This window comes from Netta rufina (assembly GCF_964035555.1).
Source record: "Netta rufina genome assembly, chromosome: 2".
NCBI classification, from domain to species: Eukaryota; Metazoa; Chordata; class Aves; order Anseriformes; family Anatidae; genus Netta; species Netta rufina.
Window position 1 is genome coordinate 134,743,346 of NC_140124.1, and position 143,143 is coordinate 134,886,488.

The 143,143-nt window shown below is 42.4% G+C and overlaps 5 protein-coding genes across 9 annotated transcripts; 2 read left to right on the forward strand and 3 right to left on the reverse strand.

Annotated features, from left to right (window-relative positions):
- Positions 1-21,267: 21,267 nt before the first annotated feature.
- Positions 21,268-77,457, reverse strand: RAD54B (RAD54 homolog B). Of its 2 annotated transcripts, XM_084283075.1 has the most exons (15): positions 77,400-77,457; positions 74,473-74,626; positions 73,595-73,769; positions 43,128-43,328; positions 40,201-40,488; positions 37,087-37,249; positions 36,178-36,403; positions 30,986-31,193; positions 30,306-30,445; positions 29,418-29,708; positions 27,975-28,150; positions 25,489-25,750; positions 24,067-24,133; positions 23,562-23,762; positions 21,268-22,077 (listed from the first exon to the last, which is right to left on the reverse strand). In XM_084283075.1, the coding sequence occupies exons 2-15, from the start codon at positions 74,608-74,610 to the stop codon at positions 21,857-21,859; spliced, it is 2,757 nt and encodes a 918-aa protein (XP_084139201.1). In that variant the 5' UTR covers positions 74,611-74,626; positions 77,400-77,457; the 3' UTR covers positions 21,268-21,856. The 2 variants fall into 2 exon arrangements, with proteins under 2 accessions (XP_084139201.1, XP_084139200.1); XM_084283074.1 differs by lacking the exons at positions 73,595-73,769; positions 74,473-74,626; positions 77,400-77,457 and adding an exon at positions 53,476-53,497.
- On the reverse strand, positions 56,749-62,718 carry FSBP (fibrinogen silencer binding protein). Its single transcript, XM_084283076.1, has 2 exons — positions 62,325-62,718; positions 56,749-58,133 (listed from the first exon to the last, which is right to left on the reverse strand). Exons 1-2 carry the CDS (start codon positions 62,693-62,695, stop codon positions 57,608-57,610), a joined length of 897 nt encoding a protein of 298 aa, XP_084139202.1. The 5' UTR covers positions 62,696-62,718; the 3' UTR covers positions 56,749-57,607.
- A 152-nt stretch (positions 77,458-77,609) lies between the features above and the next one.
- On the forward strand, positions 77,610-87,922 carry LOC311206887 (RING finger protein 151-like). 4 transcript variants are annotated; one of them, XM_084282661.1, is made up of 8 exons: positions 77,610-77,640; positions 79,126-79,222; positions 80,818-80,936; positions 81,597-81,822; positions 82,867-83,006; positions 84,782-84,944; positions 86,307-86,427; positions 87,418-87,922. In XM_084282661.1, exons 4-8 carry the CDS (start codon positions 81,617-81,619, stop codon positions 87,652-87,654), a joined length of 867 nt encoding a protein of 288 aa, XP_084138787.1. In that variant the 5' UTR covers positions 77,610-77,640; positions 79,126-79,222; positions 80,818-80,936; positions 81,597-81,616; the 3' UTR covers positions 87,655-87,922. The 4 variants fall into 4 exon arrangements, with proteins under 4 accessions (XP_084138787.1, XP_084138788.1, XP_084138789.1 ...); XM_084282662.1 differs by lacking the exon at positions 77,610-77,640 and adding an exon at positions 77,866-77,963; XM_084282663.1 differs by lacking the exon at positions 77,610-77,640 and adding an exon at positions 78,769-78,838.
- A 4,519-nt stretch (positions 87,923-92,441) lies between these two features.
- VIRMA (vir like m6A methyltransferase associated) lies at positions 92,442-118,256 on the reverse strand. Its single transcript, XM_084281758.1, has 24 exons — positions 118,183-118,256; positions 115,546-115,661; positions 115,219-115,305; positions 114,774-114,822; positions 113,953-114,121; positions 112,918-113,040; positions 112,064-112,348; positions 110,214-111,366; positions 108,722-109,213; positions 107,964-108,118; positions 106,477-106,559; positions 105,296-105,389; positions 104,613-105,157; positions 103,819-104,054; positions 102,838-103,090; positions 101,393-101,610; positions 99,732-99,864; positions 98,785-98,937; positions 98,235-98,395; positions 97,896-97,992; positions 96,788-96,954; positions 96,291-96,622; positions 95,251-95,394; positions 92,442-94,810 (listed from the first exon to the last, which is right to left on the reverse strand). Exons 1-24 carry the CDS (start codon positions 118,243-118,245, stop codon positions 94,653-94,655), a joined length of 5,466 nt encoding a protein of 1,821 aa, XP_084137884.1. The 5' UTR covers positions 118,246-118,256; the 3' UTR covers positions 92,442-94,652.
- Positions 118,257-122,366: 4,110 nt separating this feature from the next.
- ESRP1 (epithelial splicing regulatory protein 1) lies at positions 122,367-142,290 on the forward strand (the record flags this gene model as incomplete). The annotated part of the gene is made up of 13 exons (XM_084281688.1): positions 122,367-122,498; positions 122,722-122,850; positions 123,667-123,780; positions 126,280-126,394; positions 133,167-133,265; positions 133,377-133,431; positions 135,170-135,280; positions 135,370-135,502; positions 135,591-135,633; positions 136,931-137,232; positions 138,281-138,499; positions 140,295-140,481; positions 142,118-142,290. 13 exons carry the CDS (start codon positions 122,367-122,369, stop codon positions 142,288-142,290), a joined length of 1,812 nt encoding a protein of 603 aa, XP_084137814.1.
- Positions 142,291-143,143: the final 853 nt, after the last annotated feature.

Below are 143,143 nucleotides of genomic sequence, written 5' to 3' on the forward strand. Positions count from 1 at the left end.
GAGGAACACCACTCATTACTGATCTCCACCTGGACATTGAGCCACTGACCACAGCTCTGAGTGTGACCATCCAGCCGGTTCCTTACCACAGAGTGGTCCAGCTATCACATCCATGTCTCTCCAATTTAGAGACAAGGATATCATGGGGGACAGTGTCAAGCACTTTGCACAAGTCCGGGTAGATGAAAAGGCAATATCCACTCATTGCTCAAGCAGCACATTTGTCAGGTGAGCTGCTCTGAAGTGGGGTACCTGATGTGCATTGTTCCTGTAAATCAGAAAATTAAAGAAATCAGAAAACTAGAGAAAAAGCTTTGACTCCTTGACCCTGAGGAAGTAGCTACAGTCCTGGTTTTCATAAATCCTCTGTGTTGCTGGACGTTTAATCAGCGGCCAGGCAGGCAGATTTAGAAGCTAAGAGAAAAATAGATAATTCAAAGTCACAAGATCAAGGAATGTGATTTTGGCGTGACTCATAAACTAGATCTGATTTTTGGTGCTCTACAAATCTCCTTTCCGTGTCGCCCACAATTTGGTCATTTGAGCAGTGGGTCTGATCCCTTGAATCAGAGCCTCCTCCCCCTTATTGCCCTGCATGCTTTTGAACTGCACTTTGATGAATTTTAAACAATTCCGTCATGTTGTAAAGTAAGACCCAACATACCACAAACATGAATGAAGATGATAAAACATATCTCAGCAAACAGAGACATGCGGGGGAACAATACAGACACATCCCATTACTAAAGGCAGAGAAAATATTTTGATCTCCTAGTTACCAGCCCACTTCTCTTTGACTTCTGACCCGAGACTATGCTGCCAGCAATTACATCCCTGCAGCTGGGCAGCATAACGCTGCTGCCAAGAGCTCTTTGCCTCATCAGCAGGGTGCTCAGAGGGGCAACTTTGGCTGGGTGAGTCAGGGCAGGGAAATGAGCCCTCCAGCAGAGAGGGCAGAGCAGCCAGCGTAGGCTTCTGGGCTGCACTGCCTGCCGTGCTCTTCCTCGCTCACAGCTTAAGCAAAAGATGAAGCTAAAACAGGCAGCACCTAAAGAGAAAAAATGTTCTTTAATTATAGGATCACATGGCAAAGTCTGACAGCTTACCTAAATACCTTCAAATATCTGCTCTCATGAAATGCCTCCTTCTCCTCGTACACTGGTATATATCAAAGTCACCCTTATAGTAAGTTAAAACCAAACATAATTGAGGTTAAAAATCATGCCCAAATTATCTGAAGGGAAAACAGCAGGGAAGGTCCATGTGTTCTGTGGAGGATGAACACCTTGTACCCCACACACTGCACATATCTAGACCAGAAAAACCTGTACAACACATGTGCCTGAATGCTTCACACACTCCACACAAAGGACAGACCATCTCCACTGCCTCAGCTACCCCGTGTCCTGCCTGCACAAGGGATGAAGTCCCTTGCCATCTGCAGCCCTTCAACTGCACCTTTGGGTTGTCTTCTGATTAAGCACATGGTTAATATTGTCCCTATGTGTTGCTTATATGTAATGTGTTAACCTTCTAGCTGAATAAAAAGGAAAGCAGAGAAAAAGTGAGAAGGAGAAGAAGTGAGAGCAAGAAAGAGACCCTGTTCTCAGAACAGCCTTCCTGGGATCATCCCAATTCAAGCACCGTCCTTTTTTTGAGGGTGCTACATCACTTGTAGAGTGTCATTTCCAGTTATTCTTTTGCTGGCATCCCAGAAAAGTGCTCTCTATGAAAGCCTTTGCCCTGCCAGCATCTCAGTCTCATATTACTTGCAGCAACGTGACTACACTGAGGACCTAGGCCTCTTTAGCCCACAATGACCAGGACAAACCCTACCACCAAAGAGCTCCACCACTTTGGCTTTCCAAGCACTCCTCAGCCATTGCTAACATTACGGTGCTCACCATGGATTTTTAATTAACCTGCAGGCAGGGGTGGTCTTTCTCCAGCTTTGTGAGGAAACTGAGGTGTCTGGCTGCAAAACACTTGTAGCACTGCCTGAAGGGAGCGTTAGCCACCTTGTTCATGGAGCCATGGAGCAAAACCACAAACTCATGAGCAGCCCTTGTTCAAATTCAACAGGAAAGGGAACCTGCACCTTTGATGAATTTCTACTTCTGTAGATCAGGGGGAAAGCTATGATGTGGAACGTGAGGGCAGTTTGCGTGAAGAACCTTTCATCAGTGATGAGAGGAGAGATGACACAAGACAAGACAGAATTAAATTACTTTTTCCCTAGCCAGGCAGCAGTTAAGTTCTGGAGGGATCAGACATGAAATGTGACTTTCTGTGGAGGACCTACCTAGATTGCAAGCAGATGGTTTTCAGATCATTTTATCTTCCACTTCTAACCAGGAAGGACTTCACAGTGAAGAGGAAAGTTCCTAACTTTAGAAAGATGCAATAAAAAGTTATGGAAGTGACTTTAATTTTGAAGTCGCAATGTGTAGTTAGTGACCAACTTCATGGGGTTGTTCCACATCTTCAATGTACTTGGTGGCACCCTGCTGTTGGCCCCACAACTCTAATTTTGTCTCCAGACCATGCCAGTGGTTTCTCCATGCTGGCTGCCTGCAGCACAGTTCCCTGATGCTGATGCTGCTCTGACTTCTCCAGCTTAGCACAGAGCACTGCCTGGTCCTGCCTTGCTCTAGAAGCAATGGAAGTAGCAAACACATGTATTTAACCTTAAACAAACATAACAGTGGCAAATGCAGCTATGGACAAAGCCTGGCAGCCTCAGCAGCCCTCTGTGCTCTGTGGCAAAGGAAAAGGCAGAGTAATGCGAAGTTCAGATGCAAGCAGGTGAGATATAGTGCCGTGCAGAGTCAAAAGCACCACACTGTCTCTAGTATTAATAGCTAATTTCATTAGAGCTGCACAAATCACCTGGTAGTAACCTTTTTGTTTATAGCTGTTACAGGGGCACGCTGTGAAGTCTGCGTCACTCTTTTAGTTATTGCCTTTCCATGATGCACTTGTGGAGCATGTACTTCCTTGCAAACGGAGTGCCAGTTCCCGAAACCCACCTGCTCAAATGCACAAACCCTGCCTCCTGCATCTGGGGGGAAACAGATTTATTAACCATCGACATCCACGGAGTAACAGAAACCTCCTGCTTGCTGTCTGCGTGCCAAGAGCAGCGGAGAGAAGGAGCTGCCACGATCCACACTGCACTGAAACATTCACAGCTGCCACAAAAGCTGGGTCCTGCAGGGCTCAGGAATGCCAGTGACTTGATCCACCCCAGATCTGGAAATCTGGGGTCATCATGTTGTTACATACTCAAGCCCATGTGGCCGTAAGTGACAGCAAGCATTAAAAAGCTTAGCCAAAGCTTTTATTTAACACAGCAGGTCTGAACATCTTAACGATATAAATAGGCACCATTAATACTTAGTGTTACCCAATTGCTGAAGTAGGTTATAGTATTTTTTAGTTTAATTAGGGATAGCCCACTATATAAATAGGCTGTGGTTATGTTTAGCTGGGTACAAGGATTAGAGACCAGCTTAATACAGAAGTAGATCCTGATAGACCACTTCGGAAATAGAAAGAGATTAACTCAACAGTAATAGTAGGGCCCAGGCACAATGACGAACCTGTGAGTAGTGGGTTTTGCTAAATAGGGATGGATGCTTATTGATGACAGCAGCCTGATACCAGTGAAGTTTATGTCATTTCCTATGCTGAGACAAGGGCATCCCTTAAGTATTCTGAGTAAATACTCCATGGGAATAACACGAAAGACTAAATTATCGCTGACACTGAGGGCACGTGCTGTGTTCCTCATCCAGCCTCTCATTTAGCACGGCTCTCTCCCTACATCACCAGCACCTGGCTTTTGGAGGTCGTGCTGCGTGGGTTTTGTTCAGACATCTGGAGCAGGTCTTAGGCTTTACATCTGTAAAATGACATGTGCATAACACAGTTCTTGTGAGAAATATCGGAAAAAGCACTGAGACAGTTAGAAGAAATCATAAGTGATGTGGAAAACACTCCAGAAATAACAATTTGTTTCTAACCATTTAAAAGAGAAGTTCTGAAGTGCTTACCAAGCTGGGGATTGAAAGATCTGGGAGCAACATCATTATTATTTGACATACACAGTGAGAGACGAGGCTCCTCCATGCCAAGCATTATACAAATGTACATCAAAAATATTGCCCTTGTGCCAGGCAGCTGTCAGCCTTGTTATTAAACCCAAGACATGGAAAATGGGAGGAAACAAAGAGACAGCACTGCTCGACAGGACAGGCAACGGCCAGGGCAAGTCAGCATCACAACAGACATCAAAGCATTTGCAGAATAAGCAAAGAAGACTTTTATGTAGAATTTAACAGAGAAGGAAATAGCTCTGGGGTCCTTTGGGATCTTCAAGGCCCAAGGGGCAACACAGGAAAGAGTATGGAGGAGTGGAAACTGCTGTTCAGTTCTCCTTTGTTACTGCGGAAAAGAACAGGATTTTCTTTGCAACATGGTCGAGTGTATTTCCTCGCTACAAAGCCCCACAGCTTTTTGCATGGCTTTGTGCTGCCTATAGATTTACCATCCAGTGTGAGGCCATGCTCATGATCTATGCTGTAATACAACATTTGGCCTAAGACAGTCTCTTAGCCTGAGTCCCGTCTGGTTTTCCCAAAAACAGAAATCACAGAACATAATTAACTTGCCCATATTTAAGTTTTCTCATTTTTACATTTTTTAAAAATGCTTAGAACATCTTTGGCCAAATTTTCAGAAGTTAGCATTAATTTCTTGCTGCCTTGGTGCCATATACTTCCTTTAATTCCTTTTTTTAACCTCGCACCATAAAAAGTGTCTGAAAACTAGTTTCTTGCTAAGCCTGTTGAGTTGGGCACAAAAACCCATGCCTGGAAATGCAGAATCCTTTATGTTACAAGACCAAAGGCTCGCCTGTGTGAGAACATAATGATATATGAAAATAACCACAATGGAAAAAGCCGAACAGATTTACAGTTTTAAAATAGCACACATGATACACAAGTTCATGGGTCTATTTAAATTTCGACAGCAAAGATCGTGGCTTTTTTCATTAATGAAAAATGCATTCATTGCGGCTTTTAAGCGCCTCAATTTAGAAGTTGAAGGCAGTTTTTATTAATAGCACATGTAATCCCTGTGCAGGAGATTCCTGTGGCAGATTCGTTTGCTCCTTAAGCAGGCAGATGGAGCAGGGGGTGCTTGGCTGGGGGCCCTTGGCCGTGGTGGTGGTGCCATGGCCCCGCAGATGGTGAGGACGAGGCATGAAGGTCAGGACAGGGCTTCTCTGGAAGGAGATGTGGGCACAGATGGACACGAACCATGCTAGGACCTGGGTCTGAACACCTGGGGGTGGGGACAGCAAGATGGGCTCCGTGGCTGCATCACGGCCATCGGGAGGGGAGCCAACGCGATGCTCTGGGGAGCACAGGGCAGGACAGGTCACCTTCCTGGCTGTCACTGCCAGAGCTGACAGCTCTTTGCTCTTTCACACTCTTTATTCCGAGAAGTCCTCTGACGTACAGAGAAAGCTGGCAGACTGGGGCTGACACCATCGCCGCAGCCTTTCTGGTTACTGTGTGTGGATGCACATCAACATTTTCATGGAAATAGTTCACGTGAGCCAGGCAAGCAGAACAATTGCACTCTTCTCCCCTTTCTGAGAAGGCAAATAGCTAAGGAAAAACCCTTTTTCCAGTACATCTTGATGCTGCAGTAAGGAGTAAGCACAATAAATGTCCCAGAACCCACATTATCAGGATCCCCATAGGACACTGCGTTTCCGAAATGGCAGATGCCCAATCTCCCCCTCCCTGGAGGAAGCTGCCCTCCTCCACGTGTCCCACCAGGGCCACCGAAGCAAGAGGCCACCTCTTGGGAACAGCAGCAGGGAGTCTGAAAACTCTCAGCTGAAGTCTTCAGAAAGGCAAGAAAGAGACAAAAAGCAAGGAGGAGGTTTTAAGAAGGGCGTCATGCAATAGCAGAGCAGTGGGGAAAAGAGCCCAGGGCTATGACATGTCTGTCCCTCTGGTTGCCCTTTGAAGGAATTTGAGGAATGCCCAGAGCTGGTCTGAATACCATACACAATGCTTATTTTTTTCCTGCTTGTTATAAATTCAGTGCTGGAGTGATTTCTGGCCCTACCAGAGGAATCCCAGCCCATCCTGCAGGTAAAAGGGTGAGATCCCTCGTTACTGGTAGGGTCTCTCAAACGATCTATGGAAAGATGAAGATCAGTAAATGATAATTTCCAGCTGCCAATGCTTCCAGTACGCAGAACAGAGCTGCCACGCATGAGCCATGACGGCTCTCTGGAGAGGGGAGAGAGATGCCAGAATTGCAGAACCCCTTTACATTAATCATTTCATATAAAGTTTCCAGTGGAAACGTTTTGGCACATCTTGCACTTGAAAAACACATGAAAAAAAAATAAATGCATGAAATATGTTTCTGCTTTTCAAACTCTCCCTTGTGTATTCCCCTAATAGACCGATATTTGGCATCAGGCAGCCCCCAAGGCAGTTCTGGTGGCTCACAAAATGCGAGCAGGGGAAGCGTGGGAGCTGCAACGCCTCCTCGCACCCATCGGCAGCGAGGATGCTGTCTCACAGCTCTGCTTGCACGGTAACTCCCCAGCTATGCACTTTGTCTTGCGAGAAGTTGTGCAATGCCATGAACATTTATCTGGTGAAAAAACAAACAAACAAACAAACAAACAAACAAACAAAAAAACAGGTCATGAAAAAGGCACCTGGCCCAACCTGAGCAATCCCTCCCAGCTGTGCCACCTGGTTCTCCAGCATCGCATGGCCCCAGGGTGGTTCCCCCCTACTGAATGCAGCCCCAGGGGGTGGTTCTGCATCCAGAGCACTCAGCAGGAATGTTAAAAACATGCTAAAAGCTTGATACGTGTGTTTTCACTCTAACCCACCACTGTGGTAGAGATAAGGGCTGCCAGTCCCTAAAAAATCCGCAGTCTTGTGCACATGACACTATACCAAATGTATGTATAATTCCCCGAGACCTCTCAAAAAATGACAAATGATCTCAAATGCAGATATTTCTGTATGTATTATTCCCCTTTCACACCTCTGCTTCTCCTCTCCCAGGCATTTTCTGGCACTTAAGTAAACAATTCGGTAGATTTCAGATCTGTCAAAGGCCCAGGTGGCTGGCATGATAACAGGTAATAACTCCTCATGCATCCCTTACACCGACAGGCCTCATGGAGCTGGCTGCTGATACAAGCATGAGGAAGGATTACTGCACAACAACACTAACAGCAAAAGGAAGAAATAAAAGGGGTGACAGGTCAGAATAATTTATGTGATATATCGGTAAACTGTCAAATCAGAATCAAAGCATTCTTTCCTCCTTTCTCTGTTCTTTTTTTTTTTTCTTTAATTATGATTATTTTTATTTTGTTTTTAGCAAAAATGCAGTGCAGTGCTGCATCTCTCAGCTGATGTTTGTACACATGGGCTTTGAATGAACTTACACAGGTGGCGGTGAGGATGCAAAACTCATGCAGATCTACAGAAGTGCACACACAGAAACTCAGCTCAAAGGCAGAAATGCTTTGTTTAGAAAATGTTTTTTAATTCAATGCTAAAAGACCACAAACAGGAGAATCTGCTGGCATCACAACAAGTGCAGGTGAGCTCACAGACCTAAGAACCACACATTATGGGCCATACACTGAAATGTATGAAAAATATTTGTGTATGCATAGGTACAGTGCTAAGTTTTCCATCGTAGCTCATCTTATGTCAGAAAACAAAGAATTTCAGCAAACTGTATGGTCATTAAATAAACTGAGTGCTTTATAACCTCTCCATTTTCTGTGGTCTTGCTTTCCTTATTTTGAGCATGCTGTTTACCGTCTCCTCTTGCCAATGGTTTGGGTTCCCCTTCTAGGAGCTTTCTGTTTGTTCATTTTTTCATTCATATCTCTTCGTTCACTGCTGCAGCAGGCACAAGCAGCAGCGCTGGCTGCAGCAGCACGTACGCTCCAGTCCTGATTCGCTATTTTTGGTTCCTAGGAGCATACATGATCCTAATCAAATTCATCTGTAAGCAAGTCAAGTGTGCTTGATTAATTCTAATGAGGAAAATCTGAGGGCATATAATTTCTGTTTCGTTTGAGAGATGTTGAAAACCGGAAAGCCACGTAGGAACAAAATGCATTTCTAAGACGCTGACTATACTTTGTCTTTCTGCATGTTAGCTGTAAGTATTGACAGACTAGGAGCGGGGTTTCTCCATTGCTGCTGCCATGGGGTTGAATATTTGTGCCTAGCTCTGCAGCCACGTCATGGTTTGTCTCCGAGGCCATGAAATATTTAGAGGGATCCTTCCACGCATTTGAATTGCAGCAAGCAGAACAGTGCCCTGGGTCCCACACTGATAACTATTTAGACATCTCGTCCCACTGATTTCAGTAACAGCAACCTTGCGGGATCAGGGCCACCATCACTCACCCCAGGGACGCAAAGAACAAACCAGTTTGTACCTGGCTGCAGGAGATGTGCCAGCACCAGCGAGCCAGCGTGATGCTCCCCAGCAGCAAACCCTCCTTGGCTGGCAGCGCCCGGGGATTCCTCTGCCTGCTTTGCTGCAGAGGCACCGCCTGCACAGCGAATCCATTGGCTGCTGTCTCCCAGTGTTTCGGTAACCCTGCTCATCATAAACAGCAGATGGTTGTCACTGCAGGCTGCAAAACAATTTAAGGCGCAAGCAACGCTGTGCTGCAGAGCAGAAAAAGGCAGCACTGGAGCGAGGATGCTGTAGTGCCTCTGCTTGGACCCCAGGAGGAAATGTGGGGGGAAAGTGGGCAGTGTGAGAGGGCAGTGGGTGTAATCATGTCTAGCATCTGTGCAGGGAACAGCTTGGTTTGGTGCCTATGTGTTACTGAGTACAGAAAAGACAGTGCCTGTACTGTTCTCACATCTAGCACTTACGCAAGGGGCACAAGGGAGGGAAAGTGCGTTAGACTTGGTCCAAAAACAAGTGCACAAGTTCCTCAAGTGCAGTGCACTTTGAATTTGGGAGATGAACTCCAGCACAGTAACCTACAAACCCCACCCAGCCCAACATGGGAGGATATAGGCACACAGGATTTTGCCAGTCAGTGTTCTCAGGTGCTCCCAGTTGCGCACTGTCCTCGCCCTTGAGTGCCACTGCTGTGTCCATGATTGTTGTAACTCTCCTGAGATTCACAAACCACTCAGTTTGGTGCCCACACTGTTGTGACAGCCTGAGCCCTTAGGGATTTCCACCATACATCTGAAGTATTCAGCAAGACCCCTGTAGCAGGGGCTGTTGTGCAAAAGGTTGTCCTTACCTTCCATGCAGGCCCCTCTTTCAAAGGCTAAGAGAGAGAGAAAGAGAAAATAAATAGCCTACAGGTGCATGTGGGGTTAGGTGTGAGTTGTAGCTTGCTCATTAAGGTCAGTCCTCACCCCCACCTGCATGGCACTTGAAGATCTTGTACACTGCTGGTCCCATGCCCTCTGAACCATGGTGGTGGGGGCTCTGAGCCCATCCTCACATGGCTCTTACACCAGTGAGGAAGTGAGCTGGTCTCAGGGGACACAGGATGAGGGCATCCATTCCTGGCTCATGCTGCATTAAATACCTGAACCCTGAGGCCACTTGTTTTGAAGTCACTGGCACAGTGTCTCCAAGTTAAGGGCTTTGGGGAGTTTGGACATCGTGCCTGCCTTCCATCTACAGACTTTGCTGAGGAAATACCTGACTTCAGCTGAGGGAAACCTAAATGTTTTTGTTTGGACGGTACCTCCAAGGGAACGGATGGTCAGAGCCAACTAGCAGCAAGTTTACTTGTCCAACCGGTTCAATATCTAAGAGCATTTGAAAACCGTGTGACTTTAATCCTGTGTGTGTAGTGCAGTCAAGACTGTGCTGTGTCTACTACACATCGCCATCGAGTTGAAGAGACTGCTCCAAACTCCAGTAGGTTTCATCACCCTCTGCACAGCCTTTCTGTTTTGCCTGCTGAGTTGCTGTCTCTCAACATCTCACCATCTACTAACCAACCTTTTTGGCTGAATTTAGACTGTATTGACAGAAATACATCCCTTGGGCAACTCAACTGGTGACAGTAAGGGGGCTGCACCCTGTGGCAGCATTTTCTGCTCTTGTAAGGGGCAAGCCAAATCTCTTACTTGTTTGTTAAGAAAGCTTAGCTTGCTGTTTCCAAACCCAACCAAAAAACCCTTTGAGCTAAATATCGACCTCTTTTCCCCGTTTCATGGAAGAGGAAAATCTTTTGCACTGGCTGACTTTCTGTGTCGCTGCTGCCTGTAACGGCACGGACAGAGGAGCAGTTTGTGCAGAGCCGGCAGAGCCTGAGCACCTCTTGTGGGCCTCACATCTGCGATGTTTTTCCGTGCAGTATGTTGTAATGACTGCCATTTGCCATAAATGCGTTCGTAGCGTGTGTTTCTATAAGTAAAGCTGTCGGCCCAACAGGAGTCCATCACAACGTGCAGCTTTGGAAACCTCTATGATATATCAGCAGTGATAGCAAACAGAAGGCACAACCATCCTGATTAATTAAAGCCCGTACAGCACCTCCTAGCAACCAAAGGCTGTTTTTCTAACACTTCGAGCTGGGACTTGCAAGAGCATAACTTAACCACATGGGAATGCACTATCTCACTCTCATGAGCTCAAAAGTCTTTAAAGGAAACATTACCTACCCAAATGCTTTCTCGGAGATGCCATCAGCGGCCGGACACACAGCAGGACCAACAGATGGACAAGTCACAGCAGGCCAGAAGAAAAGGTCTGATGCCAGCTTGTGTATTTACAATTATCAACTCCTCTGTTTTCCTGAAAGGCTAACGAAGCCACCCAGTCGGACCTTGGCTCCAAACATGTCCACTATGGCAAATCACAAGGAGTTTTAGAGCAAGAGGTTTTGTGTTCCTGCACAAAAATCGGTACCTTTCTGGAAGCCATAAGAAATACTGAATTTCTCTCACTGAGTCTGGACAGCGTAAAGTGTTGATAAACAACCTGAGACATGCTCATCCGGGAAATTCCCAGCTTTCACAAGCTTTTGATTGACATCATGACGTACACTATCTGTTCAAGAGCAGCCTGCAGTACCCACATTGCAGTACGTTACTGTAGCCTCCAGCAATAAGTTTCCCAACTCTACTAGCAAGTGCAGCATGGCATTCCACCCTTAAATCTTCTTTCAGCATTTCTACTTCAAATCTCTCTGCTTGACTTGTCCCTGGCAGGTTGTTATAGCATTACTTTAGCATGCCTGCAACCTTGTGTTTTTGAGGTGCATCTTTTGCTAAAATATCTCAGCTAAGGAAAGCTACCAGAGAGTGATCTCAGGCATCCAGAAGTGCAAAGAAGAAAGGAGCCGACTTCCACTATTTACACTTGAGACAAACCAGGTGACTCTGCAATCAATGTAATTGATTTACCTAGAGGAACTGATTTGCATTTCAATGTGCACCCACCTGCTGTGCTTCACCAGCTAGAGGAGGTCAGCCCACATGCTCTTTGCTGAAATTAATTAATGTGAGAAGGAGAAATTGATACCATAATTACTTTTCAACACTTTATGTTACAGGGAGGCCAGCAGAGTGTGTTTATGGCCAGTGGGTCTCCAGGAATTAGGATCATACACACCTGGAGACCATTCAGGCCCCTGTCTGGAGTCAGATACTTGAGCATGAAGATGCACAGGGTGGGCTGGGCTGACAAAGGACCGCAGATTAATTCTGTTAATTAATGTATGAGTGCACAGAGAGAGGTCTCTGGAGACTTCAAGTTTCCGGAGATCGCAAAAGCATGTTTCCGTTCTAACACTTGTTTCCGTTCTAACACTTGTGATTCTTTGAATTCTAGATTATTATTATTTTTTAATTCTGCATTTTAGAACAATAAAATGCGTTTTATTGACATTAAACCTTTCTCTGGTATTGAAGGGAGTCTTGGTGTAACCTAGGAAATGCTGCCACTCCTCACTCAGGTCAACACTGCGTTATCCACTTATGACGCTGGGGATTCCTCATCAGATGTTCCTCCTCTGCACTGCCTGACAGTAACCATAACGCCAGTTTCTCTACGTCTCTCCTCTCACATACACTTCCAGCAACTCGACTGTGCAACTCCTCTCCTAAAAAGGACAGACAGGCCATTAACTGGTGATAACCTGCCAAACCATCACTGGAAGTTTTTCATCCTCAATACCAACCACTCACAGGATCCCAGAGACGCTGAGGCCGGCAGGGCCCTCTGGAGCCAGCTGGTGCCACCCGTGCCCAAGCAGGGACACCCAGAGCAGGGTGCCCAGCACCACGTCCAGGCGGCTGCTGAAGGGCTCCAAGGAGGAGACCCCACAGCCTCTGGGCAGCCTGTGCCAGGGCTCCGTCACCCGCACAGCACAGAAGGGCTCCTGGTGCTCAGGGGGAGCCTCCTGGGGGCCAGGTTGTGCCCAGGGCCTCCCGTCCAGACAGGCTGAATTCAGCTGTGCCTCAGCTAAACCTGAACCAAGGGCCACCACCAGGCCTGGGGACAGGCGTCAGGCTTGGGCTGGGGCCCTGTGGCCTGGTCCCCAGCCACAGCCACAATGTCCCAGGGCAAACCTCGGGAGCTGGGCTTGGGGACACAAGATTGCTGCCTGCTCTCCAAGGCAGCGCACAGATCAGAGCTTGTTATCAGCACGATTGACTGGCACAACTGTTGTTTGCTACAAATCACGTAGCAAACCCTTTGAGTCGGAAGCCGTAATAACAAAGGGCCATATGTTTCCTGGCTTTGCCGGTTACGTGGGGAGCTGGGGGAGGGTGGAGAGAGACCACACGGGGAACAACTGAGTCCAACGTGCAGACAGGTCGGTGGGAATGGAGGCTCCAGGTCAGCTCCAGAGCCCAGGTTCAGAAGGACTTTGTGCAATCCCAGCTGGCAGCACAAGCACCCTCAGCCACCCTGAAACAGGACCAGCTGCTGGCAACCGCTGGTAGCAGCCAAGGGCTAGGCATTGGGTAATTAGTTTGAACTTGTCATTAAACCTGCCTGTCCATCAGGGCCTTTGGCAGAGACTGCTTCAAAGCTGTCTGCTTTCAACATGGGCTCTCACCAGGCCCATCTCCAGACAGCTCAATAGGTTTTCACGGGACTGGGAAAAGCAGAACACAAAGCAGCTTTGGCTGAAAATAAACAACCCCTACAGGGAATTTCTGGTCACCAGAAGTTATCTGCTTGGATATTACAGAATGAAGTGGGAGCAGCACCCGTTTTTATATCAGTGATACAGACAAATGTTTCCTCCTGTTTCACCAGACTTCTCCCCATGACCTTGATGAACCCCATGACCATGATGCTGCTGTCCTGGTTGTTAGAAATGCCCTTCAGATTCCACCAACCTGGAATCAACCCAGCCAGGTTTGGCTCGGATGCTGTAACAGAGATATCTTCATGGGATGTATAACAGATATATCTTCATGGGATGTATACCATGCACATGGAGAGCACCCAGAGGTGGAGTGCAAGCTGTCACACATGAAGAGTGAAGATGGACAGCTCTGGGGAAAGACAACATCTCAGATACCTTCCTTAGCAGACCAGCCCTCTGGATCTGTAACTTTCAATTCTCAGCAGAGTACAGCTGAGCACGCTGACGGGATGATGGCTTGTAGGCATGAGGGAAAAGCAGCTGGGGAATGCCAGTCTTGCTTGAACTGGCTCTGATGATTTGGAAAAAAAAAAAAAAAAAAAAAAAAAAAGTGCCAAACTTAAAGCATTGTTGCTCTCCTATTCAGCTCTTACTCAAGGATTTCAGGAGAAGTGTAGCCTGAAAGAATTTTTGTGTGTGGTCTCAAGATTTTATTGCCTAATTGCAATGCAGCAAGATTTAATTCTGTCCCCTGGGACTCTGGCCCTCCCAAACGAAACACCATGATCCTGGATCCTGATACGATGACGCAAAGTGGCCAAATTCGGTAATGGATAGAGCTGGGACCTTCCGTGGTCTTAACCACCACTGAAGCACGTCTGAAGGTTTATAATGGATTATAATGGAGCAACCTCTTTGAACTATTACCAGGCATTGTATTTTAGAGAAGCCCTCAGGCTGCCTTAAGTTACTTATGAGATCCTACTGTCTTCTGCTAGCCCTGGAAATTAAAAGAACGGAGCAGTTTTATGCAGTCATTTCTGCTTTTCCCTCTTGGCTCACAATCAGGTCTTGGCAGAGGGTGCCAGCATCAGCTGGATTTGCAGAGACTCAGGTGCTTTGAGACTTAGTGGTGCAGCATAAAGTTTTGGGGTGCCTTGCCTGCATTCAGTATCCACAGCCCTGCGTTAGGTGCATGCCTGGGGAGAACTGGGTACCTAAAAAAAAAGACCCACAGGTACCTACAGCACTAGAAGAAAGACACGAGGACTCTCCCTGCGTGGTGGCAAGTCTCTGGCAGTGAAACACAGACCTGAGATTACCCCCAGGGACGTTAATGGATCGTGTAGGTGTTTAGAGACTTGAGATATTTCACAGATCAGCCTGCAGCTGCGGGATGGTTTTAGGACAGCGGGTTTTCGGGTGCTTACAGCAGCATTCGGACAGCACTGAGGTAGCAAGCTCCGGCTGACGGAGCTGCAGTGCCCGTGCTCAGCTCTCCTGCCTGTGGGCAGCACACCGTGCCTTTCACATCAGCTCTAAACACACTCGGTGTGCCCTCTCTGCCAAAAGGTACGGCCACGTCGTAACTCACTGACGACAGAGCTCGCTGGTTTTCGTACAGGACATGGGCAGCGTGCCTCTTTTCTGCCTGGAAGCAGTTTCACGGGGGTTGTCCTTCGCAGCGAAGCCTCCCTGCTGGTCACAGGCGCTGCTGATGCAGGACAGGGCAGTGGTCCTCTGTCACCTCACCCCAAAGCAGCCCTCACCAAGGGCTTTGCTGGTGGGCAGCCAGCGCTGCGCGACCCGCACCGACACTACCGCGGGCAGCTGCTGCCACCCTCAGGTCACCCCTCAGAAAAGCTCTGCCTGCCTCTGCTGGATGCTGCCTAAAACAAATCATAAAAAGCAAGCGCAGCAAAGGCACCGGCCAGTGTGATTCTCGCACTTGCTTGGCACGGCGGAGTTGCTTGCCAAGGCTGGCTCGAGTTTTTTTAACCTCAAGGCTCTGCGTAAGAGCGGGGAGGGCTCTGACATGGACAGAGCCGACGCAGGATGGACACGTCATGTGCCCAAGTGGTTCCCTTGAGCTGTTTTGGGTCCAGGTGGGCAGGAGGCCAGGCAGCTGCACCAGGCGTGCGGGAACACGGGGCTCCGAGCGAGCTGTGCCTCTCCTGGGAATGTGCTGCTGCAAGGGCTGGAACAGCCACAGGGAGATGGAACCAGGGCCAAAAAATAAATAAAGGGGTGGCCTGAAGTCACCTTTAATTTCCCAATTCCAAAATCCCAGGTAAATAGCTGGGTTTATCCACCCTCCTCTTCCCATTATTAGCAGAGCGTCTGCAGCCAGACCCACAGCTGTGGCAAAGCTTGGGAATGAACACTGTGTGGAGCAATCCCAATAGTTCTTATATTATAACAAGTGTTTTGGTTGCATTTGCACCACCACACACCATGACTACATCAATGTGTACCAGCTGACGGGCATAGGTCTCAACACCCTCGAGATGAGATAGCAATGGAAAAAAATAAATAAAATTAGAAGTATCAGGAGGCTGGTTGTTGCTCTGAAGGCTCTGCAGGAGGAGGGATGAGTTCAGATGAGCAAACTTTGCCCAGTCATTTGTAGCTGGGGGGTGGCTTTTATGGCTGTCCTGGAAGCTTCTTTCCAGAGGTTGCCTGCATGCTGAAGAAAAGACTAAGTCCAAATTGTTTTCCAAAAAAAATTTTGCTCATAAGAGTTTCAGCTCAGCAAGGTCAGTGATATTTTTGTCCCCAGCTTCTTCTTCCCTCCCAATACTGGTCTGTTGAATTCCAACACCATCATAGATGGTAGGGAACAAAAGCTCTAGCAAGGTGTTTTCTGAGCTTCTGTTGAGGTCAAGGTTGGGATTTTAGAAGTTACAACACTTTAGCAACTTCTTAAAGACCTTTGCAACATCTTTGGAGATGCAAAGCAACATCTCCAAATGTTGTCATGCAAAACAATGTACAGAAAGATGCACTGACTAGACAAAGAGCAGACCCATTGCTAAAAGCAACTTGAGGAAAGCTGGTGCTACAAGCTCAAGTGGCTTCAGGTGTAGGCAGTCTTCCACTGCTCTCCGCATGCCCAAGAGCACTTGATTAACACTGGATTCAGGGAGCTGTCAGTAAAAGATCTCACAACCCTTTCCAGGCTGCTTTCATAGTGCCTGGCATTAGGTTTCCCACCACAAAAGATAATTCCTGTATTCTTTTGTCATATCAGGTCTTTAAATCTCATTGTCCCTGATCAGATTCTGTTGTTTCACATTCGTTGCAGATTTTAGCTCCCAATGAACCATGGAAGACGATAGCCAGTGGCTGCTTCCCCTCACAGATCTATACTTTCTTCATACTCCTAACACAGTCCAGAATGACAGAATGACAGAATAATGTACATTGGAAGGAACATTTGGAGGCCATCTAGTCCATCCTTCTGCTCAAAGCAGGGCCAACTTCAAAGTTAGATCAGGTTGCCCAGGCTTTGTTCATCATTGGGAGTTTGGTTTTATTTATCTATTTATTTTTGGTGGACCATAAGGACATACAAAAAGTAAGTCAGAGACATTCACAAATGTGGAATTTCTCACGTGAAATAAGTGGTACCAGATTTCTGTATGGGTAGAAAGTGCAAATTCTGTGTGCATCACTTGCAATACGTCTGCCTGTCACACTGAAAGGTATCAGAATACAAGAAAATGTTAAGTAGCAATTGTCTTACCTTACTCTAGCTTAAGAGACTTGCCCTGATGTGCAGCCAAGAAGAAATGCCAACCCAACTGGCCTGCAGTTAACTGCCTTACCCTGTCACCCTTTTTCCTCTTTTTGCAGCTCCTTGCTTTGTTCATCGCATCCTTGCAGGCTGTAGCAACGACCATTTTATGATAACTTTCTTTATTACGAAAATGCAACTTATTCACAGATCACTGTCCATCCTCTTAGCTGGATGAGTCAAGGAAATGGAGTATGTGCTCATACAAGATGCTTTTGTGCTGCCTATGTAAAAAAGGCAGCTAAAAGGCCACCAGGCAAGTTTAATTCTGAACACCTGCAGCTTCCAAAATGCTATCGGTATTCTTTGAGCGTTTGTACTGCCATGAAGGTTGCAAACATTTCCATCTGGATCGTACTTTCAGGTTTGCAGTGATTGACAAATCAATAGCAAAGAGAACTCACTGGCTCTGTAAAAGCTTAGAGATGTCAGCTGAGAGGAAACACAAGTTTTTGCCAGTGTCTCCATGGGTGTTTGCCAAGAGCAGGAGAAGGGTGAGACTCAGGAAGCCCAGCATCCAGTACAGAATATGGGGGACAGCATTCTCCCTCCTTTGACCAAACGTGATGTGTTTTTTCCTTTTAATAGTGATATCTGTGTAGAGCAGACAACAACTTGCAGCAAGAATAATAAGAAGAATCCAAAACAACTCCAGAATCACAAGCAAAACCTATGAGGGAATGCTGCTTGCTCCAACTGGTAAAATCTAATCCAGATCCCAAATCTGGGAGATCTAAGGGTCAGCCTTAACTCGTGCCCAGAACTCTGCTGACTTGATGAGGCTGTGCAGACCCCTGCAGCCACACCAGTTACGGGACAGGACAAAAATCCCACCAAAGTCAACACATTCCAGCTGGAGGGAGGAAAAATCAGGCTGCTGCACTTTCATTGTTCAGCAAACTCCATCCGTCAGGATGAATCTTGAAAAGTCAGGGGTCATAAGGGGGCTTACTCACACCCTAGAAAACTAAAGCCTGGGCCAAGGCAGTCATAATGAGGAGAGGAAAAAGACCTTCAGCTAACTGACAGAAAATACCCAAAAACTAGCTTGCAGGGGCACAGGCTTTTGTCAGAGTGACTGACATCTCGCCTGCTTGGAAGGAAATTAATTAAAGGAGAATGAGGAGCATGTGTTGTCAAGTGGGTGTAAATCAAACTAAGCAAACAAAGGAGCAGGGGGAGAACTCGGGCTGGCATCAAGGCTGCAAGAAAAGAGAACAGGCTGGAGGAAGCAAAGGCTGCAGATGTCTTTGGACACATTTCCTTCGCATCAGCTTAGATTTCAATAAGTTGATGAAAAGCTGGGTGAAAGGCAGCAGCAGCCAATACATCTAAGCCTGGAAGAAGTTTCCAGAGAATGCTCCCAAGTCGGTTTCAGTGTTCAGTATTATTTCTCTGGGTCCTGATTCGGGGGTGCTCGTGCAGACGCGGTGGTGCTTATCTCCTCCTGAGTGGACACTGCATCTCACGCCACAGGTCCTGTGAGTGTCTCTGTCTGCACTTCTGGAAGGGCCGTCTTGCCTTGGTGCACACAAGGCTCTGTTAAAAACCAGATTTCAGCTCAGCTTATCCTTCAGCTATGCTGTAAAGCCAGAAGTGGTTTTCCTCATTGTTCTTTATAGCCTTCCCAGATCTTCCAGCCGCAAACACATCATTTGTTTAAGCCACACATAAACAGGCATTTTCATTCAATGGAAAGCACATGAAAGAACTACTTTCCTTCTGTGTGTTTCTTGCCTGCAAGGGCTGGAGTCTCTCTGTGCAAATTCCTGGTGCTAACCCCGAGCAGTTGTCAAAGCTTGCTCCATATTTGGCATTTTAAGAAATTCCTGAGTTTCTTCCATTACAAAATCATTCAGTCACTATTTGGCACCCTTTTGTAGCAGATGACGAGTCAAAGAGCTTCAAGATCTCTAAAAAAGGCAAACCTGTAACCGGACTTGATGTCAACCTGCCGTCAGAATACATCATGGACCTACTGCAGTGGTAATACAAACTTGTTATAAATTTCCTTGGCAAGAAGTGAATAGAGTGGCAATTCAGCCTGCTAATGAAAAATGATAGAGGGTCACCGTCTAAATCACCAAAAAAAAAAAAAAAAAAGTGAGCCAAGATGGCTAAAAACTGAATCAACAAAAACAGTCATATGAAACCAGTTAAAAAAAAAAAAAAAATGATGGAAGATAAAGCAATAAATAAAACAACATCCTTCTGCCTGGTCCCAACCAAGAACAAGCGGTACGCTTGTGCCTTTGGCACTGTGCCCTCTACCAGAAGTATCAGAATTTCTCCAAAATCCCCTCCTCCTAGCTAAGGGCTGGCAACAAACATAATATTGGTTGCATCTGTCAGCTCAGACGGAATAATAATCTAATAACCCTCAATATCTCACACCCATAGCAGCACCAGGACTTCTGGCTGCCTCATACGTACTTCTACACAGTATGTATTTTTCCTACTTTTACTAAAATACAAAGACTAACAGGCAATCTCTGCTTAATATTGTTGAAAAAAATAAGCTGCTTGCCACTGTGTTTACACCTGTGGTTTCTGCTCCTCTTGTTTTTCATGTTGCTATTAAGAAGCCACTGTGCTATTAAGAAGGCACAGCCTGGCATAGCAGGGCACAGATCACGTTTTGGGCTTCTGAACCTTGAAGCAACATTTCTTAGTGCCCACCTGCCAGAAATCCCTCCCAGAGCAGCGATCTGAGCCTGGATCACCTTTACACACAAAGCTGGATGTCCAAGCTCTCATCACCTCCAGCCTCCCAAGAGCTCCACGGTGCTCCAGCATCAGCTTTTCATTTATTTATTTAAAACCTGCCAAAATACAACTCCCCTGCAGGCCAAACAATGAAAGGGCTTCTCTGCCAGACGTGTGTTCTGCCAGCATGCAGCTACAGTTGTATTGTGTGAGCAGTGTGTGGTGTGACAGCGAGCAGGACTGTCCGAGGGCAGGGACTCAACACGTGAGGTCCGAAGGCTGGCTGAGATAACCCCAGGGGACTGCCTTCGTCAGAGAAGATGAAACGTGACATGGTGTGGGTCCTGGGGCAAACTTCCTTGTATTATATACCCAGTTTCCTCAAGCGCTGCCAGCTGATTTGCTCCAAACTGGAGTGCACTCGTGTGTATCCAGTGGAGAGATGACCCAGGTCCCACAACCAGCAGTGGAACCAAACAAGCAATCCCTTTTTCATGCAGATGCACAAAACCACGTATGAAACCAGCAAAAGCAGAGAACAGAGAAACTGGCATTCTTCCTACAGACAGACAGGGGCACAACTTACAAACTTAAGGGCAACACAGATCTAGTATCTTCACTCAGATAACTTAATTACAATAATCATTATTGTACAGAATAGTTAAAATCTGTCTTTCTCGAGTTACAAAGCTGCAGCAAACCTTGGCCTTGCTAATTAAAATAAGTTGTGGGAGCTGTAAGATGTCAGACAGCTTTTGTCTAGCAGACAATGGGCACCACAACAGCACAGCACCTGGATAAGCATGATCACCACCATGCTCCACCACAGGCAGGGTGAGGAACAGGCTCTAACAGACAACCTAAAATGTTAAAGAATTAAACTCTGTCTAACATCATTCTAACTGTACCAAGGAACAAAATTTGCATGGCAAAAAATGTTCATTCCCTCACTTTCTTTTTCATTATTTGCTTGTGACATTCAGCTATCAGACTCAAAAACCCTCTGAAATAAGTGTCTATGATGGAGACAAGTCGGTGCATCTGACTTTCAGTTCCCAAACTGCGTCAAAATGTAAGGAAAATGTTTGTTGATGGGTTAGGATGGACTGTGAACTCCATGACAATCTAGGGGGAGGGAGAGCACTGTTACAGCACGTAGAACAAACCGATCAATTGTTTTCTGAAAGTTGGTTGGGCTTTTTAATGAGCCACTGCTATCACAACAGGTTCCAAATATCAAAAGGTCGTGCAAAATGTGGCACAGTGCAGGATTACCACAATGCAGCCCTATACTTCCTCGAGGTCTTTCAGATTCTGTAAGTTTGCAGGTTTTCTGAAAATTATCCAATCTTCTGTTCTTCTGGGCCCTTTGAAGTACTTCACTTTAAAGCTGTAATCTGATTTCTAGCTTTTGTGCCTTCAGAGAAGAAGGAAAATATAGTCATAAGAAAAATATACAGTGAAAATGTGTGCAGTACTCCAGCGTTTGTCAAAAGGTGTCCTCAGAGGTAGTTAGCTAGAAATTAGATAAGCCTGTACTCTGCATGCCTGAGAAATGAAGTTTGTTTATTTTTCCAAGGAAAAGCAATGGGTGAATTTCATAACATTTTGACACAACAAGCCATGGCCTCAGACTTTAAGACCTCAGTGGCTATTGCTCCTACTAGAATTAAACTGTAGATTCAAGGGAACAAACACCTCCCCTTGTTATAAAGACAATTATACAGATACATAACTTTTCGTTGTCAAAACAAAAATCCAGCCAGACTCTTGTAAACAGCATATGCATGTATATAGCATTGCCTAATCGCACCAAATGTGGCTGATGGGTTGCCAGCTTTACAAGTAATAAATCATTATGATCCAATGAAAACCATATAACAAAGTAGACATACATAAGACTGTATATAAAAATAATCTTACTAATTATGATATCAAAGGAACAGGAGACTTGAAAGCAAAGTTAGGTTCAAAAACCTGTATTACAATTACTGCAATTATGATTAACTTAGTAATAACTGTAACTTTTTATAAACCTCAGGAATTGTATAATCACATTTATCCTGAAACCTCATCATAAACACCCCAAAAAATTTGGCAAAAAGAACAAAAGGTAACTGCACATTGGTTGTTTCACCATACCTATGAGGAGGAGGATGCAAGTGGTAGGGAAAGACACTCAGGTTTTATTGGGCAGGGGAAGTTGGACTCGTTACATTCTGGAAAATGAAAGAAACATTCTCTTTGATCCTTTCAAGGAAAGGATCAGCTAGAGCCTGATGCTGTCCTGAGAAATGTTTCCATTGCATCAACTGTGACATAGAGAGTGGCTTCTTTGAATTAGGCTTCCCCTGGTCTTGTCCAAGCTGGCAACTTCTAGATGCAGAAGGCTTTTCTGAGGAACGATCTGAAAAAATGATGAAGAAAATTAATCAGAGAAAACTGAGACAGAGAATTTCAGTCTGAATCAATAAGCCAGTTAGTGATAATAAATGAGAGAAAATAGAACACCATATAGAATCATTCTATGTCAATGAAAACCAAACATATGTATCCACAGTACGAGGGGAAAGGCTCTCTTTCTTGCTTATTGATCAAAATCATCATCTGCTAGCTCAAAGATGAATCTTCTCACAAATAGATGGGAAATGAAATATTCTATCTAGCAATTTCCTTTCTTTTGTTTTCCCTTTTATGTGACATTTGGGTTGCTCCCATTCTTTAACTCTGAAGGTAGAAGTCTGTTGCAGCAAAACTTGAACTAATTTCGATTTCCTCCCAAAGGAGTCATTCCAACCAGCTAAAAATAGTTTGAATGGCTATTTCATTGACTCAGCACACTAGAGGTGGATCTCTAGTGCACTCTGTACATTCTGTGGTGGTTTTACCCAGCTGGGCAGCTGAGCTCCACCACAACTGCTCTTTCATTCCCCCTCCTCAAAGGGAAAGGGGACAAAATACAATGAAAAGGGCTCAAGGGTTGAGATTGGACAGGGAGATCACTGCCATCCTTCCTGAACTGAGCCTCCAGGGGCTGCCCACAGGCAGCAGCTCTTCAAGAACTGCTCCCACATGGCTCCGTACCACGGGGAGTAACAGTGCCTAAGTGCAGGCTGGCATAATTTGAACATCACTTACTCATACAAGAACAGAAGGTCTAATTTTTCAATCCTTAGGGAAAGATACAAAGACAATGAAATCAACAAGTGGAGTAAAAATAAGGAAAAACCTCACATTGTCATGGTTACAGAAGCTTTGTGCTTTCACTAACCAAGTCCTCCCCATTTTGGATAGAATGAGTTGAGAAAGGAATAGAAAGCTCTAGCCTATGGCACAGAGACTTGAAAAGCATCAAGCAAAATAATCACATCAGGTCTGTATTACTTAATTCCTTACTTATGTCTGTTGAGAATGTGTGCTTTTGTAGCCATTCCTTTGGCTCTTTTTATTGTGATATCTGTTAATACTACATATACATATTTTATACCAAAAGCAAAGCAACGTACTAGGGCAGTAGACTCTCTTTCCTTTAAGAAATCGAAAATTGAAATTACCATTACTGTCCTTAAATATTTAGAAACAAAACACCACATTTGGCACAATTGCATTTGGTTGTGATGAATCACTAGTTCAGCTGGTCATAGCTAATTCAAGGAATCAAGAGGCATGATATAGGAATTGGTTGTTAGGGTAAGGAATGAATCTTTTCTTCTCTTCATCTTGTCAGGAGCTCCTATGGATCAGAAAAATCATGTGGCAGATCCCATAATGAAATTCATTATTTCAATCCTATTTTACTGAGCATTGAAGTTTTCTCCAGTGACAGACTGTATATTCAAAACGGATGCATTTCCTTCATCAATGGTCAGAGATAATGGAAAAGAAACTCACTTTGATGGTCTTTGTTTCCCATACAATCGCACTCAAGCAAGTCATGGGTAACACAGCTGGAATCTTCATGAAGTGTGAAGAGGTTTTTGAGCTCCTCAACGGAAAAATGGATGTGTTCGGATGTCTTGGAAAGGTCTACAACTGCCCCAGAAAGATCTTGTTTGCTGATCTGTCTTTGATAAATCTTTTCTTCTATTGAGCCTGGATTGAAAAAACAATAGATACACTGGGATAATTTTTGACCAGTACTTGCCAAGAAGAAAAGTCAAATCCATTTGTTCACAATATTCATAGGAAATGCTGAGCCACCATTTTCAACTACTAAAACAAGAGCAAGGAAAAGGTAAATGAGTCAATGTGATGTCACTATTTTAACTGAATTCAGAACAAATTATGTATATTTTAAAAGAATGAATAATTTCCAAAAACATTATCTCTCTTTCCTCTATTGGCAATATTTCAATAGCTGCCTTAGTCTGGAGTATATTTGAGCACCATCTCTGACCTGTGGTTAGCAGTCTGTAAATATGTACAGTATGTTTTTGACCATCTCTCCACACTCTGGCCATTGCCTGAAGAAAGGAAAAAGATGAAAAGCATTAACAGCATATGATACAATAGAATTTCAGCTAAAACTTAGTATCTGCTGATCAAATTACCAGATCTGCTAGCTCATTCAAAAAGATGTTGTCCAAAGAAAGCATTCCTCAGGAGCCGTCTTTGACTATTTTTATAAAAATATTCTGGTATTAACTACAAATTATTTTCAAAACATAATTTACTTTCTTTCTGCTATTTATGCTCCTCTTTGTGTATATTATATTAGGAAAGTGGGGCTTTTATATCCTTCCTGCCAGCAATCCCCTCTTTACGTTTCTTTTCTAAACACTAGCAACAGTTTAATATTTCAGGAATACTTGTCATTCTCCCCCATCTCCAATTCTTTTTTTTACCATAATACATCTTTATAAATGACTATTCCATTTCTTTTAAGATTGTAGTTTCACACATAATTCTTAAACAAACAAAAAAGGTAAGGGAGTACTATTACATGATTTTTGTCAAAAATGTTAGGGTTACATGTACATATTAGGTTCAAGTACTCATAAATGGCTTGCAGTATTTGGCAAGCTTTTTTGATTTGTATTTGGCAAGCTGTAGCAATTTTGAGTGATAGAACAGTGTTTAAAGCAACGTGACAAGTGACCACATGGGGGTACTAATTCACAGTTGGAACAGGAGCAGGGGCAAGAATTGGAGCTTCTTTCAGGTAGGTATTAAGAATTTATTATTAATCTATAATCAGAAGTCTCTTCCTGTGCTTATAAAAGTATTTTTTTTAATTGCTATTATTAAGGAGTATTTTAACTGAACACTCTTATGCCAACTAAATAATCCCTTAGGGCCATGTGCACAGTTACAAGCAACGGTACTAGCTTTGTTTTCTTTCTTTTAACGTCATTACCACATGATTTTCTCATTCTCTTAATTCTGATCAGGACCTTTCCCTTTTTCTTATGTACAGCAAATCAACAGCAACACTTGCTACACACTCTAATCATAATTTTATTTTCTTTTTAGAAACAGCAAGCTTCCAGTTTAAAAGTGATCAGAAGACAACAGAGATATATGACTCATTCCTCCAAAGTAACCAGAATCTGATCTACTCTTTTCATTTTTTTTTTTTACTGATGGAGTCATTCTAATGATGCATATATATACGTGTATATATACGTATATATATATATATATAAAAACAGAGAAATATTTTTTATTTTCTTCTCACAGTTTTCCTCCAGTATTGTACTTACCCAGATACAATGTGATAGTGAGGTAGCAATAAGACATGTAAAGCCAGACATTTCAAAATCAATCAAGAACTCATTTGATGCCCATCCCAACCTGCACATACACAGTTGTATCAGACCTGAATATCCGTAGCTGGATTCCAGTCGATATCATACAGGATCAAGTGAGATGCCCCGACCAGATTCAGTCCTACTCCACCAGCTTTTGAGCTCAGCAAGAAGATGAAAGCTGGACTGAATTTACTGTTGAAGCTATCAACTATATGTTGCCTCTGGGAGACAGGAGTATGTCCATCAAGTCTCGTATAAGAGTATCCATAACTTTTGCATGTCTCCTGTAATATGTTCAATGTCTGAGTGTAATTGGATACTAGTACGACCCTGTCAAGCAGAAAAGAAAAAAAAAATCGTCTTAGACCTCGGCAAAGTTAAAGTGCAACAACAAATTATTGAAGACAACTAAAAAAATGAAATCACAAGTCAAGCAAAAATTAAACATCAACATGAGGTTACTCATATTTCCTAGGAAACTTTTAATATTATTTGAAGCACTTACTAGATTTGGATGCATTAAGTCTTATCATCTAGTGTTTGAATGTTAAGTAATTAATGTTTTCCTTCACAATAGAATTTGGCCCAACTCACAGATTACAGGGATCCAGAATAAACCACATAGATATATATATATTATATATTATATATATAATATAACATAGCTGGCAGCATTAAGGCAGCATTTGCAGAGGATGTTGTAGCAGCTAATTAAAAATACATATGACTCTGCTTATTGAAAAAGCTACTGCGAACTTCTACAGATAGCCTAGAAAAATAATGATAAATAAAATCATGAAAGTCAGATAAGAAAGCAATGACTCTTGCCTACACTGAATGACTGAAAAGAAATGGACTGAGGCATGATGAAAAATATCACAAAAAATATAGTCTGGATTTTTTTAAAACGAGTAAGTCTCCTGGTTCATTACACTAATGATTCTTATTATGTCAGTGTTATTTCTCTTACATTCTGAGCAAATAAGCTTCAAAGATCTGAAAATCTTGAGTTTCTGTCCTCAAAGGTAGTGAGGATGACACTACTGAGAGGACAAAGAAAGATCTTTTTAATTGAAGCCATAAATAATAATCACGGTTAAGGCATTTTCTGATATATTTTGTTTAGAAGTCTAAACTAAATGTACAAAATTACATCAAATCATATTTTTTATTTAAAAAAATATATTTTTTTAATAAACAGAAATACGGAAGAACTATACAAACAATTTCAGGGAAAATTCTGCAAGTTAACATTTAAAATTTGTTTTATGTTATTATTGTTGTTGTTATTATCACAGTTGCCTCCACAATCAAACTAAATCCAAGATGTGTTTGTAAAAACTTTGCAAGGTAGACTTTTGACAATCAACCTGAAATTCACAGCTTTGTTTTCGCTCAAAAGTAGAAATACAAACTTTAAAAGAGGACTGGAACTGGGTCTGTATATTGCAAAAACTATTTAATGCTAATGAGAGCAGAGAAACAGAAGAAAAGAAACATGAATAGTACTGAATTAAAGTAAAAAAGTTATTGAAGTTATACAATAATGCCTCAACATGAGCTGTAACTCAGCAACTCCCAAAGCACTGACATGGGGAAAGGTGTTTTTTCCTCACACCCCTGATTTTTTTGACTTACACGAAAAAAGGCTAGCACATTTAGATGTTTAGCTGTCACTGGTTTCATTGGATGCTAGGCATATAAACTCCCATGACAAGCTCAGATTTCTGATTTGTAAGAAGAGAGCACCAGGAAGAAACAAATTCCATTTCACAAGTGCCAAGAGATCTGCTGTTACTTCACACTACTGAATTACAGCATGTCCTATTTAAGCATCAATTAAAATAAAAGTTAAAAGCTAAATACTTTTGAAATGGCTGGGCTTTAAGGTATGGGTACAGAAAAAAGTTATCATGAGACACAAGGTCACGTTGAGCTTTCCATGAATCAGCAATTCCCCAGTAACCAACCATGTGCATCCTATTACCCCATGATAAGCAGAGGTTTTCCTACATGTCAGTGACATTTACCATGGGGGAAATACGCAGTTGTTGTGCAAGTTCACCTGTTAAGACTTGTTGCCCTGGACAGAAAAGGCAGCAAGCACTGAGCAGTTTAACATGATTAAAGGGGAAAGAACTCATAATCCACTCATTAAAAATATTTTAGTGCAATTTCAAATATTTAATACATTAAATAATTGCCTCAAGGAGATACAAAGCATTGGGGAGACTTTGCAGGTAAAGATAATTTGTCATAGCACAGAAGCTGTAGCAAACTCTATCCTAGTTGCTGGAACTCAGGATGAAAAATACAATTATCTTTGCCTGGAAATAATATGAAGAGCAACTTTGAAAATTATGTCAGCTGCAAGTCATAGGTTAGTAATTTAACAAGGAAGAACCAGAAGTAAAATGCATAAATATGCTTGGCACTTCTGAAAACAGCTGCAAAGGTTTTATTTTAAATATTATGTCCCTACACATTTGAAAAGCAAAACAATATAGAGAAGGTCACTCTTATTATCTCCCTTTTACCTTACTTTCACACTTACCTTTCAGAAGAGTTGAGCTCATGGATTGCTGCTAACAACTTCACCAGCACCTGCAATTTTCCTGAATCAGTTTCAGAGAAAGTGTCAGAAGTATAATCTTGTGGAAAGACATCCGTTAGACCTTCATAGAGACTGGACTCATCATGCTCATCATTCATCGGATCACAGCTTTTTTCCTATTAAAAATAAAAGGATTCAAGGTTCATGTCCCCACTAAAATGTTTTCTGCTTTTTTATTTTTAAAACTTTACTGATAGCATTTACTGTGTTTACACCCTCTAATCCAAGATGTTGTTTACACCTGAGAAGAGAACAAGTTGAAATACCAAAAACTCAAAAATGCATTTGACTTCTTCTCTACTTCAACAACCAAACAGATATACAGCCATAACTAAAGCTTGGGAAAACAAATCAATACTCTGTTTATTCTTTCTAAATCCTGTAATACCTTATCATGGAAGTCCAAAATCATTGACTTTTGGGGGGAAGACATTGTCATTAGGATTCAGTTATACAAGGGAAGTGAAAAAAAGCTAACAAGTAATAACAACAAAATAGAAGAAATACAGGTAATATTCTGCTGTAATTTGAAAATCGATGTTTCACGAGGAGGAAAAAGCCAAACTAATAAAACCTCACAGCAGTACTAAATGACTTGCATTTACAGCCCTTTTCACCCACATAGTTTCTAAAGGCTTACACTTTCACTTACAAAAAAGTATCAAAAGCTTATATCATAAAGTAAAGCAACAAACTTTACTTGACAGTGTTGTCAGTTATGTCAGGGATGTCTGCTGTGGACATTCCTACAAAGTCACCAAGAACCTCTTTTAAGGAACATTTACATCTCCACTCACCTTACTTGGACTTCGACCAGTGTCCAGAGAAGTTACTAATACTAAGCTCTAACTATCACTCTATTTACCTATAGGAATGAGAACATTTCTGTAGAAATAATAAGGTGTACAGCATGATAGGATTCCAGGAAAAGTGAAAATTGAGACATCTAGTACCAATGACATGTTGAACCTGCAGTTCCTGGTATCATTGAACTCAAGAAATGTACGGGCAGGGAAGTTTCAGGGGAACCAGCAGACAGAGTATACAGAATAATCTCTAGCTAAGTGTTCTGTGTAAAATTCACATTTGTATCTAGATCTACAAATATTCAGAGACAAAACTAGGAGGGAAAATAGATGAAGGCAACAAAGAACAAGAAAATAACCCAAAGCCACAGGAAGGTGTAGAGGTACCTTCCCTGAGTACGTTCAGATTTCCTAACATTTACACTTTTGCAAGCAGATCTCCTAAAGCAAGTCAGATGTGAAAAGAGAGCATGAAAATGACCTTAACTAACATGCACATTGACCATAACATATTTTTAGTGACCTTTGTCCACTGAAATGACTAATTGCAGGCACCCACCCCCATGCAAATAGATACCTTTACAGCTTTAAACAGAAGACATGGATGATTGCAAAGTTTTTTCAAAGCTCCTATACATATTAGGTGAGGACTATTTTCTAGCCTGCCTTGTAAACAGGATCTAATAACTTGAGAACTAAGCAGTTTTCGATACAGTTCAAGTTGCAGTGCTGTTGGTCGGCAGAAGATTATGCTCTCCTTTTTGGGGGGGAGAAATTTGTTTATAACCTCCTGTGTTCTCCTAAGAATAAAGAGTCCAGTGAGGCGTGTGAGTTCTGCTGCTCTTTTTTCTCCTAATTCCTTTTCCTCCTAAAAGAACAAAGCGCAAAATTAATGTTCATCTTGCATTCCATCAAAATATTTTTCTATATGATTTTAATTAGGCAGCTAATGAGCATTTTGATTTAATGACACCACTTTCAGCATGTGAATGTAATGATCAGTTCTACAATTAGTACCACTGCATTAGCTTAGTTCTAGGTTTGGTTTCTAAAGTCTTAAAGAAAGGAGGATAATATCTGAAAAGACATCCAAGGCTCAAATTATATTCCAGAATTTCTGTATGCAGTGCAGATGAAGTAAAATCATGCAGATATTGCAGTATTGTGAAGAAACTGAGAATTAATAGAGTATAATCATATCAAAATTTACTTGGCATTATCAGGAATGCATGATGTTGGAAGTATATATTTTGCCTGATAATGAAAACACGGGTGAAATGCCATGATCACACACATATTCCTCTCCCCCCCTCACTTTGGAAAACAACTGAATTTATTCAAATAGGAAGCTGAGAAGCTTTTGCTGCCATTAGCAGTCCCAAGCTTCATTTTATTCCATAGAAAGCTAATTTCACATTGCTGTATATTAATTTCCTTCTATAACTGCATTTTTTAAATACTATACCTTTGTTGCTGAAGGTTCTCTGGATCTGACAATCGGCTCCTCATATATTTTTCTATACGTGGATAAAGAACCAAGTACTCCCGGATTTACAAACTCTATTAACGCATAAAATTCTTGCAAGTCATTTTGGATTGGAGTACCTGGAAACAGAGAAAAGTAGTTATGCATTTGGTAACTATTTATTGAAAAAGACAGAAGTAAAATTGTTGAATGCAGTATTTAACATTGAGAATGCATCCCGAGAAGTTTTGTTCCAATATGAATTACTCAGAGCACTGAATTAATCTAGAACAGTGATTAATAAAGTACTGTCTCCCTAACTGAACAGACTGCACATCTAGTTGTTTTGACAAAAGAATTCAAAAAGTCAATTTCTAAATCAGTTTTATTAAATAAATACAAAAGAAAATAATGACTGTATATAAACAGAGTCCCGATTTCCTTACAAAAGTTCTTAGGCTCCTTGCCTGTCCTTTAAGTTAGACAAATTTTGCCTTTATTAAAAAAAAAATAAAAATTTAATAAAATAATCTGTTTTAACAAGACCCAAGATTTGTGTGCTTAATACCCATTGCCCAAATTTATATTGTGCTCCTGTCACATTTACAATATCTTTTCCCTTTCCCCCAAGCTGGCACTTTCAGCATAGCAAAATATTACAAGCAACTATAAATACTAACCAGTAAGGATAATTCTCCTCTCACAAGGCAGACTAGTAAGGGCTGTAGTTGTCTTAATGGAGCTGTTTTTCAGACGATGTCCTTCATCACAGATCAGGAGGTTAAATTCTATTGCCTGAATTTGTTCCAAAGATCGTAGCAGCATCTCATAACTGATTATCATAACCGAATAAAGTGGAGAACTGATGAATTCTTCTACTTTGTGGTCCTACAGGCATAAAGAAAATATATCATACAACTTTTTCTTTGGAGATCACTCATCACACTATTTAAAGATCTAATGTCTGCAGAAATTTTCCAGCATGACACAGAACATTTACCATCTCCTCCAAGAGTTGGATTATTGATTCCTTCCTAATTTGCAAAGGAAATAAGAGAGCTGATACAGCATTTTTTTTAACTTTATTTTATCACCTCATTAATAGACAATTTATTATTCTTTTAGACCTTCAGATCCTCTGAGACACATTATCATGAAGGTGAAAAGCACAGATTCCCTATAACAGCTTCCCAGTCCTGGCATTTAGGTTGGCTTCAAATAGATGATTAAAAAGATGATAACAAACAGGCATAAGTGGCTGCCTGTACATTCACTTTGGGATCTCAAGCTGCAGTAGGAAGTTACCACTTTCTGCCAGCCTAAAATTCCACCTGCAGTTTTAAATTGAATATGATACTCACTTTGTTAAAAGCCCTTAACATTGATGGGTTGGCCAAAAGCTAAAAGCAGCCTAGGATTCACAGAGTTAAGCCTATAAATAGTCCCAGAAAACATGCCTGTCTATTGCTAAATAAATTCAATTGATCTCTAAACCCTGCATTAAACTTTTGTTTCTAAACTCCAGGATAAAACAACCAGAACAAAGTCTATTTTTTATCAAATGTGACAATGAGGAAACCAACAACAGCTGTCCATGTTAGACCATTCAAGAGTGAACCAGAATCACAACTGTACAGTTCTAGACCCTATAGACCAAACTAACTTTGAAAAGAAACACGATATTGACAAGCCACTGTAATGTGAAAGGGAGCTCCTTCAAAAAATAAAAAAGAAACCTCCTAGAAATAGTTATTGGACTTGATGGTCCTTGTGGGTCCCTTCCAACTTGGAATATTCTATGATTCTATGTATTGGAATCTTTACAGGACTTTTTGATTCTATGATTCTATTATAATTTTGTTTACATACTTACAGACCTGTGAATGTACTGGGATTTCTTACCTGTCTTGTAATTACACATAAAAATGAAAAATTCTTCTGTTGGCACATCCCTTACCTTTCCACTTAGCTCCAGATACTAATTCCTTGCACACTCTTTCCTGTTTCCTAACATTGTTCACTTCCTAAGCAGGCAATGGTAGCAGCTGACAAGCTGAACTATCTCTTTAATTTTGAAGCAGACCAACCTGGAGCCCCAAAAGGTATTTTTATTTCCAAACAAGATCAGTTACCAAAGACAGACAACTAAGTCTGCAGCCAGATGGTGTAATACACTGGAAGAGTAATACCACTTAATTACCACAATCTTTAGAGCTTTCAAGTAGGTGATTCAGGTGAATCCATAGGTCAAATCTGGCAAGTTAATCCCACAAAGTACCATGTGGTAGGTGAATCCCCACATCTTGCTCACGAAGAGGCCCAGCACATGATGGAGGAAGCAAGGAGCTGTGAGGAATAGGTTAACGAGGGCACTCACCGATTTCCCCCAGGTGTCTGAACTGGACCACAGCATTCCTGTTGCTTCCAAGAGACTGCGGTTAAGTGCCTGTTTTCTGCCCAGTGTTTTTACTGCCATTTTGGAATTAGGGGCAGAAAATTTCCCTTGCCCTCCATTCCCAACATGGGAGCAGAGAAGCCCTGCTGGCAAGACCCAGTGCTGTCCATACCCAGGCTCCATACCACAGTCCTGAGGAGAGACGCAACGCCCCCTGATCTTTTGGTGGCCAAGCATCAGAAGGTGAGCGGGGTTTGGAAATCATTTTGTTTTCCTGCACTTTCTGAGCAGCTTCCCTCTCCTGGATACTCATTTGGACTGCTAGAATCCCTTAAAAAGAAGGAGAGTCCTGACATATTATAACCCCCCTGCAGCCAAATCTAAGATATTCACCGCTGTATATAATAACCTTACAAGTCATTTTCAAAGAATTAATTTATCCTCTTAACTAGCTGCAAGATATGTATGTATTACAGCCTCCATTTTCAGTTACCCGGAGTGACTTGACAGGTTTAAGCGAGGTGCCTGGAGCTTCGTAGGGAGCAATTGTCAGTCAGCATTAGAGCCCCATGATGTCCCACACTTACTCTTTGAACAGACCCTGCTTTGCACTAGTCCGAGTCTAGCGCAGCCAGTGAGGTGTAAATTAAAAAACGCTGAATCCTGAACCTTGCCTTAATTCCTTCTCCAGACTCTTCAACTTAAAAACCAGCCCAACACAACCTCTGTAGAAGTGATGCTCTGCAAACAGATCATGGGAGTTATGCTCTGAAACACACCTCAAATGCTGATAACGTGGATTAATGAGACCTAAATGCAATTTTTCTGAGGAAACCTTCATTTTCAAAGCAATGTCCTCTGCCTGACATTTGCATTTTGACAGAAGTAAACTGTACTCACATTTTAAAAGCAAATAATGTCCTGGTTTTTTTTTAGGAGTTTGTCACAGGAGGGTTAGGATCAGTTCTCAGTGCTTCAGCATGAGAATGAGGAAAACACGCCTAACACATTTTGAAAAGTCTGCTAGTTCTTTGAGTGTATTCCTTACAGGCAAGAATAGAAAAATAAATAAATAAACTTTGAGACAAGCTCTTCCTTTTATGTTATACTGAGGAAATAACAGTAGGATAATTGCTGTTTTTCTGTAGAAGATAGACAGTAAATTATTTTTAAATACCTCATTATACCCCAGGCAAGTCATATTGCATCTTGCCTTTGCATGACAATGTACTCATTGCTATTTGGGAGCACAATCTTAAAAGCTGCTGAGTGTCCTCAATCCAAATGGCTCCAATGAAATGAATAGGAATATTAAAGCTATTTAAATTAAAAGACAAATAAAAGCTACTGTCAGTTTGGGTCACGGTAACTGTCAGCAAAGTTGGATTTTTTCTTCCCAACATTATTCGTAGTAACTGAAAGAAAACATTTAATTATTTCTAATTACCATTGTCAGGCAAAAATGTTGCATATTATATTTTGCCTTGTATCCACTTCCTTTAGAAACTTCTATATTTCTCAACCTCTCAACCTATATTACATTACAGTTCTTGACAAGGCAATCCGCTTCATTTCCACATCTTGAAATAAGTTAGTAAGAAAAAAAAAAAGTGATGCAAAGAGCACCTATTACTGAAATGTACATGTAGACTGGCCCCAGTGGAAGATGAGTAGGTTCAGTAATTTCAGGGGTTTGACAGCAATAAGAGTGGTATTCAAATGAATAATTACTTTTACAAAATCTTATATGTTCTATAAAATTTACATCTACATTTAAAATAGTTTGAAAACTTCCACTTTGTCTGAAATATTTGCTGTTTCATATAGACAGTAAAAATATTACAAGAAACTAAAAGCAGATTATGCAAGAATTAGGTTATCTTTAAAATGAAGCATTTTTTTCCTTCGATGTAATTGTATGGAACATATAGATTAAAAAATAACTGTGGAAAATAAATATCTGTATCTTTGACATAAACACTAATGTAAACATTACACGTTTACCATTTGTGTTTTATATTCTTCTTGTTTAGTAAAACCAAAGCTGTCAAGTCAAGCATTTCATCTGGTGTTCTGAATGCTTCATTCAGACATGTTAAGTGTCAGTGTCCCCACACTGGTACCTCCCATATTCCCCTAATGTTTTACAGACACAGACCTCCTGTGTCTCCACTTCTTCCCACGGGCATGATTCAAACAGTAAGGACCAAGGAAGAAGCAAGGGAATGGTAGATTGTTGAATGTTCCTGTAGAAAACACAGTTTGTGTGTTTGCTCAGTAACTTCCCTTTTCTTTCTGTTATGAATGCTCACTCCAAATGGACATGGGAAGCAGAGGGCTTAGGAAAATAAATAGTGGGTAGCGAATTATAAACAACAGAGCTTGACTTTAAAAGCTTTGGAAGTGTTAATAAGGGCATGAGAGAGACTTCTGTTCACAGCATGACAAACGTCAGTCTGAGGGGATCCAACACTTTGAGATACTGAGCCATGCTTAAAGGGAAGCATGACAAGAAAGCCTTTCTGAGTAACCAGAGCAAGATATGTATCTCCAGAGAAAGCCCTGTCAGTGATAGTACACCTTCACTCCTTGAACTCCTTTCTCTTTTACTTGTCTTTACTGGGTGCTTTCCTGACTGATGTGGTCAGTAAAGCTCACTGAAGCACAGAGCCCATGTTAGAATATTGAGTTTTTGCAGTTAGACAGAGAGAGCTCCAAAAATGAGGCAAGATCCTAGAGGTATACCAAGGAGATTAAAAGGTGAGATACTCCCTCAGCACATGGGATTCATCTGGGCAATACAGGAACTTGGGAGTGTCGTTACCAGCAGGAACAGCTCTACAATAGGAGAGACAGGGGTCAGCATCAGCCAGCTTCTTTACTGAGATTTGTACCTGTCTGCTTTCTTCCAGAGAGAAGAGATATTCACATTATATAACACTGAGCCTCTAGCTGTGGTATAAGCCTAAATCATCCCTACAGAAACCTAACTCTCAACAGTGACAGTAAAGGGAATAACCTCCTAAAATGACCTGAAGCAGACAGCTGAAACAAGGAGGAAAAAGTTTTCAGTGCAGAGCACGAGGAACTACCAAAGAAACTGAGTACAAATCAGTCAAGCTAGAAGCGGTGTTACATAAAGCAAGGAAGGTATGCACTTTGATGTACATACAACAGAAAGCTCTTCCTTAAACCAAAGAGGGACGAGGAAGAGCATGCCACCTTTTACATCTGCAAAGGTGAAGCCTGAGGGAAGATACGACAGATGCAGGCAGAGCTTGAGCTAGGACCTGGTTACTGACAGCTAAATGCACATTTGGACAACTACATGAAGGAGAAATGAAGTATTCCAAATAAATATTAATAGAGGATTACTAGTTTAGGTCTCTGGTTAAAAATAATAATAATAATAAAAAATCACAAGTCCTATATTCTGAGCCAGATATGACCTAATCCCCTTTTGGAAATAAATCTTACCTGATCAACTGTAAAGACTTTGATCCTTTCACTTCCCAACCATTTCTGAAATTCTTTTTTCCAGTTTTTTACCAGACTCCCAGGGGTCACAATTAGTGCTCGCTTTAGTACAGGTTTGCATCCGTAGACCCCTTGACGCAGGAGAGTCCAGACAAGTGAAATGCATTGCAAAGTTTTTCCTAAGCCCATTTCATCAGCAAGAATAGCTCCAAATCTGCCACTAACTCTGTAAGATAAAATGATAACATTTCAAAAGATATATCTGTAATTATTTACAACTGTTTTGGGGAATTGTTTCTCAAGGTTGTTTTCTGAAGTATAAAGAACTTATTTATACTTATGCTCTGCTGTAGGTTTTCATTCAGGAAGGACAAGAAGTCCTTAGAGAGAAACTCCTCATTTTTTACATTAATGCACTAGCCCTCCAAAACCAAATAGTTATATCTTCATTTAGAATTTAAAATATTATATAATATATACTTTTTTTAACAGTTGCATATGCCTTCTCTATACCTTCACTGTACATACTTCCTTCAGTTTCTCTATCCCAAATGACTGAAATATAAATTATATGAATAATTATAAATTTTATGAATTATAAACCCCAGAAAGCAGTGTGCTTTAGCACGGGTCAGATTGTATCTGTGTTTTCAAGACGTGCTAATTTCAGCAGAACTGACAGGCCCTTTGCTGCACTTATCATATCTGGCAAAGTCACAGCAAGCACAATGCTACATACAGGTCAGAAAAAAAAAACTGTGAAACCTTTCCTAGGAGAAAATTATTAATATTATTAATATTAATTACCTGAACAACTTCTCAAATTTCCCCCTTCCAATTCTTTAATTTCTAACATGGACATGAAAATATTATAGGTATTGAAATCCAAACGAATAATTATGTTCTTACCTCATTCCCATTACACATTCATATAGAAATACAATTCCTTCTTTCTGATGTGGTCGGAGGTTATTTGCAATGTAAGGATCCACAACTACATCCACCACAGGTAAACCTGCCTTATTGAACATCCACTGATGGCTTGCATTTGGTCTTGGCATAACCAGAGAATCTTGAAGTAAAAAATATATGCAAATGTTGCACTTTTTTTTAGTCAGTTAGCATAGAGTATTATTTATTTAAATCATCTACAGAAAAAATAGCCAATGATCTGATGACTGCTAAATATACGGTTTAATATATGGACCATTCTCAGTCAGAAAATGCACTTACCAGCAGAACTTTTAGATAGCCTTTGAAATAAAAATCTCTTTGCAGAGGTTTCCAGAATAGTTTGAACTTTTCTCCAGTGTAAAAGTGACAAACTGGCAAGTCTGAGTATTGTTTTATGAAGTGAAACTGCCTACCTAATAAATGTTGCATGACGACTTTGAATACTTAGAAGAAGGTCTAAAAGGTTTCTAAAAGGAAAGTCTAAGAACACAAAGAATGACCCACAGAAAACCTGGACACTATTTCAAGGGGATATTCTTGAGGATGCTGGGAAAGACTTCTCTTCTTGAGGAACAGAGATAAGACAATGATTTGCTAAAAAAGAGAGAAAGAATGAGAGTGAGCCAACAAAGGCTGCCACAGTGTGTGAATACAAGAATTTGACAAGTTTGAAGATATACAGGGGCAAAGAGAGTACGAAGGAGTGGGATATGTCCTTTGGCTGCATCTGTATAGCAGTTTTGCTTGCCATAATTTGTTTATAAACTCTGATGTCATTATTTTGCTAGACAAAGTCCATACAAGTTTGCTTATATTGATGCTATACAACCTCACTGGAAAGTGGTATTGTCAGAAGACACAATGAGAAAGCATTCACAGCCTCTGATATTTTTATGTTGCTAGAATAGATCTATATTGATAATTTATTCATGGAAATAGGTCAGTTGAAGGCTTGTATCACTCAGAGGGATTTTGTTTCCTACTGACAAAGGGCTGAGTTCTGATAGATTACATCAAATTGCATCTGGGTATACATAAAAGGCGACGGTGACAAAAATACCATTTTTCTAACAAAATTTTGCAGTATCAGAGATGGGGAAGAAGTGCAGTTTAAATGAGCTCCGGACTAAAAGCTTAGAAATCATATCTGGAACACAAGGTTTTCCATCTTTGTCACTGCACTCTGTTCTGTTGAGCACACTGATAAACAACATTCCATTTTGAAAAAGCTGCATTTTAATCAATGATTGTCATGGACCTCAGCATGAAAACCTTAGAATGCTCCAATACCGAGGTCCTGGTCTAGGAAAACATCTCCATTACTTCTGAAAGAAATTATGCCGCAAGGCATTAAGCAAGCTATGTGATCCTCCTGAGTTAAACGACATTAATCACAGAATCACAAAATGGTTTGGGTTGGAAGGGACCTTAAAGCCCATCTAATTCCCACCCCCTGCCATGGGCAGGGACACCTCCCACCAGCCCAGGTTGCCCAAAGCCCCATCCAGCCTGGTCTTGAACACTTCCAAGGATGGGACATCTTTGGGCAACCTGTGCCAGTGCCTCACCACCTTCTGAGTGAAGAATTTATTCCTTATACTTAATCTAAACCTACCCTTTTTAAGTTTAAAGCCATTCCCCCTTGTCCTATCCCTACACTCCCTGACAGAGTCCCTCCCCAGCTTTGCTGTAGGCCCCCTTTAGGTACTGGAAGGGCTCTGTAAGGTCTCCCTGGAGCCTGCTCTTCTCCAGGCTGAACATCCCCAGCTCTGTCTGAGGGAGTACTTGATCCCACTGCCCATGTCACTAACAACCTACGGATGTATTGAGGGCTTTCCATATCAGGCAATTTGGGGAAGTGTCACAGGAGGTGCTCAAATTCACCAGAAGAAAAGTTACAGAAGGCAAAGAACTAGAATAAAACTCAATTTTTTTACAGAATATTGCTTAAGCAACAAAGAAATTCATTTGGGTATAGAATATATCAGCTCTTTGCCAGATTTTCGGTTAGAAAGCTAATGCAGAATCATCATGAAAACACAGGAAGCTGCATTACTAGAAACAACATAATCATGCTGAATTGAGTCTAGAAGATGGTGCTAATGAAAGTGCTCTTACAAAAGCGCAAATGATATCATTAATTGCTAGATGATGAGGATTTCATTGTTTATTTACATAGCAGTCAAGCAATAGCTTTGAAAAGCCTTACAATATCAAGATATGGGGTAAGAAGTTGGACGGAGGTAAAACTGTAGTAAGAATCCAGAACAACCTTTTTTAAAAAAAAAAAATTAAAAAGGATTGCTCTACTTAGTAATATTTCTTTAAAATTGTTTCTATCTTCCATCCGAAAGATAAAGCCATCAGCAGAACATAGTTCCTAACCAGCAGGTTGTATGACTGGTTTGTTACTGATCGACAGAAGAGCACGTCTTGTTTAGGTAAGCAATGGCACTTCCTGCATTTATCAAATGCTTACAGGATCCTTCTTATACAACTGCTTAACCAGTCAGTTTCCATGTGAATTCTCATGGCTTTTCAGCACAGGGTAGTTCTAGTATTACAAATCAAAACTTTTATCCCAAAATAAATCCTGTTGAGTTTTGGGCAGTGAAGTTAAACTCACTGGCTGGGAAGAATCAGGCACCATCAGGAACAATTCTCTGAATCTGGCTTACCTGATCTATTACTGATCCTTCACAGCAATTACGGTGCTGCCATATTCTGTTAGTGCTTCACTGACCCCAGCGGGAAGCTGGAACTCATCTAGAACTTCTAGGGTATGTCAGCCTATTTCTCCGATCAACGTACACATTCTTCTTGGCAAACCTCTCAGAAACCACTCTAACCTGTTTCTACAGCCATCTGTAACAACTAAGAGAAACCTGACCCACAGAGCATTTCACTTGTTAAAGTGATAAAATCCTAACATGGCACTGATAGAAACACGACTACTGTACTTCAGAAACCCTACAGTAATACATAGGGAAATGTGAATATTTTGGTTACACCCTCAACTTTTTTGACAAACAGAGGATGATTAAATAACCTTAAACATTTGAACCTTACTTGAAGCATTGGGATCATGGCGAGGTTTGCAGCTTTGAGAATTGTTGAGAATATTCTCTTTAGTATTGGGTTGACAGACATTTTTGAACGGTTTACAGAATCGTTTCATAGTAGCTTGAGGTAAAGCAGTTGGGACTGTGTCATGAGTCGCTATTCCAGTCTGAAAACACCTGCCACTGCTGAAGTCATCTGCTGAAATTACACCCATCACTTCAATTTCTTTTCCTCCAATCATCAGTGTTTGACCTTCATCAAGACTGTCTAACTCTTTAGGTTTATATCCAGTACCTAAAAGAATATAAAAATGTATGAATTAGGACAACACAGCAAATAATACTTCCTTAACATCAGTATTCATCAGCAGGAAGGAAAAATAAAACTGTCAACAGGTATTTGATTCTTAAGCATTTGAATTGTTAAACATGTGAACAAATGAAGTCTTTTCCTCCTTAACAGACTTGACATTTCAGTGGTAATGTTCAGAATTAGATACCAGAATATGTGAGCAAACATTCTACCATCCTCACCCCTGAGTTCTATTGAATGTCAAGTACTCGTTTAAGGGAAATTTATAAAAATCACAATACCATATCATAAAAAATGGTAGCTTGCCTTAGTTTTAAACTTGTGTAAAACTAACGACCATTCTAGGTCCTTTTCCCTTCTTTTTGTACCCCAGCACAAACACCACTAGCCCCTCTTGCTGTTGATCTAGACAAAATATTCTTATTCTAAAACCGTTCTCTAAAGTAGCTTTTCACAACTGGGAATATATGCTCTGATTTTTGCCAGGATTTATACTTTGCTCATATATATTATATATTGCTCATATATATATTTTATACTCAATACTTTGCTCATTTCAAAACCTATCAGGAAGCTGAAGCATTTTTCTCTGCCCTCCTAGGGACTCTGTCAGGTGAACTATTACCAGAGCAGCTACTGGTCAGTCTAATTAAAAAATAAAGATGTAGTTCCACTTCCTTTTAATATAAAGATGTAGGAAAGTTTTGTGGTTCCTTCTTTTAAACAGTGTTCTAGTTGTTAAAACTCTCACATAAGAAATGGGAGGCTTACCTATAATTTATTTTCTTAACTCAGGGAGGTCAAAGACACCTCTCTCTCAGAATTAGAAGCAGGCACTTTTTATTTATTTATTTTTTTACTCCAATTGTTGGATTTGTGCCACTCTGGATAAATGGGCTCAGAGTCTTAGTTGGCTCAGAAAAATTAAAAGCATGACTGTGATGACCAACAGTTAAAGCACTCACCTGTAAAAGAGGCAAAAACCCCAGTGTTTTACACACATTGTGTCCAGTAGATAGTACATAGAAAGAATGCTGGGAGCTGTTTGCAAAGCTGTTTGAAAAAAAAAAAAAAAAAAAAAAGTTTCCCATTTCTAGGAATGTGTCCTTCCAAAAAGGTTGGAAGGTGAAGATCTGGATGCAAATTCCTTTAAGAGCAGAAATTTACTGAGCTGTTTCAAAGCTTAAGCAAGTGTTGAAAAACAGTCAAGCCAAAAGGCAAAGGGAGGCCTTTTTCTTTCCCTCTAAATGCATGCAAAAATGCATAATACTCCTTGTTTGATTCTTGAAAGAAAAATATCTGCTTTCACTAAAGAGCTGAAGATGCCAGGACATAAGAGAAGGAATGTGCCTTTCTAGTCGAGGTACCTGGAGAGGGTAGTTATGACCTATTCTTTGCTAATTTAAATTTAAAATGTCCACTGCTTACACTGGGGAATTTATGGTTTTCTTAGAATCCACGAGCATTGCAAACAACTCTAAAGGAGCAAGTTAGACCAATGGCATTGGTATCATTGTGCTCCCCGACACAATCAAACACAGACAAAAAAATTTTACCGGTGACAATGAGAATACTCAATTTTCTATTGTGTTTTCTGCTAATTCAAGAAGACAGGACTTGAAAAAAACACAAGAACAACAGGGTGGTGGCTGATGCATTCCATGCATTACTCTCTTTCTCCCTGCCTTTTTCAAACCCAAGCAAGTCTGTACATATATTGCTTTGCTATAAATGAATTTGAATTAATTTCTAAGTCACAGACTGACCTGCAAATTGCAACTGCTTGGTCCTAGCAAGGTTCACAATGTCATGATTGTAACAAAAGAGCTGAGAAGCCACCTTGGCCCCAATATTAATCAAATTATGTTTTGTAGCAACATTTTCCAATCCTACTTCCTCCTCAAATATTTTTGGCTCAGTTAGCAAAGTTAATTCTTTTTTTTTTTTTTTTCGCTAAAAAAATACTGCTCCAAGTTGACTGCAGCCTATAGTTTGCAAGTCTTATTTTTAACTCTGATAACAACCCAAACTGTGTCTTACAGCAGCAGCTGCTGCTAAAACTGCAAGACTAAAAATTGCTACACAGTTGACTTTGGCTTGGCTGGAAACCGTTGCTATTGCTTGTCTTTCTGACAAAGATAATATTTTTAGCTGTTTGGCTGAAAAGTACAGCTCCAATCTCAGACATTCCCAGTTACCATACTACTGATGGGAGTATCTCCAAGAACCTTACCTGTATATGTTCCCTGAATTCTCACACCTTCAATGCAGCATAAGAGCAACCAAAATCAACTACTTCTTCCTCATTTGGCATCTCAGCTGAGTTAGTACCACCGCTCATTTCCATATCCGCTCCTTGGACTAGCATTTGGTGGTTTTGTGAATAATGTTATTCAGCCTGCTCCAGCCTCCCCCATACATCTGCCTCGTACGTAAGAAACATAAAGCCATCTTTCCATCTCCCACCACCACAAAAAAAAAAAAGACTACTGTGTTTTCATCCGGTGTTCAACTTTGGTATTGAGAACTGTAAAATAGCTAAAGAACCTTGTCTCTGTTATTCAAAGCACATTAAATTTAAGCCAGTTCTTCACTTACACAAACACGCAAATCTACAGTACCTCTTCCAATGTCTTTGCCTTCCATATCTTTCAAAATTACTGACTTTCCTTTTGTCACAAGAACAGCATCACCTTCCCACTTCTTGTGCTTTTTCTTTGATGCCTTACACCACACAACACTGAAATATTTTGTAAGGCAGTCAGGTTCTTCCTGTGCTGCTTCTTCCTTTGCCGTTCCTGATGTTGGCAAACACGCTGCATCTAAAAGAGAAATAAAATACCAAAGAATATCTCAAGCTCTCTTGATGAAGCGTACAGTCATTTTCATTTCAAACAAATCAAGGACAATCTATGCATTTCATCTTATATAAACAAAGCGGCATATTTCCTCTCCTGGGCTGTTTATGTTAAGTTTGGACTGAGATAGAAATGCACATAAGGACTCATCCTGAAATAGGAAACATTAAATTGTTTTTGGAAAGTACGTACTTTCAGGAAAAGGACATTTAGAGAAAAAGGACAAAGTACATTAATCAGAGAACTCCTGACTTGACATAACAGATGAGGAGCGTGTAGAAAGAATAAAAGGAATGGCTGAAGAAAACAGAAGGGAAACAAGCATATGAGAAAATGAGAAGTCCTGGTGAGATGGTGCTGGGCAATGTTCTGGAAGCAAGGACGGGAATACAGGACACCAGAAGGGGAGCAAAGGAGACCAGTAAAGAGGTCTGAGGCCAAAGCCATTAGTCCTAAACTTGCAAAATAGCTATAACTGTAATAATGCAAAAGATTACTTCAACTGTTTTCCTCGTGGCCTTTAGAAATAAGTAATTATGCAAACATTGAAACAGATCATCTCTTGAGCTCGCACCCATTCAAATGATGCTACCAGGTTGAGACTGATTTAGATTTGTCAGCAGTTAGCTCATTATAAGTATCACAGATATAAATGCTAATACAAAATGTTTAGGTTAATAAGGTTAAGAAATCATAATAGAACAGACAGCTGTTGATTATAATATTGATTAAGAATAAACGCATGCTTCCCAGAGTTTGCAATCTGACATGAGTCAAGTAATGGCAGATAAGTCCTCAGCATTATCTAAAGGAATATCTGTAGCATTCCTTTTCAGTACATGCACAGCTTCAAAGAGAGAATCAGACTAATTTTCATTAAAATACCCTTGCATGCTGGTTAAAGGCTTAAATCGGTTTGCTCCTTTGATTCCATCTGGGATTCAACGCTACACAAATCTGTTACAAAAAAGCGCTTATGCCACAGACTAACCTTTCCAAAATTTCCAAGCGTGCTGGTATTTAAAGGAGAAGCAGCAAGAGTTGCTCACAGTAATGGTGAGGCAACTTTATAATAATACCAGGCACCTTCACAATAAATAAAGAGGCAACTTTATTGCTTGTACATCAAGTCTACATTTTCTTAAAATAGCAAAAAGCTAGTAAGTTACATACATAAAAATGAGTGTAATTTTTTGGACTAGTATATACTAAAGAAGTATTATCTAAATTAAAAATGCACATTTATTGAGAATACTTTTCTTCCCAAAGCTGTCTGTAAGTTTTAGTGTCTGGATAGGACTTAATGCTAACACAGTGCTTGATGTTGATCTTTTCTCATGGCACTGGCTGACAACTGTAGTGCCCCCCATCCCCAAGGGGTAGCAGAACAGCTACTGAGCACAGGCACACCACACGAGGATCAGCAAACAGACCAGATGACCTCCTTTTGAAATGTAGAGAATTCTGCACAGATGAAACCTGGGAAATGAGCCAGAGAGCAAGAATAAATCCTTACAGTTTTGCAAAAAGGTACAAGGGCTCTATTGGATCTTCCGTAATCACAAGTAATAAGATTTGGAGGAGCAAAGGAGAGAGAGAAACCCCCTACGTTGCTAAAAATACGAGCCTGATTTGATTCTATTCTGAGTTTCAAAATGCAAACTGATCCAAAAAAATACATACAGGATTGTTTTCTCTTCGCTTTTTCCAACTGGTTCTCACATTTTAATCAGCAACTGCTACTTCTTTCCTCATTTTATGATTTTACATAAGTTACTGCAAGAATGAGAGCTTTTGTCGCAGAACCTTCTCCTTCCCTCCTGAAGGATGCTCGTGCATAAACAAATGACCACCTCCTTATCTCCTGCATTGACTGACCTCCCACATGAGTTTGGTGACCCCTGAGATCTGTTTTATGGTCATTGCTCTTTTGCCCAGGGAGTCCTGCTTGGTGTTATTTGAATCACCAACAGATTAACTTTCAGGTCAAGAACAATTCTTCAAACTCCTCTAATCCCCACTTCAGTTAAGAATAATAAAATAAACAACGATTTAGAAACAATACTGGAAACTGCTAGCATACCATGCAACAGTTTCCAGCAGTGAATTTTGTGAATTCCAGTAGTGAATTTAGTGAATTTTTGAATAACAGTGAATTTTGAAGAGAAGGATTTCTAAAGCAAACTGCCCCCAGTGAGCAGCAAACTGGCTACCAGTATCCCCCATCTAACAGTGTCATGTTCCTATGGGAAAACTAAAACTTAGCAGACTCCGCAATGCTCAGATTTCTTCCCTCAGTTTGTCTTCTGGATGATCATAATTTCTGATTATAAAAATTTCTGTTAGTGATTTGCTTCAATGCTACATAATGTATTCTCCTTTTACTTAAAACTACAGTAGAGTTTCAGATAAACGTGTAATTTTTCTTTCTTTAATCATTTTTATATAAAGATAATGAAATGTTTTCAAGTTGATCTTCTACAGAATTCCCTGGGAAAAAAAATCTAAACCTGTTCACTACCAACTCTGATCAGGTACTGGTGTTCAGCCTTCCCTTTATGATATGCTCCTGTTGTCATTTTTGTTTGTACTTGGGCTCACCTCTTCGACATCAAAGATTTATTCCCGTGCAATAGCAGAATAAACAAATTTTGTCAATACACTGCCAGGATTTTTTCGTGAATGAAAACAAGACTGGGGTGGTATGCACGGTAGCCAAGTTCAGTATTTGATATAGGTATGGAGAGCAATGGCTTCTAGGGTAAAAACCCTTGCTGCCCTTACACAGAGCTGGTTTCGCCGAGATCCTGAACTGCAGGTGGAGATCCCGGGCTCCGCTGTTAATCAGTTGGGACTGCAAATAATAAGTAACAGGAACTATGTGCGCACCAACGAGAAAGATCAGGAAATCATGCCTGCTCATATCTCTCCCGAACGGCCTGCTGCCTCGCCTGGGTGCAGCTCCTTAACCATGAAGGAACCGCAGCAAGTGATATGAGGGAAGGGCTCGGGAATCTTAAAAACGTGGGTAATGAGGCTTTAAATTCTTCCACAAACAGAAACGCACCCGGCTGAAAGAGCAAGGGCTTAAGTTTCAAGATATAAAACCATCGCTTGCTTGATGTGAGGAAAAGCTCCAGCAGCTTTCCTGGAGGTGATGATTTACAGAAAACGGGACGGGATCCAGGAAAGGGGACGGGGGGAGCGTCCCGATGGCAAACTAGCTTAACCAGTTTCTCTCGAGCAGGGTTCGGAGAAAATACGGCAATGAAAAGTGCTCAGCTACTCCCAAACACCGAGAGAGCCGTACTATGAAAGACCACAAAACATAAAGCGCATGTGCATTGTCAGTGAGGAGTCAGGCTCGTGAGGAGAAGTCAGGCTCCAGCGAGCAGGGCCGCGGGCACCTCAGGCCGAGGTGGGGTTTAATGGGTGGCTTAACCCCATCTAACTGTGGGCCGCTGCCAAAACCCGTGAGCTTTAGTGCTGAGCAGCCAGGGCGAGGCCAATCGATGAATCTCATGAGCAGCCAAGGGCCATATGAGGAAGGGAAAGGAGACTGCCCCTTTCCTTTCCATGCAGCAGCCCCCAGTAGGTCAGAGGTGGTTTAAAGCCGTGGGTCTGTCAGGTTGCTGAGCAGCTTTGTGCCTCAGAAAATTCCTTAATTAAATCACTTCACGACATTCAGAGAGCTGAGGTGTACACAGAAGTGCCGTGTTCAGTATGAAATCCCTGTATGCTAAACGCTTCCCAGGAATATTTGAAGAAATACGAGGCAGAGATAGCATCATCCTTCGTTTGCAAAGCAATTGCAGTCTAATGATAAATTTAATACTAAACTAACATGTCAACGCATATTATCGTGCCTTGAAACTGGAAAAATGTGTAATAACTCTCCTCACAGCACTTCTGTAGGACTTTTTATGAGGATAAAGCATGAAGAGTTGAGCTGACTTGCCCTACAACCACAGGAATGAATGACAGGTGGGACTACATCGGAGTTGCTGGATTACAGTCCAGTGCTTTGTACTCCTCTTTTAAACACAAAATGTATAATAAATGTATAATGCACACATCAATATTGCAGTCCAAATGCAACCAGTGTTATTACCAGGGGAGGCCCACAGTCCTATCAGTATTTCAGTTATGGGCACGACCTACAGGGACTTCAGATCCTGACAGAGAAAAGCCTAATTTGGACAATTTCATCAGTGTCCAAGTCTGTAGGGCATTTTTGTTTTAAGATTTATTTTTTTTAAAGCAAAAGCAAGGTGTTTTGCTTTTATTTCTTCTTTCATTTCATACTAGTTGGATGAGCTTGTTGAATGTGAAAATTAATCCATCTAAAGACGTATTTCAAGCAGGATTTTTTTTTTTTGAAAAATACATTGTTTTGCACTCAAACTTATTTTTAAACAAAACCAAAAAAGATCAAATACTGATCACAAACATCTGTTTTATGAGAACAAAAAGCATAGATGAATGCAGTTGGAGTCTCAACAAGCCATTATTCCTTGCAGAAGCTCTAAGAACTCGATGCTGTGGAGAAGAATCTAGAAATGTGGGGAGAAGGTAGCGTTTCTTTTTCCTTTTGGCCCGGGTGAAACTTTTTCCATTCCTGAGAGCTAAAAGCTCTTGGAAATAAATGCAGTTTGCACATTCTCTGCAGCTTAATTTCCTGCGGATTACACAGTGGACATGCTCTAACCGAGGCCGAGAATAGCTTTCCCTGTAGTCACAGCTCTCACTGTTTGGACCAAAGCTGGGTCCCCTCCAAGCCTGCCAGCAGGGAATTTTTCTCTTTGTCCCTCTCGTTCAGAGACAACATCTCCCCTCCTGATGCTGAACAGGAAAAGATGGCAAAGGGGACACGGAGCAGCTGCATGGAAGGGTTCCTTGGGAGGAGAAGCCTGAAAAGAGGCTACGATGGGAAAGACAGGCTGATGTTACAACAGTAAAAAAAATGATGACTGGTAAGAGATTATCAGTCAGACCTGGAAGCTGAGCACAGAGGAAAGGCTAGAAAGCAGTAAGGGAATAAAAAGAATAAGGAGACAACAGTTTATGTTAGAAGGAGGGATGGGGATGGAGGCAGAGGCGGGCTGGGATTGGAGTCTAGGATAAGAGTCAGGTAGCAGAAAGAGAGCTGGGATTTTATGAGCAAGAATGGGAGCAAGAAAAGCTTGCTGCAGGGGAGAAAACAGCAAAGGACAACAGGGCATTGCAGCATAAAAGATGGCACGCAGGTGAGTCCAGAACAGAAATGGCCATACAAAGATGTAAGGGCACTCAGAACAATTCACCCCTCAATAAATAGGGCCCACTCCACTTTCCTCCTCCTTCTAGTTTCACTTTTTTCCTAATTCAATTTTTAAGACTACCAAGGTTAAAAAATAGCATAAAATTACTATGATTTTTAATCTCTTCCACTGCAAACTCAGGTTCAGCAATTGCTCTCCATATGGGTAGGGCCAGGGGACGAGAGCAAGGGGAGTCTTAGGTACAACGTATGAGCTGGCAGCAATTAAGATTTTGAACTGGCTCCATTTGACCACGCAAGACAAATCAGTTCTGAATTTAGGACTGGTGCAGGACCCAGAGTCATGCAAACAGTTTGTAATGGACAAGTTGGTGTAGACAAATGAGGAGCTAAAGCTTGGATGACCTTGCTGTTCTGCTCCAAGTCCCTTTGGTAATTTCTGCTCTTCAGTATGAAATATCTTCAGTCTTTCAGTTTGTTTGCTGTCAGAAAATGTGCAAAACTCACTGATCAAAATGCTGCATGCCACAATATTAATGGTCTACCCTGAATGCAGCAGCCTCCTAGTGCAGTCATTTGGTTTGTTACCTCAAAGGGTAAAGATCGGAGTTTCAACCTTGTCTGTCTTACACAAATGAAAACATTTAATTATAGGGACTAATTTAGAAATGTTAATTTGCTCTACAAGCCAGAAGAATAATATCTATAAACCAGTGGTACCAAACTACCTTAACCTAACACACTTTCAAAAAACAGCCTATTTTAAGCAAATTATTTTTAAGGTTGTGAAGTCGAGCAAAGTTTGGAAATATCAAAATAAGAGTTGATCTGCCCCACTGGCCATATGCATTAATGGTAAGTCTTTACAGAAATCAGATTGATTCTTAATTAGATTGATTAGATTAGATGAGATTGATTCTAATTAAGAATCAATCTCATTTGTAGTAACACTGAACACTTGCAGGTGCAACTGGAAGGTGTAACCTGAATACATTAGCTGTAGAATGACAGAATGGTTTGGGTTGGAAGGGACCTTAAAGCCCACCCAGTTCCAGCCCTCTGCCAGGTCCCTGTCCTTCTTGTGCTGGGGCCCCAGAGCTGAACGCAGGGCTCCAGGTGGGGTCTCACGAGAGCAGAGCAGAGGGGGACAATCACCTCCCTCGCCCTGCTGGCCACGCTGCTTTTGGTGCAGCCCAGGACACGGTTGGCTTTCTGGGCTGCTGGCACACATTGCTGGCTCATGTCGAGCTTCTCATCAACCAACACCCCCAGGTCCTTCTCCTGGGGGCTGCTCTCCATGCACCCAGTCCCTGTACGGTGTTCTGAAGCACTGAGATAACGTCAGATACCGGCAAGGAAGCCTACGGATCCAGACCACATGATTGTGCAATTAGTGACTACGCCGCAATGCATGAGAGGGCTGGAAACCGGCTGCGTGCATTTGCAAGATTTTTGGGTACCTGCGTTTGTAGCCTGAATTTTCTTTTCAAATGAGAGCTTTCTGTATACAATAAAAGAGATGATAGATGCACTTAAGTTGAACAATGAGGAACCTCATCACAATTTAATGAAACTTTTAGCTCTTAAGGGTATCAGCTACAGAGGAGGGAGGAAAGCTTTTACTTTTATATCTCCACGGCAGAAAACTATTCTCCTTAAACCTCTCAGCTGTCTAAAAATCCAACTGACTCCAGCTCCCACTTTAAAATTTAATGAACTGAGCTGAAAGCTTCTGTCAAGTCCACAGAAATAGACGTGCAAGTCCCATTATCAAAGGAAAAAGCAGCATCATTGAGGCTTCTGAAAAGCTGCAGGCATCATTCGGCGCAGCAAGCCAGACCAGCGTGATAAAATATTGGAACCATTCAAATGCCATCCGAGTTGACTGCTTACTGCTCCTCTTAGTGTTGCCATCCACGCTGAAAGTTGTTTTGATTAATTTGTCAATTAAAGGCTCTTTTCCTTCAAAAAAAAAAATAAAAATAAATGCAAAAAGTAGTATCGGAAAGCACCATTTGTACTTGGGCTCTGTAAATATTGAATGTTATTGTGATAAATGATAGCCTAAATGGGAAAAGTGGAAAAATTCCAAATATTTAATTTACTGAAAAATCCAAATTACTAAGAAGGATGGAAGCAAAGCAGTTATTAGACTGTTAAACAATCACAGGTTAATCAGAGCCATCTCAGAAAGCAGCCAATTTCTGAAGCAGCTTGCAGAGATTTAAATATGCATCCTCTTCTGCTTGAATGTCAATGGAAGGTACACAGCTAAACACATACGTGGGGCCTTGACAAGATATAGTTTCGCATTCTCTAAACATTTGCTATTGCTTCTACTGTTTCTTTTTTAATTGGAAATAAAACTTTGCTATCTACAAAATCTTACAAAATCCGAAGACTTTTATGTTGTAGGAAACAGAGCAGGCAGAAAGGGATGTATTAAGATTGTGTATACTTCAGATTCACATCTGGTTTAGCACATATTAGAAAGTAAAGCATTTTAATGTACTGGTTTTGCCTGTTAATTTTTAGTCATCTTTAATTTCTCTGGATTGTAATAAAGAGTATTTAAAATAATCAATAGAACTTTTCCCCTCTGCCATAAGCATGGGACACAACATATTTCTACCTAAATTATTTAAACAGGACTGTTTAAAATTTATGACATTACCCTGGAAAGAGGCACACAAAGGATGAGTCATATTTTTGAGAGTTTTCATGTGTTGTGCAGCAATGATTACTTGCAGGGTGGCTGACGAAATCTTTGGAAAGGGAACGAGTAATCTTTCCAAATCAAGTTACATAACATTGATTTACATAAAAGTAATCCGTTCAATAGGCCAGGCAGAAAAGTAATATTTATGGCCAAGGCATAAAAACCTAGGGCTTTAGCTGTAGTTCTCGCAAGAAAAGCAAAACTAACGCGGCAGATGAGAGAGGAGGGAAGAGGAGAATTTTACCCTTGTGCAGGTATGGGGTGCTTACTGGGCTGCTTTTGCTGCTTCTAGACAGAAGAAAATTGAACCTGGTTTACACTGCACAGAAATTCCAACGCAAATCAATAAATTAATAAATTAATAACATTATTCCATAAGAGCCATAAAGTCAGGACACCTTTGGCAGAGCCTACTTTGTGTCAAGCCTGCCTGGGTTTAGTCCTGAACTGAGTACTTAGGAAACACTGAAAGCCATGGAGATGTGGCAGCTTTCCTCCACACACACCGGGTCCTCTTCTTGTTCCCAAGGGACTGGGGAACATCCCTTGATGTCACCTGGAAGGTGTTCAACCAGCTTCTGCAGCACACACGACATTAGTTCTTATCCAGCTGCCATAAGTAGATCTATTGGGTATGTGTGTCTGTATAGGTACAGGTGCACACTCATCAGGAAAGGATGAGATATGAAAGGAACCAATTTTATCTATCAGAAATAATTATAACAAACAACAATGGCTGAATTCCCTAAGCAAGCTTAATTCAGCCCTCCTCTGCGTGCACGACGCTCAGCACTCTGAACCACCCCACTACAGACTATATTTTCCAGGTTATTGCTGGTCTTGAACTTCCCACAGAAGAGCTGAGCCATTAGCTGCTAGGCTGTGTAGTTCAATACCTTTGAAACTGTCCTGAAAGCAGGGCAAGTGCTCGAGATCTGTGCTGTCACACCATCCCTTCTGGAGCTAAACCAAGTGGCTTCCTCACTGAGGCCACCAGGCGTGCCAGTGGCAAGCCCAGAGACAAATTGTCTTGCTTTCCTTTAACGAGTGCCCAGCGAAGAAATCACCATGCAGCTCTCAGCAACTCGATGTGCCCAGTTTGGACAGATTCTCCCTAAAATTCAGTTATTAGGGATGATAACAGAAGTGTAACAAACTTACTGCAAACAGACTGCACATTCTGTGCCTGCCAATGAGTTATGAAGTAGCCAAATGTGAGACAGCTTTTGTAGCAGTGACCAAAGACCATCTCGATGCCAAGCGTCGAGGACTTTTGCAAAAGCACAGAGAAACCAGAGCACTACAAAGGAAAAAATATACATTTTTTTGGCTTACACATGCAACCCAAAGTCAGGGCCATAATATGATACGCCGTATTTTAATTCTAACATCCAACTTTATTCCAATGTCCATATGGATGTATGTATTTGGGATATATGGTGTGCCCAATTTTAATTGTGTTTCTGATACAGAGCGTCCCGAAATGTTCCCAGAGTCCGCACAGAATCGTATTAACAGTAGCAACAAGTGGGCTAAGCGAAATTTACCTGCAAACTGCTGTGGAGTTATGATAAATTGCTTTCTTTCATACGATACCTTCAGTGATTAGTAACAGGCACAGCCTGAGATTACTGCAACAGATCTTATCTGTATGTAAGGCAGAGGAAACATCATGTTGCAGTAACTAACTAGGAAAAGTACAAACTCCCTCCTGCCCCCTCCCCAAAGCTAGCTAAAGGTTTTGTCCTCTTGTTTCTCTGTTAAATTGAATCTGAAGTGGAACTGGCAATTTATAAACTTACTTATTTCCAGCGCACAAAGCTCTGAACTTTAGAAGCAGGCGTGTTTTGAGGCAGCAGTACCAATCCAGACAAGGATCACACAAAGCCATGCGAAGTGAGCAAAAGGCAACTCGCAGAGTGCTGTAAACAAAATGACTGAAACTTAACCAAACCAGGCCTTGGCATCAACAGCATACGGAGGGGAACCAGAATCCAGATAAATTGGTTTTTTTGGCTGTATTTATGTTAAATTATGCTTGTTATTGTGATCATGCTAACTACAGATGAGAATCAGCAAGAAACGGTCAGGAAAAAATAAATTAGTGTTTTTAATTCTGCTCACATACTTACGATTGAAAAAATGAAGTACGGTTTTCAAGTCTGCATGTTTCCTAAAGAGCAAATAACACAGAACAACTGCTGATGGAGTATGCAAAGAGAATCGTACAATATTTCTCTCGTCTGAGTAATCCAGTCTGACAACGTGCTGTGCTCACTCAAATGTTTGGGTACATCAACAAATCACCGTGTGATCAGTAGGGTAAAGTGGTGTGCAATCCCACAGCACTTGGGAAACGCAAGGACACCGGAGAATGGCAGTGCTTGCAGGCTGCTGTGCGTCCCAATGGGTTCCCCATCCCTCATCCATCCCTGCTTACGCACAGATCGCAACCGAGGTTTTCAACTACTTGAACTGTAGGTTTCAGAAGCAAGATTTTCATCTTAAAACTCTTTAAAACACCGTGATTTAAAGTCTGAATGTCCTGGGCTAAATGTATGGAGAGTTCTGTTAGGTTTATCCTTTCTATAATGCAATTTGGAGCAAAAATAATTTTCAAGAAAACGGGGAAAAACAAAAAACTAATTATTTTTCCAATCTCTCTCTCTACCCTTGGGCAATACCGTGAACTTTGTCAACACAAGATTCAATCGTCTTGTGAAAATGTTTTATGTGGGAACTGTGAAGAGACGGCTTCTCCAGCAAACCTGAGCATCAGAATTCACCACTTAGGAGCAATTCTTTGATAATGAGAAGCACGGCTACGGCTTGGCCTGTTGGCAATCCACGGGATGCGAAGTGCGTAGGCTCTGGTTTACGCCTTTTCATTCCCTGAGGAAAAAAGTCCCAAGCAAGAAAATAGGTGGAAACATAAAGGATAGAAAGCGTTCGAAAGTAGTGAGGAGAAGGATGCTAGAAAAGGAGTACGACAAGCAAGATTAGTAAGTAATATTTGGAAGACTTCCTGGTCTTGGAGTAGGTCGCTCATCCACCATTTTTACCTGATAATTCTGACAGGAGGCAAACACAGCCAACAAGATGATGACAGAAGTTGAGAGCTTATGGGCAGAAAAAGGAAAAGATAGTTAGGGAACAGGTGACAAAAGTAGAGACCAATAATTAGAGAGTTACTCACATCAATGAAGTTATGCAAGATGTTATCACAATGATCACAAAGTTATCAAAGTTCTAGTTTTTTTACTCTAATCCTAAAATGAAATCGGGAATTAAAACACTGCTCCAGCCTGTTTATTTCAGTTATCTTAGTAGGAGGACGTGAACATATGGTAGAAATTTGCCCTTACCTAAAATTACTCTGCTTGTACACAGTACACTGTAAACACGCAGACAGGGAATGGCAGCACCAGGCACGGTGAAGGGAACAGGATTAGGGTGGGGGTGAAGGAGTGAAGGGCTTGCTGCCGCTGCTGCTTTCACACACGCTAATGAAACTGGAACGGTAAAAATTTGTTGTAGTTGAAGGTCCAGAAGGACTAGCCACAGCTGTGTGTGCGTGTACCCACAGTAGGAATACATGGAGAAAAAAAAAGGAGACCAGGCACCGAGAAGTGAGAAGTCTGATGTAAACCTGACACTGAAAAGCAGATGTGGGGTGAGAAAGATCCGCCAGCACGGACAGGCAGAACATAGGCAGCACCAGGCTGCACTGATGTCACTGACAGAAGAAATATATCTGTAGTGAAAGAAGATAAATGTCATGTCGCAAGTAAAGAAACAAGCTACACATTTGCATCCTTCCCCCTTCAATATCAGGACTATATCGGGCAGTTTGCTCTACCCAGAGTCTGAGCTTTGTACCTGCTTCGCCTTTCAGTTCAGGAAGGACTACACGCGTTTGAAGATTGGAAATTCCTCTGCTTCTAGTCCTCGAAATAAAACAGAGGCCAACAGAGGCCCTGGAGGTCACCTCCTGATGTAGCTCAAGGAGAATGGAGAATTCAAGAGAAAATATTTGAAAATCTCCGCAGAGCATTTTAGTGGCCAAATGAAGGCTAGCAATAATTCAAAACCACTGCAAGACAATAAGCCAGCTGGGAATTATCTTCTGGGCTAGTAAAAATCCATTTGTGTAGTATCTAAGGACAGAAAAAACAAACTGGAATTCCTTGAAACTGGAAAACAGAATTCTGATTTTCAACTGAAAGGATAAAAGCAGGTCTCTCCAAGTTATGAGTGCAGCGAATTTTGTGCTGTTACCCAGTTTCTGAGCAGCCACATTTCAGACAGCAAGGCAGAACAAATAAAATCTGTATTTATTTATCGAAGCCAAGACTTTGACTCTTGTAAACTCAGGGAAGAGCGCATCTCGTTGAAGTGTTCCTGGCTATATAAAAAGAGATCAATGTCCTTGAACCGCAAAAAAGACAGAAGAAAGGCAAGGTCTGAACAGAAACCAAGGCCACTCGTTCAGACACTGTCATCATCAGCGCAGGCAAATGTTCCCAAAAGAACAAGTGCTTGAAAAGCTCTTTTCTCTACAATACCACTGGAAGAAGACGAGTAGGGGGCGATTCCATATTGCTGAGATCTGTTTTCATTGACTGTATTTTTCCTTGGACTGTAAACCAAAGAATTATTTCCTCTACCCTCCCAACCTACAGCCTGATAAAGGTGTCCTGGGCACTGACAGTCGAGATGAATTTCTCTCATCGCTGTCATAAAATTTTAACTACGATGCTTTAAGCTCGACTGGTCCCTCAGCTAAACTCACGTGCTTCCAGCCTTCAGTTTTTAATAAGCATTTATCCCCGTGGTTACAAAGGCAACCTGATTCACCCAGAGGACTGGCAAGAAGAAGCAAGGCTTACCGCATTTAAAGAGTCTGCTGGTGCAGACCAGTGCCCCATACATGCTGAGGTTCTGTGGGAATGGAGAAAGAAGCAAATTTGGGGAAAAAACAGTGACAGAAAAGACAGTAACAAGCAGACACGGGAAAAAAAAAATTCTCCTTCCTATTGCTTTTGTTCTTTCTGTTGTTGGGGCCCTCTGAGATAGGAGACCAGGGTGGAATTGCTCCTCCTTTGTTCTCTTTTTCCTCGATTCTGTGCTTCCTTTCCTTTTCCTACGCAAGAAGTTAGAGGAAGAACAAAGTATTGTTACATGGAAAAAGGAGCCGGAGCTCTAAGGCAGGTGTGGATCTATTCATAACAAGCAGAAGACCAAGAATTACGGACAAATTGGCCGGGACTTACGCTTTCCAGTTGTTGTGGGTTGTTTTTTTTGTTTTGTTTTGTTTTCCAGTTATTAGTGTTGATCGTAACTGCAGAGGAAAGCGCTGCTGCTAGGACAGACAGAAGAATCAATTTCTTTCTCATTTTGGGCTTTTTATTTGAAACTAATCAAAAGACCAGAACAACAGCAGTTATAAAAGGTACGCGGAATAACAAAGAATCTTCTGTTGACTTCAAGTCACATTACTTACACACAGCAACTATTTCATTTTGGTAGCTTATAGTCATCTAGATATCAATCAAAGGCACCTGCAACTGTCTCGGTTGCACATGCACAGTAGTAATTATGCATGCAAATGAGCAAATTAGACATTTCTGTGGCTGATCACCAGTATAATTACTCTAACTGAATATAGGCTCATGGTAACTGTACACACAAATTACGCACACATGCAGTTTTAACGATGAAGTATTGCCTTCACTGCCTCTATTTGGATAATTCCCTATGGAAACGCTCACCCACTGAAAACAATAAAAAGTGTTAACTCTTTTAAACACTACTGAACATTAAAAAAATATAACAATCCAGTAATTTTGTTTTCCATGCTGATATGCCAGCAAAATTTCACCACTGTCATAAGATTTACCAACTTGAAAAGAAGAGCATAGTTAAGCATCGCCTCTTACTCCTCCTTTTTATCTGTATTTAAGAACCTGCAACTTCATTAAGATTAGGAAGGATAGGCGATTTCTTGAAGAAATTTATCATTTTTTATCATCCTAATAACTTAAATCTACGGGATTTGATTATACTTCAGACCAGAAGTGGTGGTGCACTCAAACCCATACAAGGTATTTTTATTACGGTACATAAACAACAACATGGGAAATATGCCCTCATCTTTCAAGACCACATTTGGATCCATCCATATTAACGTAAGGAACAACTTTGCTAGGGTGAAAGTATTTATTATTAAGTATTTCAAGGGATATGACAGGAGTAATAAAATATTTAGATACTGCTGTATTCTGGCAGATCACGGCGTAATCGTATTGCCTTCAGCTTCTCCACTTTGATTTTTGTTCGCAACAGTTCTTCCTCCAGCTGCTGCTTCCTTTTCAAACCATCCCTTTTTTCTTGGACATACAGCCCAATCTTTCTTTGATTTTCTAATATGATCTGATGCTCTTCTTTCAGCATTTGCAGCATCTGCGGGTCAGACCCACACATCGGTCTAAAGCGTTCTCCGACCTCAAGCCTAAAAAACTCATCTCTTCTGGGTACGGGAGAGGGAGACATCATAACTCTCATGTCAACCGAAGACACCGACGTCGAAGGAGACCTCTCCATGATATGCACCAGCTGGTGTTCTTCCTCGTGTTCTAGGTTCTCACTTTGCTGCGAGTCTATAATCAACGAAGGAGGGGGTTTGACATCCTCTTCCGACTGCAACTCCATCATGACTGTCGCAGGATGGTGATCCAACATTGCCTGTGGTGAACTGGTACCAGCAATTGTTTCTTTATCGATACTAGCGCTAGAACACACAAAATCAGATGTAAATCACCCAGCAAAAACTATTTTAAAAAGACACAAATGTAAGTAACCAAAGCTTCATTTGAAATCCTAGTGTTTGCTAGCTACAGCTGAAACTCTGCTTCATTACATGAACACCGTGTGCAGCCCTCCTTCTTTCCAACACATGTATATGGCTTTGTCTTACGCAGATGCTACTGCTACTACAAGGTGTAGCCTAGAAAGAACAATCCTGGTTGGCCCTTCCTCTGCAACAGGCTAAACATGCATTAGTGATAAATGATAGTGATAAATGAGAACAAAAAGAAGTAGAAGTTGATGTCAGTGATAGAGGAAATGGTTTATATAATCGAGAAAGTGATTTTAAAAGGGCATAGCCTCAGACTGAGCGGGCTATGGCAGAAACGTTTCCATCTCCCGAACTTACTCATCTCGTCCTGTCCCAATGCGTTCCCCGTTTGTGACTCACGCACCTCGCTGTTTGTTTTGTGTGCCTTTTTCCATGTAAAACAACCGCTGCATAAAATTACACAAAGCGCCTGGGGGGAAGAAACCACAGCCCAGATGATGACCCTGCCCCACAGATTAGGGAATCCAGCTAATCCTCGCTCCTTCCCTACGAAGCAGTGATCTCACGATTTCTCTCAAGCTTCGAGAGGAGACGTGGAGACGTTGCCACTCAGAACAGCTCCGCGCTGCATTTTTCCCCCTTTTCTGGAGTGCAACACCCACCTGACTCATCTGCCTTTGTGCGGAGCCCTGAGTCAGCAGCACCTCCAGTCACGATCTGACATTACGCTGGCTTTGATGCTAATAGCGGCCCCAGCTGTGCCTGCCGACTTCTCCACCACTTGTTTGAAACCCCAGAGCTCTGCACATCGCTCCCTGATTGAGGCAATACTTTTTTTTTAAAGCCAGATCAGCTTCTTGAACTATTTTACAGTACGGGAGACAGGAGACGGTCCCCAGCCCATGAATAACTGAGCTGCTGCTAGCAGCTCAAGGCAGCGAGGGGATCCACGATGAGCAAAACATCCCCAGATGCTCCCCAGCCCTGGAGGACCTGAGCTGCTGCCTATTAAAGGGGCAGGGTGTGTGGCTGTGTTTGCACTTTCTTTTTAAAACCTCCTTCTGAGCTCTACAAGCCGCAATTTGAGGAACACTGATTATTAAAACACTGCCCGTGAGCAGCAGGCGTGGGTTCACGTTCCCAGAAGTACAGGAGGAATTTAATTTCTACATCCTACTTCTTGTGGAAGTGCACAAACTCCTTAGGCAGACACCAAAAGAGAGCATTTTCTCCTCTGCATCCCCCATGGCCTGCAAAACTCTCGGTTCAAGAGAAATAAGCAGCCATGGGTGCAATTTCCAAGGGACCCTGAACTAGCACATCATCTACTCAGATGCAAGTGCAATTTCTAGAATGAAAGCGTGGAAACTTCGAAATAGTCATTTGTAAGAACGAGCAACAGGGTCCGAGAAATGTATTTCACAAAAATTACTTCTGCCAATCACCCAAACTATTAAAAAAAAAAGCTTTCAGGAAGAAAAAGTCCATCTGAAGGAGGCTTTTGGAAGCAGAACTTCCATTTATCCCCAAGGAAACACTGGGATAATCTCAATTCTGTCCACTGCCACCTGAGCTGCCTGTGAAGTATCGATTATACCACCTTACTCCCTCTTCCTCATGCCACAAAGCTTCGCCTTCTTCCAGGCACCTCTTTCTCACATGCCTTTCCCTCCTTTTCCTTGAGCATCAGGAGTTATTTTATTATTTTCTGCCCCTCTGTGCCTCCCCGGGGCTGGCTGCAGCGCTGGGTTTCCCCCTCTCCACCAGCTCAGCCTCGCTCAGGGTTGCTGGCTCCCGGCCAGCGTCTCGCCTGCAGACGATGGAAACAGCTAGCAGGAGAAGCAGGTCATTGTGACAGGAGGAAACGGAGAGGGAGAGCAGAAAGAGAAAGTGAGAGAGGTTGAACAGAAAGAAAAAACAGCTCCGATTTAGCCTAACAGCCTCCAAACACTGCCAATTTCACCTCCTGCGGTGTATTTCACCCGAAACTTGACCATTAGCAAACCTCCAGGTAGCTCAGACGGGGCTTTTTTTCCTCCCCTTTCGGTGTCAGCCTCCTAAGAGGAAAACAATTAGAGGGGGAAGAGAGAAAGAAGGAGTTGGGAAACAAAAGGAGCGCCTGCACGGTGGTTACTAATGTTGTTTCTGACAACTTGGCTGAAAGAAAGACAAACAACAGTTACCACAACTGGGGGATGGTATTTCAAACCCTGGAGGCACCCATGATTCGCTAGGTTTTGTTTAATCACCGTGAGCTAGAAATTGCTTAAAGGTGCAATTAAGAATTTGGATTCATTAGAAGTTGCATTTCCTTCCCCAAAAGCTAAGCCGTATCCTAGCGAGTTAAAACCCAGCGCAGGGTTTTCAAAATCAGGGGGAAACGCAACTCGGAGTTAAAATTAGAACTATCAAATAATGATGTAATTAGGCAGAAAAAAATATATATTTAAATGATAATCCTTCCCTTCGACACACAGTGCATTGGCTGTTCCTAGAACAACCATTTTGGGTAAGCAGCAATCAAGTCAACGTTCCCAGAGCCATAAAAGCCTGCAAAAAAAAAAGCCTAAATTATAGGAGACAAACTACGGAGATCATTAGCTCTTAATCATTCATGAAAAGCGTCACCGCTTTTCATAAGCCGATCTGCAAACCCAAGTTCTCACACTGTTGTGGTTTTTTTTCTCCCCCTTCCTCCTTACAAAAGTTGGTAGCCAAGACACTGCAACCTTTATTAGCGCAATTAAAAGCCTCGTTTTGTTCCAGGGAATTCTTTGGGACCGTTCCTCCAGGGGCATTCACCAGGAGCAGCAGCAGCACAGCCCAGTTGCTTCAGACTTCTTTACGCCGGGGACCCGCAGCAGCATATTTTTAGAGCATCTGGCACGTTGGGATTTAGACAATTGCTACCATTCAGTTCAACCAGTGGCACCACGGATCCAATTCGCCCTGTGCGCGCACGCCAGCCCTCCGCAGAGCCTTTGGCTGTTGCACCAAGGAGCAGCGTGGCCGATTAAAATATGGAAAGTTCACTTCCCATTAATCCGTTGGTGAAAAAGAGGGGGGAGGAAAAAAAATCAGAGCTTTCTCAGGATTTCTGAGAGTTATTTGGCTTTTTTTCCCCCCTCCTCCCTACCTTGCTTTTTGTATCGGGAGGAACCAAGCCCTGACCCGGGCGTTTTTTGATCCCTCGAGGACCAATACAGAACCAGCAGAGTGTTGCGAGTCAGATATGAGGGGCATTAGCCAGCTGTGGGAGCAAGCCTGCACGCTGCCTGCCTGTATTATGTCTGGCTCAAACCTAGACAGTGTGTCTCACTTTACTGAGCAGTGCAGAAAAAAAAAAAAAAACTACAAAAAAAAAAAGAGAAAACTTCTATAGCTGCACCTCTCGGTTTCTCTCTGTGTGCATTTAAACCACCTACCCTACGATGCAGGGCTGCATGGAGTTTAGCCTGCAATGAGCTTTGCTCCAGTTTCAGAAAATCACCCTCGATGCAATAAAAGTGTTTTAAAAAAAAACTCACAAAGGCACCGTGGTGCTGGCAGTCCATTTTTTTTTAAAGGGTTGGGATCAGTTCAAACGTAATACGCAGACAGCAGAGTGAAGGAGAGGAGAAAGCTCTGGGAACGAGGTTCCTCAGCTCTGTGAAGTAACTTTGTTAAAAATCTGCTCTAAACTGCTAATAGTGCCATATGTTGCAAAATGACTGCAGTGTTACCTTAAATGGAGGAGAATAGCCATCACTTTGCCAATGTTTGAATAATCTGCCTATTAAAAGGTAGGGGAGGGGTAGAGGTTGGAGCTACTCTTTCCCTTTGATTCTCCCTTAACCCTCACTTTCCAGAGTATGACAAAGGCTGAAGCAGGCTTTGAAAGAGCTGAAAAATGAATGCAGTGCTAAGTCACCAGCGAGCTTGCCATAAAACAAAAGCAATATCATTTAGGCATTGTTCCCAGTTTGGGGCTTTTTCCTCTCACGACCGCTTCCTTCAGGACACTGCCCACGAGCAACGCGTCGCAGAGCAGACAGGAGGCGCCATCATTTTCACCATTCAGTAACAAAACCAGGAGGAGGAGGGAGGGGAATGAAAAAAAAAAAAAAAAAAAAAATCTCTCACCTTTGTACACCGCTCCTGTCTCTTAAACACACATTGGAAATCTGTGGAATCATCTCCACAACTTTCTTGGTTGGCTCGGAAATGCTGCTTTTACAGTCGGAGGGGGTCTCCTTTTGCTGCAGCAGCTCCTGCTTGGCGTATTCTTTGAGCCTCTTGTACAGCGTGCGCAGGCCCTGTGCGGTACGAGGCGGGCGGTCTACTCCGATGGCGTTGTAGTTATCAGCTATGATATCCCAGCATTTGTTTTTCTCCACTATGACCGAATGCTTGTTGGTGTGCTCCTCGAGAATTTTAACGTAGGGCTTCACCAGCTTTAGCAAATCGAGCTTTTCGGATAAGGTGAAATTGGAAGATCTGGCCTTCCCCACCATTGTGAGCTGGGAATGAAGGGAGCCGGTCCCCAAGCCACCATGCAGTCCCTAGCTCTGCTCAGCTCTTTTTCACAAACAGAAAAAGATCAGGCTTAACTAGGCTAGTCTCATTTAGGCCCACGCCTACAAGGGAGGGTTTATTAAAATTCCTTCAGCTTAAGCTGACGCAGGTTCAGGAAATCTGCTTAAGCCAAGCCTGACCTACATAAGGCTTCAGACTGAAGAAGACGAGAAGAAACAAGCAAAATACACTTTTGTATGAAGAGCCCAGGCACACGCAGGATTTAAAGACATAAAGGTTTAAAGATTAGCACGTTACCCGGCTAAAAATTACCTAATTTAGCCGGAGTAACAAGCTCTGACACATCTCCCTCGCTCTCTCGCACATCGCGCAAACTGAAACCGCACTCGGGATTTCGCACGCAACGGGCGGCCGAAAAAAGGGAGAGGAGAAAAAAAAAAGAGAAGAAAAAAAAAAAAAAAAGCAACAATTGTTTTTTTTGGGGGGGAGATTTATTGAGTGTTACACCGAGCGGGCAGATAAGCGCGGCGTGTGTAGGGAGCTCCCTCAGAGAGCCCCCGGCCGGCCGCCGCGCTCTCTCTCTCTCTCTCTCTCTCTCTCTGGCGGTATTTGCATAATGCTGGTCCTGCTGTCAATCAGCTCCAGCATATCCTCCAGCTGGTTAGGTTACACTCGGCCTTCCAGCAAAGCTAAGCTTCTCCTGCATTTTGCCAGCCTGCTCCCGCTACCTCCACAGAGCCTTCTTAAAGCGGCAGCCGCCGCTCGCGGCCCGGCGTGTGGCGGCGGAGGGAGAAAGCGAGCAAAAAAAAAACCCACCCAGATCCTGGTGAAATGATGATAAAAATAAAAAAAAACACGCCCCAAAGGCGGCGGCGTGAGGGCTGAAAGGGCTTTTTATCCGGCTTTTTCTCCTGGCTGCAGCCCGCAGCTGTGCCCTGCTGGAACATGCCTGCCTCTCGGGGCGTGTGGCATCGCTGTGGTGGCGGCGAAACGGCCTGACCTGCCTCACGAGATGGCTCTGTCCCAAATTTCTGGGCCTGCCATCGTGAGTGAAAGCTGGGGGAAACATGCTACCTGCATGGTGATGCTTGCAGGCACTCCTTTGGGGTGAAAACCTGGCTTTTAGGGGCACAACGTGCGTGCTGTGTCGGTGCCTCCCAGTTGCCTGCTGCCAAGCGCATCACCTTGAGCCAGGCCTGAGCACAGAAAACGCAGGCGAGGTTTGAAATTTAACAAAATGAACAAAGCAGAGGAAGCTGCAGGTGGAAGGGAAGGTGCTCAGCACCACGAAAAGCAACAGCTGAGTTTGAAGAACCGCGGACGTCGCTGCAAGAGGCCAGAGGGTGGAAAGAAACACAAGCTGAGGTGGTGGCAAACAGCCTCTCCGGCTTAACATGTTCAGCCTTGACAAGAAGGGAGCCTAGGAGGGGGGGGTGAAGGCAAGAGAAATCTAATTATAGCTTGAAATATCTATCTGCAGGCAATAAGGATCTAGGTATAAACTTGCTTGCTCGAAGGGGAAAAATCCCCGAGCAGACGCGAGCCGCAATCAAAACAAAAAGCCTGAAACTAAACGAAAAGGAGACTTTCACCGTGAAAAAGCAGCCAGCGTTTACAACAACAAGCGTGTTTGGAACAACTTCCCGAGGCTTGGCTTGCCCACACCACCTCACAAAACTGTGACCGGTCCGCTTTGCTGGAGCTGCTTTCAAGCCAAGCTTAAATAAAGCATTTTATGGGCTGAAGCCCGTTTCGGGAGAGTCTGAGAAACAAAATACTGCTGTGGTTAGAAGCACTGCGTGAAAACCACTACTTTTAAACACCTAATCCTTCCCTATTTCCCCACATTTCGCTCTTAATATTACTACAGAGTGGGGTACTAGCGGTTAAATAAAATAAAATGAAATAAAAGGAATATGCCTCATGTATTTTAGGCTTCTGGGAGTATAGGAATCAAGAAGCCAGAGAAGAGCCCACCCTCAGATGTTTAAGGAGCTGTGCAGGCCCCAATCTCTTGGCTTTTAGTGACAAAACTCAGGGCCAGGCTGTGTGAGTGAAGGCTCCTCCCCACAAGCACCCAGCAGATGTCCACCATCGGGCAGAGGAACCCCAAAAACCCCAAGGAAAGAAGGGGAGCCCTCGGCACGGCTGCTCCAGGCCTGCCACAGAACCAGGGCCCAGGCTCGGGACCCTTCCCACGATGATTTCTTTCGAGCCAGCGCCCGAAGGAAGCAGTCTGAATTACATATTGTTCTGCCGGAGTGTAAAAGAACCCTTGTAAAAAACGCAGCCGGCTGCCAAACAAGATATTTTTTTCCCCTATTTCTTTTTTTTGTTGTTGTTGTTGTTTTTAAATAGTTCTGCTCATCAGCCTAAGGTCATGTCAGTACTCGGGTGAGGAATCACAGGAGGTGAGAAGGCTGCGTATTAGCATCACGTGAAGACTTCTCTCAGCTACCAAAGGTGTAGCAATGAGACAGCTGAAAAAAAAAAACTGTTGTCCCCCAGCTTTTTTGTGCTTCTGCCCCTGCCCCGTGCTGATATTAGCACTCAAAGCAACTTTTTTCCCACATTTCCTTAGTTCCTTCTTTTCAAGAAGCCTGATGCTTCCCAGTTTAAACGTTAGCATCTAAAACCCCAGTTTTCAAGTGGATGAAATCTTCGTCTTTGGAAATTCGTGAAAAATGGGAGCTGTGAGAGTAGATCGGAATATCTAGAGAATGGAAAACCATCACAGTTACTCAAGGACTGAGCAACAGGCCCTTGCTAAGGTTGCAGAACTTAAATAGTTGGGAAATAAGGCTCGAAACTACAGGTAATAGGTAAGTCCAGGGCTTTGCAGTTGAAAATTATGGAATAACTGGGGAGAGAAGAGGGAGAAGGATCCTTTGTCAAACATGCTGAGGAAGAATATCCCCATGACAAGCTTTTATTTTTGAAGAAAAAAAAAGGGGGGATGATCTCTACAGGGTACACACACAGAGAGATAATTAAGGAGGAGACCCTAAAAAAGAATGTCATGAAAGTTGAAGTTTGGAGCAGACTTATTAATGAAGTGAATTGCACTGGTCCAGGCTGGGACCTTTAAATGCAAATAATATTAAGTCAGTAAAGGGCTGCTGAACTCTGCAAGGGTGCTCTGCCCACAGACGAGTAGCTTCAGAGTAAGTCTAAAAGAGATCTACTTTTCTTTTATTTAATGTGTAAGCACACCAGCTCTGGGTAGGCCTGGGTTTGGCATTTGCAGTCCGTAGAAGCCGGAGAATCTTAAGAAGAAGAGAACAACTGCAAGATTTGATCCCAAATCTGAAGTGAAACCCTGATACCCCCGTGCTTATGAGAAACCGTAAGAGGATTGAGCAGCTCCGGCTGCGTTACACGTCTCTGAATATATTGGGGCGTACTGGCAGCAGAAACATTTGGCAAGCACCGAGGCAGTTGCTCACTCGTGCAAATGGGATTTGGCAGCTGCAGAAGAGGACTTGAGAGGGTCTGTAGGTAGCGAGGGCTGCACAAGTTCCATGAGGTCATCGCACAGCCTTCTGCGCTGACACACCAGCGAGGTGGTGCCAAGCCATCCGATCCGCCCGGAGGGCTGGCTGCAGCAAAGGGTGGCTGAGAAAAGTTTTCGGCTCCAAAGGTCTCCCGTGGTGACAGCTGTTTCGTGGGTAAGCTCCCAAATTAAGGGGCTCAGGCATTACTCGTTACGAAGAGGGCTGAGGATGGTGAAGAATTGAGGGCCAAAAGTTGCAGAAAAACTTTACCTGGAAGCTACTATGCTTGGACATATTCTCTCCAGACACTGAGAATTATTTTAAGATCATTTAATTTAATTTTCAAATAGCTTTCCCATTTCATTCAGTTTTTTTCTCGTTTCACCATCACCTTTACACTTTCTTCTTCCTACCCTCACCATACCTGAACCCCTCAGACCGCTCCTTTCCCTTATCCTTGCACAAATATTTCTAAACCTCTGCCCAGCATTTGGGGTAGGGAGGGCAGGAAAGGAAAAAAATAAAGAGAAGCTTTAACTCTTTCTTCTGCATCTATTTCTGTCATCAGCATCTACCATATACTCAGGGCTAACATCTGACTAACAGTTCTTGCAGCTTCTGGGCACTTGGATCTCAGGACAGGGCCAGAAACCCCAGAAGTTAACAGTGTAATTATTACCTTTGCACTGCTCTCCTGAAGCTAGCCTGAATTATGCACTCCAGAGCTCTCGTGTCCTCTAAAATTCCTGGCGTAAAAGCTAATTATGCATCCGTCCCCTCTGCTGATGCTAAGTGTTGTCTCAACATCTAGCCCACTGAAATGGGAAATATTCAGATTAGGTAATTACGCCGGCCTTCTCCATGCCAAATTTTAAAGGATTTATCTTCATCTCAATCTGACATTCCAGCCCACACATTCAGATCTGCAATCATCCTTCAAACAAGTTTGGCTTAAAGCTACAGGGCTCCGAATTATCCTACTAAGTGCCCGTAGCGCCACAAATAAGCTCTTCGCTTTGTATGTTAAGAAAAGGGAGCAGCATCGTTCTTTACAAACTCAGGAGTGCCTCCGGTTCCTAAGACACTCTTGCACCTTCTCTGATCCTGGTTTTCAATAAGCTTTTTGACAACTGACCAGAAGCAGCCACGAAATACAGGAAGGTTTCAAAGTATGGTTTTCTTAGGATATTTGTGTTCTTAAATCCCCATTAGCAAGATAGCCTCTAGAAAAAAAAAAAAAAAGGATGTGAGAAAAGCCAAGTTTCTGCAATTCTCCCATCTTTTGGAGATTAGTCTTTAATAGTAACCTCAAAACACTTCCCTACCCACTACTCCATGCATTTGACACAGGAGCAGCTTTCTCCATTCTTCTGGTGTGCTCAGAGCAGCTATTTTGAGGGCCCTGAGATAACAAACTGGCTTACCGCTATCCCGTTGGTTTTAGGAACGTCGTCTTGTGACAAAGCTTCTGCTGGGGGGGAAGCCTAAGGCCCGAAGCCAGAAGCTGGGGCTGAACTCGAGTTATGCTGGCATGGCAACAAAGGGGATCCAAACAATGGGCAGAGCTACAGAAAAATTTGGCGACTATCTTTGAAGGGATCCGGGCCAAGTCTGTAACAGTGCTCATTATAGCTCAAAAAAAACCCTTCCACTTCACTTAAATAAGGCATTTCTCATCCTTTACCTGGTTACATTCTCTCCCATCTTCCCTGAAATCCAGCTTTGTATCTGTTGGAGACAGGAGGGTGCTGGGGGGGAGCAAACCCACATCCCACCCCCACGACGGGGCTTTCTGAAGGGTGGGAGCGGAAAATATCTGAGAAATTTAGAATGGCACTGAATTTCCTCTTTTGTCCATCTTCACTCCTTACTCACGGCCTGATAATAAATTCTGATAGTGAAGGAGAAATTAAGAAGGAAATTATATGGACGGTTTCCCCCAGAATGAATGAAGAAACTGGAACTACCTTTACTGCTAAACCTAAATTGTTAAAAAATAGTCTCTACACAAAGCATCTCCTAAGTTCCTTATTTCAAAATTACAGTGTTAGGTGATTTCATATCCTACATATTGCAGACTATATATCACATATTTGCATGCAATTGCCAAGGAGTTAAATAATAATAAATATATTGGCTTAATCAGTTCATTTTCCAGGCCCACTCCCACCCTGGAAAAAAGGGAGTTTCCTTTATATCTGCAGTTTCAACGCTAGATCTCTGTGTCCACACTAAAAAGAGCATGTAAGTCTTTTTTTTTTCTTGCTTACAAATTGTAATTTTTCAATAATTTATGATAAAAACAAAGGAATAAAGCATAAAAGATTATTATCTTTACGTGCAGCATAGCTCTATTCAGTAGTGAGTATACCTTTTGTTATTGAAATGTAACGAAACCAGCAGTTTGTGTTGTTTCATTGCAAAGAAGCAAACACCACTCGGTTTACTAGGCAAGCTTCTACTGAAAAGCTTCCACATTAACCCCTCCAACTTTTTGGGAAGCATTGGGTTCTTTCCATCTAAAACAACTCTGACGTGCGTTTCCTTTTCTGACCATGCAGCACCCTTCTGATTTCCAGTTTCCTTCCCCTCTCCTTCGTTATCTCTGTGAGTCCAAATGCACATATCAGAGCACATCTAAGTAGGACACAGGAAAAGTTTATTTCGCTGCCATTTCACTGCCCTTTTCTCAAACGTGTGAATATCCTGGTTATGTCATCTATCATTACCTCAAGCCTGGTTATTCACAGGACAGCTAGACATGTTCATATCAAATTATAGGTTGTGTGGGACTAACCGTGGAAATATCGCCTGAGCAAGGCTGGGTTTGTTTTACAGCAGCCCATTATAGAGCATCGCAGGTGGCTACCCAGCCCAGGACTTGGAGTTAAGGGGTTGCTGCTGCAGTTCAGGAATGATTTCTCCACTGCAGACCTTCAAACAGGAGAGGCAGGGAAGTCACGGCTGCTGCTTTTGGTGCTTCTGAGCACAGGAATAGAAACCCTTAAGGACGGGGTTCTGGTCTGGCCTCTACCATAAAGCAGGTGAGGAATCTATAGGAAGAGTGAGGGGGAAAAAAAAAAAAAGATTGAAGGGTCATGAGAACAAGAGCAATGCCAGCAGCACAGCGATTGCTGGCCAGCAGGGTGCTTGGCCAGGAGGTGACAATCTGCAGCTCTACCTACCGGGGCTGATGGATAAATGAACGCTTCTGGTTCGTTTAGCAAACGAACATCACAAAAACCATCTCTGAACGGTGTCAGATCAGAGACACAGACGATTTCTTTCCAATATATTTACTCAAACATCAGCCTAATTTTCTAAGGCACACTTAGCTGTTATTAGGAGCTACACGTGGCTACCCAGTATCTTTTACCCAAAGAGTTAACTGCTTTACCAACTGTTTATGAAAACATGCAAGGGGCCCACTGAACTGCAGCTGCACCACTAATACAGGCACACAGTAAAAATACTCAACAGGAATATCTTTTCCAGCTCAATTTGTAAAGGGCAGTAATGGAAAGGAATGAAATAATAGAAATTACAATTAATACTTGCAAAGATACTTCAGTAACTCTAGCAATGGTATGCTTCCTTATAAGACGTCAGGTCTGAATGTCTTTGGTTGTGTTATCTAGCAACTGGAAATAGGCTGAAATTGCACAGTATGAAAAAAACCTCCAAATAGCATTTTTTAAATCCTCTGATTAACAGTGATAGGCAATTGAGTGGTGCTGTCATGATTTACTGAAAAGTAAATTTTCTCATATAGCATTCGTATTAATTAAGAGAGTTTTGTATTCATATCAAGTGAGAAGAAACCAGGCTAACCTGTAACAACGCTCGAGACAGCTGAAGGAGCCAAACAATCCCATTATGAAAATAAAAATGCCTTAACTGAGGAAAGACGTTAAACTTTACAGGCCAACAAACTCAGCAAACATTAGCATCCCAGGGCGGTTGGAAAATGTATTCACAACTCCATGCAAATAATAACTACGGTTAACATCATAAGCATGAAAAACACTCTGTCATCATCGGGCGAACACTTTAATCCTGTTCTGAAATACAGTTACAATCTGTCTGCACTGCTAGTTCAAAGGTAATCTCCGAGTTTGGCTTCTGACAAAGTTTCCCTTAGAAGAAGCATTAAGAGATGGTAATGATGGATGAAAGACAAGGGACAAGAGCTGTTTGTCTCCTCGTGTGATGTAGCAAAGCCAGAGGAGAAACAAGTCAAGGTTCTCCTAGGTTAAAAACGCCAACAGAAAGTAAACTGTGAACCCAGATAATAAGCATAAATTAAATTTGTTACGTATATTTTTACCTATAAAATGTTAAGTTGAAGAAGGTAGTGCAGGTGAGAACCCCAGTCCTGGCCAATCCCTCTTACTAGCACCATATCTGAATTCATCACCTTGCAGAGCATAAATCCAACAACATAATCCAGACAGAGCACTAAGACACCGAGGAGATATTGGTCAGAGATTTGCCTGTCTGGGGATTCTTCAAATTATTTGTGTTTGTTTTGTACTTGGTTACAGGACCTCAAAATGGAATGAGGACAAGTAGAAAACGAGGAGTTTTAAGAACTGAAATAATAGTCCAGACACATAAATTTCAATTTCTGTTCAATATTTCTGGGATGGTAAAGTAACTTTCGCTTCTAAAGACACACAGACTTATCCAGTAGAGGCGTATGAGAAAAGTAAGTGACCTCCCCACAGCACACCTGTTGGCAGTGGCGACGAATATTAAGTTCTGAATATGAAAAAAGGGACCAAAGTGATTGCCACACTGCTTACCTCTGGAAACAAACAAACAAAAGAACCCGGGCTGATTCCTAAAGCAGTAATAAAGTTTATTTTCCCACAAAGATATGTATTTATGAAGAAGCATCATTTTCCAGTATTCAGAGCTCATCATAACCACGGTTAGTAATCTGCTTGTTGAACGTCGCAACCTTGCATCTGAAACAGCTTTGAGCCCAAACCCTGGCACCACCACCACAGCTCTCTTAAAACTACACCACATCTCTAGGTTTCACCCTACAACAGTTGCTACAATCTTACTAAAACCTCTTTAGAGGTTTTTATCTCATCTTGCAGAATTTCAGGGTCCTTTTCATTTTACTTTTATTAGTGAAATTTTAGGAAACAAAGCCTATTTTGAGAAGAAGGCTAGAAAAGCAAGTATTTTTTTTAAGCTAGACATGCTGTAATTTTTAGATTGATGGTAGCTGATCAAATCCTTCCTTGTCTACACCCAGAAAAAAGGACACCGTGTGTCAGAGAGCAAGTTTTACTGAAAGCATGCGCAGCATTCTCGGGGCTGGGTTTCAGAAAGATAAAGCTCAACGAGCAGTGCAGTTGTCCGACTGCCCACAGGTGTTCCCTAAGAACGTCAGTGGAAGCCGGGGTATTTATTTACACATTCCACTGCTGCACTGGCAACCCAAGCACAGCAGCTTTCAGCACGATATGGAGTTAGCAAACAGCTTATCATGCGCATTAAATGGTACTGAGACAGTGAACCAAAATAATGCATGCACACAGACCGTAAATCTTGAAATTGTCTTGACGCCCCTTTAATAGGGAAGTCTTTTTTGGTTGAAGAGACCGACAGTCAGATATAATTCCGTTAGGACATTAATAAATAAAGAAATAAATCAATAGTGACCGATTTTCACAACTGGTTCCCATTGCTTTTGAGTTTTGAATTGCTTTGACAAACCAAGTTAATTCACACTACTTTTAAAATCCTTGCTTTATACCAGGTTTTATCAGAGCTTTACAAGGAGCTGCAGGGTTAGCCCCGTGCTACAGACACAGGAAGGCTTGGGCACAAAATGATTTGGTCGGTCACTCAGCGAGGAGTGCAACATCAACAGAAACAGGTCACCCATCACACGACTTATTTTCCCTAAAATCACCACAGAAAACCCACACCAATTGCACGTGGGACACATGATACCAGAAAACATTTAGTATCTTTTCCATTTCACAACTTTTTTGTTGCTGGGAAGACTGCCAGTTTCCCCTGCAGGCCACAGGAAGGTTATTCTGGGGAAAAATTCCACCAGTTATCTTTCAAATGCACTGCCAGAGAGAACCAGCAGGCACAAATTTGCGCAGATGTATGGACAGGGAAGCAGGACCGCTCAAACAGCTTGTCCCACACACACCGAAAGGTCTCTGCAAGTATGGGCATCACGGGAAGAACTGGGAGTTACAGCACGCTGCAGATAAACACAAACCCCATAAAATCAGGCTTAAAAGATGACTGAATTGTCCCACATTACATCTGCCAAAGAGAGCACCTGATGGAATCGGTCCCCTGCCCCAGGGGCCCATCCAACCCCATTTTCTGAGGGTGAAAGCCAACAAGAAGAGTGAATAGGAAAGGATCTTGAGAGCACCTGATGGAGTGAAGGGGGTTGTTCCCTGCCTGGGTGTGGAACTTAGAGGATGCTAGAAAGAGCGCTGGGGATTGCACAAGACTTATACTGCAATTCTTAGAGGAAAAAAACAACAAAAAATAACAACTGGAGAGCCGGGCATACTGCCTGGTTGTGGCTGTCAGTGGGTGATCACCAGCAAACATCGAGCTGGACTAACTGGGAAATAGGAAAAGGGGTTTTGGAGCCAGGTTTTGGAGCAGCCGTGAATCTGGGCCAGATACTGTAGAGACCAGAGGGCCTCTACACACGAAGAGTAGAAAATGAAGACACTCAACCCCACGGAGTCATTCAGGTCCATCAAAGTCCGTTTGCTACCTTTCAGGCGCTTCACTACCTTTGCAATGCTTACTAATTAGCTTTTCTGAGTAATACTCATTATCAGGGTAAAAAAATAATGAATGGCACACGTGAGAGAGCAGAGCCAGTCCTGCTCTGGTTACACGGGGTTAACAACCCACGCTTGAGCCTCAATACCCACCAGGTACACCGAAGAAAACTGCTCAGATCTTGCATTGAAGAAACTCTCAGAAAAGAGAATTCCCTCAGCATGGTTAGCATTCTCTGCATGAGGCCAACAACGTATCCAAATTACAACACTTCTCTATTATTTAGGGAATCCCACCTCTCTTTGTGATGTTACCCTGGGTAACAGCAAGTTGATGATAAATACTCTTCTCGAGGACACACACCTGAAGAGCGGCACTACCAACTGCCTCTTAAAATGTCAACTTTTTGAGTTTGTTTTCCATTTAAGAGACTCACTTGATGTTTGTTCTTGTCACACTCTACCAAGTAGAGCACCAAATAATGGTCCCATTGCACAACACGTTAGTATTTCATAAAAGCTTAGGAAGTAGCACATCACTCGTAAGCTTTTAAATTCTCTCACGTTACACAGCAGTAAGAAAGAACGAGCATCTTACCGGCTTTGGGTGTTCTCAGCATTTTCATTTCCAACCTGCTGCACTTACTGCCGCTGTTCCACGCTGTTGTTGTCTTTACTTTTGCAGTTGGCTCCACAGGCTGTGTAAAATTTACAGTTTGATTCTGGCTGTGTATTTTAGAAAGCCCTGAATCACTTCCCTGTTGCTCATTTATCTGCAAAAAGAGAAACAAGATCAGGATAGCATTACCTTCGAGCAGTTGAAGAGAATTTTTTTTTTAAAAAAGCAACCAGAAGGGATCTTAATAGACATGTGATCCTCATTATCAAACTGTCTACGTAAATATATACAATATTACACAAATATACACATCCCGGTGTTCAGAACAGTAAGTGCAGGAACACAATACCAAACACTGGTTGTGCAAGTGGCTTATGACATGATTTAATAAAAGTCTTCTACAGATAAAATTAATAAAAACTGTTGCATTCTTTTTGGTCAATACTGAAGGTTTCAGAGGAAGTTTCTTTTAGCAAAACTGCAATTTCAGTGGCATTTCATGAATAAGTATCGTGTTTTCTGAAACTGCTTTTGTCACAGCATTCCAAACATCTGAATTCAGAGTCCAGGCCAACGTGCCTCATCTGCATTGAGAACTGTATTTGGGCTCAATACTAATTACCTTTATTACCTATATTATTAATACTTATTACTTTTATTCTAAAGACATTTTTCTGTATGCATTTCAGAGTAAGAGAAACCTATCAAGATCAAATCTTGTAAGAGCAAAGGTACCAATGTCTGTTTGAAACAGATTGATTGTCTAAGCTGGAATTGTCTGTGGTGAGCTCAATGCTACCTTTTAGTAACAATGGTGTTCAAATAGATATAATTTTTAGTGCATTGTTCAGTTTTACCTCCTTTAATTTCATGTCCTGGTCCACCTCCTTAGTTTCAGTCTTGGGACAGAGCGCATTACTTTTTCCTGGTGGTATAAACTTCGGCTTTTTGGATACATTTCCTAGCACTTGACTTGGAGCTGCCGATCGCCTCATATTTGGTTGCACTGCCCTGGAAAAAATGAAGCAGATAAGACAACTGCAGTCAGAACAAGCTTAAATATATAAATAGATCCATAGGGGACAATATAAACATACTTCAAAAACAACAACAAACAAACAAAAGCTTGCATAGCGTAAAAGATTTTCAAATAACAATTTTAATTCTTAAACGTAACACAACATATGAAAAAGAAATCTAATTGTAATGCCTTGTTTAAGCACTAAGAAAGATAAACTACAGCAATTTCTGCAGTTGAACCTTTCCTTTTTCATTTGAAAAGCCAGAAATGCAGTTCTCAAGAGCAAGAAACGCTCTGGAGATGAACGGTATAGGGTTTCTTATCAAACTGCCATATCATCTTCCTTATCAACAACTAAGGTAACAGAACTAACTATTCTAAAAACTTAAAGCTTAATTTTGAAAAAAAAAAATATTAGTAAACAATGAACAAGGAATGGTGAAGTTATATATCATTTCTGGAAGTAACGTTTTGCATCAGACAGTCAATTATATAGAATCACAGAATGGTTTGAACTGAAAAGGACTTTAACTGAAAATCAGACTGCTCTGCGGCAAAAAGAGGCTGCTACATACAAGGCCTCTGAGCTGCTCTGATGCAAAAGGCAAAAGATGGGTGGTGAAGGAGACCAAGCATGCAATGCCAAAGTGTACTTTCTTTCATGTTTAGAAAATTAGTGCCTTTGAGAACTGGATGTTGCTTGCATTTTTTCTTGTGTTCCTTTGTGGTCTAAGGAAAGTCATTTAACCCAAACTTTCTGGCAGTAGAGATTTGTCCAAGTGCCTGATTTGAGAATCAGTCTCATTTGTAGTAAAACTGAACACTTGCAGGTGCAACTGGAAGGTGCAGTATGAATACATCAGCTGTAGAATGACAGAATGGTTTGGGTTGGAAGGGACCTTAAAGATCATCTAATTCCACCCCCCTGCCATGGGCAGGGACACCTCCCACCAGCCCAGGTTGCCCAAAGCCCCATCCAGCCTGGCCTTGAGCACCTCCAGGGATGGGGCATCCACAGCTTCTCTGGGCAGCCTGTGCCAGGCCTTACCACCCTCTGAGTGAAGAATTTCTTCCTGATGTCTAATCAAAATCTACAATTAGATTTGGATATCAGTCATTCCAATATCTAAGAGAAGTTTGGAATTCAGCAAAGAATGACCTCAAAGTTACAGCTGAGATTATCACTCTCAACTACGTGCACTTGAACAGTGGAAGGAATGTACTCGGTGTTTTCCATTGAAACAGAAGACTGTTATCCTCCCAACCAACCTCAGAACAAAACCAAGTATACACTAAAATTAACATGGCAAAGTATACCTGCAACCATTCAAATAAAAAAGCTACAATCTTAATACTTCAAACAAGAAACAAAATCCAATAAAGAAACCCAGCAGCTCAAATGACAAAGATAAGCATGGCCCAGCAATTTATGAACATGCTTTCACCAATTGCAGATACAATCACCTCCACCATCCTGAAAGTATTATTTGCATCCTGTTCCAAGAAGCACTGTGTATTACTGTACTTATTTTTTTTTTTTTTTACACTATTCTGCACTCCAGTGGCCTACCGGGGCACAACAGCCTTTCTTTCCCAGGTCAGCGCAGAGCTAGTAACAGAGCACTATTAAAACACATTGCAGGCATGCAGACACTATCTACGCTGCTGACAGTACTGCTGTCTCGGTTACATCTGCACACATTTGCATGATTTGCACATATAGGATGCTGTTTCTAGATGTAAACCTTGATGGCAAAGCAGCCTCCTCTAACTGCTATTACTCCCACGGTGGCTGTGCTGTTAAAAATACGAGGGAAAAAGAGGTCTCTGTCAAGAGTTGTGGCAGCTCACACAAATTTGGCCTGCTGAACAGCACCGTTACCATAACCCTCACGGGATATGGGAGTGGCTCTGTCATGATAACAGGAGCGTGGTCAAGAAATGGGCCTTCTCTACCCAGCCCTGCGGGTGACGGTGAGACTCGGTCTTTTTATAGGGTTGATGCAGGCATAGCCAGGTCGAGGAATAGCTCCAGATGCCAGCTAATTTGACCAACAACCAAATGTGCCCTTCGTAAGGAGAGAGTCACCAAGAACTGGGGTCTTCCCGTCCTTGCAACACATTGGGTTTGGTTCTGGGGAAGCTGCTGGAGGCGACGATAACAGCGCTGCACTTAGCAGTGACCCAACCAGACCACAACAAGCGTACCGTGAAACCACAGCCTAAAACACCTCCCAGCTGCACCTGTTTTTGCAAGCAACGTACTCCGTGGCGTGTTTCTCTCTGCACATCTGCATGAAAAGGAAACACACGCACAAAAAGTACTTCAAAACGGTGCAGGCTCAGCCCAGCGCCCCGCCACAGGGCTGGCAGCCACGTTAGCACCAGCCCGGGGGCTGCTCCCCCCAACGCTGGAGGCTGCTGGCACACCTGGGCAGGCTGGACGCTTTCTGGACGCGGTCAGGAAGCTGTAACACGGGAATATTTTTTGTTTTGTTCCTGCAGGCAGAGAGCTGTCCCCTCGGATGTCGGGATTAACCTGAGGGGGACTCGAATCGAGCAAGGATTTGGATACAAAAAGCACCACGATCGCTGCTAGCTACCCACGCCGCGCGGGTATTTAACATTTAGCGTAACTAAAACAGCTAATTAAGGAAGCTGCCTCCCACAGGAGGCTCGCAGGAGACCCCCCGAGCCCCGTGAGGGCCGGAGCCGCCCGAGCAGCCCCCGCTCCCTGCTCCCCGCCCGCCGCCCCTGCCCTACCTCAGGCCCGGCCGCTCAATTCGCCCGCCGCCGTCCCCCGCCGGCCGCGCTGCGCATGCGCCGGGCACCTTGCCTCAGCCAGCGCGCATGGCTCGGGGGGTAGGGAGCCGCCCAGCGCCACACTCAAGATGGCGGCCGGGCCGCGCTGGGGGCGGGAAGGGCGACGCGCTGCCGTCAAGCGGCGCTGCCGCAAAAGGGCCGTTTGCGGCGGGCGGGGCCGTGAGGCGAGCGGCGGCGGCAGGTGGGTGCTGGCGGAGCGCCCTCAGGGCTCCGTCAGGGGTGTGAGTGGGGATTTATGGCAGAAATCAGCCCCGCTCCGCCCCGAAAAGCGGCTTTGGTGGCTCCTCAGGGCTCCGTGAAGTGCCCTGGTGTCCCTCGTGGCTCTGCGGGCAGGGCAGGGCTGTGGGGAGGGCTGTGGGAGGGGGAGCTCGGCCCAGGCTGCTGTGGGAACCGTGTGGAGGGGAGAACTTGGAGGACCTGAGGCAATTCGCTCCTAAAAGCAGCTGGTTCCCCGCTGTGCCCCAAGTGGCTGTAGAAATAGCGTGTGTTGGGGCACTTGAAGGGGTTAGTCCGCTTCTTCGGGCATCAGTGGTGTTTTAAAGTGGCTTACAGGGGCTGTGGCACTGCCATAAGGCACCCCAAATGTCACTTCTGTGTTGCCTTTGTTGTGTTGTCTTTGGGAGAGTCGGAGCTGAAGCAGTCGCACGTTAATGGCACCCCAGGGCTGGGCTCAGCACGAATTGCTTGTTCTTCCACCCACAAAAGGTTTCTGGAGATGTGTCTTAGTGACGCACGTCTTTAGTGCCATCGTGATTCTGACAGCCTTTGTCTTGTCACATAAACACTTTTTAAAAAATACAGAAACTACCCTAGAAGAAAAAAAATGCAGGTCACTAACATATCACAGTCCTGCTTTTACAACAGAATGGCTTTGCTGTGCTGGGTGTTTGGCAAGCTGTTCCTTTACATTGCTGGGACCTGCCTACCACCTGTATTTTCCCTATTTTTACACCCACCCAAAAACCCTCTGAAGGCAGAGCAGAACATGGCTCAGGGCTGCCTTCAAGCGTGCCTCTGCCTGGCAGTCTGGGGTGACAGCTACTGAAAAAGGATTTAATGTCTGCTGATTGTGGCTGGGATGGAGTTAATTCTCTTTGAGATAGCTGGCATGGTGTTATGTGTCGGATTTGTGATGAAAACACGTCGATAACACGTTGATGTTTTAGCTGGTGCTGAGCAGCATTGACACAGAGTCAAAATCTCTTTGTTTCCATGCTGCCCTGCCAGCAGGGAGCTGGGAGGGGACACAGCCCGGCCAGCTGGCCCAAAGGGACCAGAGGGATATCCCGTGCTGTGTGAGGCTGTGCTCAGCAAGAAAGCCAGGGGGAAGTTTGCCAGGGCTGCTGTTGCTCAGAGGCTGGCTGGGGATCAGTTTGCTGGTGATGAGCAGTTCCGTTTTATATTGCTTGTTTTCCTTGGGTTTGTTTTTCTTTGTGTTTTTAAATTGTCTTTATCTAAACCCCCAAATTGTCTCACTCTTACCCTTCTGATCCTCTTCCCTGTCCTGCTGTGGGGTGAGCAAGCAGCTGCGTGGTGCGTAGCTGTCTGCTGGGGTAAGCCACAACGCTGGGGGAGATCATTGCACGTCGTGGGGAATTAGAAAAAAATAATTTAAGCAACGGAAAAGCGAACAGCATGTGATAGCTTCTGGTTTCTTGCCTTCCAGGTTTGGCACCTGCAAATTGCAGGTTTCCTCAGGGACAGCGTTGCTGGTAATGGCCAGGTGATGGGCAGAGCTGTGGACCAGAGAAGCCGGAAGGAAAGTAAGGTTTGGAGCTGTTAGTGGAGTGCGGGAAGGCAGTGACACCTGGTGTAGTTTCAAAGTCAAGAAAGGAGAAATTACAGGGAGGGAGAAGAAATTGAAAATGATGCAGTTCTGCGGTGAAAGCACCGAGCAAAGTGATCTGTACTGCTAGAGTGTATGGCAGCTAGCTGATCTTCTCCCTCCACTTATTTCTTGACTAAGTACATCTCTTGAAGGGAAAGCTGCCTGTATTCTGAGACTAAAAATGTGCCATGACCCATCGTACAAGCAGCAAAGATTGCGGTGTTTTGTAGGGATGTTGCTGCTCCAGCATCAGTCCTTAAAACATACCGACTGATTGCAGTGTTTACCTCAGACACATTTGTCACACTCGTTTTTCTGTCAAGCACGAAGGAAGTTTTGGTCTCCCGCTCAATAAAAACGCTCTTTCCTGCATGCTGATACTCCTGAAACTTGCTGAAATAAGCTAAACAGCGCCTCGAAGATTCAGTGTTCAGGGATCAACAGAGTGTGTGCAAGCTGTAGCTGACAGCGTCCGCAATTCCCATGGAAAAAAAAACCCTGGAGCAGCAGAAATAGAGTTCCGCTGATGTATATTATGGCTCTGTAAAAGCTTTCTGCAAGCTGAATCCTCTGGGATCCACCAAGCTAAGATCCACAGGCGGCTAAATGCTGACTGCGAAATCTGCCTGGGACCTTGTCAGGAGCCTGGAGCGTGCCACGTGCTGCTGTGGTTAGTAGGAACGAAACACAGCACTGAAACCATAGCAGATGACGTGTTTTGTTTGGGCAGTGTACGTGCTGGCCTGTGTTATGCATGCTCCCATTGCAGGTTTTATTAACTTTAATCTTAGCAGTCACCCTGTTAACACAAGCATCTCTCACGTTCAGTAAAAACACGCTTTGTTACTCAAATATTTAAGATCTTCCCAATTCCAGATTTATATTGCATTAATGAAGAGGAACCACCAAGTTATTTTTTTTCCCTCTAGAGCAAAATATTTCTTTAATCATTATCAATATTACTGTAGTCATTAGAGATCCTTACTGGTCTTAACCAGGTCTAATTCAGACTGAGAGCACCCTAGACAAATAAATCAGATCTCTGACCAGCTAGCACAGATTATTGTTGAATATCATATTGCAATTACTGAATATCGTCCTAGGGGATTTAAGTGATGAATTCCTTTCTAATTTTTTAAGCGTGCAACCTGAGTTATGCTATTTGTCAATGCTATGAACTTGACTGTGGTGATTTTAAGAACAAACTGTGTAGCATGCCTGGATAAAACCAGGTTAGGTAAGAAACCTACATCATTTTAAGGAATAACAGTTTAACAAATTTCAGTTGCTACTTTTCACTAATACTGAGTTCTGTTGTCAAAGAGAGACTGATGATTTATTTTTTTCCCTAGTCTAGTCAGATCTCTTGTGTTGAATTGTAGGTTTTACAGTGCCGTACTTTTTAAAGCTTTGTTTTAATGTTTTAATGCTGTTAGGGCAGCTTTCCATTCATCAGCTGGCTGCTTAGGCATAGGACTTGCTAACTTAGGGAACACAACTGAGCCCTTTTCTTTCTAATTTTTCTTACAGACATAATAAAGCAGTGAGGAGAAACTGAAAGAAAGAAGCACTGCATATGTTAAAGATCGGAAAACTGTTTCTGAAGTATTTGGACAAAAAAAAGTATATAAGAAGTAAAATCTAAAAAGGTAAGACGTTTTCTTTTTTGTTTATTTGTATTATTTAAAAGTCTCGTAACTAGTTAACCTATAAACCCTGAGTGGGTTTACAGAAGTGATTTTGTATGTTAAGGAGGAAGGCAAAATCTAAACCATTTTCTTTTAAGTGAACTCTGAGTTTTTGCCAAATTCTAATAGGCTTTTTCTCATATCTTTTTGATGAAGGTAGATTGCCTCTTAATTTTTCTCGTAAAATAGATCTTGTAGGAGAAGAAGAAAGCTCCTCATGATTTCAGGGCTATCATGAGGATAAGTTTTGGCTTTTTTTTTTTTTATCATAAGTTTGGGCGTTTTTCTCCTCCCCAAATATTAAGTATTTCTCTAGGCATGTGGAGATCTCATGCTCTTCCCTCTGGAGTGGAAGTCTACAATGAGTAGGGAATCTCAGGTTGTTTGTTTTTTTTCCCCTCCAGTATGAAAGCAACGCATAAAGTTGTATGGAGTTCATAAATACAGTCCAGTGGCTGGTGCTACCCCAGTTACTGGCTTGTATTGTCACCGGTACAGTTCTATTTCAGCTCTGCATTCTCTGTGTTCCTACATTTTGCTTCCAGGCCTTTTGTGGATCTAGCCGTAGACAAAGAACAAAGAGGACGAAGGCTGCTTTATTTCTCTCTGTTGTTTTAATAGGTTCGAAGCGTGTGGGAAGCATGGGTTATGACATCGAGCGGTTTGTTGGCTACGTTAACGAAGGGCTCTTATGCTCCATCTGCCGTGATGTGTTAGAGGATCCGCTGCAGGCTCCTTGTGAACACGCTTTCTGTACTGCTTGCATCCACGGCTGGCTCGTTCATCACAGTAACTGCCCTGAAGACAGACAAGCGATTGATGTGTCTGTGCTACGACCTCTGTACAGGTATACAATGATCTCACTGTATGTTAAGATTGTATGAATTTCGGCGTTTTCAACTCTTGTCCTTTGCTGTCACCCATTTTCTGGAAACTGATGACCCGCATGGAAGCATTTTGTATTCATTATAACTAACTTTGGAGGTAGGAAGGTTTCAAAATGGAAAGAACGCTTTTGTTCTCTGCCTTCTTATATCTTGAGTGCTGATGATAGATGTGTGCCTGGATATTACCCTGAGTATCTTCTACAGTACAGTGCCAAAACTTTCCCATATCTTTGTAACAAAAGTGGGCAATGCAGTTCCTGAGAACAAACTGAGCAATGTGTATCTGATGTTTTTCTTTTCAGTCCTACAATTAGTTCACTTTTTTGTATTTCCTGCTGTCATCAATACTCCCAGTTCCATCAGTAGACACTGCTTGGTGTTTAACTCTTGTATTGTCTAATTGATCTTGCTCAGATTAACAGTTATGTTTAAAATCTTCAGCTGCAGGCATTAAATTAACTCCATTAGTACTCCCATTACTTCTGTCACTAATGAGAGTTTACTGCATTGAAAATTAAAATATAACGTACACAGTTCAATTCATACATTGTTCAACTTACACATCGAACAAAAAACCACCACATTGTTCAAATCTAGAGTTCAATTTATACATTGTTTAGTCTGTACTCACTGTGGCCAGTCTGCTTTGGCATGTTTATAAACGCAAGCTAAAACTTAAATGATGAATGATTAGCCAAAGTGTTTGGTGATATCTGCTGAACTAATGAAAAGGCACAGTTGAATTCTTTATTTCTGAATTATTTCTTTTATATATTTGCACATTTGATTGTGGAGACTGAGTTTTCCACTAACATTCCGTTGTTTATTTTAAGCCTGTTATTTGCAATGTTGTCACCTGAATGCTTAAAAATAAATGTGGAAATTGATTATTCACATTTTTTTTCTAATAGAAATTTGAATTTTAGTTTCTCTTCCCCATTTGGAAAATTAGATTTTTTCAATAATGATCAGAGATTTAAGAACAGCTATTCTTTTGTACATAGATATATGAAAAATGATTTAAATCGTCTTCAGCTGCATTGCAAAAACAGAGAGTATGGCTGTGAAATGGTTTGTTCTCTAGAGTCCCTCGACCGGCACGAAAGGGAGTGTGAATACAGCCAGATACCCTGCTCCAATGCTGGTGAGTAACATTCAAAATCAAATCCTATATAAAAAAAAAAAATATTCAGAAAACGTGTATTTAGCATCTTTCTGTCAACAGGATGGCAACAGCGGCCATTCATTTCTAAACAGAAATTTAAAACTTTCGCATGATCTACTCTTTGCAGAAGTATTTTTAAAGGAAATTTATTACCCATTTATGGCAATCATGATCATTAGCAACAAATTCTTATCCAAGAGCTAACCAAAATGAATGAGAGTAATTTAGACATCTCAAACTCTCAAAACGGAAAGACAAATTCATACATTCACAGAAAGCAAAATAAATACAATATTATAATATTACTAACTTTGAAATCCATCGATACAATAGCACCTGCAGAAGTCAAACATGTATAGGTCACAATTTATGAAGCTAGTTGTCTGGTGCACGTGCAGCCACTCACTGTCTCCTGGATTTGACAAAATTATCTTGGAAATGAGAATTTTAAACTAATTTTTTATTTGTTAAATTGATATGTTGGTCTTAAGGCCTTTAAAACAGACCCAAGCTTCCTGAGGAAGAAACATACCATGAAAAAGAAACGTACTGTTAAATTTTCCCAGCCTACTCCATTCACAATGTTGCACGCTCCTAGAAAAACTTAACTTCTAATTAATGATGTTAAGGGCGTAGTTAAGTCTGCCACTGTAATTAATTACGAGAAGATTAAGTTGCTAGCATTGCTCCTGTGGAAGTTACAACTTCTCTCAGCAGTGACTGTTGCAGGTGCTTCAGATTACTGGCAGAGTTGCAACATCTTGTGGCTGCTGCATGGCATTCAAGGAGTGAGCTCTCCAATTCTTGCTCAAGAGAGCACGAGAGTGTATTTTGACTACCTCAATTACAAATCAATACATTTATTAATAAAGCTCTTCTGCAAGGCTCTCTTTTGCAGTTTTCTGTTATGGTTTGTTGGCAAGTTTCATTGCTCTGTTGTTTCAGTTTTCCGGTATCTAATTTTATCCCAAAATGAAATAAAAGGAGCTATAACATACACTATAGCACACAGTGCCTCTCAGATTCAAAGCTAAGACCACAAGTTTCAAGATTTAGTGTTAAATGTAGCAAAAAGCTATGTAGTATTTATTTCTGCTCTTAATCGCTACCAATTTGCAAAGTTTGTATCCTGCCATTTCTGTGAAAATGCTTCTATTTTTGCAACAGATACTAAAAGCTCAGAAATAATTGCTCTTGCTTTCTGTGGCTTAGTATGTAATTCATAGGACCAACCAATGGCTAGGAAAACAATCTCACCTGCTGTTCTACACTACCTGTTCTAGGACCCTTTTTTTGAAAATTTGATACGTTTAAAGAGAAAAGAAATGAAAAACACTGAAGAAAAAAAAAAAAAAAGAAAAAAAACATTTGCGTTCTTCTTCAATTCCAAACATTACAAGCTGCTGGTGTCTTAGCTTGGCATCAGTGTTGTCATTGCTGAAGCTGGTTTAATGCCAGACCAGTGGCAGAAAACTTTACAAAAAAAAAAAATAAAAAATCACTTCTTAATCAATATTTTCAAATAATTTATAAATGTTTTAGAGTTTTTGAGAATCTGTATTAGTTCCAGTGGTGGTGTTGTAAGTACTGAACTTCATATTCTAAAGAACTTGCTTTTTTCACTTCTTAACAGATTCACAGCTGCTTACCTCAGGTTACTTACCGCAGCTTGCTTACTTAAGTGGTCATGTCATTAATTATTTAAATGCTGGTGGTGTAAGTGGTTGACTTCACCTCATTTGTTCCCTGTTCAGGCTGCACCATTCAGGTTGAGCGGCGCAACCTTGATGTTCACCTGGCAGTGTGTGAATATCGGAGCCGCGAGTGCCCCAACGGCTGTGGTTACACCATTCTCAGCGCAGAAGACACGCAGCATAACTGCGTAGCCGAGCTAAGAACCGAGCTAGAGCTACTTCGGTACAAATCTTCTGTTTCTTTGCTGTTTGTATTAGTCTGGGCCTAAAATCACTGCGTAAAGCACTTCAAATACTAGCACGGGATTCTGGTATGTGTTACGTAGTCTGTTCATGAGTTGATATTGGTGGGCCAGGGTGTTGTCATTTGTCCATGCAGACTTTAAATTCTTACTGTTTTGATTTTCTTTTGCTGTTATTTTTTTGTCCACGTTATTACAAATCCTAAAATACCATTGATTGCAGTTGAACACAACAGCGAGCTGACTATAGAAAATGACAAAATACCTACCAAGAACTGGGCTGAAGTTAGAAACTTTATTTTTCCATTGGCCTGATACAGACCCAAGGTCACATTATTTAATAATTTAGTTTATAAATTTACAAATCCTCCTGAATATAAAAATCTCTGATTATTTTGGTTTGTATGGACTGGTAGGTTAAATCTCACAGAGTCTAATTTTCAATTTTGATAAAAATCATGCTTACCATTTGGTAACTATGCATCCTCTTGCCAGCATTTTCTTATTTCCTCTTATATACTTTAAGATAAATATGCTTATATAAGGGTGTTCTTATATGTGTGTGTTTTTCGGTAGCTTTTCCTTTCCATGATGTTCCAACTGGGTTTTTTGGTTTTGTGTGTTTGTTTTCCACATTCTTTCCTGTCTTTTATCTTTCCACCATGTCTTGTGTTCTTGACTGTTGTTGTGAAATCTGGCTCAGATCTGTTTTAAATGCCTGGAGGCGGGAGGAATTCAGATATCTGGTTACTGACCCAAACAAGGTTACTGTAGTAACAGCTAGTTTTTGGCTGTGAGTCTGTGTGAGCGATTAGGTTATGCTCATTTATTGCCATCGTTTAGTCTCCACCATAAAAGTGACAAACTGCCATGTTTAGCAAGCCAGTAATATTCACACGTTATCCTGACTGCGTGTGCTTAGTAATATCAAGCAAGCATACACTATAAGTAAAAGGCAGTAAATCATTTAAGGTCATAAATACACGATCATAGAATTATTTCAGAAATATGATGTATTTTTTCCCTGTGTAGGCTGTCCAAGGTCAGTGTGGTGCCCTCTCAGCAAAATACACTTTTTTTTTTTTTATGCTAGACTTTTTTTTTTCACCAGGACATTTCATCAGGAAAAAGGAATAACAGTAAACACGGCATGATAAGCAGCAAGAATGTGTCACTGGAAAAAAATTTATAGATAATGCTATCGTGCCTCCAGAGAGACATCCTCTAGAGCGTGATGGGAATCAGATCCGGCTATCTGCCTGCAAGAAGGCTTTGGGGAATTTGAATTTTATTTTTTATTTTTCTGTGTGAACAAGACGTAAAAAGGAGAAATACTTTTTCAGGTCAGAAATGATCTGCAGAGTGGAGGAGGCAAAGCATGAGATGGAGTCAAGGTTAGATTCACAGAGGAGGCACATGGTCCAGAAAGAGAGCATTCTGCAGAATGAAATTGAAGAACTCAAGGTAAATCCGATTCCCTCCCTCCTTTTCCCCACCTTTTCCCCCAGCAGTCTAGCGTTTTGCTCTCCCAGTAGCAGCCTTTTCTTTTATAAATGCAGAGGCTCAGATAGATGGGAGTTAAATCAAGGATGGGAAGCAAAACAGATGTTTGCATAGTGCTTTGCCTGGGCTAATCAGCTCTGAGAAGCAGCCTGAGTGTTGCTTTCATGCAGTTTATCTACTTCAAATTCATTTGGAGCTGGCCTGGATACCTCTGTACAAGGACTGCATTGTTCTTTGTGCATGTAACACGTCAGCAGATTGTTCTGAAACCCGTTTTCAGTGTCTAAACAAAGGGCATACATCACAAATCAAACGTAATTAAATATCCAGCCCCTTTTTTGGTGCTGTTCAAAGTGATTTAATCCAGTGCTGCGCTGACACAGAGCCCTGCTGCAGACAGTGGTATTTATACTTTTTTTTTTTTTATGCCAATTCGTGGTCAAAAGGTTGAAAAGTTGCCCTGTAAATTAAATAACATGCAAAGCCACGTTATCTTTTCACACATCCAGTTCTTCTTATATCATCAAATAATGATTATTAAGGCCCAAAGCAGGGGAGATGCTTCAGATAATAAGCTTTTCTTTTTTAAGGGATTTGAGTTTTAAATCCTTGAAGAATATATCAGAATGTAACCAATCCCTTACTTTGGTAGGGCTCTTGAGATAGAAAACTTAAACAGCAACTGGATAAATCCACTCGCTGTTTAACGTAGTTTATGAGAAAATTTTTGCACTTGTAGGAAAACTGGTTTGGAATTTTTGAAAAAAGACCATCTAATAAGGTTAGTGCTGGGTTGTGTCTTAAACTGCTTACATTTCCTCTGCTATCAAAACCAGCATTGCTTTTTTTTTTTTTTATAACCCACCACGCTTACAGGCATGAACAATTCAACTTCTTAACACCATCACTAGGAAAGAGTTTGGTTGCAGAAAGTTTGTATTTGTGTTTCAGAGTCAGATGTCCCGGATGATGTCAGATGTCCGTTCCCTGATGGCTGCGGAGAGGCAGCATCGCCAGGAGCTGGAGCAAGCAGAGCTGGAAAAGCGGGAGTTAATGGAGCTGCTGAGGGGGCTGCAGAAGGACTGTCGGTTAAGCACCACGGAGGGAAGCAGGAAGCCAACAGCCTTCCGCCCACTGACACGACTAGAGAGTGCAAAAAGGAAACCCAGGGAAGTGACAGTTATCTAACCAGAAGTAAGCTCAAGAAGCATTTTTTTCCCTAATTTCTGTGACCATCTGACAGGTTTTTTTTAACTCTCCGTGAATGATTGGTGAACTTCATATCGTTTCTGATTTGTTTGCTTTCTTTTTTAAGCCTGGATTACAGTTTTCTGTCCTCTTGGGCCATAAAAACAGACAGGAGAGTTTTCTCTTACAGAACACTGGGTATTAAACCTGGTAATCGTCACAGATGTTTGTAGCTCACGTTTTCCTAAAAAGAGGGAAGAAAACTTGATTTCTGTCTCTTCAGTGTGTCATTTACAGGCAGCTTTGTACCATGAAAACTGGAATCTTTTAAAGTTGAGGATACTTAAAGTTCTTTTCTTTTCTGGTCCATTAGAGTCCGTTTCAGTCCAGTTTATGCTTATACTTGAAATGGGGAAAAAATGTGATTATCTGTAATGACATTTGGGATGTACTTAATTTGGGGAAAGTCAGCAACAGAAATTAATAGACTTTGTATCATCTGTAGGAGGTGCATCTCCGAGGTGAAAAGAAAGCACTTTAAATTCTAAATCTACTGCTGTGTAACAGCTTCAGGTGAGCTTGACTTACTTCCGAGCTTCTCTTACCTTCCCAGGCTGCTACAGACTGCAGGGCTATGTACCAGAATCAAGGTAATCGTGTTACCTAAAACCTGTTACATAGATCTGTGTGCGACTTGGAGGCTGGGGGAGGGGCTCTTGCATTTTATTTGATAACTCGAGCTTTTCTATGTGAAAGTATTAGCTTTCTACAGGGTCCTTGAAGCCTAAATTCAGCTTATTCAGCACTCGATATTTTTTAACAAGCATATAAATGCTTTGAGGGTGGTGGTCTTAACCTGCTGGGCAGCTGAACGCCACCACAACCACTGTCTGACTCCCGCTCCTCAAAAGAAGGGGAGGAAAAGAAAGAAGGAATCAAAGAAAAAGGCTCACACGTTGAGATAAGGATGATTTAATTAAAGGGGAAAGAAAGTGGGGGAAAAAAAAAGCTTCCTTCTGCTTCCTTCCCCTTTCCCAGCTCTTATTGCTGAGCGTGACACCACGTGGCAGGGATGTCCCTTCCCCACCTCTTGCCCTCCTGGTTTGGGGGTGCTGGAGGGAGCCTGGGGGCGGTGCCAGCGCTGGATTGGGGCTTTTCTCCCTCCAAGTGCAGAGCTTTGAGTAGTTCTGGTTTTCTTTTGGCACATTTAAGGCTATTTGAGCATTAATGTCCACAGCAGAGGAACGTTTGCACGGGGGCTTGGACTTCGAATGTCTTAGTTCTCGAGTCTGCAGCCGTGTCAGAGCTGGGATTTTGCAGCAGACTGACAAAGACTGGACTGAGGGGATGTATCCCTGTAAGGACTGGAGTATGAGTGAGAAACCTGTACAGCTTGAAGACTTTTCTCTAAACTTCTCACAAAGCCTGTTGGCATTGTTTTCAGAGCTATAACTAAGCCATATTCTGCCCTCTGGTGCAGCTCTTCAGTGGAATAGCTGGGGGAGAGCCTGGCCTCCTGTTCACTGAATGTGCTAAATCACTTCTGACCTTTCAGGAAAGACGTGTGCAGGTGCAACAGTCTTAATAAACCAATTCCCTAGCTTAGAAAACAAATAGGATACTGTGCGTGCTTTGCTGTCACTCAGAGCAATGCTTTTGTGGCTAACACCGTAACCAAAGAGAGAGACAGCAGCCTTCTTCAGCACATACACTACATGAGAAAAACTTGTGGCCAGCGTTCTCCTCATTTCAGGCATTAATAAATCCTTGTAACCTGGTCCTTCAGTGAAACTGAAACAAATGCACATGTTCATCTTTTGTACGCTGAAAATCTAACACAAATAACTCTCCTGTAAAACCTTTTTCTTTTTTTTCTGAAAGAAAATATTCAGAGGAAGAGCTACGACCAAATGTTGATTTGGTTTTCACTTCACACTGTGTGTATTCCAGATTAAACTCCACTCACTGACAGCGCTGAGGTCGTTCTAGCTGCCTCTTCCAAGCCCTGACATAACACATCTCTTCAGCAGCCCTATGTAACGAGGTGGGACAGGGAAACAGTCGCTGTGATTTGGGGATGATCCCCTTCCCTCCCACCAAGCATCCCGTGGTCATTCCACGTCCATCGCTGTGCGTACTAAAGCTGTAGGTAGAAACGTAGAAAGCTGTGGTCATCTCGTGTTCTCCGTGATTTTTGTGACCGTTTTGGCTTTCACACTGATTTTTTTTTTGAAGCTTCTTAGCCTCACCAGATCTCGTGCTAGTAGAATCAGGATGTTTTCAGGATGTTTTCCTGTGTTCTATAACCGTGTGGTTCTGTGATGTGATTTTAATCTACCTTGCTTAATGTGAAAGAAGAAAATCCCTTCAAAATCCTACGGAACTCAGATGAGCTGGAGCATCCGTCCCAAAGTGGAGGGCAGGAACGATCACCCCATCCTTTCCATTCTGACCAGGAAAAAAGCAAGTCATTAGCCCTGTGCTTTTTCTATAACAGGATCTCTGTTTTGAAGGATTTCACTCACTGATTTCATGACTGAATTCTTTCTGGTGTAGGAAGTAGAGTTTATTTGGTATTTACTTAGCATTCGGTCTGCTCTCTGTCCCTTAATTGACACAGGTGGAGGAAGCTGTGTGAGGAAACACACCCTGGGTGGTGCAATCCCTGCAGCTTCCATTTGCCAGCTCTGGAGAGCATTACACAGCATTAGAAAAAAAAAAGAGGCTAATTCCTTGTCCACAAGTGAGTACTAAATGCAGTAGTACCAAACCTGCAACGTCCCCAAACAAAAGGCACAGAGAGCCCAGTGGTAAGTAAAGTACCAGAGGTTACAAGGTGTTACAGTGAGTTGAGCAAATCCTTACCCTACATTAAATTCATTCTTAGTATTTTTCATTCAATTTAAAGAAGCTAACACTAAAGTGAGTGATAAGTTCATATTTGAAAGAAAACCAACATTTATGTATTTATTCTGAAGAGGCCAGTTAAAAATACCTTTAAATTAGTTCCCTTAAACCGACTTCTCAACTTGAGAGGTCAAATTCAAAATACTGCACTCTGCTTCCTTTAGTGTTAAAGCTGCCCTTCCCTGTTTTCTTGCTGTCTTCCCAAAGCAAAAATTTGTCAGAAGCCTCAGCCAGTGTGGACCTGCGCTGCTCAGATTATTTGGAAAGGGGACGATGAGTTGGGAGCGCTTCTGATAGGGTTAGCTGAGATTTGATGAGACTTAAAATTGAGGCCCCTGCATCTGAGTCAGCTGCAAGACAGAATTTCACCAGCCTCGCTCATTAAGATGACCATTTTTAGTTCGTATTGGATTAACAGTCCTGGGTGAGGTTAATTTAACAGCACAGAATGGGTGAGGTTGGCAGGACCAACAAGTTGGCCAACCAAAACGTTGACCTCAGGAGGCCAAGAGCAGTTTGCCCAGCACCCTGTCCACCTGGCACATACCTACACAAGAGTTTGTCAGGGCAGGAGGGAAGGGAATTATATATCCAAGCAAAAAAAACTAATACAGTGATCTCTTTTGACCAGAAAAACGTGTTTTTTATCTCAAATGTTAAGTGTTTTCAGGAAAATATAATGCATTAGTAGCCCCTGGTCCTGCAAATTAAATTTTCCAGATGCTGCCCTCTCAGGATGTTTCTGGCATGGTGCTTTCCTACAGCTGTTTTCCTTCCAAGTGCTGGGTAGTATTTCAGAGGAGCAGTACCAGCCTTTCCTTTCTCGCGTACTGCTGAGCGGAGGAGGAGGTAGGGTAGGTCGGGGAGATGTTACCGGGTTGAGAGATGCCTTGACAGAGACCTACACTTCTATGCAACTTTGTACTAACAAATAACCACTGACTCGTCTTCCAGCATTATGGTTCACTGCCAGCCTAGCTACGTTTTCTACCTTTCTATATACCTGGATAAAGCAGTGCTTAACAGACCTCGATCTGTACAAGAAGCAGTGTTTGTATCACTTTGAAGTACACTTTGTATAAAAGTTGAACTAATAAAGGATTATACTGTAATTAATGCCATTTGGGTTGTTTCTTTCTGTTACAGAAGTTTGAATATCCCGGTTGCTTAGCTGAAATAGTTGACTTCAGGCCTGCTGCCTGCACCATGCAGGAGTTCCCAAATAAACCACACTACAGGGTCAGTGCACTGAAGCAGTTAAGGCCACATTACCTTTTGCACATCATTTTGCCAAACAGAGCAGATACAGCACTGAACAAAGCGAGCGTTAGGTCAAGCAGTACCCCCCTCTCAGGGGTTTCCTCCTGCCTGAATTCATCCGAGTTCCTGAATAGGATAAGCAGACCTTTTTGAAGGAGGGAAGAGCTAGCAAAAGCTGAAGACTCCTAGACTACAGGAACGTGACGGTCCAGTCCTGCACAGACAGCATGAAAATGAACTGTCACAAAGGGGAAAAAAAAAATCAATTCACCATTCATCAAAAAGCAGACACAGCTTGTCTCACCCTTATCCCACAACCTCTGCCTTTGCCTGTGCTTGACTGTGCCATTAACTGAACCAAGGCAATTTCTGCAATTTCAGCCAGGACAGCCTTTATTGACCACTTCAGCTCTGTGTACTCAGCCCAAGGACTGTAGGAGGAAGAATTGTATTACTGTAGTGCATTGTGGATGGGTTCTACTTTACTTGCTCTTCCCAAGTGTGTTGCTCAGTGGGTAAGTGTAGGGATCACTAAACGGTATTTTGTCATTGTTATTAGCTTCCACTGCTTTAGCACTCCATGTAGGAAACAGAACTTGAACATTTCATTTTTGGGCATGGTATAAAAAGCAAAATTTAATGCTTAGAATGGTATTTAATCATGGAAGGATTCCAGTTTCAAGAGTCAAACCAAAGAAGTCAGTTTTAAACAGCATTATTTCACGTTGGAGTTATCCAGGAAAGGAACCGCTTTGCAGTGAAGGGCTACAGAACTAAATGCATTAAGACATATACTTCTTTTTCCAGTTTGACTAAATTTACAGATTGCATACATCTTAAACAACTTAAGCAACCTTTTATTTCCTCCTAGGTTGAAAATGATTAGTGTGACATGCCATATATTTTAAACTTTCAAGAACAAATACTATATATGTACATATTTATCCCATGCCTGACACTTTTCATTTCAAATTCCCTGACAGAAAACGAATGATTCATATCCCTGCTAGTTTCAAACACAGTAAAGTTTCCAGAAAAAAAAAAAACAAAAACAAAGAACCTTCAACACGTGGGCTAAAGGAGCAAGTCAGCTTGAAAAATATTGATGCTGCTCCTTAAAAAAAAATAGCATTAATAACTGTAAAGTCTGTGAGCTCCACCCATTTCAGTCATAATTGCAGTATTGGTCAGATTACATCTTTGTGTTATTTTTACCGTTCAGAAATTTGGTTTTTGTTCATGTCACTTTAAACATTTAACAGTGTTTAAACCTTTGTGATCTGGTATTATTCCCTTTCACTGCACCCAGTCAATCAGCAGAAGAAACATTTACCACTCTCACGGGCTATGCCCGCTTTGCGCACAGCCCTCCAGCGGGGGGACGTTACGGCCCAGAGTCTCCTCAGAGAAAGCGTGCACAAAATGGTTCAAACAGAACACGTCCTTATTTAGCCAACCAGCATAAAGGTAAAAAAAAAAAATCCAACCTGAAGTACGATCATATTTTAGAAACACTTCAAATAGGTGGTTAAAGTTTGATTCCAAGCAGACGAGCTGACCAGAAGTTGAGATTACTTAAAACAAGGACACTGTCACTGGGCTTTGTTTAAGCAGAAGCTGACCCCTTTATAGCGCTTCCACAATGGCAAGAAACCAAAGCATAAGTGAAAATCAAAGCACAGCTGACAGCAGAGCTTGTAAAAAAAAAAATCAAAATAAAAATGGTGCATGGCCTTCAGTAAGAGCTACCGCTCCTCACCCCATCCAAAAATGCAGTAAAGGGTGATTGAGAACTGGTTACTTCTAAGAAATCCCACGGAGCTCAGAAGAACACAAGTGTAACATGAAAGTAAATTTAGAGGCGGATCTACTGGTAACATCTCTTCATGAATTCCTACTTCTCAAAAGTTTTTCCTCTTTGCCATGTATCTAAATATTACAGAAACAAAAATCCAAACCGTCTATTCAAAGGGAAAGTTTAACTTTACTGCTCGGTTTTCCATGCCTGTGCCCTCTCCTCTGCTTCAGCCAGCAGACAGGCAGGCAACCATCATGAGCTCCAGACTCCCAACATTTCACCTTAAAGCTTCCATACTCTGCTTTCCAACAAAGTGACTTCTGCTCTTAATGCATGAACTGGAGTTGTAAATCCTAGAACGTTCTCTTACTCTCATTGAAGAGAACAACGCATTTTCAACGATTTTTAACAGGAACAAGATCTTACCCACGCATCTACTCATGTTACCAAAAGCATACAACAAAACCCATATAAATTACAATTATGTTCGCGTTCTTTCACAGATTGATTCATTTCAGTCAATCTATCACCTGCTACTTCAACTGCTCTCAGACGTACCTCAACCATTAACAACAGACTGGCTAAAACAAGGGCTAGTGGCTCTAAACCTGAGAGAAAAAAACTAGAATTGCCTTACATAGATTTTTTTTTTTTTTAATTTTCTTGCAGTAATAAGTCACACACAAAACACCTGTACCTTTCTTTTGGCACAATGATTTTTTTTTTTTTTAAAAGTCCTTCAAGTCAACTCAACGAGGTTCTTTACTGAATGTTGTCTACTGTCCACAAAAAAAAAAAAAAATTAAAACATTATTTCAAAAGGAACAAAAAAAAATATACAATTGTACACAAAAAAGTCTTGGATTTTATTGAAATTTCAAGTCTTGTATCAAACAAAAACTCTTCTTCAGACAAAAATATTCTCTTGGTGTCCTCCGGATCCCACCAACTCTGAATTGGTCCTTTAGTGCCTCCGTTTTCTTTGTCATCTCACAGAAGTCCACGCGGTTGGGCTGTTCCGTTAGGTCTCATTTTATCGCGTGAAGGAACGCACATGCCGACCTCTTCCACTGCCTCCACTAACAAACTTCCCTCTTGAGCCACCACTGCTACTACTATTAGCACTTGTCCAAGATGGTCCAATTCCTCCCCGGCCTCTGGAAGCACGATCGCGAGGACTCGGTCGGTAGCCTTAAAGCAAAGAAAAGTATACTCAGTTGGAAAAAAAAAAAAAAAAAAAGCCTAGGCGTAGCAGGCGCTGTGAAAGCATAAGAAACGAAATCAAGACGAGACACGAACTGGGTCTGTTTTCTCCTTTCAATTTTCACCTTTCTTTTAGGCAAGCGCTTTTGTTTTGATTGGCTCTGTAACTACCGCGTAGCTACGAAGACAACTGAACTGCGAAATTAAGATTCTGCGCTCAAGCGTTCAATTCAGCAAGTCTTACGGCTTACAGGACAGTTCTTACGACAGTACGGGTTTGACAGTCTCAGTGACAACTGTTCATATATGCTTAAAGCATTTGCTGAATTTCAAGGTGTCTGCAGCATCCTTGCACGGTTTCATTTGTAAAGCAAAAATGAAATTCAAGGAATTTTCTATAGTTCGATGCCCATATGAATACCATGTACCTGCGGAACTTAATGGTCTCAGTGGTGGCAGTGGACCCCTGTTAAAATTGCTTTGACCACCTCTACTGTCATTGTAGGTTCCTCTGGGCGTACTCTGGGCGCTCCAACTTGAGCCTCGAGCGCCTTCACGGCGACTGTAATTTCCTAGATATGGGGAGAGAAAAAACGCATGCTCTTGAGCAAATCTTTTTTTTTTTTTTTTTTTTCCATTTTAATCCTTTGTGACACTCAGGGTGGGTAAACGTAGCATTTACATAACTCAGACAGATAATGCTACTCTGCATCAACTTACCCTCACTATTTTAACTCAAAGTGTAAGTTATTTTCCCCTGATCCTGTGCATAGTACAATATCTACCTTTCAGACACGAAGTCTAAAAAAGATTCACATTATCTAGTGTACTAAGACAGACCCCTATACTTCAAGGTAAATAATCCTACACTTTACCTTAAAGTATATATAGCAATGTCTGGTAAAGTAAATCCTAGTATGTATAACTTTTATAGATTAAAATATTTGGTTTCCACTGTGCAGATTTGTCTTAACTGCCAGATGGAAAGGAAAGGAATGCCACCTTGTCCGTATATGAAAAAACTTAGCACTCTGTAACCAGAATCTCCAGGTTCAATCAAACTGCGCCTTGCTCCTGTCAGAATCTTCCATACTTTTATTCAAGCCCCATTTAAATCCAGAGATGGATTTTGAGGGTTGATTTCAGGAACTACCACATCAAAAATGGTAGAGAGGGCTTTGCATTGTCAGTGTACGACTGCATCTGTGAAACACTCCAACAGTTGCTATACACAAAACCGTGACATCAGAAAGAAAACAGCTAACTCTTTGTAAGAGAGAAGAGTTTAGTTCAATTCCACAGCACATGAGAGAACCTTTTTAGTGCCAAACAACTTCTTTCCTTCCCAGATACACTGGGTCCAAAACATCACATGCCAGGGGTGATTAATTACTGGAATATCAGGCTAGCATTACTGAAGCATTTTAAGCATTCAGTTACTACAGCTCTGATAAAAAAGCAAACGTACCTTTTGAAGCAGGTGGGGTAAAGAACCTGTTCTGGCTGTGAAAAGCTCCCCGTCCTCCACGATTCCCTGAGAAGCCACCACGTGAAGAAATCTTCTGGGACACTTTCGGTGGCCTTTTGGCTGGTGGTATCCCGTCCGGAGTGACGACTTCTTTGCTCTCCGCAGCAACAAAATCATCCACGTGCATGGAGGGCGGCCTGCTGGTGTTCTGCTTCCTCTGACGGAAGATATCATGCGGTCGGATTCCTTGTCCAAATCCTCCCCTGCCTCTTCCTCTCGGTGGCGGCACAACGTGAGCTCTCTTTGCTGGCTCTATGTATTCAGATTTCCCACTGTCACGACAAACCACAGTTTATTTAATTAACAGAAAAATTTATTCTTATTGAAAGTCAAATATTCTTCATATTGGATACACCATTTAAAAGGTATTCAACATTTTGGGAATATACAAAAAAGTGCTAAACAGACTAATTATTTACTCATTAAACTCAACTTACCTTGAAGTTATGAAGGTCTCATGCTTGTGCTTGCCAAGTTTGAAACCTTTTGTGGTTTTTGTCCGGCCAGGGGATGATGGTTCTGACAAAAACGACCTCTCCAACTCAGCTTGCAAATCGAAGTCACTGCAGCCCTTCTCTGACAGCTCAATTAAGTCAACTTTCACCTGCAGTAACAGAGGGTGTTTTATCACAACAATCATCACTAGCACCTCTGAAGAAGAAAACATGCTGCACCAGGATGGATGAGATTCAGCAAGGGTCCCAAACCTACTCTGGAGGTCCTCCTGCTAGAGGATCCTCTCCCTTTTAATGCAGTAGTGTGGCTCAATTAAAAACAGCAGAAATTAAACAAAAAGAGCAGCAAAACTGCAGCAAAATTGTCTTAAAGGTTCTAAGTTTAGCCCTTAACTTCCAAGTTTGAATGCCTGTCTCATCACTAAATGACTTACAGTAAAGCACTCTTAAGCTACAGTCCCAGAAATTTATCAGTGCTGCTTTTATATGGGAATGAACAGTTTGGGTTTTGCTTAAAAAAAATAAGTGTCTTTGCAATATTAAAAAGTAAAACTAAAAAAGGAAGGCAATGAAGTCAACAGAAAGTAACCAAGCTAAGGCATTAACAGCTTAGTTTTTAAACAAAGTTATTAGTGAGAACTTTGTGCATGTAGTTCCTTTTTTTTTTTTTTTTTACTGTCTTTTTTTTCCATCTTTGTCACGTCAGAGCAAAGATTTTGAAACAGAGGATAACCATCAGGCTGTTTGAATATTGCTCCAAGGACAGAAGATGAGCAAGAAAAAGAGAAGATAAATCCTATTCCTTGTTTAAGCTTAACACAAATTCCTGAGAAGACCCAGCAGCAACACAAAAGCAGGTTAGGACTGATACAACAACTTCAACTCCCTCCTACGTCAGAGGGCTACAGAAGGTACCAATTCTTTGGCTACTTCCACGTGAACTTGGAGGCGTTTGATGACAACCTTTAACAAATGCCAGCCCCCCTGTATCTGGGTCAATTTACAGGGGTGAGCAAAAGAAACAACGCTACTAGCTCAGGTTAACCCTGATATTTAAATCCCCTTCAGTAACGTTGATGAAGCCCCTTACCATATCCAGTTCAGTCTCTATTTCTTCAGCCTGGAAGGGTGAGAACCACATGGGCTTCAGCTGGTCGTCCATCACGTCTGCCAACACGTAGGTAGTCCTGCAATGAGACAGATGTCTGATGCCTGTGGGATTATGAACTACGGCCAAATGCAAGCACGAGCAGCACCACGAAACCTAGGGGAAATATTGCTGCCCTATCCTTGACAGTTTTATGAAATTAAATCCACTGGGACACAACAGCACTTCTATGGAGATCTTGATTGTAATATAAAATGCATAAATGATTGCATGCTATTAAATAAATCACAGGCTGTACGCCCACACATTTATCTGCTTTACCTGTTGTTAAACAAATTCTGAAGAGAGTCTGGTGCAGAAAGAAGAGGCTCCACATCTTGGTCACTCAGGGGACAAGAATCACCTGCTGATTCCAGCATTTGCCTGACGCCAACGATGTTGTCCAGCAAGGATTCAAGGCCATCGTCTTCCTTAGAACGATCCTAAGTTAACACATTACAAGACAGAATTTGTTCCCCTCCTCAAAAAAAAATTTTTTTTGATAATTATTTATAAAAATACTACATGAAACAGGATTCCTCGTCCTTTATTACAGTAACAGTCTTCTCAGCAGTAGCCAGTGCTCTCTCTTTTGTGCATTTGCTGCCTTTTATCACACAGCTGTCTATGCTTTTATGGTGTGTAAATACTCCCAGCACAAGGGGATCCCAACCCTACCTGAAGCCTCTTAAAATAACAGCAACAGCTATTCCCAATTCTGCAAGGTATGCTACAAAAACGTGCATCCTTCTCATCAAGAAGTCTACATTGTTCCAAAATTAGAGGCAGATACCAGATTGCAACGTGAAGCTGATTATCCAAAAACTTTTACCATAACATGTTTCTCCAGATCAAGCAGTAGGTTTTCTGGGGTTTCCTCCTTGCTCTGCAGAAGATGTTTTAACTCCGCGGTGGTCAGACCCAGCGTTCTGCCTGGGTGAGATCCATCTACTTCCATCAGGCTCCCGTCATCTCCACAGCATCCCTGGAAAACACGAGGGATGGGAAATAAGTAGATATTTATTATACTTCTGGATGGCAAACCCCTTAGAACTCAAACAAATTAGAGAAACCAAAGGAAGCAAATTTATTCTGCATATAATGCAAAATATTTTTAATTAAGTCCATTTCCATAGGCTAGTTCAAATGCTGCATCAAGATGAATCTAATCCTTTCCCATATAAGCTGAGGTTTGTATCAGAGAACTAACATTATTTTAAACGTCTTTCTATGCTACTTGTTAGTAGTTCTTGTATACTACTGCATTTTATTTATGTCACACTTTCTATGCTACATGTCAATACAGCTACTCTCTAACACATCCCCATCAAATCAGAACCTGGATGCAGCAGCACGCTATTCGCCTAGGAAAGTCAGTACAACTAATTCACTGTTTCACTAATTACACAAATATATTTTCTGCACAGAGTTGGCACTTGGAATACTTGCTAGGGTCTTTTTTTTTTTGTACTGCCAGTGTGACTTCTCGAAATACTTCATTTGTAGCTTGAAAATAAATAATTGCACTTTTCTCCTCAAGAATCAATATGCCATTTTCTCCTGCTGAAAGCTTGCTTTCATTTATTAAACATATGTTCTGCCCAGCTTTCACAGATTTCATTACGAAATGAAGATGGCACTACCACTACTCATAGAAAAGCCATACACTGCAGTCTAAATAGTCACCTGCTTTCTGAGATCATAGTTCCCAAACGCATCTCACCCTGCAATTTCAGAGAAATGCAGCTGAGTTTGTCTAACTGTTCCATACTCACTCACCAGTGTATCCGAGTTCAGAAGCTGTCGCATAAAATCCAAGAAAGAAGAGGCCAGCTCCCCCGTGTCTTTGCTGAAACTGGTGATTACTCGCTTTAATACAGTGTACAGGGCACTGCTGTGTTTTCTTAGGGAGCTGTTTTGTTATAAAAAGAGAAAAATACTTTTTTAGTGCATACATTGTGACCACCCCACTGTAACTTCTTATAAGAAAACAACATATATTGCAAAACAAGTTTGGTACAATTAATAATTATGAAATTGGGGTTTGATTACAAAGCTGGAACTTCATTGCTTTCTCTCTATCCTACACCAGGGCTGTCTGCAGATATTTCAGCCTGCACACAGCTACACACACTACAACAATATCTCGAAAACCTGCCTGAAACTGGACTTCCACCTTGGGGGGGAAAGGCAGGAGTACAGAAGCTTTGGCTCGCTCAACTGCCTTGCGTATCAAGCAGGACTGTGCTTGCAGTTTCACTGCATCCCACGATGCCCAACTGCAGCAGCAAAACCAGAAACATAATCAAAAATGGCAAGGCCATGCACTGAAGCTGACAGATAGACACATGGGAGTCCCAGAAACCACAGCATCTTTAACCTACTTATTTTTCATCTACAGGCTGTGTAGCTTGTTGAAGTCTAAGCAGCACAGCTCTATAACATCCCTTAGGAAAGTGTCCTGAGCAGCCTTTTATTAGCAAGGCTCCAGATGCTACCTCTCTCTTTTTGGGAACCTCGCACTCTTCTTGCCTCTCTGCACCTCACTTTTGGTGGGCAGAAATGGGTCCAAATATAGGACAGGGAAAAGTGCCAAAACAACACAGTACTGTCCCCATATGTACACGTTCTGTTCAAAAAGAAGAGGACTTAATAGAAATAGTTAAAAAAAAAAAAAAAAAAACAGTTTCAAAAGCCCTAATTGCCTGGTGGTTAAAACACTCTGGGGAAGTTTTTTCATCCACACTGAATTCCCTTAAAACAGAGGAAAAAATGTACAGCTCTTCAATGTCTCAGATGATAGCTGTATCTATTTACTCAAAAGGAAAGGACACCAGCACTGGATCTCATTCCAATCCTCCTGCCTTGGGGTGGGAGGAAATGGAAGACAAGCTTTTTTTTTCCCCCCCAATGCTTTATCTGCTTCTTAAAAGAAAGCGCTCCTGTGTGCCCACTACAGAAATGATTCATAGGTAAAATCTCAAGTGAAAGAGAAAAAAAATAAAGAAGAACACAGGAAAAAAAACACCTGAGTATAACACTGAAGCCTCAAAACAGAAATGAGAGTTCAGATGCCTTGTCTTCAGTATTTCCTGCTAGATAGAGCGATCTCCTACTCAGTGTGCTGCATACAACAGATTCCACTAAGAGATATTGATACTTTTTGTAAGGAAAGAGAAAAGAGCTTCAGCACTTTTTCTTTACAGTGACCAAAGAGTGAACTCTGTGTTTAGAAACTATTTTATACTAGAAATATGATCACTTGGTTATTAAAAATAAGTGTTCTTCCCAATGTTATTCTTCTGCATTTTAAACAGTAAAGTTTTAGGGATTCTCACTAAACGTTGTCACTCTAGCACCTGTCTTTCTAGACATCCGATTTCACACTGCAGAAGTTTTAAATACCTCTAAGTTGTCCGAGATACCTTACAATACCGTACCTCTTTAAGTGATAGAAGCCATAGTCGTGCTCTGTAAGGAACATCATTGTTCGGATGCAGGTCAGCAGACAACTGTAACTGCTCTCAGAATTGGTTAATGTTTCCATTAAGCTGTCACAAATCAACGGCAGCAGATCCTTGTTTGGTAAGGAATTGGAGAGCTGCTCTAATTCCGACACAGAGCCTTCTGATGAACTTGGCAAAATGAGGGCAATATCCTACAAGAAGTGATTATTACACACACAGTAAGATAGACATAGCTGCGTCTGACACGCCAGCAATAAGCATAAACCATACATTATGTCAGCAACACTACGTTCTTTCACTACCCCTTTACCACCTTATTCAAGCATTTGACAGTTATTACTGACCCTAAAACACTAATCCAGTGTATCCTTTTTAATTTGGTTCTGTCAAGGGTTACAAACCATTACTGATTTTTCAAAACAAAAGCTTCAAAGGGTGAGAAGTGATGGCGAAGACACAACTAAATGCCAGAGTAACTGAAGAGTATCTTATCTCTGCATTCAGCTCCTTGCTTACAGAGTCCAACTGTCCCTTGATCTTAAAACATTCATCCAAATTCAGAGGTTTTAAGCAATACCTAAGAAGTTGAAGATCTACTATCCCCTTCATATTTTATGTGGCATAAAACAAGATGGACTTTCACAATGAATTTGCATAGGCAAAGAGCTCGTTTATATAAACGGCTGACTGATCTCTGCCGACCAGTGCTCAACCATTGTTTGTATAAATGCATTAAACCAAAAAAAAAAAAAAAAATCATGCAAGTAGTAAGATAATTAATGATGTAAATATATTCAAGAAAACTGAGAAAACGCCTGGGCTCGTCCATTAATCAGTTTTCAGGTAACATTTCCTACTCTGTTCTAGTAGACCATGTTTTGTTGTAATTTTCCTGTGTGATTTGTTTGTTTTTGTCTTTGTTTTTAACTGTGGCAGCAGCTTATCATCCATTACTTCAGATTTGCAACACACGTTTAAAAGGTTTCAGTTAGACAGCTGAGACCCAGATATTTATTCAATTGAGCAAAAGCTGAATAGTGACAGCATAAGTTTTACCAGTGGCCCACGTTACAAAATCTCCCCAGGAGGAGGAGAAATGACATTCCTCAGCTGAGAGGACAGACAGTCTACATGCCAATCAGCCCACGGTCTCTAATGAGCTATCAGAACAGCGCACACAGCATAAAAGAGATTTCATAAATTTAAAGATTTATGTTCAAGAACAAAAAGACTGGCAGCAAGTCCGCCAGAGCAGCCAACCATACACAATTTCTTACTTTTTGTATTTTAAAAATGTTGGATTTTTTCCCCCTCCAGGGAAAGAAACAAACGAACGAAAACAGGCACCTAAGAATAAACTAATTTAAGGTTTTGCCCGAAAGTGTCAACACACATTATGCATCAGATGTATAAAATACCTGATCGCAGAGGGACTGCAGAAGAGAGGTTACATATTCAGCACTCTGTTGATGAGTGACGTTGTCTCCAGCTGACCGCATTAGAGCCAAGAGCTCCTGGAACACTTCTGCATACTTCTCATCACCTTTGGTAGTTCCGTTGATAAGATGCAGAATAGCCAATTTACAAGCTTTGTTTGAAGCCAGGGCATCCAATAAAGCAAGCAGTCGAGTGGTTTGTCCAGTGTATTGTTTCTCTTTTTCTTCTGTGTTGCTGAAAGGATATCAATGCACGTTGAATACATTGGAAAAGCTGCTCTAAAATTATCTAAAAAGCTATAAAAATAATTTTAAACAAACACCGAATGTATGTAAACTTACACTTTCATGTACTTTTTAAAAGCTGCTTAACTTTCACTAAACATCTTTCTGTTGCATCATAAATTAGCTATGCATTTAACACACTACTGCATCTAATTATATGTAGATAAATATGCTTTTAAAGAGTTATCTAATTATATGTGAATAAACAGGATTTTAAATAAACAATACTCATTGCTTCAATGTCCTCTGACATGGCAGTCTTCAGCTTCCTCCAGCTTACAAATATCTACATTTCCCTGTTCCTGTTTTACTGGGACTTCACTGCAAATCCCAGTTATATAAACTCTACCGCTACAGATACTAGGTCAACTTTTATTATTTATTTCAAACAAGTCTTGTAGCAGCTCACTGAGTAGATAAGGCTTCGTAGGGACAACCTGAAAAAAGCCTTCTTAAAATACTTTCCATAATGTGAAACTGAATACCTGCATGACACGGTTTATTGGCAACATCAAGCAGCATCAGGACATGGTATAGAAAACTGGACTGAGAATTCATTCTGTTCATAACATAAGTAGAATTTCTCAATGTATTTTTCTCCTGCTAAATCTCCTGCACAGAACCTGGGCGTATTTAATATTCCATTAAAGAAATCTTTGCAATAGGAAGCCAAAATACCTTTGCAGGTCTTCTACAATCAGGTCCAACACAGTCCTCATGATAAGAAGAGCAGTGGGTGAAGCCAAGTCACACAGCTGAACACAAATACGTCTCAACATGTGCTGAATAGGCTGGCAAGAAGAACCAGAGAACGATCTAACTATCTCTTGGATCAGCTTGGCTTGAACGTGAAGATGCATGCTCCACAGCTTCCTGGTGTTAAGTGCCACTGCAATATCATGTGGCTCGATTACCTGCAGGAACAGAAGAACAGGAGGTTTTTCCCTTCTACTTTTATCATAAAAACTGAATTCCACAAGGTATAAACAAATACTAAGCACTAATACTGCCCTCATCAGAAACATGCAATGCCATTTTCATTAGTATCACTAAATGACAGGGCACAGTTCCACAAATCAGGTATTCCTAACTCCTTTGGGAGCATGAGTTGTCACATCTTTTATGCTTAAAGATCACAAATTCAAGATCCATGCCTTAATAAACTGAGAGTTTGGCATTCAGGGTTAAATTCAGAGGTTTCCTAGCCAACCATTTGAGTAATACAACATAAATCTAGATAATCTGACAAGGGACAGAAGAACACGACTGTTAAAAAAAATCCTCCATATAAGAATTTTTTTTCCATCAGAAACATATTTCCAAAGAATCTATGTGAATATAAATGCTTTACAAAAATTTTAATCCACCCTTTCATGTATTTGTTCTTTCTACAACTCAGAAAATGGTCAAAAGTGGTCTAAGGGTTATGCATAATAAAAATTCTTTAAGTAGTAAAGAAATCTAAATTATACCTGAGTTGTCTGCATGGGCAGTGGAAGAGGCAGGAGTTCTGAAAGCAGTATGAGTCCAGAGAAAAAACCCTCCGGAATTCTCAAAATCGAGGAGAGAACTTCCTTCAGCATTAAAGACCAAGTATTGTTTGCCAGAGTTTCTTCTGAAATGGTAAGTTTTTCATTAACGCCCTGCGTAAAAGTCAGCAGGATGTCAACGATGTCATTCTGAATTTTCTGCTCATCGCTATCTAAGCGGCCCGAGAGCGGGATAGAACACAGGAGCATGTGTAAAGAGACGAGCGCCGACGGGACGCGCATGTCCTTGAACTCAAAGGATCCGCCCCGCAGGAGTTCTGTCAGCATGGTTTTCAGGAGCGTCAGCGTACAGCGGGCCATGGAAATCGTCGTGACTCTGTGAAGGGTGGTGCCCATGTTGACGTGGAGCCGCCAAGGCTGAATGAGGATGCTGTTCAGCTTCTGCAGCACCCGGATGAAGGTGTCCATTCCCTCGGAAGAGAAGAGCTGAATAACTGCAAGGTTCCATTTCAGGTCTTTCTGTTGACCTGTACAGAAAAAGAAACAAACATCTCTGTATGTTTAATTCCTTCTGGGGAATCACAGTTACGCTTGGGACATTTTTAAGTAAGAAACTCAGAAAATTGAGATTTCTATGCTGAACAGTAGAAGTACATTTTCCATACCTTCTACCATAGGTGGCGGACACGCTACATGACACAGGACACGAAGGGCCGTAGGAAGGCCAACTCCATCCGGGGTCATCAAACTGTCAATATTCTTAAAAACAAAATTCAAATAACCAAAGTGTATTACAAGGAAGGACTTTATGACAAATATATCACTAGCTTCATGGCTATTCTTTCATTCCAGTCGGACTATCAGATTGTTAATCAAACCAAGATGCTTAATTACACAGACAAGCAAATCATAGAATAGAATCATAGAATATCCTGAGTCGGAAGGGACCCTTAAGGATCATCAAGTCCAACTCTTGACACCACACAGGTCTACCCAAAAGTTCAGACCATGTGACTAAGTGCACATTTAACATAACTTACAGAAGACTCATTTTACTGCCACCCATTCTCTACTTTTTTTTTTTTCTTTTTTTTTGGGGGGGAAAAAAAGGTCCACTACACATTAATTCTGATAATCTGCAGCTATCCAAAGAGTTCTAAAGAGACTACAGGACCAACGTATCAACAAGTCCACCAGAACAAGCCTTGGAAAGTGAGTTATGGACAAAATGCAATTAGTGTTTAAAATATATCAATGTATTATATAGCTACATACATAAATACACATACATTTATGCCTTTATCATTCACTGACTAATATCAGCCTCTGTTGAAGGGAGTGGAAGCATTTCAGTGGTATCTATTGAAGCAAAGAAGCATCCTCTGGGAGCTAACTTCAGGAGAAAGCAGTTGGAAGCCCCTCTCGGATGTTCTGTTGAAGAAGTATCCTGTATTCAGCCTTGCTAACTAAAGCTGCAAGATGAAGATCTGCTGCCTGCTCAACACAGGTGGAAGAGCAACTTGTCTCTACCTGCAGAATTACTGCCCAAGATCTGGCAGCTGAGAACTCAAGCTCCTATGCTGATCTCTCTTCAGGCTAGTAATCTCTTGGCCCTAGGATCCCAGGGGGTTCCCCTAGGTTTTGTACTCAGTTACCTGCAGTTTTGTTTCAATATGTATAATTGAGAGCAAGAACTGGCTTAGATTATAAGCTTTAATAAACACATCTATTTTAGATATATTTTTAAATACGTTAGTACATACATAAGATAAAATATCAAAGCTACAAAAAAGCATAAGCCTACGGAGCCCAACCAAAAGATAGCATCTATCTGTATTTTACTAACCTGTTTGATATACTCAATGAGATTTGGAATACAGTTTATTTCAAATCTAAGATTTTTCAGAGGTTCAAGCCACTTGCTGAGCTCTGCAGGGAGAAAAAAGATTACCCATAATTAATCAAATAACTTGTCAGTGCATCTATGAACGTAAAACCTTATGCAATGAAAAAATGCACTTAATTTACACAAAGGGTACTAAGTCCAGGTATGAAATCCATGAGGCATACATTGTAGCTGAAAAGCATCAACAAAGGCAAGACTTCAGAACAGCAGGTACACTTCACATACATGGACAAAGTTTTTCTCAAGTCAACCTGAACACAACACAAATAACAAGCTGAAAATTATATATCTATAATTAAACATTTTCTAAAAGGCACTAAGGGTCCCACTGTCCAATAAATAAAAAGCCATTAAGAACACGGACACATTCTCCTTAGGTTATCCGTAATAGGTTACTACAAACTGAAAATGAACATCCTATTAAATGCCCACATGTATCCAGTACCTGCACCAGTAAGACCTATCCTCTCTGGAAGTCTTTACACATTAACAGATTCTCTCTTAGTCCAGAATAACCTGAACGTCCCAAGCTTTGGGAGAAGAGATTTCAAGTTTCAAAACCTGTTATTTCTGAAAATAGGCAGAATAACGGGAAGGTTCAGAGGTTGAATGGCTATGAATCAACTACTATTCTCAGCTTGATTTCATGATTTAATAAACCAGTTCTCACTTCTCATGAAATAGTCTGATCAGATGAGGTGAAAAGAAATAAAAGAATGGCAGAAGGGGAAATTAAACTAATTTTTTGACGAATTATGAATTCTGTTGGAGCATTTAGGTTTTGGGAGAAACTGCTGGCACACGTACACACGTCAGTGAAGCAGCGCAGAGCACAGCCCTGCAGCTTCAGGTCTGGGTGCCAGAATGGTCGCCAGCGGGCTCTCTCTGATCTGCTCCATTCCAAATGATCTGGGTCTGACATGCGAGTCAACACAAAGGAAGAAATAACCCAAATCACAACTTGGAAGTCAAAAGATTTAGTAACAGAGACCCAATCGTTCCATGCCAGTTGGCCCAGCTACCAGGAAACAGTCCCAGGAATATTTATTAGTATATACATAAGCCTACATCACCAAGGAAAACAAAAGCAAGAGTCTGCTTGCTAACTAGTTAGCCCATTTTTACTGAAATTTGCTCTCCTAAGTTATTTTCAACACAGAAACCATTTCAAACTTCCTGTAATTATCCAAAATTCATTATTGCTTGAAAAATAATTTAACTATACAGAATTTCCTATTTAACTCTCATTAACAGGGGGAAAAAAACTGCACATCATCTCTGTGACTCAACTAATCAGATGCAGCTGGAAAAGGAATTTCATTATATACATTAGCCAAACCAGATGATTGTGAAGTGCCAATTACCCACATATAAAAGGTTTCTCCCATACATTCCAACAATTCAGCTGATAATGACACACGCCCTACCTTGCAATTTGGTGTTATTTTCGTCTGCCTTACAAAGCTTCAGCAAAGGCGCCGAGTGCTGCTCCAGCATTTGGACATCACTGGAAGACTGAACCACCAGCAGAACCAGGATGCAGGCGTAGTTGTAAGCAACTGACTTCTTAGACTTCGAGTCTCTGGAACAATGATAAGAATTTCCTTTAGATCTCAGCTAATGCAACTGGGTATTTCTCACATTTTCAATCTCTGATACCTGAAAATCTACCTACAGAACTTATACCTTCAGCAAGGCTTTCCCCATAACTTTGTTCCCATTTTTAAAATCTTGCTTTAAAAGCCCTGCTACCTGAAGTAGTAAGACTGCCTGTCCAGAAAAAAACAACTGCTGTTAACACATACAAGAACTTCATAAACTGAGAGATTCCCAGCCCTGAATAGTGTGCAGCATCTGTTTTTCCCAGCCAAATCTTCTGCTCGTTTCAAGATGAAGTCTTATACTTTAATGAAAAATGCCTACTAACTGAATTTTTTCATACAAATGAATGTGTGACCTGTATCACACCACCTTTGTGGATGACCCCCACAAATTCTGGGCATTAAATAGTTAGTTTACCACAACTGAGAGGCTTGATTTCCAATAACATTGTCCTACATAAGATATTTTTTAAAAGATCATGGTCTAAAAGAACGTAAGTTTTTAGATATCCTATTTTTGAATATATTTTTAAAAGGTAGGTACTTTTAAATGTAAAAACCTTAAGGATGCAAATATAAGTTACCCTAAAGCTTCTTTGGAATAGTACTCCATTAAAGTGATAAGACTTTGGAGGTTTTTCTCCAGGCTGAAGACGTGAGCCACGGCAGATCTTCCCACAGGGTTAAAGGTGATCAAGTAAAGGTTGTGAAGCGTTCCCAAGAGATCCGAATGGTCGGTTTCCTCGCTGGCTGTGCACCGCTGGAAGTGGCAAAACAATTCTGAAATGCACTGTAACGTCTGCGTCGAGTGCAGGAGCCACAGGGCAAAGGTGTCCTCGTTTGCACCATCGGACTGGAGGCCTTCCTCTTGATCCGGATCGGAAAACTGACAGAGAGCTCTGATCAGCAGGTTCGTCGCCTCGTACTCGGAAATGAAGAAGAGGAGACCCTTCTGGGACTGCGCCAGGAAGCGCAGGAGGTCGCGTATAGCTTGGAGCACACCCGGGTGCACACCCGTCACTGGGATAGACAGCAGCAAAGTGATGCACTCCAGGAAATGGTGACTGTGAAGATACCTGAAAAAAAAAAAAAAAAAAAAAAAAAAAAAAAAAAAAAAAGGACAAGGAAATAATCAGTAATGTTGCAATCATCTGCCAGCACAGTACAATAATAAAATACAAAAATTAATTCAGTGCTTACTGCTCTGTGGACTAAGCAAAATGACTAATTAGGAAGTAGTACAAAATTCTAAGCACACAAAACAGTTGCTGGAATATTTACAGGAAGCAAATCCCCAAACATAAAGTACTGATTACCAAAACCAAGCGTCTACCCCACAAAAACCACACCCTATCTTTTATTAAATTTGCTGCATTTGAACCATCATTAATAGAGCATTTAAAACGTTTAATGCAGTAAGAAACCAATCATTACCATGCACGTAGGAGGGGATTTGAAGACTGCTTATAGATGCTTCCATTTAGCTGTGACCCTACACTGCTGCTATCAAAGAAAACTGCTAGTTAGCATTTAGAGAAAACACTTTCTAGCCTGAAACTTGCTAACAGAGAAATAACCCAGGGAATCCTTTAAATGGCTGCATGCAGACAGGCCTCAACTCGTCTGCCCACGCTCTGGCACGCTGAGCTCGCTGTCAGAACAGCACGCCGGCTTCTGGTTTGCCAGCTCAGCACACAGACAGAGGTAATTCCAGGCTCCTTTTATCCTTATGCACAGACACGTTCTTAGAAGATAAGTGAAAAATGCTTTCCATCCATAACAATTTTCAAATAGGCACTCGTGCAGCACCCAGCACAGCCACCCAGGTCTACGAATGCAACTGAGGAGCTAGCACACTACCAGCAGCAGCAAGAGGTGGACTTTTTGCTATGCACACAGTAGGCTTGACCGAAAGCTAACAACACAGCAAGTATATTAAGTACCAAACTCTCTCAAAACAATCCAGAAACTTCCAATAAATACAAGGTAAGACACCTAGAAACAAGAAATCCCTAGAAATACCTACACCAAGTTGATGGAAATACATTCTGAGAAGTGACCTTGCAAAAACCATACCTGAACAGGACAGGGTAAGGATCATCCCTTTCTGGAGGGCCTGTAATGCGTGCCATGGTTGGGAAGGATTTGACGGGTGGCTGAATCATTGTATGAGGAGCCGTTTCCATCAAATGGAAGATTTCTTCCAGAAGACTCACGAGTTTCTCCACCTCTCCTTCGCTTATGTTGGAAGATTCCAAAAGGTGATCCATATCCATAGGAGCCTCCACATCGTTCTCATACTCTTGGTTGGTTCTGTCAAGCCCTGCCAAGTCCTGGTCCTGTTCTGTCTCCGTGTGGTTAGGCAGAGGAGGCGTGCTCTCGGCTAACTGATCGACCACCTTTTTAATATCCGACAGGATCTCATAGAAGTGACACTTCTGGAGAATTGCAGAGCCAGCTGTGACTACCCTCACAGTCTGATCTAACAAAATGAGTTCAAGGAGTTTCTGATAACCACTTTTTTCATGCACGTCTACGCCACCTCTCAGAAACATTTCCATTCCCTCGGTCGTACTGATAACGCTATCCAGAGCTTTAAAAGCATTAAGCTTCAGGGAGGACGATACATGGTCTGCAAACAACAGCTCAAACAACACATTAATAACTCCCGCCTGCAAGAGTGCCGTTATTCCTTGCGTCCCACATTCCCCTAATGATGACACCAGTTTTGTCCCAGCTTTGAGTTGCCGGACATTCAAAGCGATGGGCTGCTTGAGAGCTACCTGAAGGTTTAAAGCTTGCAGGGTCCAGTCTACCAGCTGGGTTATGTAGTCCTGCTTTGTGTCTTTAACCTGCAGATAGCTCAATCCTTTTACTATTAAACTCGGAATTTCTTCTAATGCGGTCACCCACTTTGCACCCCTTTCCTCTTGATACAACTCCAGCAGTTCAGTTAATTTAACGGAGGCTTCCACTGCCCCTGAGTTTTCTTTTTCCGGGTCTTGGTCCTTTATTTTAGCAACTTCATTCTCAAATACAGTCTTGTAAGGGCAGCTGAAGTATAAAAGAGGTCCGAGCTCCCTTTCAAAAGGTTCATATGTCACAGGAGGCACAGATGCCAGATCCTCAGGAGTGTACTCAATATCAAAGCTCGGATACTTGAATGTTTCACGTTCCAGATCAGCAATTCCATCTTCATCACTTGAAATCTGCTCGTATCCATCATCTCCTAAAAAAGGAAGGATTCAGTTACGAAATAAAATTAATTACGGATAATCCAGTTCATAAATGCTGAGAGGATGCTCAAACTAAATAAGAAAATCTGTTTAATACAAATATTACTGGTTAGAAAACAATCATGTGCTACCATACAAAAACTTTTCTTTCCCCAGCTCTAAGTGAAAGCTCCAGCCAACAGAATATTTTTTGTGACAGGAGAGACATTTAGAAAAACAAAAACATTACTACAAAAATATTGTCCAATTTTCTTGTGATTCTATCTGTCATTAAAGATCTAGCTTGAGATTTTGCACAGACATCAGCAGGAATTTTGAATAATCCAAGGTGACAACTACTGACATTATTACATAAACAATTTTATTTGTTAACTGAGAAATAATTTGCTTCTCAACTTTCCTATTTCTTTAAACAGATCAGATAAGAAGATCCAGTGTTCTTTCTTATGCATAAAATCTGTGTTTTCCTGTTTCTTTATAGAAAGTGACAGGAAGATTTACTGTAAGGGAATAAATATTCCTACTGTTCTCCTTGCGAGATGTCAGAAGTATACGTAAGGGACACAACGGTGCACTGACCATTGCAGAATGAGACCCAGTTCTTTACACTCCTAGTCATTGTGATGGTACTGCCTTCAAAATTTAAAGAAGTAAATGATTTTTTACTCAGCTTCTAGTAACTTTACTTACCTTCACCTTCCTCCTCCTCTTCGCCATCTTCTTCATCTTCGTCTTCATCTTCTTCCTCCTCTTCCTCATCAGGAATGCTCTCTACTGTATGTCCATCATCATCTTCCTCCTCCTCCTCCTCCTCAACATCCACATCTTCTTCATCATCTCCTTCTTCTGGTTGATCTTCTTCCACTTCTCCCTCATCAGAATACTGGCTTTCTTGATGAATGGATGTTCTGTCAGGAGAAATGGGCTCGAAGTAATCCTCCCTGTGGTCCACATCATCTTCTTTTTCCCCAACCACTAAAAAAAAAAAAAAAAATATATATATATATACAGAGTTTAAGAAATCAAGAGTACTTCTGTGAAATTGAACACTCAGTAACATTTTAGGATTTTGCATTACACGTTGTGGAGGTGCAAAAGAACATCTTGAAGAAAATCTCCAAATGTTTTGGCAGAACTCAAGCAACAATCACACAGTTCAGCAAGACTGTAAAGAATTATGTAAGGAGTTCTCAGTGCTTTAGAGATTCCAGAGGACTCGGCAGAAGCTGCAAACAGTGATGGAAGGGAAGGACCACAAATAACAGAGGCAACAAAAAACTCATAGAATGAGCAGTATGATCAAGCAGCATAATGATCAGTATGTTAATTGAATGTATCAATTTAAGAGTTGGTAGGTTTAAGAATATCAGTAATTAATTGATATAATTTAAGATATCCAACAGATCTTCTTTCAAATTCCCTCCCTAAAATAGGAATCTGTCCAGCAGGATAACAGAAGACAGGAAACCTCACAATAGGCATCAAAACACAATTCTGACTCCGATAAGCATTGGTGCAGCAGATAAAACACAGCCTGGTTCTACCTGACACTGGCATAGGTTCATCCTCATCATCGTCAGGAGGAGGAGGGCCTGGAGGTGTCCTTGGTCCCCTAGGTTGTGGTCTTGGAGGACTGCCATTGAACTGGTCTTCTTTCTCTCCATCAGCTATGTTTATTATGAACATAAAAATTTGCATTCAATAGAATTGCAGGAACAAAAACGGTACGTTTTAGGGTTTTAGTTCTACTTTGGATAAAAGGAACACATTTTCCCAGCTGTTATTTAATCTGTATTTTACCTCTGCAGTGCGTGAGGCTGTTTTCTGAAATCACTTTTGACGTAAACAAGAACTACATCAATAAGCAAGGTTATTAACACCACAGATATTTTTAACATAACGATTAAAATTAACATGGTTAATTGCCCTTTTTTGGCTTTAGCACTATCTAGCAAGACTATTCCACTACCAATAACAACAGAAGTTACTTAAAAAAAAAGGGGGGGGATTATATTTTAATCTACTTCTCTGTTGTAAAATAAGAGGGATTCAAATTTTGCAGCACAATACCTGTACCCTGAAAAATTTTAAATCTAAACCCAAAAGTCCGGTAGAAATCTGCTCACGAACTCCATTCATGGCTATTCTAATGCCAAAATTTTGTGTTTGCAAAGCAAACACTTTTCTGTAATATGCTGTTACATACAAGCCACAAAAGGAAAGCAAATTATGGCTGCAAGTTTCTCTTTCTATGACTTTAGTGCTTTTCTAATCTTATTTTTTGTATTATAATCATATAAAATTAATGAGTTCACACAGGTTACTGAATTTTGATGATCCTCAGTAATTTGCAATAGAACAATTAATCCACTCCCAATAAAGGACTAGAAAAAGATCTACTCAAAATCATTCAGCATAAATCTAAAAGAAAATGCAAAAATATGGACAAAAAGCTAGAAAAATAAGGCCAGTGAAGTCTCAGATGTTAAAGAACTGTGTTTTCAAATGCCATAATGTAATTTTGATATCTTTTTTTTTTAAAAAGAAAAAAAAAAACTACATCCTCTCACAAGGCTTACCATGTTTTGGGTTTCTCTTCAAACCAGGCTGTTGCTGGGGAGGAGGTGGAGGAGGTGGAGGCGGAGGAGGTGATTCTCTGTCATGACTGATTACTCTGTCAACTGAGCCATATATTGCCAAAGTCAGACAGTTGTACCATCCTCTTAGAACCAATCCATCTGTGTTGACCTGTTTTGTTTTTTTAAAGGAAAGAAAAAGCACTTAAAAGCAACACAAGAAAACTTCAAAATAGTTATTTTATATCACTGTATCAGTATCTGCATAAAGGCAAGAACGGAGAACTGAACATTGAAGGATCTTTCTAACCCGCATTTTGAAAACTAAGGAAACTTTAAACATACCAATCATTACAACCAATAAGTAATCTTTCTCCAAAAGCATTCAATTACTTGCAATATGTTTGCTAACTAATACAGCCTACGTGCTTGTATTATACACCCAGTTAGTGGAAAAAAAACATTACCATGGGTCACAAACATACTGATCAGAATGAAATAAACCTAAACAGAACTGAGGAGGATGTGCTTCGTTGTGGCCTGCAGCCATAACATTCGGATTCATCTTTGTTCATAAGTAATGGATACCTCTGCTGGCAATCTCAATTAGAATTGTAAAGCAATCAAGTCTTCTACAACTCATGTAATTTATATAGCATCCATAATGGAGACTCTGAAGTCGTATGTATCTGAACTACAGGCAGATTTTATAACAACAACTTCAACAGTAAATGTTTTACTCAGTTCCAACACACCACCTATTACCATGCTTATACGCAAATGACAGGCATGTAAAAAAGGAGGTTTAAATGGCATTGCATTACCTTTGCATTGGGTCTGAAAATAATTGAAGTATTTTCATCATATTCGAGGCTGTTAAAAGTAAAAAAAAAAAAAAAAAAAAGTAAAACAAAGTTATTTTCCATTAATATAAAGCACATTTACAGAAATTGACAATAAAATACTGAACAAATATACACTCCTAAAAACAAGAGTGCAGAACCACTTATTTTCACGTTTCCTCAATACATTTGGGCTCTGTAAGCCTAAAAATAACAGAATTGTCTCATCTTTGAAGCACAAATCTCCATCCTCCCAAACAAACTGGAGCAAAAGGGCAAGGAGAATGCAAACTAGCAAAAGGCAGACCAAACGAGAAAAGTACAACAGATACAAATTTTCTATTGTGCACGTTCTGCACTCAAAACTTCAACAAGACAAAAAGAAAGGTAGCTAATGAAGTCAAGAAGTAATTGTGAATGTACTTACCTCCCCAGCCTATCAAAAACAGGGGCACTTGGCTTGCTGACATTGTTGAAAAACAAGTCCAGTTGAAATGTATGTGGGGATGTCTCTCTGGAAACAGAACAAAGGCAAAAATTAAACCCATCAAGCTCCTTATCAGAGTAAGTAGGCCTAACAAGGAAAAAGCTTCAAATTTTACTGTTTAAATGGTTCCCCAAAGTAATTACTAGAGCAGCAGACACACAAATGCATTTTACTTTTTTACACAGGAAGTTCTATGGAAATACACAAGGTGAGGGAAAACTAATAGGATGGTTTTCCTGCACCAGACACCCTGTAGCTTTCACTTACCCGTAAGCCCTACTGTCGGGCAAACTTGTGTGAGCTCTCACTCCGGGAGGAATGACACGTACTTCATTTATGTAAACCACGCACGGGAAACGAACTACATCTATATTGGTACTTTGCTACAAAACAAAAAAGAAAGAAAACCAATGAAATGTAAAATGGAAGCCACGTAACATATTTACATGGTCTTTATTAACCAAACTAAGGTTGCAATCATAATAAATTATAGAATTCAGTTCTGTAAAAATGTTAAACACTGGTAAACAGAAAAGATTTTTAAATGATCTTCTGGCACTTACTTAAATATTTGACACTTTTTTATAGACAACATTACAGGTTCATTTACATAATCAGTGATTTATGCGAATCTTTTAAACAGGAACAGTTCTTCTTCAACAGAAGGTATGCTGGTAAAGAGAAAAACTGGAACTTAAATTATTGAAAGGAGGACTAAGTATACAGTTCCCTTTTAAATAAACCGTATCAGGTTTATTATGAAAAATATTATGAAAAAAATATGAAAAAAATAATCTGTGTATTCTAATTTTAAAGATACGTAACTGTTAAATTTCACACCTAATATCAGTAATAAATGTGATACTATAAGTCTGTTTTGCTAGACCTGTACAAAAAAAAAAAAAAAAATCACATGACATTTATTTACCAATTCTGCAACATCTGAAAACCATTTGAAACTGAGATTTCTGTTTACAACACAGAAACAGCAAATGTAAAGACAGCAGCACTCCTAAAAGCCTGAGCAAACTCGGAAGTATTTGTAAGGTCACTGTGACTTCCTGTGTAGTAACCACCAAACAATTAATGCTGAAAGTCTCCTCTAACTAAATTCGTTTTATGAGGTATATAAAGTGTATGCCCAACCTCAAATATAAAGACTTTCTCAAACAGAAGCTCAGAATCAGGCTTCTCAGCTTCCAGTCAGCAAACTGGATTAGCAAAGACTGCACTAGCAAAATAAAAACAAAAAAAATCTGTCTACCAACATCAGTAAAAAATGAAAATTAGAAAAGTTACCGTCAGTAAAAAGTTACAGAACCTTCATCATGATTACAAAGCAAAAGAAGCCCCAAAATTATCAGCACGAAGCAAGAAGGTACTAAGATTTTTAGAAAGCTATTAACTGAAGAAATAGTCACAAGCAAAGTTCTATGAAGAACACTTCAGCGTGTGCTTTATGACACATATTGCTATAATTTAAGAGAAAACATCTACGCCTGCATCTTTTAGTGCACAAATACAGTATCTTGTCCCAGGGGCTGAGGTGTCTGGTCAGGAAGGCAGAAGAAAAGGAGCCTGTGACAGGAGGCACAACTTCATTAAAGGAATGGGGTGGCTGTAACCCCTGCAGGGTGATGGCTGTGGGAGCTCTCTGCTGTGCCTCTCAGAAAGATACACCACCTGCAGGACTCAAACTTTGGAGAAAGGCTGCTGCCAAGGAGGCTGTGCCCCCGGCAGCACAGCCCTGGGACAAACTGGTGAAATTATACTGGACTATGCCTTGACCCCCATGCAGCAACTTCATCACAACACAACTGAACCCAATTTCCTCTTTCTCCAGATCATATATTAAAAAAAAAAAAATATATATATATATATATATATATATATATATATATATATATATATGTGGTGGAACTGCAGATGTTAAACTACACAGCTAAGCCAAATAAATAATTTTATTAGAAAACTAAAGGTTACATCTCATGAAGTGCAAGTTCCAAAGCAAGACTGACGATCCATTTAGCTGGAGAATTTTCATAACAGGAAGGTGGCTTTTCTGCAATATGTAAACTGCTTTGTTTTTAATAAAATCTCAGTGTGGTTCTGGTTATGAAAAAGTCATTGGTGAGACTGAAAGTGCCAGAAAAGAGCCTAGAGAACTAAAAAATGTTCAATAAGAGCATGCTCTGTGCTGGAGAAGATGGGGAACAGCTAGTGTGTCCTACCCACTGCTGTCTTAAATTGCAAAAGTAAAAATATATTTGGGGATCCGTAAATGTGGCACTACACAGGATTCCAGAATAACTTCTGGTTTATTTTTAACCATAGCATTAGCTCTAAACGCTTTGTTTTCGTCCTTGTACCTGTCCATGCATGGATCTTCCTTCAGGTTACCCTAGGATTTATATTCCCCACCTTCACAGCCCCCATCCTCCCTTCTGAAGGGGAAGGAGGACCAGGCCTTGGGCAAACCCTGTTAACACAGCATCTTCGTGGATACTCAGGTTCCCTGCAGCAAGCTATTTACTCACTTTGATTATCAGTTATCGAGCCTCACTCGAAGTGAAGCATTTATTTATAAAACCTCCCCCTGCTGAAGCCGGCTCGAAACGCTCGTTTTGCTCCTGATGCCCAAAGCCCAGGGGTCCCTCAAACGCTCCCTAAAACCCCGGGGAAGCAGCAGCTGCTCCCGGTTTCTTCTCCCCCCACAGCCCCACCACACGGAGCCCCCGGACCCGGACCCCAACCCCATCCCCGACCCCTTCCCCTCTCCTCCCCGTCCCCCAGCCCCGAGCTGCCGGCCGGGAGGAGGCTGAAGAACCCCCCCTGCTCGGCGGGCCCCTTCCCCGGGGCTGTTTTTTCCCTTTTTTCCCCCTCTGCCGTGCCCCGCCGCCTCACCTCGGCGCTCTGGTGCTTGAAGGTGTCGAGGAAGAGGAGCTCTGTGGCGGTGTCCACCGCCATCTTAGCGGCGGCGGGCGGGAAGCGCTTCCGGAGGCCGGGCGAGCGCTTCCCCGGGCAGGGGCCGCCGGGGCCATGACGGGGCGGCTGCGGCCACACGGGGCTGTGGGGAAGGGGACGGGTGGATGAAGTTTGTCCCCTGCTTCTCAGCAGCTGAAATCTTCAGTGTGTTCCCTCACGAGTCCCTTCACGAGTCACCTTACAAGTCACCTTACAAGTCCCAACCCCACCCCGTTCGCCGGAGCGGGCTGTGTGGGGCTGCGTGAGTTTGGGGTTTGTCCCCATAACAGCAAAGCCCCGTGGTCTTTTAGACAGAGCCTAAGAAACGCAGCATCACTAAATTGCCACCATGCTTCCCTCAGTGGTGTTAATAAAGCCTCCTGAGCCCTGCCTTGTGTGTGGAACAGCTTCATGGCATTACGCCTTCTTGTGTGCGCACCAGGAACTGGCGGGGCTCCTCACTTCAGAGCTTGCTGCTCTCTCGGCACCCCACAGTTTCGCTTGGCACCGGAGGTTGCAGGCCTCCAGGTCGGACCTGGTACGAAAACATTGCATCAGTTCAAGCCAGGGTGTGGTTCCGTGCCTCCGTTTTCCACGCTGAAACTCGCTGGGGAAGGTTGGTCCCCACGCCACATGCTGGGAGCTGGGTCACGACACGCAGCTCCGCAACCAGTTCTGTTGGTACCGCTGAAGATGGGGTTTGGGGCGCTGCTGAAGCCATTGAAATCATCCTGCTGCCTCCTCATGCTACTTCAACGGATGTGCTTGAAATACTGCAAATCCTTCTGCAGAAACATCAGAGAATTTGGGAATCAAGGGCTCTCATATACAATACTGGCAGAAGGTTGGCCAGCTTTCAGTCTAGCCCTGAGCTGGGACCCTCCTTTGCCCTGATGGACAAACAGATATAAACCCCTAAAGTAAAATACAACATTTTTATATGCGTATAAAAACCAAAAACCTGAATTTATATATATTTTGCTGAAGTAACACAATGTCTCACAGATGCTCATGGCACTTGCCACAGCTTATTTTGGTTATGTTTATAGGCCCTGTTTACACTTTTACAGATGAACATGTTTTGTAGGTGTACTCCAAGCGTGGCACTATGGTCCATACCACAGTCAGGTGGCTTCTCTGGGACAGTAGCACAACTGGAAGAGCTAGAGCCAGTAGTTGCAGTGAGTGGCAGGGGAATTCCAACCCTGCATTGTTATCTACAGTGACTCCCTGCTGCAGTAACAGCTGCGCCTCTGGATGAGAGAATGTGACGGTAATACCATGCTTGGTGGTATTACATTTTATATTACATTCAGATGGCTGTGAATATGGTATTGTTGGCTTTGGGACTTGGCAGAGCTTACAAGTTGGCATTTCTTTGCTGCAGTAAAGCAGCAGTGCTTGAATGTTACAGCCAGTTGTGCGATTTCAGGGAACAATGGAGGTATCTGCAGACACTATTTAATTACTGATGAAAGTGGAGAAAATGATTTGGTACAGCTCTGCTGATTGTCCCATCACAGTTTTAAAAAACTGGTGTTTGGCAAGAAAACCTAAGAGTGATATAGGAACATGGGAGATCTGGCATGGACCACAGGTCCCCATGGGAAGGACACCAGAGTTGCAGGTGGTATCATGAGCTGAAGACCCTCCTGTTGAGTAATAGAGCAGGGTGGGAGGTGCAGAACTCACAGGGTTGTAGGAAAGCCTTGGAGAAAGTGGGATGTGGAGATTAACAAAAGAAACAAGGAAGAAGGGGATTGATGGGTGAGAGGGGAAGAAGCTTCGGGAACACAGGTAATAAAAATGTGGTTAGATAGGTAGGTCTCTTGCTGCGGTCAGGGAGGCGGAGTTAAACCCAGCTTCTCAGCAGGAAGGAAAATGTGAATAGTTTCAGAAATGCCTTGAAATAGAAAGTGGTACAAAGCAACCTGCGGGGGGAAACAGAACTAATCCAGAAAGGGAAAACCAGGGAGATTAGCAAAGGGGCTGAAAGTGAGACAGATGGTGGGAAGGCAGGCAACAGAAGGCGTACGAGAGGAGAGAAACACAGCGGCAAGGTGTTGGGAGGAACCTGAGGAGGTCGTCGTGCCCCAAAGCATCCTAGTACATTCCTGTAGGTAATAACACTGATGTCATCTGGAGGATGACACTTCATGCACGGGCTATGCTTAACCAGGCCTGGGGATAACACACAGCAAAGGAGAAGCAACCAAAATGCCAGGAGCCCGGGCAGCAAAACATGGGAACCCGACCGACTGGTGCATGCTGTCAGACCGGATACTGAAGGTATAAAAGAGGCAGGGTGGAACGGGAACCATGGCTGGGAAACAGGCATTTTAGGGAATGTGTTACCCAAGAAAAAGGAAAAAGAAAGGGTAATGCCACTACAGGAGCAATTAGTGGTAAGTGGCTTCAAAAATTAACAAATAAATAAAATACTGATTAATCAAGAACCCAGAGACATAATGGGAACTAAAAATACTTCTAGGGTAAAGTTTAACCTATAAAAAGGTTACTGTATGCAGTGGTAGCCTGCTGTAGCAGTAAGGCAAGGAGTCTGAGCTTTCTGGATGGAAAGCTGGAAGACAAATCCACAGAGAAAATGGGGGGCTCTGACATGCTCTCCTCACGTCCCCGATACCAGCTTAGCATGGCACATTTCTGCTACCTCCTTTAAACACAGGAATTTGTTCCAGTGACTGCCATTATCCAAGTCTTACACCAAAAAGGTCAAAAATGACTCCAGCCAGCTTTCCACCACACAGAGGTTGTTTAGTGAAGCCCATAAACCGTGGAGCAGGGCCTTGGTGACAGTCCCTGCAAGGAACACGCTCCACAGCCCAACAAAGTGCATCAGGATCAGGCCACCCAGCTGTGCTTGAACATTTGGGGGCTACCAGGATCCCAAACCCCAGATTGCTTCCGAAATGTGCCCTGAGCCCTGCTGCCAAAGCAACAAACGTGCACAGGGTAGCAGGAGAAGGTGCGGGCTGCAGACCTGCACCACAGCAGGAGCAGCGATGAAGGGAAGTATGATGTGTGCTATGATCTTGATAAATATTTTGGGAAGGGGCACCACAGTGAAGTTGGAAACACACAAGTAGGGTGTTAAAGAAGTATGGGTTTTGAAAGTTAGTGTTACTGGGGGATTTCACTGGGGAAAGTTAGTGTTGCTTCTTTACCCTACATTCGGGGACCTTGTCATAATGGAAAAGGGCTTTCTGATCAACACGTGTTTAAAACAGAAATTTCACAGTGAAACAAAAAAAAAATCGTAAGGAAGAAAGAAAGAGGAGGTTGTCACAAGGTGCAAAACCACCTCACAAGGAGCAAAACCACCTCTGCCCGTGTATGTGTGAGGGAAGGCTGCGTGAGGGAAGGCTGCGCGGCTGTGGCGAACCTGCTCAGGGCTCCTCTGAGGAGCTGCTCCCGGCTGTGTGTGGTGCCAGAGTGGGGTCCCGGCTCGGCTATGGGGTTGTGTGGTTGTAGGATCGTGCGGTTGTAGGGTCCCAAAAGGAACCAGCAGCCCCGCCGCCCCCACAGCGAGGCGCAGCCCGGCGGGCAGCACCCCGAGGGCGGGCCGAGCGGGCCGATCCCCCCCCATGGCAAACTCGGGGCTGCATTTTGGGCGGCAGAGGGGTCGCTCCTCAGGGCTCCCCCACACTCCCTGAGGAGAAGCGAGGCCCTGAGCGGCGCCGCCCGCCTCGGGACGTGGCAGCGCCCATGGCGGGCGGGGCTGAGGCGGCGCCAGGTGAGCGCTCCCCGTACCTGCGCCACGTGGGGGGCGGGCAGCGAGCGCCGCGGCCCCAAACTCGCCCGCAGCCATTTGCCAGCTTCCCAGGGGTGCAGGCAGCCCTCTGCCTCCCCCCGGGAAGGAAACGACACCGATCCTACAGATCCGAGCGGGATCAGCTGAAGGGGGGAGGGAAGGAAGGGAAGGGAAGGGGTTGCCCCCTGCGCCGCGGCTGCAGGTGGGGGCTCTGCCGGCTTGGGAGCGACCTGAAGAGGGAAAGTTTCTGGGCTCTTCTCTTCCCCCCTCCCTCCTTTTTTTTTTTTTTTTTTTTTCTCTTTTTTTCTTTTTTTCTCTTTTTTCCCCCTTTTTCCACTTGCCTGGCGGCACCATGACGGCGTCTCCCGACTACCTGGTGATCCTCTTTGTGACCACGGCGGGCACCAACGGGGCCAGGCTGGGCTCGGATGAGCGGGAGCTGCTCCAGCTCCTGTGGAAAGTGGTCGACCTGAGGACGAAGGAGGTATTTTCCCCAAAAAAGAGGAGGAGGACGAGAAGATGGGAGCATCCCCAGCTGCTTCTGCTGCTCCCCTTGCCCCTGCTGGGCTGGGTGCCCCAGGAGCTGGGCTGGCTGGGGGTGCCCCAGGCTGGAGCAGGTGGTGGTGGTGGAGGGCAGGGCTGTGGGGTTGCAGGTCGGGGAGCCCATGGCCGGGTGCTGACTCGCTCCTCCTCTGCTTTCCTTGGAGCTGGGGTGCCCTCACGACGTGCTGGTCAGGCCCGACCACCCGGAGCTGACTGCCGAGTGCCAGGAGGTCACCAAGGTGGACGTGGAGAGCCTGGCGCTGGCTCCGCCGCTGGAGCAGGCGTTGAGACAGGTGACAGCCCGTAACCAGCCGCAGTCCCTCGGTGGTGGGAGGTGGAAGCCACCTTAGCATCCGTTTACCCTCCTTCCCCACTCACTTTTGGGGTAGCAGAGCGTGGCACAGGGCACTGTAGTCACATATGGGCCAGGCAGCCTGGACCCTGTTGGCCTTTGTGGGGTTTTCTCTCTTGCCTCATGCTCTTTCACCTCGGGAGGTGGGGTTGAACCCTGAGAGGACGATGAAGGTTGGGCATTGCCCAGCTCTCATCTCCTGCTGGGCTCTGAGTTGCAGCTGTGGCTGGGTCTTCCTTAGTGTAGGAGGGAAGCCAAGTGGAGGTGCTCCTCAAAAAAGCTGGGTTTATGGTGACTTATCCGTTCTGAAAAGAAGGAGACTGTATCGAAGCCTCAAAATAAACAGGGAGGTGTGTGTGGCTCTCATTAAGGGCAGGGCTGGAAGTCTTTCTCCTATCCAACATGCCCTGTCTGTGAGGTTTTTCTGCCCGGGTGCTCCCCCAGCTCTCTGCAAACGGCTTTACGTCTCCTTGCAGAGCTCTTGCAAGTGAAAAAGGAATTATTTTTGTGGTGTGGGCTGAGTGTGTGGCCACGTCGTGGTGGAAGGGGAAAAGGGGCAATTTCCCTATGAAGTTAATTATCATGGGAGTAATCATGTGCTTAGCTAGTAAGAAACAAATATACAAGAGGCTTTCTCAAAAAGGAGTTCCAGCCCTGTGATCCTGCTGACCAGGTTTAATACTGCCGATTGATGACACTTCCTCCTGCAGCAGCTCTGATCTCTCACATGCGTGCCTTTTGTTGTTCCTGCTTTCAGTTTAATCAGTCCGTGAGCAATGAGCTGAACATTGGTGTGGGTACTTCCTTCTGTTTCTGTACTGATGGGCAGCTGCACATTAGGCAGGTTCTGCATCCTGAAGCTTCCAAAAAGGTACGTAGCAGTTGACTGAAGTCCAACTCTTGGTGTGCTCTGGATGTTTTTCTTGCGAAACTGATCGACTTCTCTTTAAAATGCGTAGTACGAGGAGACCTCCACACCTCTGTGATTCAATCACTGCTCATCAGTCAATATACTTGTCAGACTATGAGCCTGCCCACGTGGATGGCATGGGCAATGTCTAATGCCTGTGCTGCCCTGAGAGAGGCTTTTAGAAGTGAAATCAGAAGAATAACTGTGAATTAAGTGTTTGAGAAAGGAGCAATGTGCTGAGAGGTTGCTCTAAATCTGACACTCGTACTGCTGCACGAGCCACAATGGGCTTAAAAAACGGAACTTTGGGAATGTTGCCAAATAGTTCGTGATGAAGGTGGCTGACTGCCTGTTGAAATTTTTACATTCACTTTTAGCAGCTTTCAGTCTCCGTGCGTTCAGTTGACTCTGCGAGGGCGGTGCTTGTGTTTGTGAGGAGCCGAGCAGTGGCATGAGGCAGGCTGAGCGATGACGAGTCCCCTAGTCTAGAGTTTTCCATAACTTCAGAGTTGCCAAATTGCCAACAGTGTTACGAGCTCCTGCCTAATTTTCATTAGTGATAGGGTTGCAGCACTGTGCTGAGTCTTCAGGCCTGAATTAACTGCCTCAATATTAATAAAATCTGGTCTTGTGGTTTGCTGTGAACATGCATGGCTCAGTAGCAGAGCTGTTCTGCTATCCCCACCGGCTACTGATCTCTGCGCCTATCATTTTGCTGCTTGGCCTTGGAAGGAGCAATGCTGCAAGTCTCTGCTCTTACAAAACTGATATTGGGTGTTTGTTTCTTAATACCCCTTGGTGCCATAAGTATTGATTGACACCTTTAAAGCTTGAGCAGAGAAGCCATGAGCATGATTCATAGTGACCAGACCTGTGTATGTGTAACAACAAGCTTTGTCACTTAGAATGGGCTTGTGTTTTTATACAGCTGTTTGTTTGTTTGTTTGTTTTTCATGCAGCTAAATGATGTAGGTAAAAGAAGGGAGTACCCCTACAATTATTCTTATGTAAGTTAATTTCATGCAAGTGATTGGGATCCTTTTTTCTCTATATGTATTCAGTCACAGTGACAGGAGTCATCGAAATCTTCTGTTTGGTTACGAATTCTTAATTTGAAACTTGCTCTGTGCTGCCTATAGATCAAGTAAATCGGATGCCTGTGAGACCTGTAATAGTTTTCTGGTGAATACCGAATGCTGAGGCTGGTGGCACGTGTACTGTGGAAATCCAGATCTGTTCAATAGCCTTGTGATTTCTGCCTGTGTTTATTTTAAGGCACCCAGTCTCAACCAGCCTAGCAGCTCGTGGTATTCAGACAATAAAGTGATATCAACTGCTTCAAGGGAAACTCGGTGAAGTACAGAACTCAGTCTCTTCTCATGGAAGCAGAAAAATAGCCGTGCTAAAACGAGAGCAGGCAATCCTGGCGAGCACGCCTGCATTTTCATAAGTTTGTCTTTAAAGGATGTTGTTTGCCTAATGCACCTGTCTGTATGCTAAGATAAGCTCTGCTGTTTTCAAAGCAGAACTTGTTACGGAGCCTAAACTTCTTTCTTCTGGCTTTTTAAGCGTGCATCCACATATGCTGCCGTTCTGTTACAATGCCAAGATGCTAACTAGTTGTTCTAGACAGAAAGTAAGTAAGGGCTTTCCGTGATTTAGAGGCACTGCAGGCAGCCAAGTAGAACGCAAGCACCGAGGCTGCGAGGAAGTCTGGAGGAGAGGGGGGGTTGTGTTTGTTGAAATAACTTCCCTGCTTCTTCTTCCTCATCCTGAAACAAATGAAGGGAATAAAGCATGTGAAAGATGTCCTTGTGGGGCAAAAAGGGTTTTATTGACACTTTCAATGGGCTTGCTCCTGGCTTCATGCTCCAAAATTAAAGCAGTTACCAAGCATAGACTGATAACCTCTACACCACATCAAACCTTCATCTGCTCCGTTTATTTTATTTTTTTTTATGGGAATAAATATTTGAAGTGTGACTGCTCTCTGAAAACTCAGCCTTGTCTGCAAACCAAGACATCTTCTGCTAGTCTTGCAAAATCTGCTTGGCTCTATAAACCGAACCGAGTGCCCTCTGGCTTTTTGCAGTAAAAGCTGGAACCAGGAATTGATGATAAATGTTGCAATAGCACGCGTTTGCTCTCCTACGTGTATATTGGATTTGAGGCACTGGTAATGACAGCAAACTCTTCTCTGGCAGTGAGAAAGCACATTTTTCTTTCTTAAATCACAGAGAGGAAGCTGCTTAAGCAAAAAAACAAGTTGATAAACATATTTGGATGACTATGAGGAGCTATATGAGCTGCTCTGCAGCAGAAATATTTTGGTTTGGTATTTTGTTGTCTTTTTATTCCCCCCTCTAGTTATTGTAAGGAAATAGTTGGGAAGTTTAGTATGTAAAGACAAAGTAGAAGATGCTTGCCCCAGCTGACAGTTGGTACCTTGTGCTTTTACAGAATATCTTACTGCCTGAATGCTTCTACTCCTTTTTTGACTTGCGGAAAGAGTTCAAGAAGTGTTGCCCTGGCTCACCCGATATTGGCAAGCTGGATGTCGCAGCCATGACAGAATGTATCCTTTTGACAAAGACGCTGCCTGCTACTGTTACAGCTTCGGCTGGATTTTGGGACAAAGATGTGTGAGTAATGCTTGCAACACCTGTTCAGGGGTGATATAACCTCAATGAGTGACTCGGCGCTGCCCAGAGCTTTCTCACAAAAATAAAAACGTACGAGAGTGCGTGGTGCCATGGGGGGAAATCCTGTTTCTTCTTGATTTCTGTATGCTTTCCTTACTACCTTTATACTTGTCCTTTAAACTGCACAGCTAAATGTGACATATTTATTCGAATCGCTGGTGTGAATCCTGAGTTTAAAGTTGTGAGCTTGCTCACTGCATCGGCTAATTAAATCTTTAGGTTTTTTAGGTAAGAGTAAATGTTGGGAGACCTCTTCATCTTCATTGTTAGGAGGGGGAGTGGTTATTCTTGATGTGAATGGGTAGTTAGCCTTTAATTCAAAGGCAGGGATGCTGCTGGTGCACGTGGTATCCAGCCTGAGAGAGAGGAAGAAGAGAGAAAGGATCTTGAGAATTATAAGTTGCTATTAATAACTTCTTTGACTAGCTTCTTGCATCTGTAGAGTGATTGCCATTAAGAACTGGCATTTTTCAGACTCTAAATTATGTGACGTCTGAATTACAGTAGCCTTTCTCTGTAGGACCAGCATCACCAGGGTTTTGTATCTGTAGTGAGAGGGGCATAAAATATCGATGTCTGTTCTGTTAGTTTGTGGCTTTATTTTTTGTGCGTGTGCTTAATTATAAGGTTGAATGCTGGAGGCTGTCTGCTCTGCTTTGTCATCTGCAAATTAAGGTGCATGTCTTCTAGCAAAGGGGCAGAAATCGCTTTTTTTCCCCTACTCTGAAGCAAAGTGGTATATTTAAGTGGAAGAGTGTGGACTTCTTATTTTGCTTTTTCTACATAAGTGTTTGCATAGTCTGGAAACCAGATGATGGGGGCTTCTGAAATTGTTAAAAGCCTAATGCATTGCTTGGGGATGCTCTGATGGAAAACACGAGCTGGAGAAGTTAAAGGCAGTGAGCTACTTCAGCTGTTTCAGAGAGATGCCTTTACTTTCTCTCCATGTGAGTGCCTGTTTCCTTCTGCTGTGGAAACAGTTGTATGACCACAGACAGCTGAAGGGTCACTGGGCAGTTAAGGTACAATGACTGTGCACTCCCTACATGCTGGGAGAGGGGAGCAGACCCCACTGCCAGTACCACCTGGGTCTTGGTTGCCAACTGCAGGTAGTTTTTCCTCCAAGGTCCTAAAGGTTTGGCTGGGCTGAGTGATCTTAATTTGAGTGTGAATTTTAGATCCGATCTGCTTCTCTTTGGGTGTGTGTATGAATTGATTCTGTTTTTATCTTTGGGGTTTGTCTTGTTTTGTAACTGCTGCTGCATTATTTGTAAACTTGCTGTGTTTATGCAATGTGGCCGGAATTAATTGTCCGTACCCCACACTGCTTGGGAGCCCTCGCAGGGGCTTGGGAAAAGAAGGGTGCAGAGCCAAAGAAGTAAAATACTTGTTTTCCTCTTATTGCCCAATATGCTAATTTTTCTTTTCCCCTCACCTTGCTGCGATGTACTGATTTACACACAGCCTGACACCGAGGAGATTAACTTAATTGCACCTGGGGAGTCTGTGCGTGCATGTAGTGCTTGCGATAAATAAAAGTTTTGGTTGGAGCAGGTGATGAAGTCTGAGGATTAGCCCAAGCGGCTTTGTGCCTAGTGGTTTTTTCCCCTCAAGTGAGGCAGCTGCCTTCTTTCGAAGACAGTTAGGTAGCGAAGAGGAGGCTGAGAGAAAAGCGTCCTATCCGAGGTGGGGATGGGGAGGGTGGATGGAGAAAGGGAGATGGATGGATGAAGAAAATAAAAGCTGGTGGATGAAGCTGAAAGGAAGCTGCAGGTTAGTGCCAGAGCCTGCCCGATCTCTTTACTCCTGCAGGAAGCGACCAGGTTTGTTAGCGTTTGGTTTGGGGGTTGAGCACAGAGCAGAGGTGTAGATCTGCATTCACAAATTGGTGGGAGCAGAAGAATGAGTTTGGGCAAGTCCCTTCATGTGCCTGGATCCCTGACCCAGGCAGGAGAGGGCTGGGATCAATGGGAGGAAACGTGTGTGGGGTGAGAGAGCTGTGGGAAAGCTGGCCCTTGGTCTGCAGTCACTTCAGTCGTTAGCAGGCTTTCAGATGCTTTTATTTTGGTTGGTAGTGTCTGATTAAACAACAAATTACAGGCTGGTGGAGAATGTGCTCCCTGGTTCCCAGCAATCAGAGGGAATAATTTCCTGCTGCAGTCGTTCAGGAGGCATATTCCGGGGTGTCAAACGCTGGGTAGTTGGTGCTTGGATGTATACTTAGTGCTTGCCTTCTTTGCATGATGGTGAAAAGGAACACAGGGACATTAAACTGAATGACCTGCTGACTTAGTTTTCCTTTAAAAAGAATTTTGGGGACTTAATCCTTCAGCATACTACTCGAAATTGTGTATAGAAATGAAACCATTACAAATCTAAGAGTTCAGGTGAGCACTTTACATTGTGCCCCTGCCCTCAAAGAAAGTAAGAATTCCTTTCTTTTAATGCAAGGTAAGGCAGTCTCTAAAATGCCATCGCATTTGGGAGGCTGAGGAAGAATTGAGACGAGTTTAACTGCTGTCTCTGCCGCTGCCTCCTAACGTAAGGTCTCCAGCAGGTTTTTGGTGCAGGAGGCAGTCTCGTGGCAGGCTGTCTTCTGCTCCTCTTACACAACGCTGACTGAAGCGGGACGATTATGAGAAATTTTGAGTAACAAAAAAAGCTGGGAGAAACGATCGTGTTCTGGCAAAGGAAAGGACTTGGTGCTGTTGAAATCTCTCGAAGCCTGTGTAAGGACACAAAAGAAGCAGGGCTGTTCTTGCACCTTCTGTACCTCCCATACTCGCTGCACTTCTTGATTTGCAAAGCTGGCTGAGCCAGTTTTCACTGCTGTGAGTGCCTCCAGGGTGGAGTGAACAAAGCTTGCATGACTGTTCGTAACTCGGTCTGCAGAAGACTCATCCTTTGCCTCAAGATTGGGCGTGCAGAAGTCATTAAATGGCAAATAACTATTGCTTCCTCCGGTCTCTGGTTTGCTCCACTTGCTTCTGAGCTGGGGCTGTGAGGATAGCTCCTTGCTAGCAGGGTGTTGTCAGGAGAAGCACAGCAGGGCTCCAGAGCAGTCTGCCTCATGCTCTGGATAAGATCTGGGTTCTCCAATACTGAAACTTGTTTTTTTGACCTGGATGTTTTGAAAACCGCCGTGCAGAGCACAGCTAAACCCAGCAGGACTTAGCCCTGGCTATGAAAAGCCCATTAATGGGTATTACCTGACAAATCTTGTGCATTGCTATTTGTATATCCTGTGGGAGCACCCAGGAACCAGGTAATATCAGATTACGTTAATCAAAATAGTATTTAAAGAGATTTAAGTCTCTTCAAGCAGAAGATTACGATCAGAATAAAGGGGGAAAAGCATCAGTGCAGAACATAACTGTAACGTGCTCATGTCACCTCTGCCAAGTGAGCGTTAGTTTGCCTTTTGCCAGGGTTAAGAAAGGAGGTGAGACCCCGGGAGAGACAGCGTGGGGGAAGAAGGCTTGGAGGACACTTGGAGGAGGTGAAGCTGCAACAGAATCAGGGTTTAAAACGTCTCCCACGCTATGCAGATGAGCCTGACATAGGATGTGCCACCCCTCAGCGTGCTGAGTGTTACAGAGGGGTGGTAGCACAAGCAGGAAAATCCTTGTTCCCTGTCCTGGCTTGGTTTTTGAGTGCATCTTTTTGCCCTTCGCTTCACTTGGATCGTGTGTAGCTGGTATTGCCTGTAGTAGGTTTATACAGCCGAGTCCATTTTTCTAATGCTTTAAATGTGAGCTTAGATTTAGCCACCGAATTCAACTCTTTTGCTAATTGCCTAGGATGGACAAGCTTTAAATATCAGTGTATGCACGTGTGTGGTCTCATATACCTTCATAGAACAAGTGGTGATTCTCTTTTAAAGGCTATTCCACTAATTTTTTTAAGCATCCTTTCTTTCCAGTGCCCCAAATCAGAGGTCCACCTGCCTGTGGACAGACACATTTATTAAAATTCTCACTTAGTTGAGGCTGTTATAAACGTGCTCCTTCCCATGTGCAGAAAGCAATCAGTTTTATTCTCCCATCTTGCCTAAAAGCCTTGCTTGCAGCTAATCAGAGGCAGAGGTGTGAGCAATCTCTCCCCTCTCACTCCTACTGATGTTGTTGAATTTCTCCCTCCCCTCCCACTGTGTTTGTATCACTCTGGAAGGTTTTTTGCACAACCGTCTCCCTGCTTCTCAACACCCGGCAGCGATTTCTGTAGGCACGGGGGCATTTTTAGGAACTACCTCCTCAATATTTCCAGTGAGAGGTTTTCCGAGGAGAATACAAACAGAGAGGGGGAATTTGTTTTGTTTTCCTTGTGTGATGGCCTCGCTTCAGCGTCCTCCCCTTTCACCCTGCTGCGTTCCCACCTCCTGCAGCTGATCGCTGGTAGGGATCCTTGGCTCTGCGAACGGGAAGTATTGAAGTGTCTCCTCGTTGTGACAGCCTGCCCTCACAGCCAAGCTGTTGCATGTGTGCACACGTACACCTGTCCCTTGTCCCAGTGGCTGTCGAAACTGCTGCCTGATTCCTCTTCCTCTCCAGATTTCTAATTCCTGCATTTTCAGCAGCTTCTCCTTCCCCAGGTGGGTGGCAGAGGCTCTGCACAAGCACCAGGAGCTGCAGGGGGCCGGTGTCAGGCGAAGGAGGAGAAGCCCTCCTCTGTTTTGACACGTGAGGTGCCCAGAAACATCTGCGTGCTGCTGATTAGACGCTGTGAGAGGGATGAAGGCAGCCTGCTTGTGGATTATTTTTCTCTTCAGCACTCCCCACACACACACACCAGCTTTTCCCAGGCAGTTGTGGGGGCGAGACAAGCTTGGGTGTTTGGCTTAGGAAGAGAGAGTGCAATGAAAACGTTCCTTGTTGCCATAATTACTGGTGGTAGTCTCTTACACCACGTTTGGGGTTGTTTCATGTGGCTCGTTTAGGATTTTTAGCTTGGTTTTAAGAAAGCCATTTAGTGTTTTTACTAGTTTACTCCAAAGATGCTGGGAAGGGAAGGTGATGGCAATGGCTAGCAGACAATATTCAGTGGAGGAGTTGGCAGATCACTAGTTTACTTCTGTTTGTTTGTTTTTTTTTTTTTAAATATAAGTCACTTCTTACAAGAACATCTGAAGCTGATTAAGCACAAACCTCTTACTTTCCATACTCAGTGCACACTTAAAATCAGCGAAGTCTCAAAATTTTAGTGCTGCATTTTTCCTTTCCTTGCTGTGGAAGAAGAGTTTGGTTCAGTTGAAATTATTATTATTATTTTTTTTTTTTAAGTGTTCTGAGCATTAACTGATGGCTTGTCCTGAGATTTAAAAATAAATAAATGAGTTTTGTTAGAATGATTTGCAGTCATCCCACAAGTAATGGGAAGACGATGACACTTCTACCCTCACCCCCGAGATGCTCAAAAGTTGTTCTTCAGTCCAAAGTGCAGAACTCTGAGCATTTGAAATGCATCTCGTGTACTTGTGTGGAAATGCGGGTGAGTAACTGGTGCGTTTGTCTGTTTTGAATGCCTTGCATTGCTGCATAGCCGTGCCGAGATAGGTCTCGCTGTTTAGGAAACACGTACATTTTTTGCTCTGATATCTTGTGCAGTGATAAGGCGCGAGAACAAAATAAGTCCTACTTCAAACTGCGTTGGGGCTGACTTGCTTTGTTTGTTTCTTAAACATTCTCTCTTCAAAGAAGGAGATGAGGATGGAAAAGACCCTTGGGAAAGCCAATACAAATTGGCTTTATAAACGGAGCAGAGGTAAAAGGAATCTCACCGTTCTGTAGTTTGATGCTACAGGGAGGGGCAAATACAAGAGGAAAATGGGGGGGGGGGAGGGAAATACCTTAGTGAACTTTAAAAATTTTGTGAAAAAATGATACCTGTAACTTAAATCAGTCTCCCTCAAGCACAGATTTGTATCTGGTCAGTCTACAGGCTAAGACAACATTTTCTGCTCTCTGTTGACAGGAGAGCTTTTCCTTGCTATCATCTTCCAACACCCTTCAGATCAGAAAATATGTGGGCTGTGGGACTCTGCTTTGTCTCTTGGATTTTCAGAGTGATGAACTCCAAACCTGATTCTGCTAATGCTGCAGGAGAGCACAAAGCTCAGGCTGTACCTTCTAACAGGCAAGATTTAGACCAGGTGCTCCTTGTGAATTTTAGCAAAGTGGTAAAATAGCTACTCTACTTTGGGATTTACCTGTTTAGAAAACATGTGGCATGTCCTCTTATTTTTAGAGTTTGTAGTTGATGGTTTGCTTCTCCTCCTTCCCCAGATCTTCCTCTAGAGCTTAAAGATCTTAATTAAAGAGGACAGGACACCAGTCTCTTCCGCATGCAGGATTGGATCTGTCTTATGCTCATGCATTTTGTATGTCTGAATTAAATATGTATGCCCTTATGATGGGGTCTCGTGTCCCCAGACACTTTCTGGAGTGACCTCACACTCCCGCAGGTGGCAGTAGTTAGAGGCTAAGGCAGCAGCTAACCCGGAGCAGCTGATGCATCTCAGCAGGAAAATGGATTAAATCTTCCCCTGAGAAGCACCTTACCATGAAGGATAACATGAAAGCTCATTGCTCGAGTAGGAGACCAATTAGAAATCTATCCTGTGATGATTGACTTAACTCCAGCATAAAGATTTAAATCTTGACAAGAACAGTTCAGCGCTTCCCTATGGAGCCTCTCAAGTTGAAGATATGGGGAAGATTATTTTAACGCTAATATCTGAACCATACAGTAAGTGACTGTGATGAACTAGTCTTCTGTGTTGCTTGTTTGTTTTTTGTTGTTGTTTATTTGTTTCTGTATGGTGAGGAAAAAGGAAATAACTTGTACTGTGTTTCCTAGATCACAAGTTTTCAGATCCAGAAAGAGTGAACTACAAATTTGAAAGTGGGCCTTGGTATGTATCATCTTGCTCTTTTTCTTTCTAAAGGCACTGCTTTAAATAGTACTTCTCTGCATTCCTAATCTGCAAATAGATGTTGTCATTATTTTATCTTGCCACTGCTGTGGAAGTAAATTAGATGTTTTAAGTGGGAAAGGGGGGGTAGAAAACTGCATCCGATGCAGGACTGAAGCCTAGCAAGGAAGCTGTAGCCTGCTAGGTGCTGTTAGTTCTGGGTTCTCCTAATAAGTGTATATAATGGGTGTTGAGTGGGCTCTTCTGTGAACAAAGAACTTCTGCATTTTTGCAGAAGTAACCCTTTTAGTATCAACTCCTAAGCTTTTCCTGCGATTTGCTTCACAGTTAGTGAATATACATCGTGATGATTTTTTTCTTGCATAGGGAAGATGCATTTCCATAAAGATACAGTGCCAAACAAAAGACTGCTACCAGTAAATTGCTTGAGCTATGATGATTGTCTTCTTCCCAAACATGTTTTAAACATAAAGCTTCATCTATGCTTGATGACTTTTTAAAACGTAATCTTGCTTTTCCATGTATAAATACAACTTTTTCCTCACTTTACTTAGTCCCAAGTACTGACTTCCCTCTTCCAGATTAATGAACTCTCATAATGGTAGATGATATTGGGAAGCAATGATTCTGAGCAAAAAGAGGCAAGAAAAAAAAAAAAAGCAACAGTATTGGCAGAGAGTATCCAGTGAGATTAGTTCAGGCAGCTATTTGTTTTAGCAGTGTTCTAAGATTTTTTTTTTTCCATTTCAATAATGAAATGTTGTGATGAGGTAAAAGATTCCTGTCTTATTTGTGGTAATAAGTGGAAGCTGATGGGTTTCGTTTCAACAATAGGGGTACGTCGTCAGAGAAGATAACACTCTTTTATTTGCACTGGCACATGCACCAATTGCTTATTTTATTAAGGCAAAGTATTAAAGTACAGGATTGTGAGGAGCAGTTCTGGACAGATTCCTACAGGAAAGGCCACGTGAGAACTGAAAACACAACCAAAGCCATGACCCTCCTACTGCAGGGCACAACACAACCCTTGTAGGAGGGGAGGCAGCTGCTTAATCAATCCCGTGCTCTCTGTGCAACAACCTGGCCTTCCAATAGCCCTAAAAGCAGCCGTGGGTAGCTGTTGTCAGTGTTTTGTTCTACATGGCGTTTTTAACACGCAAGAGAACAAAAGGGACTGTGGTAATGACCAATTAAATCTGGCTCTCTGTGGCTGAGCTATTCCCATGCTAAGCAGTTGACGTCGCCTGGAGCTATATTAAGTCTCCAGCAGCACTGTGATGGCCTCGACATGAAACGTTCAGGCTAAACTCCTTGGGTGAAGTAAAACCTGAAATAAATCTGGTCTTAGCTTGCGAGTGGCCCTTGCATGCTGGCACACTACAAGCACGGCTCTGCTTCAAGCTCTACTTACCCAAAATAAGAGCAAGTGTTCCATTGTAGTGCACTAACCCTGTTCACACAACGGGGAAGCACAAAACATCGGTGTGTCAGGAGGGGGGAGTGAAGTGGGAATGTGCTCGAGAAGAGAAGAGCTCAAGGGGCAAGCGTGGTGGGGAGCTGGGAAAGGGGCAGCTCAGCAGGGCTTGCTGTTTGCTGTGATTTTGGGCACGGGTCTCAGGAAGCCCTGGCAGTGCTTCCCCCTTGCCCAGCACGGGCAGGGGCTTGTCACAGAAGTGTTGGTGACGAGCATTGTTTCTCCTTTTGGTGCCTGCAGCAGCAAGATGGAGCTTGTGGATGACAATGCTGTCATTCGAGCAAGAGGACTTCCTTGGCAGTCATCTGACCAGGACATAGCGAGGTTCTTCAAAGGCTTAAACATTGCCAAGTTAGTAGCCAAGAACTTCTCTCTCCCTCTGTAGTGCTTCACCTGCTCCAGTCACGGAGTTTTTCCTCTCTCTGACTTGAATCTTTCAGGGGAGGCGCTGCACTCTGCCTCAACGCCCAGGGCCGGAGGAATGGGGAGGCTCTCGTGAGGTTTGTAAGTGAAGAGCACAGAGATCTAGCCCTGCAGAGACACAAGCATCACATGGGGAATCGCTACATTGAGGTGTGTGCCACTGCCTTTGAGGGCCTCCTCTCAACAGGAGCACAAATTGCACGTCAGTCACGTGTTCTCCTTTCTTCCCTTTCATTAGGTATACAAGGCAACAGGTGAAGACTTCCTTAAAATTGCAGGAGGTAATTTTTAGGGGATAAGAAGGGAGGGTTTGTTCCATCGTTATCTGCAACTTGGGGTTGTAAACGGCTCCTCTTGGATGTGGTCTTTCATTTTTCTTTCCATGATCAAGTAGGTAACCGGTGGGTGATAATTAGGTACTCTGCTGGCAGTCCAAGCTGTTCCATGAATTTTGTCCACCTCTTTTTTTCAAGCAGCCTATTAAATAAGGATTTGATCAAACAAGGTGATCTCGCTTATGAGTTTTGTTCAGAAGGTAATCTTCCTGAACGAGGGGGCCTAAATGTTACTGATTGGAAAAACTGCTCAGGTTTTGGTTTTCTGCAAAACAGGACTGTTGCTGTTGCTGTGGAGACTTGCACATAAAAGCAAACAGATATCACAGCGTAAATAACAAGGGATTTATGGAACTGATTTTTCTTCAAATGAAATCTTCGATTCTGACTAAAGGGGAAACTTTAGATGAAATACTCCATTTTAAGGGGACTATTCCCAAACCTTGAATTGAAAGACTGCAAAACTTGTTCTACTCATCTTCCCCCAGACTGCCACCCTCCCTTTATGACTGCAAGCGTACAGAATTTGAGTTAAGATCCAATAAACTGTTATGTACCTACAATACTGGCTTAAAATCCTTCTTGCTTCCTAACATAAATTTGTTCTGGGGGTTGTAGATGACTAACTGAACATCTAAAGTTAAGGTTTTGGAGTGGGAGAGGCTATTATGTTGTTGAATAGATGGCTAACTGATAGATTTGGTAATAGTTGCACCATTCAAAGTAAAAGCACTGCTTGCTAATGCTGGAAAATTGTATGTCTGACACTACCAGACTTGTTTTGTATATCAGCTTGGCAAAATACGCTAGCTGTAAGTGAAAGGACTGTGCTGAGGTGCAGAATTGGTTAGCAGGCAGATCTGGATAGGGTAGTGTAGGCTTATATCTATGAGCATAATGGTCTAAAGGTGCTGGAAGTAGAATTGTCAGACTTTGACAGTTTCCTCAGGATAGGATGAAATTCCTGAGCTGTCTTCAACATGCCCTTCTAGCTTTCTTTCCAAGCATAATGGTCTGGGAACTTGATTGCCATACATTGTGACTTCAAAGCCTGCCAAATGTATAAGTTAAAAGGGTGAGGTGAACAGTAGTGGAGGCAGTACTCACACAGAAAGGAGAATTCTGCTCAGAAATGGTCTTAAAATGGTCTTAGGAGAGGGAGGAGAAGTTAGCTATGCCAAAGTCTCTCGGGGTTTTATGGAGCTGCCTAAATTTGAGTGCTTCTCTACTTCTTTTGCTAAAGGCACTTCCAATGAGGTTGCACAGTTCCTATCGAAAGAAAACCAAGTGATTGTCAGGATGCGAGGCCTTCCTTTCAACGTGACGACGGAAGAAGTGCTGACGTTCTTTGGCCAGCACTGCCCTGTAACAGGAGGGAAGGAGGGAGTCCTATTCGTCACCTACCCTGACAGCCGGCCAACGGGGGATGCCTTTGTGCTGTTTGCTTGCGAGGAGTACGCGCAGAACGCGCTGAAAAAGCATAAGGACTTGCTGGGAAAAAGGTACATTGAACTCTTCAGGAGCACTGCAGCAGAAGTTCAGCAGGTAGGTGGCAAATGTGCTTCTTCTAGTCCTGCTTTGGCATTAAGTAGTGTCAGCAAGTACTGCTTGGCCACGACAAAAAGTTCTTCCTTTTACTCGTGACAACTTTCACTGGAAAGGGTACTGTCCAAACTTCTGTAAGGGTTTGCTCCCTCTGCATGTAGGATCTCATGAATGTTCTTAATCACACACACACATGCAAAATATGCATACATAAGTGTGTATGAAAGAATCCTTGATTTTTTTTGGTTTTCTGATATTCTTGCAAACTGCAGTTATAGATAATAACAGCATCTGTAGTGTAAAGCAGTAGAGCCATGTAAATTTGAGATTTTGATGCCTCATTTGAAAGGTGACAGTAAGTGAGAAAACATAGCTGTAACTTGCTACTCTTGTTGTAGTTATCCCATAACTTCTTTGTTTAGCAAAAACATCTGACACCTGTGTAACTGAATATTGATATCGTTCAAAGATGGTTAAAGGCAAGCGATTAAATAGCTGGTAAGCTCTTGACTGGGTGGGGTTTTTATTGTTAAGACTACTCAAATCTCAGCATGACTCCCTTATTTCTAATGCTGCGGCTCAGTGACACCACCCACGTTACCTGATGTGCTATTGCACGTCAAGGCTGTTTGGTAGTGAAGCATGTTTCCAGTTCATAGACTCACCTAGAGAGTGAGTATCTCACATAGAGGAGATATTTTTTTCAGTAGAAATGGCCCCGTGACTATATAGACAGTAGGATGTTTTCACAATAAAACTGCTGTAGAAATACCGGTTTCATGTTCTAGATCTTCTGAGAGTTGCATTATGGTTCAAGTGATTTTTTTTTCCAAGAAAAAAAAAAAAAAGAACCAACTTATTTTGGAGAGTTTAAAAACTGTCTGCAAAGTGTCTGAATTCTAAGCATTGCTGCTGTGGTTGAAGCCCAGAAACTAGCTCACTGTTTTCTTTTTTAAATGCTGCCCAGACTGAAAATGATGTAACACCAATCCCATGCATTGAAAAATAAGTCAGGAAGCTTTTTGTAACCTCTTTCTGTCTTGCACAGGTGCTGAACAGGTACTCTTCCACGCCTCTCATTCCTCTCCCAACGCCTCCTATTCTTCCAGTATTACCTCAGCAGTTCGTGCCTCCCACTAACGTCAGAGACTGCATACGTTTGCGTGGCCTTCCCTATGCTGCCACGATTGAGGATATCCTGGAGTTCTTGGGGGAGTTTTCTACAGATATTCGGACCCACGGCGTCCACATGGTGCTGAATCACCAGGTTGGTAGGCGCCACGTTGCTGGACACCCTGCTAACTGCACGTGTGCGTTACAGGCTCCTCCTGATGATAGCATCACCAGTAGGGGAGCACCTTTGGGATTGACACTAATGACATCAATTGGCCTCCAGTGCTCCTCTGAAAATGAACTGATAATAGATGGGCTTACTTGAACCACGCTGTAACAGCCGCTGCATCTGCTGTAGAGTGGTTTCTGTCGCTGAGACCCAGGTGCCTAAAGCTAAGCCACAATCTCTAGAGGTGCTCCTATAGCACCAGCTGTGATCCTGCACTGCTTAAACTGAAGAGTCCTGCTCAACAGCTTGATAAATCCTCTCATGCGAGGCATATCTTTAAAAACAGAATTTTGGTCAACATTAACTCACCAAGGAGTGTTTTGCCCCTGGCTTTGCCTCAGGTGTATTTAAGGCCATATATGACTGCAGCCTCTTTGAGATGGAAGGATTTCCTATGGCACAAGTCTAAAACTACAGCTGAAGTTTCAAGTCTCCTGAACTGTGGTGCTGCTTTCCTCGAATGGCTATGGCTAGGCATGTGGATAAGTGGCTCACTGACATGTGTAGATGGTTTCATCCTTGACACTGTTTCCTGGAGGTAGTTTCTACCAAAACCTTTTAGACAAAGGCACATGTTGCGATCTCCTTGTTTATCTGCATAGTTTTGTGACTTTAAGGGGAGGAGAGGGCAGCTTCTCATCCTCTGTGGAGATTGTTTGAGTGGCTCTGCTGATTGCTGTGGTATAAAAATGTTTTTTCTAAAACTGTTTTGACTGATGCTAAGCCTGTGCTGCGGCTGCAAACTAGTTCTTTTTCCCAGAGTAAAGCTTCTCTGTTTGAGGGGCATAGGAAGAGAGAAGGGACTAGAGTTTCTGCAGCACCTGTCTTAAGATTTCTGTGTCTGTGAGGACTTGACCTAGCCATAGCTAAGTCAGAGATGAAAAATAATGAGGAATGTGCAGGTCTGGAAGAGACAAATAAAAAGATGCAGATGCTAAAGCACAAGTAATTGTTTATGCTAGCGTCAGCCTTTGTCAGCAGTAATGAAAGAACCTGGAGGAAGAGTGTGTGTGTAGTCCTGAGAGCGATCAGCCATCCCTGCCCAAAGCCAAAGCTGTCACCTTTCTTTTAGGTACTGCTTTGCCCAACTACTTGATTTTTATCTTTTTGAATATTCTCACTACTCCCACCACTCCTGTTTCCAACCCTCTAATCATAAACAAGCGTGTAAAGGATGGTGCTATGGGTTTTTCTTCCCTCAGAAACTAGAAGAACTGGCCCAGAACTTAAGTTAGAGCTGGCTTCAGATCTCTACCTCCAGTTTTGGCTACTTCAAGTCAGCTTTATGTGGCTAAAGTGACTCTTCCTAATTGTGTATCCCACCCACTTACAGCCCTGTACAAGGATCTAATTTTTCTTCTTAACAAGCTCACACCAAGCCTATCTACATGATTAGCCTTAGGCTAGTGACATTTTAAAATATTCCAGCCCATATTGGCATTAACAAAGTAGAAAATAGGCTTTTGACTGCATTTCTTTTCTCAGTTAAGTTAGCACAAGTTGGAAGGATGCCCGTAAGATGCACCAGGTAGACTATAATTCCCCAGAAGTAGTGGGGAAACTTCAGGGAGAGTTTAAACTAGCTGATAGTTGCAAGAGTCTACTTTGCTTTGGAGATAAATATTTTTATGGCTGAAGAGTGTTTTTAACAGGACAAATCATTATTATGCTGCTACTTCACGGGAGCTCCAGAAACACTTCTGTTTGTCTTTTTTTATAGGGACGTCCGTCGGGAGATGCTTTTATTCAGATGAAATCTGCAGACCGAGCTTTTCTGGCTGCACAGAAGTGTCACAAGAAGACAATGAAGGACAGATATGTTGAAGTCTTTCAGTGTTCTGCTGAGGAGATTAACTTTGTATTAATGGGGGGCACTTTAAATCGAAATGGCTTGTCCCCACCACCATGTAAGTTACCATGTAAGTTTTGCATGGGTCTTGCCAATACTCTACGCTGTGTGCGGGTAGGTGTTGGAGCTGCTTTCTTGACTCTGATTCTGGTTCTTGGAAAGGAGTCTCAGATGGGGGTGGTAAAATAAGGCCTTTTCGTGATAAATCAGCAGCTTGCAGTCATTATTTTTCCCTCTGGTTGTGAATTATTACGACTGAAAGACTACTTTCAAATTCCTCTTGCTTCTCCAGTAGCAAACTTCCCCTCCCCTTCTTGAAACTGAACTTGGCCAGGGTGAGCCATGACTCTGAAAAGTGATTTGACTGCCTAAGGCTTAAAGAGCAGTTTCCCATTTAAACTGATTTGTGTTTACACTTTTCATCATGGTGAACGTGTCAGATAAGTCCTTCCACTTTCAATCCCCAAACTTAATTCAAGAAACCATTGGAAATGCTCTCCTTTGGAGCTTATCCTCTTGTTGTACAAAACCAAATCCACTCTGGGAGTAAAATACACGTCCTTTTGGTCTCAGAGAAACTGAGACCAAATTTCATGTACAATTCTGCTCCTCAGAGCTGCTAGGACGAGCAGGGGCTTCTAGACAAATGTTTGGGGAAGATGCTTTAAGAGCTTAAGGGCTAACTTAGTAAACATGCACACTGTATAAATCTGAGCCTAGGGGAAAAATAATACTTTGCTTCCAAGATAATAAATGGTAAGGCAGTAGAGTAGGAGCTTTCTCTCTGCACATGTATTACTGTTTATGGTGGCGTTTCTAAGAAACATTCTCTAAACCCTCCTCAGAGCTCCCAATCTGACAGTGAATTTCTTGGGTGTGGTTCCTCCTGAGCTGTGAGTAGACCTTCAGCTAATCTGTAGGAGTTCAGCTTTCCAGTTGACCAGCACTTCTTGCAATGCGAGATTCATCCAAGCGGGGAGCTGCAGTGTGTGGTCCTACGTGTGACAAATCCCAGACAGGAGCTCCTGAGGGCTCCTAGGACAGGTTCTTGAGTAAAAGTCCCAAAGTTTGGGAAGTCTTAGATGGCAGAGTTCCTATTTCTAAATACAGATGCAAGTGATGTATTCCTCAGATAAGCCCTTTTTGCTCTGTCACTGCCCAATCCCACAATGAAGGGAGATGCTAACTGTTGCTTTAAAATAAACTTCTGTGTCACTTATTCAGGGCTATCTAAAACTTTCATACGTTCACTGTCATGGTACTAGAGAAGAAAAGGAAAGGAATAGGAAAGGAGGCAGTTTAACGATGTTTCAGCAAGAGGCGAGGCCTTATGAGGCCCTCGCAGCTAAGTGCAGTGTGTTGTTAGCATTCAGTTTAAAAACAAACAAACATGAGAAGCTGCAAAGTCTTCTTCAAAGTCATCATCTGCAAAGACACCCTGTTCCCAGAGCCATCGGTGGTTTCTGATTTTTGTGTTACTGCCCTTTGCTTTTGACTGGGGGTAGAAGGACGCACTTTAGTCTTGCAGTCAGGCCCATAGCAGTGCCCCAGCTTTATTTTCTGTGATGAGCAAGTAAATGAGAAACCTGTGAAAGCTCCTTAATTACAGCAGAGCTGTTCAGCTAATGGAATTCACATACATATACATGCTGGGATTTTGAAGGTCTTAACCTATTTTTTGTTTGTCCCTTTAGGCCTTTCGCCCCCTTCCTACTCCTTCCCGACTCCTGCAGCAGTTGTGCCAACAGAAGCAGCTCTGTACCAACCATCCATGCTCCTGAACCCGCGAACACTCCAGCCCTCCACAGCGTACTACCCTGCTGGGGCCCAGCTCTTCATGAACTACACAGCCTACTACCCCAGGTAAAGCAGAAGAGAAAACCAAGCAGGAACAAAGAAGTCTTCTTGCAGCAAATGCACAAAGCTCACCAAAGAACGTTGTCTGTCATGCTAAAGGTTTGTGCTACAAAGAACAGCTTGTTCAGTATCTTGTTCAGGGAAACAATTCCAGGATATCTAGGGATTTCCCAAGTTTTAGACTATTTCAGGTAGTGATGATTTATTTTTTTTTTTTTAAACAAGTCGCACGGTTACAGTGGGAATTCTGTGGTTTTGTTTTTCTCTCACATGCCTCTTCAACTCGTTAGGTTGCATCGTTGTGCCCTTGGTAGGAATTGATTATGGACACTCCTACCTGGGTCCACAAAGACACCCTTGGCCCCCTTTCAGAAGGGGTGGATTGGGGTCTTGCCTTATAACGTTTCCTGAAATCCTGCCTTTTTTTTTTTGTTTGTTTGTTTTTGTAATAAAGTAACATTTGACCTTTATGGTGAAAATTCTGTTTACTTATTTATGAAAATAATGCATTGAAACATATGTGTATTGGATGCATATGTGAAACACGTGCCTTGGAGCATACGTTCTCCCTGACCTCATGAACACCTCTTGTGAAAGGCTTTTGGCTCTCCTGCACAAACTACACATCTTCTGCAGAACAAAGACTCTTCGTACCTCTTGTTCTCTGCAGTCACGAGGCCTTGGAAAGAGCCACGTTCCCTACAAGCCATAAACTGCTCCTCAACTGTCAGGGAAACTGAGAAAAGAACCCCAAGTTTTCAATCAGGTTCAGGCGAGAGCTTTTTATCTCTGGAGAAGGGTCCAAATAGCTACTTATGGAGTTGTTGAGCAGTACGGACTCTGTAGCACCTGTAAGATAACCA

Bases quoted from the DNA above. Each gene is read 5' to 3' on its own strand.
- VIRMA (XM_084281758.1), bottom strand. From the start codon at position 118,245: ATGGCGGTGGACACCGCCACAGAGCTCCTCTTCCTCGACACCTTCAAG. The intron at 98,396-98,784 runs GTAAAAGTTTTT...GTGTTAACTTAG, and splicing joins ATCTGGAGAAACATGTTATG to GATCGTTCTAAGGAAGACGA. The intron at 95,395-96,290 runs GTACGTTTGCTT...CCCCATATCTAG, and splicing joins TACCCCACCTGCTTCAAAAG to GAAATTACAGTCGCCGTGAA.
- RAD54B (XM_084283075.1), bottom strand. From the start codon at position 74,610: ATGAGGCGATCGGCAGCTCCAAGTCAAGTGCTAGGAAATGTATCCAAA. The intron at 29,709-30,305 runs GTATAGTATTTA...TTGTTCTTTTAG, and splicing joins GAGAACCTTCAGCAACAAAG to GAGGAAAAGGAATTAGGAGA. The intron at 24,134-25,488 runs GTCTGATACAAC...TCCTTTCTTCAG, and splicing joins ATCCAGCTACGGATATTCAG to GCAATGGCCAGAGTGTGGAG.
- LOC311206887 (XM_084282661.1), top strand. From the start codon at position 81,617: ATGGGTTATGACATCGAGCGGTTTGTTGGCTACGTTAACGAAGGGCTC. The intron at 83,007-84,781 runs GTGAGTAACATT...TTCCCTGTTCAG, and splicing joins GATACCCTGCTCCAATGCTG to GCTGCACCATTCAGGTTGAG. The intron at 86,428-87,417 runs GTAAATCCGATT...TTTGTGTTTCAG, and splicing joins ATGAAATTGAAGAACTCAAG to AGTCAGATGTCCCGGATGAT.
- FSBP (XM_084283076.1), bottom strand. From the start codon at position 62,695: ATGGTGGGGAAGGCCAGATCTTCCAATTTCACCTTATCCGAAAAGCTC. The intron at 58,134-62,324 runs GTGAGAGATTTT...TGTGTGTTCTAG, and splicing joins GACAGGAGCGGTGTACAAAG to CGCTAGTATCGATAAAGAAA.